We start from the raw sequence: 144,179 nt of genomic DNA, 5'->3' as shown, positions 1-144,179 counted from the left end.
TTATCTTGGGTTGCTATGACATTGACACACATAACACAACATAATGGCAACAGAAAGCTAAAAAGCATTCTGGCCTGTGAGAGCGCTGATGTAAATAGATAATGAAGCTTCCTATTGTACACCATGATAATAGCATAGGAACAGAAACAGATCTTTATACGATAGCAAGTTTGATTTATATATTTACTGGGATTTATATAAGGCATTCATCCTGATTCTGTCCTCCTGCACAAATAATTGCATATAAATTTCTCATGCCAAGATATCAGAGACACTATCTACAGCAAGATCTTTTTCAATTGTCCAAACCATTTAGCCACTGAATAGGATAAAGCCTTTTTAACCGCAAAGCTCCTCATGATCCTAGACCTTTTGGGATGCTGACTTCTGGACCTTTTTTGCTTGGGAGAGGGGACAATTTCATTCAGCCTCTTTGCACCAGAAGTACTCTGTCTTTTCCTGTGGATACTACTAGTGGGCTTCCTAGAAGCTGTGTGTTTTGTGATGGTCTTGCACCGAGACACCGAGAGATACTTTCCTTTGGGACTCAAGTCTGGGTCAGTTTGAGACTAATTTTAGCCCATAGCATCCAAGCAGCAACACAGTCACCCAGCCAGCATGAGCTCTGGTTGCAGCATCAACCACGTACTGAAGGCTCCATGGGTGATATGAACATGCTGGGAAACAGATGCACTTTTTTTTTCTGCAGGATGTTGAGGACTGATCTGATCCTCTGGGCTCAGACATGCAGGGGGGATACCACAAGTCCTTATTCCTGACTTCTGGCGGCTCTGCATCTGTCACCTCTCTCTGCTCTCCGTAAGTCAGTGACATGCAGATTGATTCCTATAAGATTCTTAGGGGATAAAAGAACCTGAGCTACACCTCAGGGTTACCTTTGAGAGTTCAAAATTGCAATGTGGACAACTTTGCTGAAAGCTCTAGGCCATCGTGTAGATGGAGCTGTGTGTTAAGGGAGCTGTAAGGTTAAACCTATATATTGGAATAGAAACCATCTAAGTCTACCGTCAGCTGAAGTTGGAGGGGCTTGACAATATGTGAAGTCTCCACAGGGAGTAAAAAGTTTGAAATAATTTGAATTGGGAGCCTTCCCCTTCCCTAACCAGGAAGTACAATCTAGAGTTTAAGGCTCAATAGAGCAACAGGAATGCTTTGCATTGGCCTCCAAAACAAACTGTAAGCTGGTGCAACCTGAGAAGCTCTGCTGTGAGTATATTCCCTGTCTGTTGCGGCAAATGCGTGCATGCATACTCTGCTCCCAGAATGGGAGTTTCAAATGAAGTAAGAGTTCTTCCCACCCCCACACCGCCAAAGATTTGTGAATAATATAGTCAATGAGACAGGAAGAAAAATTGTACAACCCTCTCTCACAACCATTCTAAAATTATCTTTCCCCTGAACATCACTTTCTCCTACACTCTCTTTGATCTATAGGGTGAAAATCCATTATTTGATAAATTCAGGATTGCAGCAAAGACAAAGGTGTCATATCAGCTGCCTTGTGCATGGGACTTCAGGGCTGCTATAATACTGGGAAATGGCTTATTTGGGTCTGTTGCAGTGACTATGTCTTTCCAGAAACATTTTATATGTTAGACCAAGAAAAGAAACTGATGCTTTAGGATATCTTCTTGATTCATTTGACATAGGTCATCCAAACATATAAGCTAACTCAGGAGCATGGTACAAAAAGGGATAAAGTGCTGGTGATAGCTGGTGATAAAGATACTCAGGAGCCAAAGCTCGTGGTAGCATCCAGCCAGACCTTGGCAGTGCCCTGACACTCTCTCAGAAACTCTGAGCCTCATAGGCCCCTCTGATCTCCTGTACCATAAAGGAAAAAACTGCATGGGCTCACCAGGATCTGTAAGGACAATTTTACTACATCACTCTTTGACAGTCTGTAATTACACAGCCTAACAGAAAAATGCAGACAGTAAAAGAAATCAGAAAAAATTATCCCTTATAAGCTTAAAAATTTTGTATATGTATTTTCAGCCCTCATAAGTAGTCCATATATTACGCATGTTAATATGTATCTTTGAGTGATATTAAAAATAGCATTCTGATCATATGACAAACCAGTTGCTATAGTAACTACATTTTTGCTGAAGAACAGCAAAGTAATAATGTGTAAAATGTGTAAATTATCAGTGTGTAAGAGCAACTGGTGCATCTTCACTCCGCTATTCTGCTCTAAAATGAATCTTTCTATGAATATACATATCCCATTCATGTATTCTCATGACACTCCTGTTGCTGGCTTCATCTCTTCCGTTGGCCACCCTCGTAGTGCTTAAGTGAGACATGACATTTCAGCCAAAAGAAAAAGGAGAAGGAGAAGCAGAGATAATGGACTCCTTCCAAAATAAAAAGGCTTATACTGATTTCAGTGGACTTTGCCTTGGGCCTTATGCAAACAAAGGTGATTTATGAGCGATAGCTCAAAATGGCAGAGTTCATTCAGTTTTGCGTGCCTGTTACCACATTCTCCTGCTGAACTCTGAAGAGATGTTGCACTTGACGCTGGGGAGTGGTAGGATCAAGCACTAACATGTTGGAGATTCCCAGTGAAGGCTGAGAATATCTCAGTGAATGTGGAACCAATTTTCGAGAGCTCATCTCCCTTTACCCCAGATTCCAAGCTTCTAGATTTACATGCATGTCAAATGGGGTTTTTTTTGCCATTAAAATTTCCTGGGATAGATAAGTGTTACTAAAATTTAAGAGTGGGTGAAATACATAGAATGAAGTCCTGGCTTAGCTGAAATCAATAGAAAAACTCTCATCGATAGTATTTCACCTTTTCTGGTTTTTGTCACTCTGAAGAGGGCAGTGACCTACTGGCCTGCAGGAGGTTGTAACCCCCCAAAAAGCAACAGAGATATTTATTTTCAAGTCCAGAGAGAGGAGCTGGTGTTTGTAGCAGTGCTGGCTACAGATCAGATGTATTCCCATCCAGGGGGAATTATGCAGTTAACCAGTAAATCATTTGGCTCGGTTGCATTAATTATACTAGGTGACTGTGATATTTTATTTTATTGGGCTTTTTAGTTTTACTGTAGTACACATTTTAAAACAAGTTGGTTGAACATGATGTCATTTCTAATTTTGAGGTTTCAAGGAACTGTGTTTTTCTTGTTCCAACCACTGTGTAGAAGTAATTATAATCTGCCTTGTAACAGCACCTGCCTAAGTGGAACAGTTAGTTATTTACTAACACTCCAGGAGGGACTCCAGCTTGAAGGAGATCAGCTGTGTCTCTGAGCTCATGGGTAGCCTGGTGCTAAAACATGAGTCCAAATTTACTGTGTCTGAACTTCATGATGCAGCCCACCCTCTGTTCTGTCTAACAAGGCAAAAGGTTTTTCTTCAAACAAGGCAAAATCCAAACATGTTCCAAAATACAAAGTGGCGGTTTAAAATCAGAATTTATTTATTATCTACAGTCGTTATCAAGAGCTTCTACCTTTCCCTTAGAATATTTGACAAACAGAACTGCTGCTGTCTTAAATTCTACTGTAAAATCATATTATGGGACTCTGATGCTGGTCCAACCAAGAATGCTCCTCATATTGTAGCCTTTTGGAACAAAGCTTTTTATAAAGTTGTGCTCTGAAATCTACATATGGAAACCAACAGACTTTGTATCAGGCTTGGTGTGTGTAAACTATCGTTGTTAATTGTTTCATGCGGCACCAAACTAACATTTTTCCTGTTTCTTGTGCCATTGCTGCAGTATCAGCTCTATCATTCAATGTCAGGCTTTTGTATCTATACCACCAAATTGTGAAACAAGAGTTTTGCTGGAGATTCATTTTCTTTGTACTGGAAGAAATCAACTTTCAACATATATTAGAAATTGTTCAGTTGGAAGTGGTGTTCTGCTGCCTCCATCCCTGTCCTGATCTATGGACTTTGTGCTCACATGGACTCACATGATGCACTGTAGAGGTAGCAAGAAGTATCTACCTGAGGTGGCCCAGGCTCCAGGAAAAGAGTGGAGCTCCATCTGCGTAATTCCCTGTAAAGCCTCATTTACTCCTACATCAATCTTGCTCTGATATTTCTATGCTGTCCTACAATATATACCTGTTTTCTTAACTGCAGCATGGTGGAAGCCAATGTGGAAATAGCAATTCCAGCCAAAACAATGTTAGTGGCAGCATGAGGTGTGTGACTGCAGTTCTGTAGCAGTGTACTGCAGTGGCATTTCCAAAGCAAAAACACCGGCTCGTTTCTTTTTTAAAGCCTTGGGGCAGAGGGTTTGTGTTCACCTGGAAAACTTTTCTTTTGAAACTTGAGATGTCTGGGTGGAGAGGTGGAGCCCCATGGTTTTCTAAGAAAAGGAAAATCCTTCTTCCTTTCTTCTTCTTTTTTTTTTTCCCCCTTTTTTTAAGCAAAAGCCCCAAAAGACAGCAGCCTAAAGGAATTATTTTGTGAGAAGTAATGCAAGCAAAATTTACATCAATATTCAACAAAATAAATTCTATAAATTATTTGTGGCAGGAAGTAGTTAAGAAATGTAAATCCCTCAAAATGGTGACTGAGTGCATTATTATTTAGAATCCCTCATTACTGTCATGTCCTCAAAGACTTCTTTTTCCCTGACAATAAAGGATTAAGTAATGTATTTCTTTGCCTTTTTTTAAGCAGAATGGTAAAGCATATTGATGCTGAAGTTGTAGCCTTTGTTAGTGAGTCACCTTTAACTTGATGATTCATCTTGTAGAATCAGAATTCTGTCATTTGAACCCCTTGTCCTTCCAGCAGTATTATCATTACTGGTGGTTATGAAATAAGACTCATTATTAGGAGCTGGTCAGGAATTCACTGACAAAATAATTTTGCCAGGAAATAATTAACTGACCTTGAAGTTATGAAGGTATGAGCTTGTTTCTTCAGAAAAGATTTATTGGTTTCAGTCTGGGATTCCTGAGCAAAAGAAAGGCATAGTTGGCTGCTCTTAAGTGATCTCCTTCCCTTCTGGAGTTGTGTCCATTTTGTATGAGGGATTGCAACTTTGCTCTGTGGTTAGGGTATTCCTTGTCAAGCCCTAGTCTATTGTAAGTACAACAGCTTTTTTCTTTTCTTCTCCTTTATGATTTCTTCCTCGAAGCTACACACACTGATTCTGAGCTATCATGGATTCATGACAGCATGGAAGCGATCTTTCTTAATAGAGAAAATCTTTCTGAGATTGGAAGAACAGTCCAAACCTTTTGCTTTGATCCCAAGCTTTGACCTTCTGCAACAGCTTTGCAAGTATGGAACACTTTTTTTCCGACTGCAGAGCAGGTAGCTCCTGGATGCATCCATTTCATTACAAAACCCTTCACCTTACCATGTAGTTTACATACAGTAGCTTAAGTTATGCAAAGCTGTAGAGATCTATAGGAAAATTCAGGGAATAGTTCACAACTCAACGGGGGTAAAGACAGCAGAATCTAGCATTCAATTTGCCAAATATTCTGGACAGAAGCCATAAGTCCATTTACATATAAATATATAATTTATAATGTGGAAATGCTTCAAGGCCTTGCATGCAAACGCATTGGATTTTATAAGAAGAAAAAAAAAGGTTCTTTTCATCTTCTTGTCTTTTGTTTCAATTAAATCATATTTCACTGTTGCATGCATTACAATAAATTGAAGGGTCAACCTTTTCTCTCTTTGCATACAACTGGCATATAAATGACACTTCCTGCATGGCATAAAACCTCAGATAATTATTTTATAATTAATTTACCTAAATTAATTTAATAGAGAAAAAATGCATTATTTTATTATAAATGTGTCCAATTCATTTAGAGAAAATAAATTAACAGAATATAGTTTCTAACTCCAGTCCCTTTCTTCAAAACACCATTCCTCCTGAACAGAATTGATGGTGGGGTTTTTAGCTATTGAATACTTTTTCCTTTGTAATCAGTGTTTCTGAGTGTCAGTACGTTCTGGATACTGGCTAGTTCAAAGAGATAAATACAAAGATATTGGATCCGAGAAAATGCTTCTGAAAACTGTATTCAATATTTTAAATTTTTAAACTAAATCTTTGTTTCTTGTTTATGTTCAGCTGCTGGCCTAGTGTATTTAGTTTGCTGGCAATACCAATGACAAATAACTAACACATCTGAGGAAAACAAATTCTGGCTTTGGAGCAAGAGCTTCTGATCACTGGAATTTGTTTTTCGGACTATGGAACTGAATATCAAATGTGGAGATATTTTACAATAAATTGTGTTGAAGTCATTTATTCAAAACCAAAAGTAACTTGGGAAATACTTTGATGAATGGATGCATGAGAAAACTGTTTTGCTGATGGTTCAATCCAAACTAGTTTAAAAAATCCAATAGTTTCCTGCCATTTCTACAAATCAAAAAATAAAAGCACTTCTCATGTGCATATAGGTCTCATGAATAAAGGTAAAGAAATGACAGATTTTAGAAGAATGGGCACTAAGGAGAAAATGAGCATCTAGGCAGATGCAGTAGCTCATTGTCTATTTGGGTAGGAAAATGTGTTCCTTTTATGAGAAATAGGTATTTGATCATAAATGCAGGTACCTGGGCAGGAACCTGGAGAAAAATTTTCCTGGCACAGATTGTGAAAGCAGACGAAACAGAGATAAAGGAAACCTGGTCAAAAAGAACCTGGACTTGGAATGTCGTCATCCGCGGGAGTGGTTGGAAAATTGCTCAAGGAAAATTGAAAAATAAAATAAAAGTAAAGGTACACAAAGCTTTGAATACTAACAATGTGTTAAACTGTTAGTAAAAAATAGCATGAAATAACACATTTGGAATCAATATGTTTTTGAGAAGGCTAATAAACACCTTATTTTCCATGTGGCAGTAATAGTAAAGATGGTAATCAGCACACTTAGACTCAGAATGGACAAACAGCTTATTGAATAGAGAAAGTGTTGCCAGGAACCATAGCACTGTGCCATTAAAGGAGACTTCAGCCACAGCTGAAGGAGCAGTTTGCCTGGTTCTGTTCTTTCTGGATGTGGTAGCTGCCTGATTGCCACATAATCACTGGACCAACGGATGTTGTGATTCGGTGTGAGAAATGAGAATGTGACAGAAAAGATGGTCTCAGAGAATAATATTCTGTCCTGACTGGTAGTGTTTTCTTTTTAAATTAAATGGAAGCTAAATAAAAACAGTTCCTTAAGTAAGGTTTTTTTACTGTGTAAGACATTAGGGAACCTGACTAGTGAAATCAGTTGGATTGAAAGGTTCAATGTCTTGAATATGGATGAGCTCTGTAATATTTTAAAGTCAAACCTGCAAAATTTCTCTAAAAAAATTGAAGAAGTGTAGCAAGGGTATCAGGTCCAAATACACTGGAAGTAAAAAAGACTCCAAAAGGACATAGTGAATGAACATCTAACCTTCAGGGAATTAGAAAGGGTATTGATCAAGAAAGCAGGCAGCTTGAAAGGTGAACAACTGTAGGGAAAGCAGGAGAACTACCTTAAATCAAACTGAATTAGGCAGTGTAGAGAAAATGAAAACAGATAAATGAAGTATATCCTGATAAAATTTTCTCATGATGCCAAACTGAGTTGTGAAGGGGAAACTTTGGATGGGAGAGCCATCCTGCAGGAATATTTGAATAAACTGGAAGAGTGGCTAATAAAACCTTATGAAGTTCAACAAATCTTGCACCTGGGAAAACATAATCCAGGAGTGCAGCACATTCTAGGATCCATCCAGCTGTGGAGCAGCTCTGTGGAAAGAGACGTGGGAGTCCTGGTGGAGAACAAGCTCAACATGTGTGAGCAGTGTGCTGCTGTAGCAAACAAAGCCAACAGGATGCTGGGTTACATCAACAAGGGCATCACCAGCAGAGATAAAGAAGTCATCATCCAGCTCTACTCAGCACTTGCCAGACCACACCTGGAGCACTGTGTTCAGTTTTGGTCCCCACTATGCAAAAAAAATGGGGACAAGCTGGAGAGGGTCCAGAGGAGGGCCACTAAAGGGATCAAAGGACTGGGAAGCCTGCATATGAGGAAAGGCAGAGAGAAAGAACTGGGTTTGTTCAGCCTAGAGAAAAGAAGGCTCAGGGGAGTCCTTATCACTGTGGTCCGGTATTAAAAGGTAGCTACAAAGAAGAGAGACTCTTTTTACAAGGAGTCACATGGAAAAGATGAGGGAGATTCCAATTGGACACAAAAGAAAATTTTTCACAGTGTGAACAATCAGCCATTGGAATAATCTCCCCAAGGGAAGATTATTACATATTAACATTAATTATGTTGGATTCCTCAATATTGGACATTTTTTAAGATTCAGATGGACAGGGTGCTGGGCCATCTTGTCTAGACTGTGCTTTTGCCAAGAAGTTTGGACCAGATGATCCTTGAAGTCCCTTCCAACCTGGTGTTCTATGAGGAGAAGGTTTATTAAAAAGCAGTAAAGCTAACACAGGAACAATGAAGAAAGCCATACTTCTTTGGAGGGAGGTTGGGTTAAGATTTTGCTATGGCTCAAAAGCAACTAATTATTTTTTTCCCACTTTTTGCCAGCATCAAAGATGTTGAAAACTTATTTGTCTTGCTTAACTAATCAAAATATCCAAGGGAAAAGGAGAGAATCTGAAATCCCACATTAGAGAGAGAATCAAAACCCAAAAAGTTTAATATCATCAAGCATATGCAAAAATGTTCACATAATCATCAATACCGTATGAAATAATTGGCGTTTGTTAGCTATTATTTTTAGATATTATTTTTAAAAGTGGAGAGTATGAGTGGAGAACACGAAATATAAACCTCTAATTAGAAAGAAGAAGAAGTGATCCAGGTGATTACAGGTTCATGAGCTTTACCTCAACAGTACATATAATTTGGAATAAATTTGGAAGGAAAGTATAAACAAAGATACAGAGGAAGCTAAAATGCAACTTGTATTTACCAGAACAAACTTGGTATCATTATTCAGTAAAATAACTGAGATACTTAATTACGAAGCAAGGTAGGTCAAATCTGCTTGGACTTCAGTAAGGCATCTAATGTAGTACTCCACTGGAATTTACTAATTACACTAGAGAGGATAAGGATTAGCAGGGAACTTACAAAATAGGTAAAGAGCTGACTGAGGGCAAGATAATCATGCAATGGCTTGTGCTTAAAGGGGATCATCAGGCTGGAAGGAGGTACCCTGAAGTCTTGGGGGATCATTAAGGACATAATAAGGACACCTAATCAATTGTCATGACTGTCATGGGCTAGAGTGTGAGTTTACATCTTAAACGCAGAAACTATTCCCCTGAACACACTTGCCCTTCAGTAGCCTGTGATAAATAGGAGACAGCTCCTCTTTCACTAAAGGTAGGAGGGTGCATGTGGGCAGTTGTTGCACAGTAAATGATGTGTTCCTTTCCCTCTGGTAACCAGTTCCTCTGCCTATACCTTTCCTTAATAGCTCCAGTAACGACAAAGACATAAAAAGTGGCAGTGTGGTAATGAGACAAAATCGGAAGTTTCGTCAATATGGAGAGGATCGAAACTTAATGCAGGAAGACCTGTGTTACTTAGAGGGCTGAAAGAGTAGAAAAGAATTGTAATTCAATAGCAAAATGTGCAAGGTCAGTCACTTAGAAGGCCAACCAGAAAGAACTCTAAAATGTTCAATGGCAGGAAATGGCAGAAGAGGAGAGGAAAAAAGTTACCCTCATCAGTTTCAGGATGCATCTGGGCTATCCAAGACGCATCTGCTTCTGGGAGAGTGGCAAGCCAAGTCCTCTGATATATCATCTGACCCCTCATGTCTCAGCCTAAAGATATTAATATGAGCATATAGGGAGGTTTTTACAGTTCTCATCACCTATTTAGGGAAAAGCGAATTCAAGCAGAAATAATGGTTGTTGAAGGAAAGGATGGATCATTTTTATAAAAGACTAGATCTTGGTGTGTTTACCTCATGGGTAGAAAGGACTGGGAGGAAACATGTTACTGTCCATCAGGAGAATGAAAAATCAGGAAGTGAAAGGTCTTTTTGTGAATACAACAGAACTGTTTAAAGGCTAATAGGAGCAGACCAGGCTATACGTGAAGGCAAAACCGGGAATGAAATGTTGTCAGATAATTACAGAATAAGGTCTTGACATTTCCTGGAACTGGAGAGTTCTCATGGAAGTATAAGAGTAAAAAAAAAAAAAAAACCAACCACAAAACAACAACAACAACAACAAAAAAAAAAACACACAAAAAAAAACCCACCACATTTATTTTAAACAAGTTTTAAAGATTTTTATAATGTTTTGAAGGTTTATGAATCATTTTATATGGCGTTATTCTCAGCCATACCAGTTGGTAAGACCCAATGAGTTGGTAAGAACTTGTACAGACTTACAGAGGGCTTTTTAGCACAAACTACAAGAAGAGGAGAGAATTGTTTGGCTTGATAGTCTCAAGGTCTTATGCAGAGTGAGTATCTGCTGGTTTTGTTGTTCTGTTATTTTGGATCTCAACCCCAATATCCATTCCTTTTCACTGAAATACTTGGCAATGGCCTACAGTTAAATGTTTGTTAAAGTGCTGTGCTTAGTGTGTAAGGGCTAAAGGACATGCTGAAATTATTTGCAGAATTAAGACCACAGAGAAGTCTGGGCTGCTATTTTAGTTTTGCTTAACTATCTAATTTTTGCAGTAATTTTGTTCTGGCCTGTCATTTTAAGATGCATAGCAGAGTATTCTAATGCTGTATTTCTGTGTGTTGCATTTGGATTTTTTTGTTGTTGTTTTTTGCAGATTCTGCATAAAAGTCAGGAAGATATAAGTCTTCTGTGCGGTGTGGCTGTAGTTCTTTGCAGTTTCTGGCAGCACTAGCAGATCTGCTCCTTTAATTATGAACAGATTAAATGTGTTAGACCTCTATCTTGAGGTGATAATATATGGGTATTCTTGCTCTGTAATTAGTGTAGGTATATCTTTGTCCACTTTAGGTGTATTACTCAATAGAAATTATTATTCTGAAATTTTAATGCTTCTAGCCTTACAGTGAGTGAAGGACACACAGGCTCCCAAGTGTAGCCAGAAGTAAGAATCATGTTAACTCAAGGGACAGAGGAGTAGATCCATAGTTCACTGGAACGTATCAATAAGTTGTAATCTTCAATGGTTTAAAATACACTTCTTTCCCTTCTCTCAAGGTTAGTGTCAAAAAAATCCTTGATGACTTCAGCTGAAAGTTGCATGACTGCAAAGAGAAATTAACTGTGAGAGTTGAAGAAAACAAAAATGAAATGCATTTTCATGGTTGCTAGCCATGAAATACCGATGAGATCTCATAGATAATATGGGATTTCAGTTGAGTCATGTGTGCTGAAAGGCAATGGCAATGGAGGAAGGGTGCATATAGTTAAATAGTTGGTGTGTCATTACACCGTAGAAAACAATGATAACTTTCAGAAAATGAAACAATGACAGGAGAAGATTTAAAAATGCCCTACATCTGAAACACTGGAAATTACATGAAACAATAGGTCACTTTGCATAGAGGCTGAGAATGTGGCTTTCAGCAGACAAAAGCAACAAGATTAAAACCATGCAGTGATCCCCCAGTAAAACTAGATAGTGGCCTTCCACATGAATTGGTCTGAAGGCGCAGAGCTGTCCCCACACCTTAGGCATAGACCAAGAGGTTACAGGACAGCAGGAGCTGCAGGAGAGGCACGATTTCCATAGTAAGTAATTTGACAGAATGGAATGTTGGTAAGTGGTGGGGGAATTGGGTTTGATGTAGGAAACGAGTTATTTGGGAAGATCCTTTAAATGGAAAAGGTTGCTTTTCAGTGAAAACCAGAGAGGTTAAAAATGTGCGGTTGCAAAATTTCAGGGGTTTTGTGTAACTTAATCTCCTCTTCAGGTGTCTAAGTCGGCATCCAACTCTGCTGAATTTAGTTATCAAAATTATGCCTAGATTTTAGATATCATATAGAGCACCACTTCTGAAATAAACACCTAAATCACTGCTAAATTACAGCTATGACATTTAGGGCAGTAAGGGTGCAGTGGACATCAGAAAAGACTCCAAGAGGAAAAAAGTATGTGTCTTTCAAAGTCACTGGAGAAATCTTACTGGCCTGTCTCATTAAGAGGGTTAGGAAAGTTGGGCTCTTGGGGGATAGCTGAGCTGAAGAGCTGTGGGAACAAGTAGAGGTGAGAGGTGACAAACAGCAGATCTCAACCTGGCATGAAGCCATGTAGAACAGTACAGAAATGGTTGTGGGTTGGTATGAAGAGCTCTGGTACAGCACGAGTGCATTGCAAAGATACCACTGTGGAGGGCTGTTTTCACCTACACTTCTTACCCCAACTTCATCTCCCAGGGACCCTAAATCCCTGCTCACACCGTGCCTTCCCTCCTATTAGAAATGCGGTAGCTATGCTCTTGTCCATCTGCAAGAGCCTGAGGGGGTAACTGCCAGCTAAAAGTGAGTGAAATTCACTGACCTCAAGATTTTCTGACAGTGTGTTTACATTCATTGGCCTTAACACACAAAACTATTTTAAGCTTCAATGTGAATAAAGCTATTTTTGCTAGATGCATGGAATGTTTGCCATTATTCTATGTACCTCATCACATTTAGTGCATAAAAATACTCTCAATGGAACTACCTGGATCAAAACCAATGAGGAAGCTGTACACATGCTCCAAACACCTGCATATTACAAAAATTTAACAGTGCCAGCACCAGATAGTTCTGGTTTATCTCAGAAGAATGTTTGCAGCTAATCCTCTCTTGTGAACATAGATAAACATACTGCAGTTAATACATACTTATCATAATTCAGCAGAGACATTTCAGAGTGCACCACTTAACTGCTTTTCTATTTCTTTTCCTGTTTTGTCATCATCATTGTGCTTGAGTTTTTTCTAAATCATTTGCAGGTGATTGTTTGGCCCTATCTTAGAACTATATCCACAGTGTACTTCAACTTTCTTTTCCTCTCACTTTTGCTTCTCTTTGGATAGAAATCTACAGAGCTGTAGGAGAGGTTCATGTAGAACACCTAGCTGCATTGCAGATTTCTCAGGCCTTGTGCTGGCAGTGCTGGAGCCATTTCAGGGTTTGAAATTTAAATTGCAGTTATGTGATCTATATTTAATCTCATGTGGGACAATATTTTTTTTCAGTCAGATTTCAATTTTTATTTCCTGAGTATTGTATTTTCATTCAAACCAATGAAATGCTATTTATTCTTTGCCTTTCTTTTAGATGTGATATCAAATTCAAATCCAGAGTTGGTATAGATCACGGCAGATTTACCAATGTACTGGTTTGCACTAGCTGGGCCAGGACTTTTCTGTCCTTGTGTTCCTGATGTAACTTCAACAATGCTTGTCATCAGTTCTCCCTTTTAAGATGGTATTCTTCTCCTGCAGGGCTCTCCTGAATTTCTGTTCCACAGACTTCCTAAGTGGCATTGACTTTCTGCTGCCATATCTCATGTCCCAAACTTTTCATCTGCTCATTCGTGTGGTTGTACTGTCACTGACATGAAACTTCTGCTGTGAGGAACAGATATTTTGTCTCCTGCATCTTTCTCAAAAGCATATTGTAAAAGCATAATGCAGACCTTCAGGTAGGTAGGACAGAATGGTAAGTTTTGATGCAATTCCCCTATTAGGCCTTAATTATTCTGCTACGCTTCCACAGTGTCTCCTCCTTGCATTAAGTTCTTACATGGAATGCAGAGACTTTCCCATGTCTGCACATTATTTAGGGCTACCCTGGAGTTCCAGAGTTGGGAAAGACAAAATCATTAAAAAAGAGCATTCATTGTTCAGTGTAGGAAACTTTTGATCTGAGGGAAAAATAAGACTTATTGATTCCACTTTCATAATATGGAGCTCCCTGGTCTTGTCTGTCTCCACTGCTACGGTTTCTCTCACATAGCTCAGGATATGTGCCGACTGGGTGTTATTAATCCTTGATTCCATCTTTTGAGCTAAGAGCATATTTGCATCTTATGGGTGTTCAGGGTAATAAATCAGCTAGTCCTTGCCACCATGTAAGTATTACTACCATGCAGCAGGGGTTTTGAAATTGCAGCAGGATATATTTTCCTTCCACTAGCTTCACCAAAGGCCGTGAAGACCTGAGTTTGCAGGAAAAGGGGAGAGTGATTATTTCCTAGAATACTTCAACCATCTTCAAAAAACCTGTATTTCACTTTTTCCTCAGCCCAAATCTTTCCTTATTCATGCATACCAGAAATTGGTTGTTTGCCTCTATGGAAACTCCTACTAATTGGCCTGACCTTTGTGTATTTACTCCTGTGCCTCCATCTTCAAAGTCTGCTATACAGCCTAGCTCAACATGTGCTGCATGTGAGGCCAGGAACTAAATACCATGTTTTGCGAATTCTTCTTAGAAAGATGTGCATTTGGGAGAATGGGAATCTACCCTGTGTATTCATCTGTGCTTTTCAATGTTTGTCTATAATAGTTTGGCAGTGCAATTACACTTCAAAAAATCCACTTTGTGAGATGCATTCTTTACACCGAATATTTTTCTGTTAATATTTTGGTTCCCAGGGTGGATTGGTAGCCATTATTCTTTTGAGGAGGGGACAGAAAGCATCCCAGTGTGAGGCATGGTTATGAACTTAATAAACAGTGACTGGTTTTGCCAACTAGTGATGATATAAAAGTGCAGTGACACTCTCTTAAGGTCTATATATACCTGGTTTCCTAAAAACTGGCAGTGGTTAAACATCTCATGCTAGGACACTACAGCCTCTCCTGGTTTTCTAGTACTCTTGTTTATTGGGTCTATCTTCCTTTTGCCTTTTTTGATTTACAATCCTAGTATAAATACTTTGAGAGTAGAGTTTATATGTTTCTACAGTGGTTGGCAACTTGATCCCATTCAGAGCTGGAATGCTACTCAATAAAAATAAAGACTATACTTTAGATGCTGGTGGTTATTCCTTCTCACAGATAGGCATAGCATGTAATAACTGAGAGAGGGCATATATATATGATTTTGCATATTAAGTGGTTTTGAATCATTCATGGGCTTTAGGGAAGTGCCTATAAGCCTATTTCACCACCACAGTGGCCCTGGAGCAAATACGATGCTAATACTCCTGCTTAGTGATTTTAAATAGTTTGTAAGCTGCTGTAAAAAATGTGTTGTCAAACTCTGCAACTAATTTACCTCTTCCAGTCTATAAAACAAGGAAAGGAAACATCTGTTTAAATGGGAATGTAACAGCAATGGGGATTATACTTTTCTTGTCTCTACTGTTGCTCATTGTGTTTAACCTGTTTAAACATACAAAAATGAATGTCACTGATTATTAAGTAGTAATATTTATTAGAACTTGAGACCCTGTACAAGGCTGTAAAGATGAACAATTTTGTGACACTGCTGGCATTTCTGAAATAAATTAAACAGATGTGGGAACATTCCAGACATTGCTGAAGACATAGTTCACTCCACATGGATGAAGTTATGGCGGAGTTAGCACAGATGACTGGAGCTATCAACACTTCTTTGTCCATAAATTCTCTGCAAAAAGGGTTAACGTGTTGCAAAAGGCACATCCTGCATGGGAATTTTCATATTCCTCTGGGTGGAGGAATGTGTATTCTTTTATTTATATGTGCTGTATGCCTGTCTCTCAGATTATTCGGTCCCTGGTACGCCAGAGTAAATGTTTTAGTAAGGTCAGCCCTGCTTACAGGGAGCCAGCCTTGCTGTCCTCTGAACTTGGAAAACCCACACGCTGCTTCTTGCATGTGTTTTATAATGCCCCTGAAGAAAACACTCTCCAACAGCATTCAGCAGAGTGTGAAAAACACTAAAGGGTTTTACCGCAGCCATTGTTTACTGTGAAATGCCAGTCTGGTGCTCTAGCACAGCTTGGGCCAAGGGGTCTTTCCTTGTCTGCTCTATTCTGCTTGGTTTATATGTGGGTTTTGGTTTTTTTTTTTTACGTTTGTAAACTAAGACAATCCAAGGTTAAGCTGTTGCTGACAGAAAAGAAATAAATAATTTTATATGAATGTCTTGACATAATCAAGTGAGACGAACATAAGTACTGAGGGCATGTTCTGTTGATCATTTCTTACTCTGAAGTATGTGACACTCTTACTGAGACTTGAGGACCCTGGAAGCAAACTGGCCAAGCTATGAGTGTTTCTTTATAGGTTCAGCTATAGATTGGCATTCAAGTGGTGTAGATATGTATGAATAAAACTGTACAAAAGCTTTTATTGATTCGAGTGCTTCAGCAGTATGTGTAAGAGCATCCAGAAGAAAGTTCAGGAGCAGTCACAGAAGAGCAAAAAACTTTCTTCAAAAAAAACAATTGTTTGTTGATGCCTGAAGTAAAATAGACCTGAGTGCAAGGAGAAGAGTGTGAAAGACGTGCCGAAACTAAAGCAATAAATAAAAATGTCTCAGGGAAAAAAAACAAGCATTTGAGGAGATGTCCAGTAGATAACAATGAGCAATCAGTACAAAGGGTCAGCAGTAGTATGTGCTAGAGCTCACTGAACAGAAACTTTTGCAGAATCTTAGAGTGACATATAGGGCTGGGATCTTCCAGAGACATAGTGTGTCATAGCTCAGGTTAGGGGGTCTCTGCTGACTGTGCAATAGTGAATGCACATTTTATGTGGTAATTGTTAGAAACAGAAGCAAATCCAGGTGCATTCATGTTTTTTGGTACCCACACGGAAATGCATAAGCAGTCATGGTTCCTTTCAATTTACCTCAGCTAGCTGGAGAGGGCAATCAAAGCTCTGTAAAATTGCATGTGAGTCAAAGTTCTTAATTTCTGATTTCTATTTTCTCTAATCAACATTTTCATCAAACTGTGTGCTCCACCTTTCCTAATACTTCATCTGTGAAGCTGGGGCTGTTCAGCCTGGAGAAGAGAAGGCTGCGTGGAGACCTCATAGCAGCCTTCCAGTACCTGAAGGGGGCCCATAGGGATGCTGGGGAGGGACTCTTCGTCAGGGACTGTAGTGACAGGACAAGGGGTAACGGGTTAAAAGTTAAACAGGTGAAGTTTAGATTGGATATAAGGAGGAAATTCTTTCCTGTTAGGGTGGTGAGGCACTGGAATGGGTTGCCCAGGGAGGTTGTGAGTGCTCCATCCCTGGCAGTGTTCAAGGCCAGGTTGGATGAAGCCTTGGGTGACATGGTTTAGTGTGAGGTGTCCCTGCCCATGTCAGGGGTGTTGGAACTAGAGGATCTTGAGGTCCTTTCCAACCCTAACTATTCTATGATTCTAACTATTCTATGATTCTAAGTGTTATTCACCTTGCACAATGACTGATAGGACAAAATCAACGGTGGAACACTTCTAGTGAGCATTGTGGTAAACAATGAGTAACATTCTAATAGTAAATTCTCAGTGAAACATCAGGACGTTAAATGTAAGGCGTAACTCTGCACAAAGCAGACTAACAAGCCTAATTAATGTTTTTGTGAAAAATAAATATCAGCTAAGAGATAGGGCTGGATTTTCACAAACTTGGATTTTCTGAGTGAGCACTCAGATCTCATTTCTTGGGGCTAAAATGCATTTTCTAAGGCCAACATCTCCTTTGGACTAGGCAGAAAAAGGCAGCTAAACGGCCCTTTATAACATGGATTAAGTACTTTGTTTTCATTTTTTAGATATTATGTGCATTTTAATCAGTCTTCTGAAAAATCTAAGGCAGCTACTATATTGTTAACTTCATAATGTCCAGCAGCTACCCTTGGCCAATGGGTGAAATTCAAGGTTGAAAGAATTTATGTCCAAAAAAAATAGATTTTTTTTAACTCAGTGAAGACACTGAGATGAAAAAAAAAGGAACTTTGTTGTTGTTTGAAATACTCTTTATTTCATTTCCTTGAAGACTAGTCAATCTCTGCAATTTTTAAATATTGACTAAACTGGGAACGGAGAAAAGAATATGTCATTTTGAATACGTCCTTTTAAATATGTCCTCTTCAGAAGAGTAATGAAATGAAATATGAAGTTCAGCATACGCAGTGTCTCATCAGCAGATGAATGAGACTTTTTTTCAATGTCTCTGAAAGACAACCATCATCTTTACAAGACCGAATAATGGAAGGGCTTAAAAATCCTGTATGCAGGCTATTTGTAACCCTTGAACAATGTCAGTCAGAAACATTTGAACCAGTGGGAAATTATTCCATTGGTTTTCTAGCTTTGATCACAAGAGGGAGTATTTGCAAGTAATGTTTCTTTTGAAAAACAAAAGTGCTGCTTAACAGTGCAACAGTGGATTTGGGCAGTTAACCATTTCTGCAATGCACCAGCAGCATCCGTATCAAACTTGCAACAAGCGTGAATTTTTTTCCTGGTTTGTCTATTTGTGGAAGTGCAGAGGAGGAGGAAACCTTCAGAAATTCCATGCAGATTGTACACCAGTCATTATGAACTCTCTTAGGAGAAGAAATTGTAGTCTAACACTCAGAGCTAGATTACTGTGGCATGAATTCTCTGTTAATGTATCAAAGGAATAAATAAATCTTTTTTCTACTTGTATCTTTCTCCCAGAAGAGACTGGCCTTTCCGTAAAGGAAGTTTTCATTTCTATTAGTTCTAATCTTTAATTATAATTTTTTGAAGATAGAATGTCAAGGAAAGGAACATATGGAGTGCAAAAATAATAATAACAAAAAAAGGCAGTTTTGGACTAGTGTGATTTAAAGGTCACAGTCTAAAGTGAAGTCTGGAAGTTGTCTGGAGTATCTAGAACTATCTGCAAGTTCATAACAGCAACAAGAAAGTTCTCATTCATTACCGGTGGCATGACTTGCAGCTCTGTTTGGTGCTGATCAGTTGTCTTACACTAAATAAAGGCAAGACAACCTAGCTAGTATAATTATTTAGTCTTTTTTTAGTGATATTGACATAGTTTGCTACATGTTCTATCCAAACATCTTAAAATTAAGCCATGAGTCAGTGAAGGTTTATACCTTTCCTGTGAATAAAGAATCATTTCTGCCCCATCTCTGACCTACAAGCAGAATTTGACCCAGAGAGATCTGTACTGCTCATGCACTGGGAGGGCAATGACCCTGAGGGGGAAGGAAGGGGAAGCCCATGTTATTACAGGAATAGAGAATTGCTTGAGGTTTCGGAGGAAAATGGCAGCAGGCTTCATAATTCCCAAACTGCTGGGCTAACCTTTTGCTTGTTTAAAAATGTTGCAGAAATAACTGGGGATCAGAGAAACATGAAGCAAGGGAAGAAGGACTTGCTTTAAAGCCACACTGTCAGGCAGAGCTATGCTTTATATAAATGCGATTTTTTTGAAGACTGTTCGATCAACAGAACATTTCCGTGAAATCAAATGTGGAAAATTATTTCACTGAAAAAAACCCTTTTGTTTGTATTTAACCACTCCACAGCAGAGTCTGTAATCCAAATAAAGCGGCTTTGTTCAGACTCTTCAGTGCAAATTTTTCTGGCCTTCTGTGAGAGCGATTAATCATTTTGTAGTAAGGGAAAACACTCTTTGTGGTCAACATGTACTTTTCCTGACCACACAGAGGTGTTTTGATGATGGTTGGCAGAGCAACGTGTCAGGATCTTGCTTACTGACGCTGGTGATAGGTGGTAACGTTAGATCTAGCGGCAGTGTCTGAATGGCCAAATTACGAAGGAGTGGAAAATGCCAAGCCGATGCTCAGAGGTATGAGCAAGGATGGTGTTTCTCTGCCCTTCCTCTCCAAACTGCCACACACACCTGCCAGCTCAACAAAGCACTTGCAAAGCCTGTACTCTTGGGGTTGTTTGCCTACAGGCAGGAGAGCAGAAAAGAGGAGCTGACCATGGCCCCATGTGCTCCCCCATCCATGCAGTCGGAAAGTATTGCTGCTCTCTAAGAGAAACTTAAATTGAAGAGCTTGAAGTGAATTTTAATAGCTCTGGGTTTGTTCATCATTGCACATAAATTTAACGTTTCACCCCCTATTCTGCATCAGTAGCCATTCTCCTTAATGCCCAGAATAAGCACCAAAATAACTGTGCTGGAACCAGGCTCTACCTACCCTGTCTCTCTGATCTGGCGTCTTCTTGGTGAGGTACCACCTCATGGAGAAGAGGCAATAGGGTGGAATCCATTCCTGACAAATGGAAGTGTCTATGTCTTGGGGTTACTGGTGGGAACTGAACCCATTTCATAGCCAAGATACAGTCTTGTCCAACCTAGTTGATCCTCTGATACAATGTTTTTTTGGCTTTAACTTCACTGTGGAAGCTTTCAGGCAATGAGTTAAGAGGGTTTTCACAAAATCATTATTTTTTTCCCAAATGTTACTTATTTCCCTTAGTTCCCATTCCTGATTTCTAAACTGCTTCCTCTCTAAAAGCTACATGTCCCAGAGTTGCCCTTAAGAACAGGAGCACAGAGGAAAAGAATATCCCTTCGTCTTGATGTGAATTGCAAAGCAGGGCTCTCTCCTTCCATTCTTAAACACGAAGGGTGGTACGAGTAGCAATGCTGACAGTGTACATTTGCAGATGCCACCATATGGGTCTTGAAAAACTAGTTGCACCGATGATTCCCTGCACATGTAGGAGACAGTTTGCATTGTTGGCATCGTCCCTGCACAGAAACAAGCACAGCTTAGCAAAGCTAAGCAGATGGCACTAGATCTGGTGCCAGGGAAGCACTGAATTAAAGGTTATACCCACCAGGTTTGATGCAGTGCCAGTTTGAATTGGTACAGAAGCTTCGGCCCACCTGCTTATTGGCCCTGTGACATCTGGCATCTTTCTTTATTCTCCCCCCCCCCCCCCCCCCCGCCCCGGACTAAGCTAAATGCAGCAAGGAAAAATGTCATTTTAAAAGCTAGTTACCAATAAATGGGATTAAAATTCTCTAAGAAAAAAGAAAGCTTTACATTGTTATATTAGAGATTTTATGGAACACTGCTATAGTAGAGATTTGGGGACAGCTTTGGGAAGGTTATATGGTGCAAAATAAGGGTCTAGGTAAAACCACGTTTTACAGAATCACTTAATGGTCAGGGCAGCAAACTAATGAACAGGCATAGCTGTTAGGAGTTTATGGCTATCAGCAGCCTGCACATAACATCTCACTGTCTCAGACTGTCACTGTACATATGTTGTCACTCAGAGAAGGAGAGATGTTTTATGCTATGCCACCTGAGTGTGGCTGGTGTAGGTGCTTAACCAACAGGAATGCACCCTGCTAAGCTTATTTCCCCACTCCACTTAAGTTTCTCCCTTACTCATTTCTGTTGTCCTACCTGCGGCATCGTTCACCTTGTGAAGATTATTATTATATTTTTAACCCAGTACCTCCTTCCTCTCCATACATTCACACGCTGTATACACAAATATGCTGCCATGGGGACCATGCTTGTTGCAGGGACTAAAACTGTTTATATGTCTTCTCCATTAGGGATTTAATCCTTGCTCCCTTGGTGTGAAATGAAAGCACGCAGCTGTACGGCACTCTGGAGATGATTACCATTAGAGCTAAGCCTGAGTTTATACACACCATGAGCCAGATTAATCAACAATTTATTGACTCAAAATTGAATCCATACAGCATTGGTTTTTGACTTTTTTTTTCTTTTTTTCTTTTTTAAGAGGGACTCAGTCTGCCTGAATAATTTTGGTGGAGAATTGTCAGAAAATCACTGAACCAGATTTATTAGGTATCTGAAAAATAGTGACAGGCATTGTGTGATTTTTAAGGCTCCATCACAGAATGTCAGGGAAGTCGATTGGCTTATAAACTGCGGACATACATTTTTTAATCATCAGTGCTGGTTTTGGAGTCTTCATTACAAAAAGAAAGAAAAAAACGATCAGCTTTGGAAACTGCCTTGAATTTTCTTGGCTTCTGTATAATCAGCACCAATGTTTAAAAAAAACAAATGAAAAGCTGATAAGAATGGGTAAATAAGGCAATATATAGCTGAAGAAATAAATGTTCTGGGGATCCAGGTATAACACAAGTGCATTTCACAGCAAAAGTCCACTGGTCTTCTCCACACAGCAACAAGAAAAGCACTGTATACCTGGAAACCTTTAGCTTGAGAATATTTAAAACAACAATGACAACAAAAAAAGAGGCTATATTAAAGAACCAAGTTTTCCACTGCTGACCTTTGAGATTGAATGTATTTGCAAGAGATGTGACCCAAAACACACTGAAGTCAGTGAAAAGACTCTTTTGTCTCATACCTGTCTTTTCTTGACCTTGTTGCTGGTATCTCTGCCTCTTGTTTTCTTCAGCACAGACAGCTGCACGGTGCTCTCCACTGCAGGCAGCTTCCTCACAAGACTTTCCCCAGCAGAGATACTTGTTGAGTTCCAAGTTGGCCACTGTTTTTTCAACTTTTTGATAGCACAGTTTTGGGATGTGCCTTTCTATTGATTTCCGGGGGCAGAAGTTCACTTGTTTCAGCTCTAACCTTCTAAATTTGCTGCTTGCAGACCTCAGGCTCATTACAGTAAGGGAAGACACAAGAGCTGGAACTCTTTTGGCAAGGTACCAATGAGCATCAAAGCCTTGGAAGTAATGTCCTTCTCCAGCTGCTCTGAAGCAGCCTGATTTGTGAACATCTCTATGATTCTCCAGATCTTCAGATTTTCAGAGCTGGTGATGTACAAGGGCAGCTCTGTTGATTTTGGGGTTGAGTGGGGAGAACCAGGCTGGCCCGCTTTTTTGTGTCTCACTTGGAGCGCTGCCAAAGCAATATTTGGGTTATTTTCTTGGGTTTTGCTGAATGTCAACACTGAAATAAAAACAATGGGCCAGACTTTGAACCCTTATTCAGAACAGACCCTCCTCCTTGTCTCTTCTGAGCCTGGGGAATTTATCATTCAGTCTCATAGCAGTACCACTTGAAAAGTGGTTTGTTTGTTGTTTGTTGGGTTTTTTTTTTTTTTTTAAATAATTTGACAAATGTTCTATTTACATAACAGATTGGTAAATAGTTTGGAGAGAAATTGCTTTTGCTAGCTCCTCAGATTTCCTCATCTAACACTGCTTTCTCAGAATATTGTCTGTTAAAAGCATTCCCCAGCATTTTCAGGTTATAGACAATATCTCATATTACCCAGGGACAATGATGTTGAATTTAAAATAATATCCCTAAAGAAAAAGATTATAAAAAATTCATTACATATCTGTAACCAGCATACAGTAAGGATAGAAACTTTTCACTAGTGATTTACCTAATTTTCATCTATTTTCTTCTCTTATGGTTTATTACTACTGCAGGCTAGATTTTTCATCTGGCACCATCATATCCATCACTGTCACTCTCTTCACCATCTTCAACTTCTTCCTCACTTCTAGTGCCTTCACCATTCAGCTTCTTTGAACTCAAATCATCACTGGCTCCTATTGTGGAATTTGAAACACAGTACTTCCTAAACCATTCAGTGACAACTTCTGGATTTATCTGATCCCATGCTGTCTTAATCCAATGACAAAGCAGTGCTGCTCTAGGACTTCTTTATCTTCCCTGTAGGAGTTACAGCAGGATCCCCTGCCAAGAGCCATAAGGGCTACAAACACTCTTTAAAGGGCTTGTTCTCTACTACATCAGGCACCTGCAGTTCTGACATTCCTCCTGGTACCACTGCAAAGCAGCATTCATTTCTCCAATCATATTCTTCATTGATGATATTCGATACCCTTTGAATGTACCTAAGGCAAGCATTCTCCTTTTGCGGACCAGCACACCTGGTCTCCTGTTCCAAACGATGTACAGACAATCCTTCATTAAGTCTGAAAACATCCATCCTTGGTTTTGACACCTAACAATTATTCCAGTAGGCATCTGGTCCTTCAGTATTGTTTTCCGCTTCAAGATCACATACGGTGGCAATTTTATACCATCTGCTAACACGGCCAGCATTACAGTAATGCACATTTTTTCATTCCCCAAAGTTTTGATGATGACGGATTTTGTGCCTATTTCTTCAATGATGTTATTGGATGTCTCATCAAAGGAAACTGGTGTCTCATCTGCATTTCCCATTTGGCTCAGCAGATAATCATGACCTTTATGTGATCCAATCACGTATTTCTGGAATGTAATGAATTCTTGGTGGAGTCAGAAGGTAGATGTTGGCAAAGCAAAATCCTTCTCTGTAGGCAGACACTATTATGCCACATCATCTGTATGCACCAGCCATTGCTGGTCTTGATTTTTGTGCCATGTAATTTGTCATGCTTGTGCTATTCCTTGAGATTTCCATTTAATGATTTCTTATGTAACTAGTGTTCTATCTTTTTTTTTTAGTGCACACATTCTGCAACTTACCATTCTACTTAAGCAGCAGGGCTGGACTAGATGACCTCCAGAGGTCCCTTCCAACCTCAACTATGCTGTGATTCTGTGATAATTCATGGAAGTGCCCTTTTTCAGGCACTGAATAATTTCTGCATTGAGTTAGTGCATAACAGCTTCTGTTTTGATTATTTCCATCTTGGCACTTTTGCCTCAGTAACATTGTATTTCCTCTTCGACTCACAATTGTATTGGGCTTTTTTTCTGCATAAGATACCACCATGAGTTTAAAACCTGCATTGTAACTCCTACTTGCACATTTTGGTATGTTCCTTCTTGCACTTGTCCCTCTTCTCTCCAGATGTTTTACACTTCCCAGATCACTTAACAATAAAAAAATCACAGTGGAATTCTCTGATCCACCCCGCGCTCCTTCTCTAGTGAGTGAGAAAACGAATAGCAAATCAGTGTGTTGGTTTTTACAAACTTTGGTCTGCTTTGGGCATGTTTGTGCGTGTAACTAAGGAAATGTCCACAGTGCACTGTTAGGGTATCATAATAATGCAAAAAGAAGAAACCCTCCAATTTGTAGATTAAATTTCTGGACGAACCCCCCTTATCTTGCTTTTGGGTAAATGGAGTGTTGTGTTATGCTTCTGGAACTGCGGTCAGATTTAGTCAGTGGTTTTTAATAGTCGGGAGACCATCGACACAGTCTGTGTATCCACTGAAGAATAGCTATTTTTATTTATTAAACTACTTAAACCAAGTCTGCATTGCACATGACCTGTGAAATTGTCTTTTTTTGGCCAGCTAGTGTGTGCGCTCTGGCATGGGCAGAGGTTGGCTGAGCAATGACTCTTAGTGATGAACAGGCCTGATGTCCAATCACTGCATGCATGCCTTTGGTGTGGTGTCCAGCCACCCAATTAACGTTTGTGCACCTAGAAACAGACATCAGTTCTCTTGCCTGGTATTTCCTTGCTATAGACTATAGGACAGTTATTCTGGCCCTCTACATAGACATTTCACCTGAGTAATATACAGTAAATATTTCATACATGAAATATGTAATGCCAGATGATGAATAAAATGCTGTTCAAAATAACCCAAATACAAGGCGTTTTCAATGCATAGAGGAAACGATTCAGAAATAACATTTTAACAATGAAAACATACTGACTCAATATATTTTACTGTATTTTTATATTTTGAAATTCATAGAAGAAATACAACTGAATGATCTGCATTAGCAAAAAAATCCAAGCAAGCAGCTCCTTGTCTTTGCATATAATTGCTTGAAATTGATCATTAGGACAGTTTAAAAATAACAACAAAATAAATTGATAGCATCCTACACTTCTGCTACCTTAATCCATAATACCTTAATCCATAACAGTAATCAATGAACCCAAATTTTTTTTCACCTGGTGACTAATTCTGGATAATAAATTGTGTGTCGCTGTGAAGTGCCTCATAGCAATGGAATGTATTTAACTTCTTTAATTAAGCTACAACCAGATCTATTTTTAAAAGAGCGTCGTTCCTTCATTATTTTGGTGTGTCGGATTTAACTTCACAAGTTACAGAGTAGAACTATTTTATAGACTTTCTTTATTATCTGAGTGGTAGACAAATAAAAGTGGACATAAAAAAGGTCGTTTGTTTTTGAAAGTTTTATTGCTCCAGTTACAGATAGTACATAGAAGTGTAAAAAGACTGTGGCCTGTATTAGTTCCGCTATATATTTCTGGTTTGCTCTTTAAATTAAAAAAATGTGGAGGCATGAAAAACAGATGCTTTCAACCCATTTTCCTCCAAAGTGAGAAAAAATATGTTTGTTTTGAGGTGCTCGGAAAATTGTATATAGGGATCGATAATTCTGAAAAGATTCTCTACTTCCTAAACAATTTCTTTAGAGTTGGCATAGACCACATTGCAGTTCAGAGGCTCAGGTCTGAATTTTGAATGAGAGTGTTTGATGCCTAAGAAAACATAGTTTGTGTTTGGTGCAAAATCTGCCCTGCAATGTAAACCCTCAAAACAAGACTGTATGTACATCTGTTGCATGTTGCTTTCTGGGAAAAATCTTAAAGCTGGAGGCCACTGAACGACTGCAGATCTGCTCCATGCTGAGTACTTCTGCTGTATAAGAATGCAATGTGCTGTGAAGAGGGAAATGACTGGAAGCCTTCACTTGGCAGGTCTGCATAATCTGGCTGCTTGTGATTTTAGTCATATAGCAGTACAAGTAGAGTTTAGAATTTTGTGTTCATTTTTCATGAGATATTATCTGTATATTCATAATAATGAAAAAAAAATGAGGACAGCTTGCAAACTCTTCTGTGGGTGTTCAGATTCCTCTTCTTGATTAGCTTCTTATTCATTTGTATTAATATCATCTCCTTTCTGTGGGATAATTTGCTAGTTTTCCCCTGGTTACTTCTTAAAATTTTAATATTTATTGATTCTTTTCTAATTTGACTTTGCACTAAGATTATTTCATTTTCGAATTTATTTCATTTTTAATTTTATTTCAAGAGACTTAATAATGCAGTGTTGAAAATGAGTATAAGTATTAAGGGTATCAACTACAGTAAATGTTAGATTATAAGCAGAGCACCAGAATTCTTGCTTAATGTAGTTTTGCACTGGCACATCATGCACATATGTCATTTTTGAGCATTGGCACAAGTAGACAGTCTATAAGGTATCCAGATACAAAACCTGTTACGTTTGTGCTGGATTTGCATGTAAAAAAATGGGATTTTGCCTGTAAAAGTAACCTAGTTTCCATGCAGCTGACATTGTCATACTCTAGTTTAATCCCTGTCAGAATCAAAGGCATCCAAATTTTTAAATTTGGCCTTCAAGGTGAATTATCTCCACTGATACCAGTGGTGGTGTGTCCAATGGCATTCTTCATCTTTGCATTCTTGAAATCTTTAATACAATTTGCAGCGTGATCTTCATTTTGGAAACAAGAACATTTTAGTGGGAAAGACATACGGGGAAAAAGCTTATCTATACACCAGGTGCATAATTAGAAGATAGTGTCACAATGAAACATACAGGAAAGAATCAATGTAGGTGCTCGTATTAAAAATCAGTCTCCCTCCTGGCACAGTTATACTACGGTGGTATGACAACCACCGTGGTGAGCTGCTACTTTGACTATGCAGAAACATCCCCTAAGGATGAACAGCACTCATCTTCAAGATAATTTAAATCAAACAGCTGTTTTGGAATCAAGATGAAAAAATTATTAAAATTAAGAAAACATAAATAAAGGGCTAGCTGCATTTATGTTTTGTAAGGTAGTTGTTAAAAGACAGACCTAAAATTAAGCTTTTCCTCACACGTCTTCCCATTCAAAAAAGAAACATAAATTTGTCTTCGTTAAAGATTGTCTACAGATAAGAAAAATTATTCTGCTATATCCAACTCAGTACTTGAAGGGAAGTACCAGCCCCTACAATGTGTAGGATCAGTAATGAAGTCCAACTGTAGATCTGGGAACCTGGGACAAGGGCCAGTCTTCATATACTGAGCCCCAAGATTATTTGGACAGGAATACGGAACACTTACTCATGGAATCAATAATTCATTACGGTATCAAAGACAGACAAAGAAAATCATTTGGGGTGGGTGATTTTTTTTATTATTATTTCTTCTGCACTGGGAGAAGGGACTTGCACTGATTACCTGGTTGCAGGGTGAAACGACTTCGAGGTGATGAGCGTTGATGCAGATTTGAATTAGGATAGAATTTCCTTGCTCGTGTGTAGTTATAAAGATTTAGGGAAAAGAAGCTTTTGTAATATTCAGATAAATATACAGTATAGCAATACTGCAAAATCTCCATTGATACAAATGTTTAAACTCTTTCACTTAGACCACATACAGTTTCTTCTCTATTCTTGTGATATAATAGCTTGAAAAGGATTACTTTATAAAGACATGTGGAGGAATGTCTCTTAAAAGCAATTTCAGTTTCCAGTGTAATATTTTGCTTCAAAAACCTGAAGGAATATTAACAGCAGTGATGGCTTCTGCTTGGACTCATCAGTCAATAAGTCAACAGAAATATGCCATTTGAGCTGTATAGATACACAACTTACACATTGCTTATGAAATATATGCAACAGTGGCTATAAAGTGTTACAAAGTTATAATGACAAATTATACAATAAATGCTTTGGCAAAAAATTATAGTTTGTGAAAACATGCAAACAATTGTATGTTTAATTATTAACATAGCTTTAATGAGGATAACAAATCAAAATCCAGAGGAAATAACCACAGTATTTGAGCTATAAGATTAAAAAGCATCTATAAAATATGCAATTGGCTGTAAATATAATAAGCTCCTATTTTAATTGAATATTAAAGTGACTCCGAGGACCCAGGACTTGTTCTGTGTTGAGCAATGACAACTTGGCAGTGGTTCTTTCATGACAGTCAAAGCACCTAATAGAAGTGACCACCGCAAAATGTTTTAGTCATAACTACAGGTAAGCAATAGCTAAGCAGTGACTGCTGTTATCAGAGTTTTCCATGGAAAAGATTCAGCATGCTCTAAAAAAGTATCTATCTGTCGTGTGACTACAATGTCGCTAAGTTATGACAAGGAAATATCTGTGATATGACAGTGGCATCGTACAACTGTCAATATAAAGTAAGTGCGATGGGATTGCTCTGAAATCTGAAGCAACTGTCATGTAATGGGGGCTGTGACTAGGCTGTAATAGCAATGTGACTGCAATGTGCCAGCAGAGTGACTGATAAGTAACTCCTAGAAGAGCTGACTCCCAAGTAAAATTGGCTTTAATAGTTTTGAAGTGCTGCGGACCCTATTTGCAGTGACAGCACTGGCCATCAACTTCAGCAGGCTCTCAGTCAGTACCTCATGAGAGGCCAAGCCAGTTTATTGCTGCTCATCTGGCAGCCTTTACGGCCATCGTGGGTACAATATTCTGCTACTCAGATTCACACCACAATGAGGGAGCTGATGCTAGGTAGACCCTCGTGATCAAATGCTCCCCAAGCCAAAGGCAGGAAACACTGGTGGGTGGACAAAACACAGGGTTGGACCGGGCTCCCTGGATGTGGTGATGAGAGATCTCGTCCCCAAGACTCACTGGGACGATGTTACCTTATGGTAAGCAGGACAGAGGCCTCACTCTTGGGAAGGTCTCCACTGTCTGTGGATGCTTTGGGCTTTGTGAGTTCATGGCCTCCCTGCTGGTCAGCCCCTCTGGCTCCCTGGAATTAGTCCTCAACAATGGCAAGTTGGCAAGTAAGGAGACAGAATATTACAAATTAATTAAGAAAAAGGGAAAAATTATTATGTTCATATCACAGATGGAGATATTGATGTTCAGATTAATTGATTTGCCCTGAAGCTATGCAGCATGTCATTAGCAGCCTTGTGGTTACAGTAGAGTTGGTTGAAAAATGTTTTTTGAGGATAGTCTTCAATTTTCCAATATATCAAAGAAGAATTTTTTTTTTTTTTCAAGAGGGTGGCTGTTAGGGATTTTCGAGTATTTTTAGCCTTTGAGATTCCATGTCTCCTCTTCTCCCCTCCCTCAGATTTCCTTATCTTTCTGTTTGTCTCAAATAATATTTGGAACATTACAACTAAAATGAGAAAAAACAGAAGAAAGGTTAAGAGTGCTTTTCATTTTCTTTTATCTTTTCAAGTGCAATGACTATCTTTGCTTTGGAAGAAGTTCCAGATGGAAAATTAAAAACCGCTTTAGAAAGCCAAGTTTGCCTTATTTAAGCTGAAGGCATGGACATTTTTACATCAGTGAGACTGAAGAAAAAGTCAGTGATGCCATGAGAGGCCAGATGACTAATTTGAATCCTCTTGCTGGTTATTGTTTAACATATAGGGGTCAAACCTGTTTTATATTGTAGCAATTAAGAAAGGAAAAATAACCTGTATTGAAAGTAATAGTCCTTAGCCCAAAATGCTCTTTCAATGTGAATTATAAATTGTATTCTGTGTCATTTACCAGAGATCTGGCAAATATGCCATGTAAAAACGTTCACCAAATTTGCATACCACTGTATTTATTGTTCTGATGATGTATTTTCAAGCCTATTATTTGCTAGCTTCTTTTCCATGTCCTATCTATATTCTGGTTTGCCTAATACTCACTGGATGGACCTCAGCAGCTCTGTTGGAGTGTGGTTTGTAGCTTAGCAGGTATTTTAGAGAACATGTTAATTTGGAGAACATTCTCTGCTTGGGAGATTGTGCAAAGTGAACTTTGGACCCAGCAGACTGTAAAGGCTCAGGGAGGAACCATTACAGTCTGTTATGCTAATCCTTGCAGCCTTTTGGGTCAATACTCTGAGCACTAATGTTTCCTCAGATCTATTGTGTCAGTCCAGCTGCCTTGCATTCATATTAAGTTTATGTGTTTAATATGTTTATGAGATTTTAATTAAAGAAAGAAAAAGGATGTGCAATTTCTGCCAAAATTCAAAGAAATAATGCAGTCAGATTGCTGTCCCCTTGCACTCCTACCTTCAAGAATCTCAAATATGTTAGTTCCTATAATGGATCATTGGTATGTATGGCATTGTATTCAGGTCACAAATCAAACCAACTGTGTTGGAAAGGAATGCAAACATCACTCAGGTGGAGAATAATATTTCATACTAAACAAAGGAGGATGGGAATTGAAGTTTATCCTATCTGAAAATGATTCTGTTTCTGCATACCAATGCCTTCTATCAGCAGAAACACCTGCAGTTACCAGAAGGTCCACCTTTCAAAGGGAACTTTTTCATCTTTTCCCTTTTTCTTCAATATAAAGGAGCCAAATAAGTATACTGATGTTCAATTAATTGTAAAGGCTTGCTGCTGAAAAGATTTACTTGTGGTTCAGCAGTGTAATCATCTGTTGGGCATTTGCTATAAATTATGGGTGTCTGCTGTTGTCTCCGCTAATTAGTACACTAACTTATTATTAAGTCCCTTAAACACTATATGAGATCTAGGCTGTGCACAGAATTACTGGGGCAATGAGAAAACTTGAAGTTTTATTGCACAGCTACAAAGTGTATAGTAAATGTCTGGGTGGTGGACAGTTGTAATGCAGAAGACAAGATGGAATATATCTCCTTTAGTAACTGCTCTACCCATCCATAATTATAAAAGCCCTTTATTTTGCAGCCTTCAGTGTGCCAGTTCAGTCACTCAGGCACCAAATAAAGGTCTCAAGCACAATAATTCAAAGCAACTGGTACAGTAGTAAGTGAAGTTTTAAACAACAGTAGACAAGTTGATTAGAGCCTTTGGAGATGCATGCCCTGAATAAAGGTTAACCTTTGTGAACTTTGAATACAAAGCTTTCAGATGAATTTTATATGAAATCTAGTGACAAAGAAAGGCACTATTCAGCAAGGGCTGATTAATTGAGTTGCACTTCATTGTAAACCCCTGACAATGATGGAAAATAAATTTAGCAATGTGCTTTGTAGCCATACAAGTTGACAGGATCTCACTAAAAAGCAAGAATCAGACCACATAAAGGCCCTGTTGAAATACCTCTGAAGATAGTCTGGTGAGTGAAATGTAAAGCCAGGATTTACAAATATTACATAAGTGAGCACTGTTACTGCACTCAGGCTGAAAAATCCTGTTCAAATCCAATAAGTGGTTTAAGATGTGTAAATAGAGGTTTCTGCAGGGAGTCAGGCATTAGAAGCCACCTGGAGCATGTGGTAAAGATTGTATCCATCAATACAGCAGCTGGGCTGAAATTATAAAGAGAGCTGCTTTCCATCACGCTTGTTTTAATGCATACATTTCTCCTGTCACTAGCACCCCAGGAAAACTACTAACTACAAAAATGAATGGTACCCATTACCTGGTATTCATACTTGTGACAACAGAGACAACAATCACAACACAACAGTAAGCAAAAAAACTGATATCCAAATTATTTTTAAGTTGTTGCAGTGGAAAGATCTTGAGAACCAGTTGGTAATATTTTAATAACACCGTGGGTTAGAAGAATGAAGCAGGCATCTGGCATTCAATCCAAAGTTTCCTTCTGCTCCACACATTCCATCAAATCATGCACCAAAGCAGTTTAAACAAAGCAAGATCAGTAAAAAAGAGGGGGAACCCTACGCAACGTTCAGCTGCATGCCAGCACCAAGGAAAATGTGACAGTGGTTTTCATTGTGATTGTTTTAAAATAGCATGGATTTACCATAAATGTGCTCACTATGCATAAAGAGTGCTCTTTAACCCTGCATTACTGTGGGACTGACAGTAGAGGCAGGTAAAGTAGTCAGCTGCTTGCCCCTGGTAGTAGCTCAGGCCAGCAAACAATCATCTGCAGTTTCCTTCTCAAAACGGCAAGAGATACTGGGTCAAAGAAATATGGTCCTCAAATTGCAGAAGGCTAACATGAAACCAATGTGCAAATGAGACTCAGAAACAGGAAAGGAAACCGTTAAATTGCTCGTTGTGAAGTTGTGTTAAAAAATAATAATAAAAAACAAGTGAGCCATATTGCATGGGTAGGGACAGACTGTGCCACTAAAGTCACAGGCCCAAGCCGTGGGTGGTGTGGAGTAGCATTGTTCCCCACCAATTAAAATGAACGTACCCGCCACACGAAGCTGCAATGTGTTCCTTCCTTTGCAAGTTGTGGCCTCCTTCTGCCTGTGCTTCTGCTCCCTGACATGGCCAGCCATTGTGGTGAGTAGCAGCACTTGCTGGTGTTCCAGGGGATATGGGGGATTGCAAGTGTCACTGACATCTCTTTGCAAGGAAGGAGGGTGAACTGGGCTCCCTGAGTGCTTTCTGTCCCTTTTCTTGTGCATCAGTTCAAGCTTCAGGAACTCCCAATGCTGTATTTACATTATTATCTTATTCCGTGTGGACTTGGAAGAAATACATTAATAGTGATGCTGAGTGTTCAGCAAGAAGAGGGTTGTACAGCTAGATGGACAAGATGTAGGTTGTGTAGTGATTCCTATACAGACCTGACACATGGGGTTAGGCAGTAACGCATCAGTCCTTTGTCACTGATCTCACACAGATAAGCAGCAGATGTCTAGAGAGAGGGGACCACCTCAATTTCTTATCTTTTCCTTGCCTGACTTCTGAAGCATAAATAATGCTTCTCTCTACTGTCTATGACGGGAACAGCTAGTTTGTATTCAAGCTTTACCGAAGTGTAGCTTTTCCATCAATTAATGCTTCGCTGCATATGAGGAGAGCTGATAACAACCCAAATTCTTTCACTGTTTGTTTGCTATGTAGCTTGTTTCCTCAGCAGCCAGTGTGATTTAAATGTGTTAATGAGGGTGCCACAGCCTTGCCCTGAGTGATTAGTGGACCAGACCAGCAGAGATGTTTTAGCTGTTCTCCAACATATCTGAGCTAACACCAGTGACAGGGATCTTAGGTGGGAATCTGGTGCATGGGTAATCAATCCCCTGCCATGACCTCCATGAGCACACAGATACTGGTTAACATCCCCTAGGCTCCCTCTAAGCCAAATACCTTTGTTCAGTGTCTCTCCCTCACCTCAACTGCAATGATACAGTTTTCAGTCCCCCAGTATTTTCTAAGACTGCTTTCTGTATTGATGGAGGAGGGGAGGGAAGAGTGGGTTTTTTTCCTGTGTCCTTGCCTCCAATCTGTAGATCCTTTCACTCAATGGAAATCTGTATCTCTTTCTGCTGCCATGGTGATTCAATGAGTTTGAGATTATTTTGCTAAACCTGCCTCTCCCAGGAGGCGATGGTTTGATTCTCAGAGTTCTTAGACAGGTCAAGAATCACATTAGCTCAGGTCAAAAATGCTCACAGTACACAAGGAGGTGAGTTTCAAGATCTTAGCAGAGCAGCAAAAAGGACTCACTCTTGATTCTTGTGATAGATGTTACGATGCTGCCAAATAAAAGCAGTTTTTCTGAATGAAAACTCACACTGGTGCCTGCAGTCAGAGACAAACCAGAAGTGGTGCAAACACTCCACCCAAGGAGGAGGATTAGGAAGAATATGGTATGATAGCCTCAGGCATAATAAAGGAAGAGATGGCAGGTGAATGACATGCTTATTTCACATATTTCAAACCCCTAAATTTGAGACAAATTGTTGTGAGATAGCTACTTGGTAGCCCAATAGCATAAGCACATTTATGCTTTGAATATCCATGACTTGTGTTGCACAAACAGCAGTAAAAAAGGTCACTGTTCTTGGTTTGCATGTGCACGCGATTAAGTCCATTCACAAATCCCCTTTTTTTCTGACCTGTTATTTATGTATACACCAGTCAGCTACACACTGCAGCACATAGCTCTTTCTGAGCATGCAGTCTGAAAGTCTTGCCCTTCCTATCTTGAAACAGAACTGGGTAAAAAGCAGAATTTTTAGCCACACAGCAAAAATTATTCTAAAATAAGTGCTCTATTTTGAAGTGTAAATTATTAGAAAGCTACCATAAATTGAATCATCGTCTGAAAAATTTATTAAAAGGGACATTGTAATAGTTATGTTACAGTTATGTCATAGAATCATAGAATAGTTAGGGTTGGAAAGGACCTCAAGATCATCTAGTTCCAACCCCCCTGCCATGGGCAGGGACACCTCACACTAAACCATCCCACCCAAGGCTTCATCCAACCTGGCCTTGAACACTGCCAGGGATGGAGCACTCACAACCTCCCTGGGCAACCCATTCCAGTGCCTCACCACCCTAACAGGAAAGAATTTCCTCCTTATATCCAATCTAAACTTCCCCTGTTTAAGTTTTAACCCGTTACTCCTTGTCCTATCACTACAGTCCCTAATGAAGAGTCCCTCCCCAGCATCCCTATAGGACCCCTTCAGATACTGGAAGGCTGCTATTAGGTCCCCACGCAGCCTTCTCTTCTCCAGGCTGAACAGCCCCAACTTCCTCAACCTATCTTCATACGGGAGGTGCTCCAGTCCCCTGATCATCCTCGTGGCCCTCCTCTGGACTTGTTCCAGCAGTTCCATGTCCTTTTTATGTTGAGGACACCAGAACTGCACACAATACTCCAGGTGAGGTCTCACAAGAGCAGAGTAGAGGGGCAGGACCACCTCCTTCGACCTGCTGGTCACGCTCCTTTTGATGCAGCCCAGGATACGGTTGGCTTTCTGGGCTGCGAGCTCACACTGAAGCCGGTTCATGTTCAATTTCTCACTGACCAGCACCCCCAAGTCCTTCTCTGAAGGGCCGCTCTGAATCTGTCCCATATTAGAAATAGTCTATGTATATTTTCAAGATGACAACTTATTTCTTCTTAGGGAAGATGTACTAAGTGGAAGATTCCACAGAAGTGATACTTGTGAATCTTTGTTTTTCACCATTAGAAGTTCAGTAAAAGTTATTTCACCCATATCTATCTTAGAATGGTCTCAATGTGCAAACTTCATGTTGTGGCTTATTTATGTTTTAATATCTTACACATCAATCTTTATCTAAAAACTTCAAAGCATTTTGCAAGCAATATATTATGCTACAGTCTAATGGTAGATGTTATTATATCAATTTTACGGATAGTTAGAATAACCCAGGTCTTACCAACTGATTTCTAAACCTCTTCTCAGTCTTGCTGTGAACATACAATAAATCTTGGCTCATTTTGAAGCTCATTTGGGTGGTTTTATTCATGACAGTATTTTTCTACAGCTTTAACAATATCTTCACATTCTTTAGTTCAATGCAAATCCAGGATCCCTTTGCAAGAACCAGGATACATAAAAAAATATTCACGTGATCAGCTGTTCAGCCTTACTTGCATTGTCATACTCGCATGCTACTGTGAAAAGAACGTTTGGGGGTAGTCTGCACTTCAGTTTATAGAAAGTTGGTTACTTCACTGGACTGCTTGATGTCTTTTTCCTCTGTGACCATGAACTTTAACTTTGTATGAATACAGAATATTGCAAGGAATTTTATTTAATGCTTGTGTCATGCCCTGACTTGTTCCAAATGACTTCTTTCTTCTTGTGTTATTTTTAGCTGGCAGCCTTGTAAATGCAGACTTGCCAGTAAGTGGAGTTCAAGTTCAGTCTCAAAAAAGCAAGGCTTTTAAAAATAAATGTTGACTAAATATTCATTTCAGAAAAGAAAACATTCTAGGATGAAGCAATGTCAGATTTTTTGATTTCTGTGATTTAGAAGATGCAGGGGAAGGAGTCAGTTGAATTGCTTCCATGTAAGTTTGCAATTTTGTTAAAACAGTTAAAGTCATTAATATGTGAGTCACTCAGAGCTGCAAACCAGATTTGCTTATATATATGACAATACCTGAACTCTCAATAGTAATCATGCTGTGGATTGCTTGTCTTGGAAAGACTTTTTTTTCTTTGACATAATTTTTACTATGTACATTTATTTTTACAGCAAATTTTGTCTGTTTCTGCTATTCTCAAGGAAAGCTAACAGGGAAAAACTGACATCGCTGTCTAGCCCTGGTGAAGTTATTAAGGGATTAGATTCCCTTGTCTAGGAGAACAGACCAGCTGTCACTCACCCAGCTTTCAGCCCAGCTGGGACTGGGTGTTGTGTCCTGCTGCAGAGAGGGAACATCACATGTTTATTCTCCTGTAAATCTGTGGCTGACCAGCACAATGGTCAATATCCATTGTGACACAGCTTGACAAGGGGAAAACCACAAATGCATTTCACAGTGGAAAAGGCAGTTCAGAAGTGTCGATGGCTCCAGCTTACACACTTGGAGGACCCCTAGCAATCAGGTCCAGATGTTTAGATTTACAGTCCGTGAGCCCAGAAAACCTGCCAAACCAGGGATAACATACAAAAAGGTAAAACTGTAGACTAAAGCTGGAGATTTGTGGCTAGAATTTTTACTATAGTTAAAAGTCAGCTTTCATTATCCAAATTACAGTAATTTTTAATTCTAAACTATGTTGGGAAAAGATTGTCAGAGAGAATCTTTGTTTTCCAGTATATGATTAGCCCTTTGGCTGAAAATTGAACTCAACCAGCCATTTAATTTCCTTATCCGTTTTGCACTGTTCCTTTTCCTCCCTGACTTGCATAAGTGCCTAGATAAGGCTACGTGTGAGCAATTGGTGGATGGCTCAAAAGCTAGCCCAGAAGTAAATCTTTTGCATGCATTTCTTGTCATATTTTCACTCTATCTCCACTTTTGGAAGCCATTTGTGGGTCAAGGAACAGAAGAAAAAAGGAAGACTTTAAAATACTGAGGCTTCCCTTTTCTTCTAAAGGCCCTCTACTCCTGTCTTGCTAGAATGGGATTGATCTGATGATTGTTTATTATTCTTCAGTAAAAAGTTGAAGATGGATAAACATAGCCTTTTCTACTGTAGGGGAATTTGTAGGGGAGCCTGAACCAGTTCCAAAATTGTTATCTCTGCACCAATGGTCGCACCTGAGCTGAAAACAGTGCTTATAATGCCAGTAACACAGGATCTGAATCAGTGTAAACTGTAGCCTTGATAGTACAATGTCACCACAAGCAGACACCTTAAAACTTGTACCTTTACCCTTTTATGAAGGAGCTCTTTGAGAATGTGAATCATCAGATGTACATTTTAACTCAGGAGGCGCTTCATAACCAAAGACCTGATTCTGCTCAGAAGGAAAAAATTGTGAGCCTTCTTAAGTAACTTCAGTAACAGTTGGATTTTGATTTTTTTTCCAGTTTTTATTTTTCAGTATAAGCACAGCCAATGTGGATATGTGCTTTCTCAAATCTGTAGTGTATAGAAGGATGGATATTTTTCAAAGCTGCTATTTTTCTTACTCTATGAATATGTTGCCATGCCAGAAAGAGTCACTAAGAGTGGAGTTTCCATGAGAATTGCTGTAGCATTAAAAAGTCACAGTCTGTTGGATCATGCTTTGTCTATTGCAGGTTTTTACATAAGCTTTTATATATTGGATTGAGTAGAAATGTGATTCTGCCTGCTTTGATTTGCATGCTCTATATTAAATGTGATTCTGCCTGCTTTGATATGTATGTTTCAACTGAACAAATATTCTCTCTGCATCTCAAAGCTCAAGATATTTATAAGCAATGTGGTTTGCTTTGTTAGTACAAACTTTTCCTTCTCTCTAGTGTCCCTAGTCACTCATAAATAATACAGACCATAGTACATTCTGATTTTTCCAACATCTCTTTTTTGCACTTATCTAGGTTTATTTTTAGCGCTCACAGTGAATTGGTAAAAGTTAAAACTAAAATAAATAATTCCTTTAATGAGAAAGACAATTTTTTAGGAAAAAATGGAACCAGGACTGATTAATTTCAATTAAGGTTGTGTATTTGTTCCATACATTTTGGTTCTATATTAAAGTGCCAGCTTAATTGGCAGCTGTGGCTAGATCTAATTAAACATAATAAGGATGATGATCCTTTTTAGGTTGGCACATAGATGCCGGCAAGTTACATGTGTATGTTGTTGCATTATGCCTTAGATATCTTGAAGCAGAGGAAATACAAACATGTCTTTACTGTGCATCTGGTACTAATGTAGGAAAACAATATCCTACAACATGATAAACATGGAGAAAAAAATAAAACCCTTCATTATATCTCTAAATTAAATTTTGCTACCATAAATACCAGCTTCTGATTTTCAAATTGGGCTTGGCCAATTTTATAGAATCATAGAATAGTTTGGGTTGGAAAGGACCTTAAGATCATCTAGCTCCACCCCCCCCTGCCATGGGCAGGGACACCTCACACTTAGACATGTCACCCAAAGCTTTGTCCAACCTGGCCTTGAACACTGCCAGGGATGGATCACTCACAACCTCCCTGGGCAACCCATTCCAGTGCCTCACCACCCTTACAGTAAAGAACTTCTTCATTATATCCTGTCTAAACTTCCCCTGTTTAAGTCTTAATCCATTACCCCTTGTCCTATCATTACAGTCCCTAATGAAGAGTCCATCCCCAGCATCCTTATATGCTCCCTTCAGATACTGGAAGGCTGCTATGAGGTCCCCACGCAGCCTTCTCTTCTCCAGGCTGAACAGCCCCAACTTCCTCAACCTATCTTCATACGGGAGGTGCTGCAGTCCCCTGATCATCCTCGTGGCCCTCCTCTGGACTTGTTCCAACAGTTCCATGTCCTTCTTATGTTGAGGACACCAGAACTGCACACAATACTCCAGGTGAGGTCTCATGAGAGCCAAGTAGAGGGGCAGGATCACCTCCTTCGACCTGCTGGTCACGCTCCTTTTGATGCAGCACAGGATACGGTTGGCTTTCTGGGCTGCGAGCTCACACTGAAGCCGGTTCATGTTCATTTTCTCACTGACCAGCACCCCCAAGTCCTTCTCCACAGGGCTGCTCTCAATCTCTTCTCTGCCCAGCCTGTAGTTGTGCCTGGAATTGCTCCGACCCAGGTGTAGGACCTTGCACTTGTCGTGGTTGAACTTCATAAGGTTGGCATCAGCCCACCTCACAAGCATGTCAAGGTCCCTCTGGATGGCATCCCTTCCTTCCAGCATATCAACCAAACCACACAGCTTGGTGTTATCGGCAAACTTGCTGAGAGTGCACTCAATCCCACTGTCCATGTCAGTGACAAAGACGTTTAACAAGACCGGTCTCAACACCGATCCCTGAGGGACAGCACTCGTTACTGGTCTCCAGCCAGACATTGATCCTTTGACCATAACTTTATGTGTGCAGCCATCCAGCCAGTTCTTTATCCAGCAAATGGATTTTATGTATTTTGAATACTGATGGGGAAGATGTGCTTAAAATTCTGTAAGAAGAACAATGTTTTGCCTCCATCAAGGAATATTCTGTCAGGGTTACTCCTGGAAGCCCCTGAAACAGCACATTTTCTTTCTGTAACACTGTATCCATTGAGGTTATCCAGTATTTACAGTTGTTTTCTTTATGATTCTTTTTCTGGCAAACATGCAGACCTTATTCACTGATGATAAGCACTGCAAAGTGCTTGTTGCTATCTATTGCTGAATTTGCTTCTTCCTCCATCTAACCTGATCCTTTTGTTCACTTATGTATTCACAAGGTATAAATGCCTCAAGCAAGACAAAGCCAGCTGAAAAAAATAAGGGATATGTTCTAAGAAAGCAATGTTAGCATTAATTAAAAGAAATAAACTGAGAATCAGGGAAAAAAATTATAATTTAAAATTAGCCCAGAACAAGACTGAGTTATGTCAAAATTTATGTGGTTTAGGTGGCAGACACTTGCCATTCTTGTTTTTTCTTGTTATTGTACAACAAAAAACAAGTACTTATTAACAAGTACTTAATATTTTTAATAACAGTGTAATTTATTTTCTTCCTTGTAAAATTCAATTAATAAATAAAATGAATGTGTACGCATATATTTTTGTATATACATGTACGTCAACGCACTAATATCTACATACCTATGTGAAGAAGCAGATTATGTTCTCATCTCTACAACACATCCCCAGGTGACCCTGAAGAAGATATACTAAGCAGAGCTTCTGCACTAATTTGCCTTTTAAGGGGTTTGATCTGAGACAGATTTTTCATGCGTGATCACAACTCATTGCTCCAAGCGACATCAATGATAGTTATGGTTTGAATGTACCAAGAGCAAGATAATGCTAACTAATCAAAGAAAAGGGTCTCAGAAGTCTCCGACTGGGTACTCAGCATCAGTGCACACTTTAAGGATTAGTATCTATGCCCCATGTCCCCAGCTGAAACATAAAGAGTAGCTGCTCTGTCATTTCACAAGGTTGTTATGAAGATAAGTGTGATTGAACAAGATTTGGATAACGTCGTGATGAGCACGGGAGAAACATTAGTCATTCTGATTTCAGAAGGTTGTTTGAACAGTATGCATCAGGGGGCTGCAAATGGGACAGGAGAAAGAAGGCGGCATAGTTGTTCAGTAACTGAGTAAGCATGGTCTACTTTGTGCCCTAAGTGAAAACAGGATACCATGCAAAACTGGTTTGTGGTGAGGTTATTAGAGACTGCGTTACTAAACTTTTTACAGAAATTTGCATTTTCTAGCTTTTAAGTGTTTCACTTTCTAAGCAAAATTATCGTCTTCAACTGTTCTTAAAAATATTAAAAACCAGTTATTAGAGACACGCAATTAAACTGTAATTTCAGTTTTGCAGCTTTGTGATTTTTATCTGAGTCATCAAACGTTGTTAAAAGTATCTTGTCACCCACACTTGATAGTTTTGCTCAGCTGTGCAAATTGTATTTACTAACATCCCATTCTTTATATATATATATATCTATATATATATATCTATATATATATATCTTAATATACAAGGCATTTCTTGCCTTGTATATTAACACAGGTTATCACTGGGGCAATTTTTCTTAACCTGTTCTTGAAATATATGCCTTGTTTAGAAGACGAAAGGAAGGTTTGCTTCCCAAAGTCTGTCTTTCTCTCCTAAGTATTAATAAGGGTATTATTAGAGACTCGTTTTCCATGAAAATCCTTCCTTACTGTCTCAGACCACCACCACAATGGCGCTGCCTCTCTCATCACTTATCACCTGATGTATTCCTGGTGCTGTGTATGCAGTGTCACCTACCAGAGCAGTTTATGGAGGCTCTGGGAAATTAATAGTATGCCACAGTGAAACTGCTTGGCTTATTTTCTTTCTGACCCAATGTAGGACTGATTAAAAGGCTACCTAGCTATACATCAAAAAAGGACTGAAAACAAGTGGTTTCTCTTTGCAGGACATTGCACATAAATGAGCTGGGGAAAACAGGATCCTTTATGGCTTTATCATTAGGTGGAAGCTCATCCAATGTGATCAATGCTCTATCCCAGCCTGGGGTGTTTTCCTTGACCCTATTTTACCAGCGCTGCATTTGGATGTCTAATGGGCAGCAACTGGCATACACTGCAGATTACGGCTCTTTGAGTTTGTTAAGTAATGCGCACACCACCACGGGAGAAAATTGGGCCAGAAATCATAGTCTGGAGGCAAAGAGATTTCCCTTTCATTAAACCAACAGCAGAAGCTGTACTGAGCTTTTCCCTGCAAGCTGTCACTCTTGGATGTTTCTATAGACTTCCCAAACTGCTAAGTTGCAGTAAATAGCAAATAAAATAATTTGGCCCAGTCACCATTTGGATCTATGAAATTTTGCATCTCAGAATGCTTCTAACAATCAGACAAGCTCAACAGATTTTGAAGAAAGTGTAATCAAAAGCCTGGAGGATGTGTTAGAAGTATGAGTTCTGCCTGACTGTGAGAGAAGATGAAGCCAACTGACAGTGCGTTTTAAAGAATTTTATGTCTCTGTAGTGATGCCTTTCATGGAAGAGCACTTGATACTTTCTGATGATGAGCAAAGGGATGGAACAGTGTGGTTTTAGTATAGCAGTCATGCACTCCCAGTTATGTGAACTGAACTCAGACAGGTAATGGACAACTGAAATTTTTGACTGACGTTTGATAGTTGCTGTTGGCCAAAAATCAGTGATTTTTGGACCTTAGTAGCTAATTTGTTGTTTTCCTGTAACAGGTGGGTCATTAGAACAGGTGAATCATTTGTTAATAAGTTTTGTTCTCCAGAGATAAATATTTGTCATTGCATATTTGTATCGGGTTTTTATTTCATTTTTGTTAGCCATGGTACAATACGGACTTGTACTGTGCAGGATGGGTTTATTCCAGGGATGAATCTGCATGAGTCAATGCTGATCCTGTAAATCATGTTTTAAAACTGTTCAGTTGGACTTACCACCAGAGAAGACAGAGCTGCTGCATGGCAAGGGTGTCTTTGCTGTGTTGCATGTATAGTTCCAAAATCACAGCTTGCTCTTTGGATCATCCAGAAAGACAGAGGGAGAGAAACTGCTGGGTATATAGACTGTGATTGCTTATTTTAACTCAATATAAAACATAAGAATACAAGACTCCTGACAGCTTTAAAGCTCAGCAATCTCCAATATGTTGATTCTGCTATTCTATACATTTAATTTTCTTTTTAAAATGTATCATATTTCTCCAAGCAGTGATTTGCTTTTCAAATTATCATTGCCTAGCTAAGACTTGTGTACCAGGTGCCATGTAAAAGCAAGTTAAAAGTAGATAAAAGCAATTTATCCTGCCCTCTAATTAGAGATGTCTTGTCTTTACCGCTGACAATAGCAATATGCAGCTGTGGCAGAGGCGAGATAATAGCACCAGAGCAAAGAGAAATTAAAGATAGGTTATCATATGTTGGCTGATGTAGAGTGTCATCTCTCCATTGCATAGCTAAGATGGTCCTTAGGAAGAATACTAACTTAGCTCTTGGCCTGACTCAAGCAGATTTATTTTAGTTATTAAATTCAAGGTAGGATTTCATTATAATGAGGCAAAAGGGGCAGAATAATAATGTCTCCGTTAAATACACAGAAAGAGACTGTGACTTGCCATGATTGCTGCATCAATAAATACATGCATACCACATCCCAGGATGTGCTGGATCTTTATGAGAGTGGAACTGAAATTCATTTTGCCCTGCACAGAATTCCTCTTCAGATGAAGTGAATGAGTGTCAGGGGTGTCATATAATGAGACAGATGACTCAGTGACATGTCTCCTGGATGATATAAAGGGTACCTGTAGTTCAGCAAGAGGCTCAAAATGAATGGGAAAAGGGTGACATAAGCCTGTACGGATATTTCTGTAAAATTCCGGTACTCTATATGTTATGTAGAGGGAGTCAGTACTGGAAAGATGAGGTGGTAAAAAGAAATCACCATCAGGGTTAGGACTGAGTGGTCTCGAGAATAATAGAATCATAGAATAGTTAGGGTTGGAAAGGACCTTAAGATCAACTAGTTCCAACCCCCCTGCCATGGGCAGGGACACCTCACACTTAGACATGTCACCCAAAGCTTTGTCCAACCTGGCCTTGAACACTGCCAGGGATGGAGCATCCATAACCTCCGTGGGCAACCCATTCCAGTGCCTCACCACCCTTACAGTAAAGAACTTCTTCCTTATATCCAGTCTAATCTTCCCCTGTTTAAGTCTTAATCCATTACCCCTTGTCCTATCATTACAGTCCCTAATGAAGAGTCCATCCCCAGCATCCTTATAGGCCCCCTTCAGATACTGGAAGGCTGCTATGAGGTCCCCACGCAGCCTTCTCTTCTCCAGGCTGAACAGCCCCAACTTCCTCAGCCTGTCTTCATACGGGAGGTGCTCCAGTCCCCTGATCATCCTCGTGGCCCTCCTCTGGACTTGTTCCAACAGTTCCTTTGTCAGCGACAAAGATGTTGAACAAGACTGGTCCCAACACTGATCTGTGAGGGACATCACTTGTTACTGGTCTCCAGCTGAAAAAAAAAAAAGTAAAATAAATTTCTTTTTGGTTTTTATAACCCATAATTAATTATAAATGTAAGATAGAGCCTGCGTGAGCAAGCTCTGCCTGGACACCCTCAGATTGTTTCAATACAGTGAGTGCTACAGACAAGTTACAGAATTAGCTGAAGGTTCTCTCATGACTGTAGGCATGTCACAGCACGGGCACTTGTGAGCACAAATTCAAAAACATCTTCAAAGGCAGAGGAGACCATGGGTCTGATGATGGATAAACAGAAGGCACAGGACTTGTAAATAGATCCCTTGCCTAGGAAAGACAGAAATGGTCTAGTCAAGACAAACCAAACCACAGCAGCAGAACCTTTAGAAACACCAACTCAGCTACTTTGAGTTAAGAAAAAACATGACTACAGCCACTCAAATTTAAGTCTATTTCTGTTTATTCAGGTTTGGTCTTTTTCTTGGCTGCTTCTTTGTTCTTGGCACACTATTCTTAGTACTGGCAGGAGGCAGTTTGAGTTATTTCATTGTCCTCTGCATTACCGTCCACCTGAGCAGCTCTCTGTCGCTCGAGCACTGTCAACGTACAGACTGGAGTAGGATCCTGGCTGCTCAAAGAAATGTCCACTTCTGACTTCTTGGATATTTAGCTTTCTTTCTCTTTAAGGAATACTCCTGTGCAGAAAATCCTGGGAAATCCTAATTGAGCCCCTTTTCAGCCAGCCTCTTCCATGAGAGTTTCTCCTTCCGCAGCACCCGCTTTGTCACCTTTGCCTTCTGAACGAGTGAACATATCCTACTGTGCCGCCTGACCACGGGCTGGGATGGCTTCCAGAATATCTTGTTGCTGTTTTTGAAGAGGTTTTCATGGACCCTTTTAGGAGCTATGAATGGACACTTTGGCAGTCTTTCAGAAAACAGGTAATTGTTCATTGTGTCTGCAACAATCTCTCGGCCACGTCGTCAGACCCAAACTCTATAAATCCATAGCTGTGAAGAGAACTGTGAAGAGGTTTGATGTGGGGAACCCAGCAGGGAGAAACTGAATGAGAGTAGAGCTAGATAGCTTTTGCTGGCTTTTGTTGGCTTTTGAAAGCCTGTTTCTTCATGCTGTAACAACACTACTGGGGTAAAATTCCTAATTCCTTACCACAAAACCATAGTTACCAAACTTTTCAGGAGTTACAGAACTTGCCGTTTGTCTTCAGGAAGATGTTATCTTTGGTGCACTTTGTCCAGGTCAGAAAAGACCGAAGACCAAGGCCAAACTCATTTCTGGGGGAAAGTGTGCTTGTGGAGAGAGGATGTGTTCAAGATGAGGAGTGAGATCATGACCAGGAAATGGGCCAGAGCATGCCACAATCCTCTGTACTCATGCAAACTTTGACCTATGTCTGCTTCAGAGTTAAGTCCTAGACTGTGTGCCCTGGACTGTATAACATGGAACATTGCACTGAACAAGCCTTTCATGTCCTAGATCCTGAATTCAGAAGATGGCACATTATGCATCTACCCACTGTTCTAGATATATGTGCAGACATTATAAAACTGAAAGAATTCATGCCAAGGCACAAAAAGAAAATAATTTTTAGTGTACAACATTCAGAATCAACAATGACTTCTGCAAATCTGAACAGACTTCCAGAATGAGCAATGCTTGCATTGACATTACTTAAGTTGGGAAAGAAAATATTTGTTTTGAACATAATATGTATAAAACCATGAGTCTCCCTCTATTGCTTTTGCAGAGTAATGCCTGAGAACAGTGCCTGTCACTCACCTCAGGCTATGGTATTGTAGGTACACTACGCAGTTTGAGAAGCAGCATTTTTTTTCAACTCTGACCTCTCTAGCTTCCAATTTAATGGAAAAGATATTGAGATATGCTCATCTACTTCTCTTGTTATATCAGGTACTGACATAGTATAAGTTTTGTAGACTTGTTTAGTTGTCTTAATACATTTTAGGAATGCCACTAGCAGTACTTGACATTTTATACAAAGATTTAATGTTTAATGCTTTAGTAGTATTAGGCTGAGTTGAAGGGGAAGGTGTAGGTGAAAATCAGTTTAACTGATTTGATATATACTGATATGTTTCTCTGGATTTTTCACCTGAGTAGATCCCAGCAGGGACTGACAAAGTTCAGACTCTTTCTATATTAAATAAAATGCTGATGCTACCTCTGAGTGTAAACAATTCCTGTATCTACCACAGGGACATTGTCACCAAAGAGGACTGGAGATAAATCTATTATACGTACTCACAGCTGTTGTACTCACAGCAACAGAGAATGATCTCCTTAGACTTAACCTGAGCTTTGTTTTCTGTTTTCAGAGAATGTGAACTTAAGCACTAAAATCAACTAGTTCATCCATTCCTACATCATCAGTATAATGCAGAGACAAGTTTGAAGGTCTTAAAATTGTATTTATGTAGTATCTGAAGTATTCCAAAATTTCACCCTGTAATTTTAGAATTATATCCTGGGGTTCTAAGCTTTTCAAGCATTTTTCTGATTTTATAAAAATAATTTTACGTGATGCCTAGTGGGATTACAGTGTGTACTGCAGGACCATAACTAGGCTTTCAATTAATGGCCTCATGCTGCTGCTTACTATTGCCAAGAAGTTGTTTAGTTTTTCCAGGACCACAGCATATTTGTGGTTTAAATAGCAGGGTCAGGTCACTGATATTACTGTACCTGTTAGGTTACATTGCTTAATAGGGATAATTTATTTCAGGTTATTTCCCTTTGTTTGATGAGTCAATCTGTGTTTATAAAAGTTTGTGATTCTGGAAGCATTGGCAATAAAAGTCTTCCATGTATCTAAGTCACTAATACTGTGACATATTGTGAATCTCTTAGATATCATGCTTGCCATAGAATCCCTGCCTCCTAAAATTAGTTTAGCATATGAGATAATTGCAGTTCATCCTCTCACCCAACCAATTAAATGACTGCTGGTGTCACCATATTTCCTCTTGCAGCACAGCACATCTTTAAGATACAGGTCAAGCACTGCAGTAGCAGGGGAAGGAGGAGAGAGGCGGAGGATGTATTGTGTGAGCTAAGTGAATGGCAATGCCTGCAGCTGAAGGTGGCTCATGGAAAAGGTCTTTTCAGCACTGAGCTTTTAGGGAGAAGAAGGGAGGGGGATGGGAAAACCTCAGGTAAGGGAAAACATTGCAGCAAGAGAGAAGGTGGACAGACAAGCACAAGACTGAAATCAGGCAGAAAAGCCTGCAAAGCCTGCAGCACGCTCAGTGCTTGAACACCTGGGAGGGTGAAATCCCATGAAGCAGGTTGGGTGAGCTCAACGGACACTGGGGGACAGTCGGCAGAGGGAGGGAGGTGACACAGAGGCCCAGCTGGAGAGAAAATACATGGAGGTGAAGAGAGGAAAACAGACCTGTGACGGGAGTGGTGGCATGATTGTAGAGCACTGGCAGAAAGTGAGAGACAGGGAAGAAAGGGAGAAAAGTATACAACTGATTCAGTGGCTGAGAAAGAGGCAGTAAAATAGATCTATATTCGTGGGCTGGGACAAATAATCCTTGCTGCACAGCAAAGACAGTGATAGTTTTGTGCCACCTTAAAATTCTTTAATCCTGGACTAGCTAGCGTGTTATTTTGAACTTCCAAAGATGTCAGCAGATGTTTGTCTGAGGCCGTATCGACCTTCTGCGCACATCAATCTTGCCACAGATACACAGGAGGTACCTGCCTACTGTAAATGATTGCCAAGGCAGTAAAATAGCTGTGACTTTTTGTGACCCCTTTTCTAGACCTGCAGTGGGTGCTGCCACCAGCAGGTCAGGATGTCTAGGGCTGTGGTGACTACTGGAGGGGCTAAAGGTGGGTGGATCCTCCTGCTAGTACCAGTCTCTACCTCTACTTTTCCTTTGTTCATAGTAATGATAAAAATGGCACATTTTCCTCCATGTTGGACCTACACTGCTGCTTTCAGTCCCTGGAAGCAAAATCCAACTTTTCCTAAACTCTGAGAAGATATAATCGAGTTTCTGAGCTTCTCACTTTGTGAGAAGACGCTCCTCAGACTTGGAAGGAACCTTCCCTGAGCACTGAAGATGCCTTTGCAGTTACTTCAGGTTGCTGATGTGGCACAAACAGAAGGAGCTGAGCTAGTTCAAAGGGGCCATCACCAACAGGGTCCACAGTTCTTTAGTTGCCAGCAATTTCCTTTCTGCTGTCTGGAATTCAAAACGAGATAATTTTGGATGTGAGAGAAGATGATGCTGCCACTATCACATATATATTTACACTTTTAATGTATATATTGAATTTGACAAAGAGGAGTCCAAACTGGAGATTCCAGTTCCATCTTTGGCTTGTGTTGTGAGTTTGCATTAATCTCCGAAGTCTGGCCTTTTAGAATGGAGTGTGTGGAAATTGCAGATGCCCTCGTGGCCATACAAATGGGGTAACAGCTGACCAGAGATATGTTGGAGCTGATTGGTTTCATGTAAAAGTAGCAAACTTGTATTTTCAGTTCCAGCAACTGCACACTTACAGGTCTAAGGCTTAATTTTTCCTAAGTGAGAGGCATGACTTTCAAAACTGGATGCTTAATACCATGGATTAAAAGAACTGAGAAATTAAGGTAGCAACTAATTTGCTGCAGTGGTGGGCTTTGAGGTTGAAACAATTCGTATTCATAAGATATTTTAGACTTTGCATAGAAGTGTAAATTTTACAGAGGAAAGATATATATATATAATTGGTGAAGTGCAGTATTTTTGTGCACAGAATATTTTATTGAGCTCTCTAATGGACTAGGTAAATGGATCGCCCCATAAAAAGTTTACCAAGGCAATAAAAAGATCAAAGACATTTTTCACATTGCATCTCAAAACATCCAAACCACTGAAGTTTAAGAGTTGTAATGTGACCTTCCAGCCTTGGAAAACTTGTTACAATGACTAATTGTCCTGCTTTGCACTTTCAAAAGGTGGTGACTGTATAGAAGTTGAGATCTAAAGAAGGAGTCATGTGTGTGTATGACAGAGAGGCAGAAAACTAGTTCTATAAACAGCCAAAGGCAGAAAGCTATAGACACAGGCTATAATTAAGGCCTAATGAAAAAAGAATGGGCATGACATAAACAAAGGGCAGAAGAGTTGATAATAACAGGAGGGTGGAGAATGTGACAATGAAAGGCAATGTCCTAACACAAATAGAATAAAGAGTGCATATAGAACAGTGGACGAAGTGGAATATCGGGAAGAAAGCAAAATGTGTGAAGCTCATTTACATTGCAGGAAATATAATCAGTACTTGCTTGAGATCATATAGGTCTTTTACTCGTGGCTTCATCATCTTCGAGATAGACATGCCGGTCAGTAGCAAATAAAGTTTTTATCATGTACAATGGAGCATTACTTTGTCTTTCTCCCCAGTACTGTTACATGCCCATACAAAGTGGGTATACAGGCTGGCACTACATGCAGTGAAGGGTAGGACTGTGCAGATGTATAGATGATCAGAGCTTTGGGCTGAGGTTGCTCGGAGATTGGTGCCTTTCCTCTGCCATGTCTTAGGAGGGAAGCCATCAGTCCTCATTCCTGGTATGCAGCAGGCATGTTCGTACCCTGACACAGGCTGTGGGACTCCTCAGATGCAGCTTATGACAGACAAGCTGATGGGCTGGTAGTCACTGGCAGAAGGGAGCAGATCACTGCACAACACTGACCTGATGACACTGCAGCGGGAGCTCTGAGCGCAGAGGCTCTTCTTGTCAGGCTGTTTTTCCTCCACAGCAAACAGCCAAGCAGAGGGTGTTAAAGCTGCTCCTGGACAGCACAGGAAAAATGAAACCATTTTTTCTTAAGGTTCCCAGGAAGAGATTGGTATCACCCAAATTTTGATCCACAGTTCCCAGAGCTGTTAAGTGCTGACCATCTTCAATGCTCTGCACATCTTCTGCAAGTTCTGAGCTTCCACAGCTCCCTAGGGTTTCAGTAAGAGCCAAGAGTTACTTCTTAACATTACTTCTTAACACAAAGCACCCTGAAAAGTCAGGCTCTTGGATGTAGCAAGTGCTTCTCAGGCAGTTGTAGGTGTTCCTTCTGTCTACTTAAACATGCTTGTGTGTCCAACAAATCATACATAGTCATGTCAAATTATTAATATCTTGTGAAATTTCTGTAGTGCTGTGGGAATATTTTCCTAATGTTTTATGCAAACTAGTTTGCTTGTTTTTTTGAGATCCTTTATTTGCTTATTGAATCACTGATCATATTCAGGACAAAATTAAGTATTTAGTGTACAAAATCTGTTAGTCCATGCAGTAGGACTTGTAATATTTAATTTTTTTCCCCAAAAATACAGCATAATTTTTTGTCTTGGAGGAAAGACCACACAGGCTTTAACCAAGTGGAAACAGCTGTGTACAGTCTCTGGTACTTGCTTTGCAAGATCGCATCTGTGTGGTCACCATGTGCTGCAATACTGTGAGTAGACTATTTATAGATCAGTTGTTTAGATGTGGTGATCTATCCGAAAATATCAGTAGCTGCTCTGTCTGTTAACTTGATCATGGCACTATATTTGGTCAAACTGCTAAAAAAACAGCTTGAAGTGCAGTTATGGTTTTTGTTTATTCTCTGTCTCTCAGTGTTCACTGACTGATGGTCAGACGGAATATTTACCAGCTTTCCAATCCTACTCTGGAAATGATGTGAAGCGTGTGCACTCTGCTTTGCTTGTGAAATTCAGTATACCAGAAGGTCTGCATAATGCCTGTTTCCTACTTAATTTCCATTTAGACTGTGTCAGGAGGTTTGTGTTGCACAGGCCCTGTGTTCCTGCAGAGGCTAATGCTTACCATGTGTGTCCAAGGTGCGTTTCCATTGTAGTCTAACAGATTGCATCAGATGTTCAAGCAAATTCAGTTCTGGGACAACTATTTCCAGAGCTTTGGCTGCTTCTTTGTATCTAATGAGAATAACTCATGTACTTTATTAGATAACTGCCTTGAGAAATATATAATTTTGCAGAATCCCATTTTTTAATAGGCATTATACTGCTGAGGTTGTACAATAAAAAGTTTTAAATGGATAATGGATAGCATGCATTTGTGAAATTGCCACTGAAAAAACATTATTTTTTCAGGTCCATTCAATAGAGCAAGATGGGATGTAAAGACATCTGTTTTTCTGTTCTCATTTTAACCAAGATGAGAAAATGCCAAGTGAAAGAGTTGCACCATTACTATAAGTTGCAAACTGATGTGCCCACTGTTTCCCACAACGTGACTCAAAGGTGACTGCACAGAGAGGTGTCACACAAGACAAGGGAAGTCACGCATGAAGAATGTGCGTAGATGCACTGAGAAGTACCTCAAGTGTTTCTTCATCAATTGATAGACCAGTATGACATGAGGATGAAATTATGAAGGTATCCTAGCAACTATATTTTCATAACAACCATGGCCTGTAATATTGTAATGAATGCCAGATGCATTGTATTAATTCAAGAGGGTGAGAGCAGATAATTTTAATTAATAAAACTTAATGACAAACCCCTAATGCAGAAATTTGATAAGCCCCCTATTGTGGACACCATCACTACAGTTTCATAGAGCTTTGAGAGTTTCTTAAATCTGAAATTATGAACTAGTCCAAGACATTTTAAGGCAATTCTTACGCTATTCTTATTTTGCCACAAAAGCATGTTTTTAGAGCAGGACCTCTTGTCCTTGTTATGAATAACAAACAACAGGGGGAAATGTTTTCTGTTCAGGGGAACTCTTCAGTGACAACAGCCCATTCCCTCCTGAGTGACCCATAGCCCTGTTCCCTGGGAGCGATGTGCCGGGGCAGGGCATGGGCTGATTGGGAGCGGGCAGGGCAGTGCTGAGCTGGGGATTCCTGCTGCTGTGCCAGCAGCACACATGTGTGTTGCACAGTGGCAGCCAAACTTGTTTCTGGGCCAAGCAGCTGTCATTTAAAGAGCAACAAATGGTTTGCTGTAGAGCAGATGGAATGGAGAATTGACCCTTTAATTTATTTGCATGTCTGTGTATATAAAGACAAAATGCATGCAAAAATAAAAAGTGAGGGGGAGAGGGCAGAAGAAGGGGGTAACAAACCCAGAAACAAAACCAAGAAAGGCTTAAGATACCCATGTTATTTCATGTAAACAATGGCGGAAAAAATAAACCGAGTCTTTCAGACGGTGCAATTCCGGTTAGCTTTACAAAACTTACATTGTTACTGTGGATTTCTGCCAACCTACACCAGCTGATGATCTGGCTGATTATGTCTGTTAATTTGTTTGTGACGTCCATAATGCCTTCTTAGACATTTTAACTCTGGAGATGATTTGTTGGATTCCACACGCTCTGTGATGATTATGAATTTTTATGTTCTGAGTAAGACAAGTCAAACCACTGCTGCAGGCTTTCCCTGTCAGTGTGTTCCATCAAGACATTTTCATTTGCAGTTCAGCCAGGGTGTACTGGCATGCAAGTGCCAGCCAGATTCTGAGGAAGAACATCCCTGAGGTCTCTGGAAAAAATCTTCCTGGATGAAACCCAGCATTGCTTTCTGCTGTAGGTCCCTTAGATCCATTGATCAGCACAGACAGGGGGATTGTTTTATGTGGAAGTACAGGGGTGGAGGAAATCCAGACCCATGTCAAAGCCACATCTTTTCCACAAACCACCATCTACCCTTACTGTCATCATCCCTTGTTTAAAACTGTGACAAAAGTGGCATCACTCTGTGGACCAGATCACTGGATGTGATGCTTGCAGTGAACTACAGTTTAGGAGCTGCTGTTGTGGACTTATTTAAGAACCAGGAGAAAGCTGGGGAACTGTCTGCAAAGCAAGATTTCTGTATTGAAGTCTCTCAGAAATTTGCAAGTTTTGCAAATACTTAACAAAGGTAATTTAATTTTGGGAGGTACAAATGGGCCGCTGTGTTTGAAACTGACTTGTGGATGAGACAGATATGTGGAGATACCCCATATCCATATGTGTGGGGTTCCACACATCATACACATGCCTGAGAGAGGCATGAGACTGTAGAAAGAGCCATGACACACACGAGGAATCCTACCAGTGGTCAGAACCGCTTCTCATTTAGTCTGTGCACAGCTCCCGTGCTAGCTGGCATGCTATTGCCACTGTCACAGGCTATCTAATGTAAGAATTATGAAGAACAGAAAAGGAGATTTTTCTTTTTTTCCCACAAAGTACCCATGATAGTTTTTCGGTGTGCTGCATGAATGCTGGAGACTGTTTTCCCGCACTGCTGGGAGAACGCTGGTGCAAATGTTCTCACAAGTCTATATTTAAATGAGCATTCACATAACTTTCACTTCTTCAGCTTTCTGCAAGTATTTCCTCAACATAAAACATAGTTCACATAGAAATATATAGAAGGGAAGATTTGAACCCAGCCTAAAGATGAGGCTCTGACATATGCTATAGGTGTGACGGGATTTCATAAAGGCATGAAGCTCCTACAGTGTAAGTCTTAGATTTTGTGAGGGCAGAGCTGGCAGGCAGATCAGGCTATCCTGTGAAAATGGACATGCTAAACTGCTGCTAGGGATTTCTGGGTAATTCAGAGCCAAAGCAACACTTACTTAAGTTGAAATAAATATCTTCTGTGTGGAAATTGCTCATTCTCAGTGCAGAACAGCTAACTATAACAATTTTCACAGACAGGACTTCTTAAATTTGCTTCTGCTGTTTTCATGTCTTCCCACAAACACACAGAAATTTTAAAAGCTTGTAAGCTAAATCATGGAAAACCTACTACACGTAACAATTTGTCTTTTCAACATTGCAGATAGATTGATATAATTTACTTTCCTGATTTTATATTCTTTGCTATAATGAAAAATGTATTCACATGTGCATTTTAGGAGCTGAACCATGTATTTTGAGAACTCATTTATTTCTACACTTATCCACGTTTTGGGACACAGCTTTTGTTTTGGCCAAACCATGTTAAACATTGGAATATTTACCTCATAAACCATTTTGTCCAATTTTCTTTCTTTTTTTTTTTCTTTTTTTTTCTTTTTTTTTTTTTTTTTAGCTTCTATCAATCACTTCTGTAAAACTGCAGGGTGCAGCAGTGCAGTTGTGTTCTTCACACTGTTCTGAGCTTCATGGAATCCAGTCTGCAGTGCTTAGACCATTGCCTGAAGTTATAGATGAGCCGTTAGAGATGATAGTGGAGGACCTATGGAGGATGAGTGACTTCCAGGGGATAGAATAGGGCCAGGGTTGACCTTGGGAAATTAGAGCCATCAGCATAACTTCGTGGCTTAGAAAAAGTGATCAAGACTACACAAAAGAAAATACAATGACTGATCTGCTTCATTATTGGTTTTTAGAGGTGGTGGTCATTTTATTTGAATCAGTTCCCTTGAAGTATAGTGGATCTTAATTTTTATGTTATTTTTAGGGGGTTTTAGCTATGTTTTCATTCCAGCTTTTCTCAGGGGGAAGGAAGGAACACTGGGGAAAATAACTGATTTGTCATTCTCTTCCTAGCATAGACTTTTGGAGCCCTTGACCCTAACTCAAGTGTAATTGTTTAAAATTTGCTGTTCTTTGGTAATTAAAACATGTATTTTATAATACAAAAATTAGCAATGCAGGAGATGCCTTCTCAAGTTGCTCTTCCAATTAAGTAGCTCTGCAGTTAGTTTTAATGTCAGAAAGCTTCCAGTCTTAATAACGGGCATAAAAAATTATCTCCCCTTCACCTCCTTGCATTTGTGATACCATAGTTTGATAAAGACTAGAAGAATAGAATTTATAATTTTTATTATGTACAAGTAAAGAAACATTTCATTTGGAAATTAATTATAGTAAAAATATGTAACACTTATGCTTAATGCTTACAAGGTTGTGTTTTGTGGCTGCTAAATTGCTTCCTAAACAGAATTTTTAATGCTAGATCAACCAACCAAATGTTTTTGTGAGGCTGAGCATCCTTGTCCCTTAATCTGAAAGATTTCCTAAGCCATTTTTATTTTGTTGATTTTCAAAATGGAAAAAGGTTACCATCACTAAAAAATTGTGAATGGAATAATAATGTTTATCTGTTTACTATGCATTTCATCACCAAGCTCTCAACAGCAAGAAAAAAAAAGATGCTAGAGAAAAATATTGTGCAAATTCTAACAAGTATGGATTATTCCTTCTTATTTTATTAATTCTATTTTTAAAGTTTCACATATTTTGGTATTTGTTAGCATAATTTAAATGTTTAACAAACAAACAGGTCCATTCCCAAAGTACTGCATAGATTTTGAGGTGAAATTCAAGCCAATGTCAATTTTTGCTTAAGCTAATCAATGCACTTCCAGAGAGACATTCTTTCTCTGAAAACCAGTCTTATTAGAAAAAGAAAATTGCTAGAAATACAACCAAAAGCACAGAGATGAAATGATTTTCTCACAGCTATGAAAGCATCAGCGGAGTCAAAAAGCAAAAGCTGCTCTGCCCCTCTATGCAATTTTGCTCTTTACAGCTCCTTTAGAGGGACCCTTGGCACCCAATTAGAGATGATTGAGGAACTGACAGGTTAATTCCTGCAACAAAGCTGTGAATGAAGAAACACTGCTTCAGAGGTCTTCTACAGGTTGCTGAAGAACTGATTCATGCAGGCCCTTTTGAGCAAAGGCATACATGAATATGAACTTTTTACTTTATTGATTTGTGGCTAGACTGGGAAAATACTTCTGTAGGTGGCAGTGGTTTCTCACCACAATATGTCCCCACTTTGAAGACAGTTTCAAACACCTGTGTGGACAGAGAAAGACAGGGACCCTGTGAGATGGCTGCACTCAGAAACATCCACTTGCTATAGCAATTATATTTCCAAGTGAAATGGGAAATAATATAACATGAAATTAAATTGTGCTAATAGCAAGGAGTGAAGTATTTTGCCATTGGATGACTGCAATATAAGGAGAGGGTGTTCTCCTGGAAGGGACAGTGAGTGCTGGGACCAGCCCCAGGAAGGGCAGGTAAAGAAACCCAAGAACCCCATGTCTCTTTGAGCCATCAGACTCATGAACAACTGCCCAGAGAGGCTGTATCTGAGCTGTTACCGACATTTATAATATTGATGAGGTCCCTGCTAAGCAAACATTACTGGTGATAAAGTCATCAGGAAATGAGACAAAATGCTGGTATGTTTTATCTGCTCCCCAAATTTCCCGTGTCTGTCTGGTGTAAGTTGTACACTTGTTATTCCTTCTAAAGAGTCACCTGGCTTGTTTGGACGCTTTAAGTGTAATAAGTATGACATAAAGTCTTGACATCTGAGTATAGCTCCGCTGCTGGTGGATATCCTTGTGTAAATTGCTCAAAACATGAGGCCTTGAAATGAATTCATATTTTGAGCTGTAACTGCTGTGCAGCATGATATACTTCAGCTGGCAGATGCAGAAGATGCTGGTGTGCCTCTAAGTAGCATCTGAATTTGCAGAGAAAGCCCAAGTTGTGTTGTCATCATTTCAGTGTTCATGAGTTTTTAAAAGAGCCTCTGCTCTTTAGTGTTTCTTTTAAAGACACAAGCTATATGTCTTCCTCCCTTCTTCCATTGTCTTCCTGTGTGAGCTAGGGCATGCTTCTGGGTGGCTAAGATTATGTTTCCTGCACTTTGTTGTTTGCAATTACTATGTTTTGTAATGTTTTATGCTGAAAGAAAAGGGGAAAATCAAGGCAGCAATCTTTGACTAAGATTTCCAAACAGTTTAGGTAACCAAATCCCATTCAAAGTAACTCACCTCAAAAAACTTCTGTTATTCCTTCCCAGCTTGTGGCTTGTGGCTTGTGGCAGAAGTGTGACAGACTGAATTGAAAAACTGCGGATTTCTGAAACAATCTTGGAAGAATTCTGAGAATTTTGGATGCTGGAAATGCAAGCATATTTAATACACATAATCAGTGTTTAATACTCCTATATATGATGCCATATACATCAGCACAGCAGCTTGCTTTAGCCAAGAATCCCACCAGTGTACTTCTGCTGTCTTTGGGCTTTGATGTAAATTTCATCTTAAACTTCAGTTTTTGAGTGAAAATCAAAAATAGATAATCAAATCTAATCAAATCATAGATAACCTAATAGATAATCAAATAGATATCTAATAGATAATCTATTCAAAAATAGATACAGTAGTGTAGCATAATTAGTGTTCTACTGCTGTTCACTGCATTTGGTTTGTTTTGTAGAAAACGTGATTGGTACAATTTTTAAGGAGCACCTAATCAAGATCATAATCACAAGTTCTTGCTTTACACAAAATATAAACACTGCTAAAGGAAGTATGTTAGAAGTCACAATTAGAAGTCTGGAATAATTGGTTTTGGCTTGATGGAAATGAATGTTGGAAATTGTGTCATCCTGTTAATTAAATTAATTTTTGTATTTTTTTTTACAAGAGACTCCCATAGTCAAAATTATCAGAAAACCTATCAAGTCCTAGCTATTCCTAGTGTGTTGTTCCAGAGTATGGGAACTTTCTCTTGAAGACAACTTCTCTCTCAGAGAGAACTCAGACAACTGCTTTTCTCTTTAAGACAACTATAACTCTCTGCTAAACAAATAGGTTCAGTAACTTCTCAGAAAAAAACCCTAAACTAATTAACACTTGGAATATGAAAAATGCTGTAGAAATGCCAAGTATTATTAACAAAATGCCAAGTAGGATCAAAAAAACCAAGCAGATATGTAACGAAAATGTATAGAGACATTATAAAAATTAGCAGCAGCTTAACCCAGGTGATTGTTTCAATGGTACTTTATTCTTATATGTTAAAATATTACTTATATAAAAACTCATTTTCATCCCTTGCTCAAAGTGCCTGCAGCGGGACTCCATGTAGCTTTGCCATTAAGTTCAGCATTTTGCCTGTGCTCAGAGAAGTACAAATGCAAACTATGTGAAACTGCCATCACAGGATAGAAAAACAATTAAGTGGTTCATATTCAGTTTTCTGGGCTAGGCAAAAAGTGGCAGTGCACCTACCTGGCTAAACAATAGCTTGCAATTCTCTACATCAGGCTGCAGCCGCTGCTAAAAAGAAGTCTGTGCACAAACTTAGTTGTGTTTGTGTGCTCAAACCAAATCCTAGGTAGGAATGCCTCCCACCTTGCACCAAGGAGGACTCCCTTAGATGCTGCATCAAAGTCAGATGTATGGCTTGTAGCTTCAGTGAGAACACTTGTACCTGTCCTTTGGCTAAATCTATGGAGAACTGACATATCAGCAAAAAGACGTCATCTAAATATAAAGGCCAGACAAGTAAATTTGCTTCTGGAGTATGCTGAAGGTAATGGAAAAGGCTCCCATTTGCTCTAATCTGTTATTTTTCCAAGGTTTTTATCTTTTTTTCTTGATTGTATTTTAAACCAGTAAGAAAACTCAGTGACTAGCTCAAAGAGGTGATAATAGATTTTCTCACGTTGTAACAGTGTGTAACATAATACCAATACTGACAACCAACTTTATAGTTGTACAAGCTTTAGTTTTACAGTTTCTTGCAAGGAAATGAATAAATGACAATTTCCATTTTACAAGTATTTAAAAGTATTATTTAAAACTGTTTCTTTCTTTTTTTTCTTCAATTTGCAGTAGTAGTGTTTAAAACTCATCCTGTTCATCTGTTCTGTTCACTGGGTATAAACTGTAATTTATAATAATTCCATGACAGGATATATTTACTGTTATTCAATCAGCTGGATGCTCATAACAGTGCTGGTATAAATCATTCTGTACTTATGACTGTTTCTTATGAAATAATCAAAACCTTACAGTTCAGAGTTATGACACTCGAGGGATTTACGACCATCACAAGATTGCAGAGAACCAAAAGGAGTCAAGAATGACAGTCCTGTTTAGGCGATGAAGCTTAAACAAATTTCTTGATGCTATAGACCTATTAATGACAAACAACACTTCCTAAATCAGATTGTTTTAAAGATCAGAAAAAAAGTGCTCCAAACAGTTTCCTTCTTCTCACATGGTGCCCAGCACAGCAAATAGTAGTATTTAATAAGAATAAAAACACTTTTAATGCTGTTTTATGTACTGTAGTTGAATTCTATGCTCTGTCCAAAGTAATATGAACAAACCATGTGTAAAGATTGTCATCTGGCAAATACTGTCAGTCTCTGTCTTCTGATAGAATAAATATATTTAAAGAACATGGATGTTAAATGTACGCTATGTTCTAAGTCTACCTAAATTATATATGTGGTCTACTTTACTTAAATAATACATGTACACACATATTAAATTCTTCCCAGCAGCAGAAAAAAAAATAAAGAAAATATAAACCTTATTTTTGCTTCTACATAAAATGCTGTAGTACTAAAGTAGTATAATAAGGTCAATACCAGCTAATGAAACTGAACTTCGTATTATAGCAATCATTTTAAAAATCTCCTCTACGTAAATAATTCATCTTATCCTAGTATCTTTCCTTGCCTGGTGCATTTAGTTTCTATTATTTGCTTTTTCGTTACTGTCAAAAAGGTAAATAGCATGACCTGGAAAATTTTGATCTGGACAATCCAGCTTCAAACAAAAAGGAAAGAAATCATCATGGAATGATTAATGTAATTCATCAAGGTTTCAGTGCAAATAAATCCGTCAAAAAATAGATTGATAAATCCACAAACTGGATTGATAAGGAAAGTGTGTTGAAATAACAAATACCTGTAAAAATTCTGGCTTGGTTTCCCATAATATTTTGGTATAATAGAGTATATGCAATACATACAGCAAGTAGTATACAGATTGAGCCTAGCTACCAGCAGAATGTGAAATGCAACTGTAAATTGAAATCATGGTCCAACAGGAGGTTTCTAGTGTGTCCCTCTGGGATCTGTTCTCTGTCTACATACACTATCCTTGATGGTGGTAGGAAAAACAATATAAAATCATTGCTGGTAACATCAGCAAATGATTTAAAAGTAAAAGGTAAATAGAAAATAATGATAGGGGATGATAAGATATGCCAGACTGACTTGTTGGAAAACTTGAGTTCATTGTAACACAGCTGAATTTCAGGTCATGCTTCTAGAAACAAAGAATACAAACTTAAAATAGGATTTCCTCCTGGAAACCTGTGACTCTTTTTGGGTTAGGAAAGACAGAGAGGATACTACATGAACTACCGGCATGATGTAAAGCTGCTTCGGGGTATATGAATTGCAGGAAAGATGCTGCCATACTGTGATTAATGCTGGATGTTATTCCAGTATTGTTGACTGTACTTCAAAAAGCAAACTGGCAAATTTGAAAAGATGCAGAGAATCAGCACAAAATAATCCTGATACCTGGAATATAGAATTGCAGTGATTCTTAAGAATCCAGCACTGCTTAGCATAGCCAGCGCAACTTTAAGGAATGACTTGATATGGTGCAATTATTGAAATTCACTGGACACTGACTAAGTCAGAAGCTTTTAGGTAAGAACACACCTTATAGAATTCAGGGTAGTTTTTGTCATTGCATTTTCCTTTACATGCATGTTTTTAAAAGAGCTTTAAAAAGTGTGTTAAGCAATGTACCTGAAGAAAGGGGAGGGATGACACAAGACTTCACCAATAAGAGTGCTTACCTTGGGCCAGCCTACCTCTGACTGCAGAAGCAATAGCGGTTTGCTCACACAAAGAGCTCAGGAGTCTTGTTGAATTAAGACTTGACTGCCTGGTTTTGCTCTCTTAGATCCTTGGAAACTACCCTGGGTTGCTGGGCTCAGTGTCTATCTTCAGAGGGACAGAAATGCAAAAGCAACCCTGTCTTAACACCCCAGATATTAATTATAAAGTTAATTCATTTTGAATATGATAATAATACCAAAACAAAATCTATATTGAAGTGTTTGTCCTTTGGTCTGGCTTTGCTGTTTGTTTTTTTTAATATTCAGTGAGACTGATAAAAACCTAATTCATTATCACACTGTATGGAACATATACTTTGAAGACCCAGTTATAGTAAAGGCTTAGGACAGGAGTGACAGGAAAGAAAACCTTTTTGACTGTACATGAAGTCATGGAAGTAAAAACAAGAAACATATGTATGCATGTGCTTAAGTCCCTAAGGTGTTTTCTCAACAGGGCCATTCCATAAAAGCCTTTTCAAAATGTTTCTTCATGATTCTGTCTTCAAATGCCATCTGACCTTAATAAAACTACCCTGGCTCCTTTACAGGGCGTAACATACTGTTCCTAGTGGTCTTTTGCAAACAGCAGTATTTTTATAGTTTTTTCTGATAATTTTTCAGAGCTGAGCCCAGTTCCTGATAAATTGCTGTTATTCTCCCAGGCTGATTGTATTTATTAAATATGTAACATAGTATAAAACATAACCAGGAGCTTATGTGTGGAAAAATTTAGACAAAGTGTGAAAGTTTATCTTTGCATAGGAAAAAAAAAAAGAAGATTCTTATTTCGTGATTTTTTTCTTTTTTTTTTTTTTTTTTAATCGGAGCCAATAATCCTGAGGGGGAGAAAATAGGTTTATTCTAAATATTTTGCTTTTAAATGCACTGATTTTATGCAAATATTTTCAATATTCATAATTATAGGTTTAGTGTCACAAATTACAAGATGGTTTTGCACCATTTTTCTCCATTTCACAGGATTTTTTGTTTACTTTCCTCTGTTGTGTGATTTTCTTTCAGGTGTTATGATGTGCATAATAAGATGCTGTATAAAATTAAAAGGTGTTGTATTATTTTATACTTTCCCAAGAAGTTGCATAATATTCAAATTCCACTTCCAAATACTGTGTTTTGATAGTGTTCACCTCTAAGGATATCATTTTAGCCCAATATAGATACTCAAAATTAGTAGCGTAGCAACCCATGCAGGGCTTACATTCATAGAACAAAAAGACTGTATTTGTGACCTCATTATTTGTATGCTATTCAGTACTTGTCCCTCCTATGCTTACTGAGAGTTAAACTCTGCAGTGAAGTAGAGAGGGCATCATGCAAAAATTTAATCCCAGATTCTCAATTGCTTCTACATAGCCTCTGCGTTTCTGCTTGCAGAGGGATCTGAGGCAAGGCTTGCATAGGTAGCTAGAAATATTTCTGCCTCTGACTTGGTTATCGTTATGCAAAACTCTGCTCACACACTTCACACATCATCTCCTTCTTCTAAATACCAATTCATATGGAAAAGGTTTACTAATCCCACAGTTGTGAGCTAAGACCTATGAATTCACACCAACTCATTTTGCTTTTGTTGTGTTGTCTTTTCTTGTTGTAAGTAAGTGTATATTTAATATTCTGCTCAACCTCAGCCCTCCTGCATTATTGCTTTTTTCCTCCTACTACATATCTCATTGGAGGGTTTTCTCACAGGGGTAATATCCTGCATTTTTCCAGCTTTAATCTTATTTTCTTGCTCATCTTCCTAACCACTTGATGCCATTTTAAATATGTTTTCCCTCACTAGCATTAGCAGTTCCTCCCATCTCAGTGTAATCTTTGATTTTCATTCATATGCTACATCATGAATGATAACATCAAATATGCCTAGACTGAGTACTTACCCCTGCAGTACCCCAGATGAAATCTCTCCCTCCCCTGAACTGATACATGGCCATTTATCATTCCCCTTTGCAATTCTCCTGGAAAGGTTAGATCTAATGGGTTTCTAAGCAAACACATAAAATCTTAACTTCCCTATCAGAAGTGAAGTGGTGGAAGACAGAGTTAGGACTGTCTTTCATCAACATAATATTTATAGCCAACCAAATGAACACTTCAGCTCTGCAAATCCTAAATTTGTTGCCAGACAGTATCTGGAGATTGTTTTGCATGTTTTGATTAAATGCAGATTCCTTAAACTTCTTTTTTTTTTTTTTTTTTTAACAAAGCCAGAGTCCTGTTTTAGTTCATGTTCTTTGTTTTCGCTGGTAAGGGTCTGTGATGAATGAGATGTCCAATTAATGACCCACGTCAGTGAGTGTAAAAAGTCTCTTTGTTCATGAATGTAGCAGTTCACTTAAATTAACTTTTTACAACAGTTCTGAGGCAAAATCTAAACCTCTGCTCAACCCAGGCCCCAGGGACACATGAAAAAATAGTAATTCTCAAGCTTTAAAACAATTTGGCTTTTTTATACATGTGAAATTTTTGAATGTTTCAGTTCTGACAGAAGTTGGACCTAAAGAAAAGGGCAATCTACTTGAATAAATAGGATCTATAATGTGTCCAGATTGATTTACTGCTGATGTCTGTTTCCGTGCTACTTGAAAAGAATATGTTTGATTCGCAATTGTGTGGAAAAGAAGGAGCTGGCCCTTTGCAATATTGGTGCAACTGTATTATCAAAATTTCAGTGAAAACCTCATTACCAGTCTGATTACTGGTTTTGAAAATGTTGCAGCCCTAACTCTACTGCTCTCAGAAATGTTTTTCTCATGGTCTGTGTGACAGACATATGGAAGAAAAGAAACCTTTATGAGGAAAAGGAATAGAACTGAAATAAGTACATTTTTCTTTCCAAGATGGAACATCTTTCAGGTGTGCATCTTTACGGTGCTTCTGGGAGGCCCTGAGACACATATGGCCCATGGGAAGGTGACGTGCCTTCTGTTCCCCTGAAGAGGCACTTGGCCTGTGCAATGAAACTTTGCATGAAGCCACAGGTTGTATCAGGTTTAACAAGCAGAAGTAATTACAGAATTCAACAGCACTCATCATTGTATCTTTTGAATTTCCAGTAACCTTATCATATGACTCTTGCAATCAAAAGCTGGGTATTGGTGAAGGTATTTGCGTCATGCTGGAGGTTTACAAGGTCCACTGATGTTTTGTAGTGTAGTGTTTAGTCAAAAGCAAATCACCAGCAACTTTTGATTATGACTTGCTATAAAAAAAGTCTTATGTTAAAGAAAAACAATATATATTTTAATTTTTTGTAGAGCATCCCACTGACCAGGTTAGTGCTGGAGAGTAAACTGGCTGTTGCCTCTAGGAGTAGTTTTGTCCCTTTTGGTACTGTTCAGCTCTGAAGGGCTTTGCTTTTTTGTGCATAAATTGGACCTCCTTGTGTCTAAACATCCCCGCATCCTGCAAGGTTTGTCCTGTGTTGCCTTCTATGCTCCAACCAAAAAAGGCACCCAGCTCCCATCCAGCTCTCCCCAGCTTCTTGGCAGGCAGCACACAGCAGGTGCCCTTGTTAGCCCCTGCATGAGGCCATGTTGAAAGGCTGATAATGCCCATGACAGTTTTCCTCTTGTATGGCAGCAGAATAGAGAACAAAATGCATAATGTACCCCTAAAGACTACGGTCAGGTGTGACACCTGAATTTGAAAGAGGTTAATGGTTAATTTGGATACTTAGAGGACAAAAACTGAATCTTATTCCTGATTGATGATTTTATCTTCCCAAATGCATCCACGTGCTTGATTCTTATTACAAATAATAGGTATTAATTATACTACCTTATGATAATTCCTTAATAATTACTTAAGTTCCATTACACTTTTAATACTAATTAGAGCAGGGACTGTATCACAGTTGTTCCTCTTGCAGCAAGTGCTGTAATCAGTGTGATGAAGACATTTTCATTCTCTCCTTCTTTTTCAGAAAAAGTGTTTTCTGAACTGGTTGCCTCTGAAAAGATCCTGTAGTAGCGCAGGCTTTCTTGGATAAGCACAGTTCTTTAAGGAGAGCATGGGCTGAACCTGGGTTTCTCACATTCTTTTCCATGTTTTATTCTTTCCAGACCAGACTGAATCCTTTCTGTTAGCTAACAAAACAACCAAACGGCATGTGCCACCATGCTGAGTGACTGTGCCTGAGTAATTTGGTCACTATTGCTTATTTCTTGTTATAAATCTTAAGAATATTTTGAAAATCTTTGAAAGTGTTTATAAACTTGCACTTCTCCTGTGTTGCATGCTTTTGTTTCCAGTTGCAATAGCAGATGAGCCACTGTGAAAGAATTGCTACACGTTACCTGTTAAGTCTAAACAAAAGCTGAGAGGCAATTTACAAAACAACAACAAAAAACACAGGAATATATCTATGGTTGCATTGTCTCAATGCAACAGGGAGTACAACAGGGAGTACATCTCAATGCAACAGCCATACAGGGAGAGGAAGATCAGATTTAGCAAATTGTTCAAGCTTAAGGTGGGAGATGGTTGGACTGAAGAATAAATATTTATATTCTGGATGTTGGCCTTGCCATCCAATCTGGTACTATTCCACAGAAAGCACTGAAAAACAGGGCATGAAGAAGCAGACGGAGAATAAGGATACTCCAGAGGTGACTGTTGCAAGTGCTTCTACACAGTGCTGTCACCAGAAGCAACAGTATGAACAGTCTTGTTACCTCACCCAAGCTGTACTCAGTGTCTGGATGGTTGGTTGGCTGTGTCTTCCTTTGTAAGACTTTATTTAATCCATTGTCCCAGGCTGTAACAGAACAGCATTTAAATATGAATCTTGCTAGCAAGCTGCTGACTGTGGTTTTCTAGTTCATGTAGGAAAGCATGGAGAGTGTTACAAAGCATTCTGGACAAATAATATAATACTTCACTAATAGGCTCTATATTAGCCAGAGGAAAGTTTTTAGTAACTTGAGAATCCTGTTAGCTAGTACTGCTTGAAATATGATGACGATTGCTCTAAAAGTTGCTTTATTCTGCTTCCCATAAGACATTTCCTGCCCATAGGAGTCACTGGTAGGGTGAAATATCAAAATATTGGTAAGAACTTTCATCAAATATCAAAAGCTCTATATTTCCCTCGAGAGGCTATTTCCCCTATCAAAGGATATGAGAAATTGTCCAGAATCAGTGTTGCCAGAATAGAGCCTCCTGCTTCCTCCTCTCTCCCTCCCCTCCTCCTCTCAGCTCCCTCTGAGGCTGCAGCTCTCAGCAGCTCTTTCTGCATCCAAGTGCAAGAGTAGAGGTGAATCACAACGCACCATCTTAACTCAGCCAGGTCTCTTCCCCTGTCAGGCTGTTCTCACCACCACCTTTAAAGCCTCACTGCTGGTCTGTTTCCTTTGCCCTTTTTAAAATTCCTTTCTCTGGGGTGAAGCAGGGGCAGTCTGACAGCTCACTGCTGCCAGGAGTGAGGTCCTTCTGTTTGTCTGCTCCTCTCTTGGCCCAGGCAGTCCCTCTTCTTTCTTCAGGTCAGCTTTGGTGCTCATGAGGCCTTTCACTGGCCTGGTTCAACTTGTGAAGCCAGAAGGAAGACTGACACTTTTTTTGGCTACTTTAGCTGTCAGGGAACAGAACTGGCCCAGCACAGGGCTGGCCTTCATAGACGGTACAAGGAAAAGGAGAGGGGGGAAGAAGAGTGAAAACAGAAGATTACCATTCAACAGTGGTCTGCCACTAGTTTATTTCAGGTGGTTTAACCCTAAAATTCATCATTAACTTGAGTGAAATTAAAAAATAGTTAGCATAAAACCAAGCATAAGAAAGAAAAAGCCACATGCTGCTTTATTGTCCATGCACTGAGTTAGTTGTCATAATAAACAAACAGATTTTGTGCATAATATCTCATGCTCTCTAAGAGACTTGTTTTTGAAGTGGACACCAGTGCGTTGTGGCATCCTTTGGCTCCTGAAGAATCCATTTTGCTCCATTCTATTCAGTATGAGTAACAATATTGCCACTTACTTTACCTTAGATGCCTAAGGATTTGGCCACAGGAAAAAAGTTCTGAACTTTTGGTGCCTATAATGTTTTAACACCTGTTAGTGGTATTAAATAATTGAATAATTAGTAATCAAATGTTTAATACCTGTTAATAGTACTACCTTGTTCTTCTATAATTGTTTAATACATGAATCTGAAATAAATCTGAATAAGAATACAGGGCAATAAAACTTTTGTTCATTGGTGAAAAAAATCCTGTTTCCCACCTCTCATCCAGTGCCTTACGGTGCAGTCTAGGTAGGTGTGACTCCATTTACCATCACATAATTTTTATGTGACTGAGAGATGAATTTTTCCCTCTAGAGTTATGTAGCAAGATTAGTTTCTTCTGCCTAGAGAAATCAGAGGGTTAAGCTGTGCTGCAGAGTTGCTGGCTTGTGTGACAAGCTGTATGGTCATTAATTCCTAAAGAAAAAAGGTAGACCCCACCAATCAGTCTCCTGGGAGACATACCACTTACGAAAAATGCCACTGAGAACACATTTTAGTTGCCTCGTATCTCACATCACCATTTTTACATAGGACATTTTTTACTGAAAAAAACCATACACCGTTTTTTTCCTTCATTTAATAATAATGATGCTTTTTGAAGACTGAAAGACTTTTCAAGCCATATCATAGAAGGTTCTTTCTTCTAGTTGCTTTACTCAGAGGTGCAACTCAACACATTCCCTTACAAAACCTTCCAAAGATCTCTGTGCTGATCAGCCTAGGTTTTTATATTTGCTAATTCCTACTTTATATATGTTTGGATCCTCCAGCTCTCACACTGTTCAGATAGCCTCCATATTTCCTACTATCAGCTTGCTCAGTGTTGATGCCTGTTGTCACGAGAGCATGATACTGTGGCAGAGATAGCGCTGCATTTGAAGCCACATAGCTAACAGGGACTACCTCTACCCTTAACCCCCACAGAGCTGACTTCAACTTAATCACACAATTATAATCAGATTTTCATTGTATAGCTAAGAAAGAAAAAAAAAAAGTGCAAGGTAAAATATGGGAGGTGTCATTATTATTTCTAAGTCCTATAACTATATAGACAGCAATGATGAATATCTGGAAATCCTTCTGCCATGAGAGCATGGTCCTCTCATTCTGAATAATGTGCAGCCACCAACCTCCCAAGAGGCCCAAACTCAAATAATATCTTAACTGATGAGCTGCAAAAAAAACCACTTTTTTAATTGTCTCAGAAAACTGCTGGCTGGGACTGTCATACAGAGACGTCTACATTCAGAACAGTGGATAGACTCTGACTTTCCTTACAGATTACCCTGCATTTTCTGAAAGCATGGAAAACAGCTGTGAAATGAGGGTGAAAAATATTGTTTGCTGGTTTTGAGCAAGTGCGAGTCTCTGTTCTGCTTCTCAGCTGGGACTGAACAGTGTGTGGCAGAAAGCAAGATACCAACCTTCTTACTCCTGAAAGGCTGCATCGCAATGGGAGCTCAACACCATAAATTAGAGCAGCCTTAGAGTGGCTTCTGTGTGCACTGTCTTCTCCTGATAGACCTTCAGCCTCTTGGATTTGTATCCTGAAGTCACAACCCCTACTGAGATGGTAGGTAAAGGAGAAAGAAAATCACCTAGTGGCCCACTAAACTTAGTCTAGGCCAGGCTAACTTTAACAAAGAGCAATAAGCAGCTTTGTCCCATAGCAGAACCTAGCACAGACAAATGATATGTACCTAAGTAGAGGAACTATTTACTCATTCATCTGTATAAAAAAACCAAGGCATCCACTGTTCATGACTGTTCTCCATATGAAGCCTCTGTAAATGGTGTTGCTAGTGTCAGATCCAGACTCACAGTGCTGCTGTGGAGACAGCAAGGGGAGCATTCTTAAAGTATTGAATAGTATGGCCTGTTGGCTGTCATTTCTCCTGTGAATAAATGACTTCTGGCTCTCATAGAACAAAGTCCTCAACTAAAAGTCCTCAGGCAAAAGTTCTGGCATGTGGGATGAAACAGGACTGTCACTCAGTGATGATATGTCACTAGCCACAGAAGACAATTTATCTCCTCCCCTATCTCTCCCTTCCCTGAACATTTTTCATTTCATTACAGGAAAAGTTACTCCAGAAAATAAGTTTGGGTGCTAGACAATGTCAGTCATGTCTGAAATGCTGTTAAAAGCAACACTGGAAACCAGAAGAGTTCCTCATAGGGATCTGATTTCCTCATACCCTCTGAGTGCCCTCCCTGGGGCTGCATGCATCTCAGAACTTTGTAGCCTGGTTTGCTAAACTCACCTCTGCAGAGAAGTCATTTAGCCTTTTGCTTGAGGAGGATGGTTTCTGATAGGGGAAATGGGGACAGAGCAGCTGGAGGGGAAGCTTGTGTTTCATACTGCAGGTAGGGCACAGCTTTCCGGAGAAAGGCACCATTTCCACAGTTGCCCCTAAAGAGGTTTTTAGGAAAAGCTAATAATGTTTCAGGTGGCAGTGAAATGAAGGGAAATATTCAGGCTTGGTTGCAGAGCTAGCTTCAATGGAAGCTAACATTAGGTTCCTGCAGACTCCCCAAACCACAGGACAACAATAAATCCATAGTCAGACACCACAGAGTTATGTTCTCTTTAGCTCTAGTTTAGTGTGTCCTTCTCAGACCTGCCTTAGCAGGACTTTGGAATTATGCAGCATTTTTACCACTTCACTATTGTGTTGCTTTGATAGAGGTATTTTCTTAAGCTGTAAAAATTGCCTGTAATTCACAGTAGTGCTAAAGCAGCCTATAAGGCAGGTACTCGTATCTAGATGGGGCTGAGTATTATTTTTCTGTACCTTATTTCATCCCTAGAGACCAAATATGTCTATAAAACATTAGAAAACTGTGAAAGCATTTTGAGCTCCTGGGGGTGATAATGCTATATAAACTAAAGAGGATGAAAGAGATCCTGGTAAGTATACAGACTTGACTGTATCAGTTACAATGGTACAGATATAATTGCTTACACTTCTAGCCTCGAACATGGAAAAGGCCTGCTATCTGTTCATTCCACATTAAATAAACTAGAGATAGTTCTTTGATGTACTGATCTTCTCTTCTTTTGAGGGTACCTATTTAAATCTGGTAACACCTTGCCTGTAATGATGAACAGTGAGGGTCTGAGTCTGCTTTCAGATTGGTGAGCAAGGTCAGATTGTAATCCCAGTACTAATGAAGTTGCACGAAGCTTTAGTCCTCCTCACTACAGAGAGAAAAAACACAGCTCTGCCTAGCACCCTCTCACAGCTCTTGAAGTCTGCTTTGTTTCACCTGAAGTTATCTCAAATAGCTTCCCCTACCCCTCCCCAGATGATTCTCAGCTCTGCACAGGCCAGATCTGCTGTTAACATCTTTTATTAATACAGTTGTGTGAGCTGGTAGCATAATTCATTTTTTCTGACACTTTTACACAGACAGATTCCTTAACATACTCTTAGTTGAAACATCATCTCCTTCTGCCAGCATAGTTTGTTTCATCCAAGGATGGGTGAGGCATACTTGTCAATAAGCATCACATCTGCACTGGAAGGATCTCTAGGGAAGGAGCTTTACCAGCAAATCTTTTTATTTCATAATAGTGGGTCTTAAGCCAGGTTTGCATTTAGATGGCTCTGTTAGAACAGCAATTCTAGCAAGCCCTGTTGACAGCCCAATAGATCCATTGCATATTTGCAAAAGTGAGCTTTCTAGTCAGTAAAAATCTTTAACTGAAAATGAAGGCCCACAGACTGAATCAAAGCATAGGACCTGCTGTTCAGAAGTTTGGGCATTACTCCACCAAGGTATTTTTGTAAAATTTACTTGTAAGGACCTTTTTTAGATAAATTATTGTCAAGGCAGCATTTCTGCAGGATGCCTTAAGAGCAAAGACTTCATATCTGTGAACGATGATTTTCACAGTGTCCAAATGTTCTTGCAAAATTACTTTGGCTTTGTCTAATCTACATAAATTACTAGCTAGAGAGATAAGAAATAATCTGGGGGGGGGGGGGGTTATGCTATTTATTTTGAATTTGATGATAAAGCTGAAAATTTAGGGACAGAACTTTGGTTTAGATCAAGCCAAGGAAAACCTGAGGCATTTCAGCAAATGAAAATAAATATATTATAAAACCTACTACTAATAAAATAATGTTGCCATATACTAAGAAAGGTGAACTGAAAAAACAAGTTACTTCAAAATACTAGCCATATCCACAGAGTTGTTGGGGTTTTTGAAGTTTCAATTGAGGGTTTTTTTTATCACATTCTTTTCCAGAATGACATTCAATTTCAGAAATAATTCCAGTCTCCTTTTATGGTGAATATATTATTTATCAGCAAATTTGTTCAGTACCGTTAGCCTGTTCTTGCTTTTTCATCTGGTGTTCAAGACTGAAATAAAGTAACAAAACCAAAAATTCTGCTAGAGGTTTGTTGGGTGCTGTTTTGATTGTGGGATTTTGGGGTTTTCTTGTTTGGGTTTTTTTTGTTTGTTTTTTCTAATGGAGGTTTTTTATGGTAATTTGTATCTAATTAACAAAAGAGAATAAAAGCAATGACATTTTAATTCTTTCGACCTTATGACACCTTATGCAGGAATCTTTTGTTGCTGACTTTTCTTAAAGGAAACTGCGCGCAAAGCTTGAGTTGCCATTTTACTCCTCCAGATTAAAAACCTGTTGTTTATTCTAAGTGTTAACTTTAATAACAATTAATGTCACTATTTGTCATGGCAGTAGTATGATTTACTCTTCCCAAGTGCCTAGCACTAATCTATCGGATAGTTTCTTTCTTCCCAGTTCACGCAAGCAGAGTATCCCAGATACATCTGAAATGTAGATAGCAGTGAACTTTTTTTAGTAGTCTATATTATTTTATTTAACAGTCATTGGCATAAGAGACTTAGCATAGGGTTCAGGTTCAACTGTTGCATTTAGCCTTTGGAAAAGTTGCCTGTCACTACAAATTAATCTTTGAGTATTGGTTAGATATTGATTTCAGTGGGACTGACTTCAGTCTCATTGATTTCATCAAGGTTTGGGCATTTCTGGAAATCCCACTTGACATCTACCTACAAAGTTAAATGACAAATTTTCTTGTAAAACCATGGCTCTTGGTCAATAATATCACATTCTTAAAATGCAGTGTAAGTCCCTCTATGATTTTAGGCAGTTTTGACAGTTCAGTCCATCTGACCACTCATTTGAGGTGGAATCAAACATATGTTGCCTGTTTTCTTAGACCTTGAACTCATGTAGGATAGGACAATACTTGGTCCATCTTCCGCCACCAGAAATCATTTGATATAAGTCTTGTTCTTTAGTCTATTTTCCAATCTATATACATAGTTCAAAAGTCAGAACTGGAAAAGAGAGTTGTTATCACAGCATAAGTACATACAAATCAGTAGAGATAGATAAACCATGTACATGTGTACAGGTCACAGGGAGTGCAAAGTTATAGGGATTATTTTAAACTTCTTCAAAGTATTTCACATTTGGTAGGGAATGAAAGCACACATATAACTTGGCTTACTCAATGTGTAGTGATTTAGTAATTCACAGTAACCTGAGGATATTTCAGGTCTTAAGCTGCAACAGTCAAACTTATATCTGGTTTCCAAATAATTTCAAAAGGTATGCTTTGGTCTAGAATTTGACCCAGCGATGATTGATGGATATTTGGGAAAGTTCAGAGCAATATGTGAGTTCCAACTTCTAAAATATTCTAAAATATGAGAATATTTGAATCTTGTGTCTGTACCCATCTTTAATTGTTTGCAGGTTTCCTTTTTGAGCTGTATTATTTATTTAGCTATTTATTTATATGTTTGTGTCACATAAAGCTAGCAGTCTGAAGAAGGAGGTAAAAGAGCTGTGATAGCTTTCTGTGTTCTTTTATTGGTATGGTAATTAATGCCAGAACAATAAAATTTGCATGTGGTTGATTTTGAATGTTAGGCATGCCTGTGTACTAGCATGAAATGAAGACATTCTTATTGCTTTTCACAGCTCTCGTTGTGTACAAATTGCAGCACAATATTGGCAGATCAGCTAGCAGTAGGTCTAGATTGCACATCAGTTCAATAGGAAGGATGAGAAAACACCAGTACTCCTGCTGGATTGGATTCCATCCTTTTAAAATATCTGTATTTGATTAAACAGTATGGAAGATTGTGCATTATAGAATCATAAAATAGTTAGGGTCAGAAAGGACCTCACGATCCTTAAGTTCCAACCCCCCTGCCATGGGCAGGGACACCTCCCACTAAACCATGCCACCCAAGGCTCTGTCATATATACATGGCTTATTCCTGAGGTATTTCAGAAAGAAATTTCTGTTAATGTTTTCACTCTTGAAAAGGGAATTCCAAGGGTCCTATATATACATTTTTTTCCCCGCAGGAAAGGAAGAGAGGGAACAAGAGTGAGCCTACAAGCTGGTAAAAATGTTAAAAAAAAAAAAATTAGGGTTAGGGGAATGGGGAAGGAGTTTACATTTCCGTGTTTCGTAAGTAAACGCTTGATCACAGTCATTCCGCCCGTGTCCTCATGGCTTCTTATGGCCACAGCAGTAGACTGCTTGAAAAACCAACCAAATAAAAGACTCATATAAAGAAATTAGCACATCTATTTATTTTTTCCCTCTTCTTTTGCTGCCACTCAAGCCAACTTTCCTTTCCACTTGCCTGGAAGCAGCTGTGCTTCCACTTTTTAATTGGAGAAGCAGTGCTGCTTCATATGAGTAGCATTGGCTTTTGGCAGCTTGAGATGTGTTAAATTCAATCAAAATACCCATGAGCAGCAGAGAAATCAGACATTTTTTGCTTCCCACTCATTACTTGTGAAACCTGAATCTTTTCCCAGGTAGCAAGCCCTTCAGTTTTTAATTTACTTTTTAACATTTTTTGCATTTAACTGAGTTAAGTTGAAGAGAGGTAACATTTTATATATTATATGAATTTGTGTCAATGAATGAGATTATTTTGAGAAAACTGCTTATTTCCCACCTATCATTTCCCAGGCTGGTATGTCATTGTTATGAAATGTCATGTCTCTTTGCAGACTGCCTGAAACTGATTGACATAACTGGAGAGGATGCCTTGGAACTATTTCATGGGAGTTGAGGGCATTTGGAAAAAACCTCACTTGTCTAAAAAATCACAGTTTGAAGGGGGGGAGGGAACTAAATGTCTCGGCATAAAAAAAAATCATGTTTTTGAGGCATGTAAGGTTTTTTTTAAATACATTTCCAATTCAAGATGATATTTCAAATTAGGGGAGGAAGCAGAATGCCCTTATTTCTCATTTTGACACTGTTTTCATGAATAAAATAGTGGATAAGTCTAGCCATTGGCTTAATCAGAAAATATTTAAACTGCCTGGAGAAAACAGGTTTCATGATTTTGTCAAGGCCTTGTGCATACTTTTATGGGCAACATCTCTACACATCAATCCAAATATTCTACTCTGCACCCATTTAAGTTAACAAATTTTATCTCTCTAAATAATGTTGAATAATGGAGAAGGGACTGGCAGAAAGAAGCGAAATCTGTGTCATGGATTTGGATGTTAAAAAAAAGTTGAAAAAGCAAAGTTAAATCATAAAACCTGTCTTGTTCATCTGATGTCAGAGGAACATAAGAGTGGAATGGATTGTGGAAGGGATGTAGTTGAAAGAGACATGGCTTATTAATTATTTTTTAAGTGTTCTCAGCTGCAGCACCCAGCACTCAGATAGCTCTTTTGTAATCTATATCATATCTGAACCATCCTCCCTATGGAATACATTGACATCCAGACTGGCTTAATTCTCAGAAAAATAATCAGTAACAGTAGTGGGGACAGCTGGGGGCACACAAGTGGAAGAGGATGCTTCCGTACCACCCAGTGCAATTAGAATGCATGGTAATGCAGGCAATTGGGCAAGGAAGATACAGCCAGACACCCTCGCACGATGAGAAGAGGAAGAAGAAATACAGGCTGTTATCAGCAGTGGGCCTAGCATCACACAGGGCATCCCCAAGCCTTCAGTAGCTTTGAAGCTACCTGTCCTTGGGAGAGGATGTGGAGTGATGAAGCTTGCAGACCCAGTCTACTAGAATATTACTTAGCAAAATCATCATTGCTTTCTTCTCCAGACTAGGACATCCATCTGTGCATTAGAAAAGTACTCTTAGTGTGGTTCAGAATCTCTACATAAATACACACTTAAATAATTTATTGAAATATATATTATGTAGCTGTTATACAGGAACACTTTGGTTTGTCATTGAATATGTATAAGGCAAACATTTTCCTTTAAATGATTGCCTGTGGATCTGCTTGGGTTTGTTGTACCAATCTGTATTTAGGACATGCTGTCCTGGAGAAAAACAAAACATCCAAGCTACAAAAAACTAGCAGATAAACTAAAAACTTTTATGGAAATGTATAAGAACTGAAAAGTCATTTCCTGGTACAATACAAATGTGTATATTTTTTAGATTTTTAATTTGCAATGCTAATATTAATTAGATGAACAGAACGATCCCCATACAATTTTCATGTGTATATATTTAAAGCATCTCAAAGAAGAATGCAAGGATAAGAGGGAGAAAGCAGAAGGAAAGAGATGCAGATGTGGTCTTTATGACTCAATGTTTTAAATTCTTTTCTATAATAGCTACAAAATCTCATGAGACCCAGTGTGTCTGACGGGGGTGTAAAGGAGGTGAGAACTTGATCCAGACACTTTTCAAACTGATGAAGGGATCTTTTGGGATTGTATACATCAGTGTCTCTGTTCTAGAAGACAATGATTGATTTGGATTTCTTTCTTAGACTAACAGATCCTGGTTCCCTCTAGAATCAATGGAAGTAGTAAGACTGCTATCATAAGTATTTAACTTAAACGTTGCATCTACCTCTCTCTGAGTGTTTAAGGGGTCATAGGCTAACTGGTCTGGCAGACCTTGAATTAATTGCTCTGACTCATTCAATGCTTTCTTGAATTTCAACTTAAGTACCCACTATTCATTCATCTTAGATGTCACAGATGTCACAGGAGATAATCCCTCTACATGTATGTTTAGTCCCTTAAGCATATTCTTTAAAGGGAAGAACATTCACCTACAAGACAAGACAGCTGGAGTGAGGTGCTTGGACATATTTGTTCTTGGTGTAGTTGTGTCTTCAGTGAAATCTGTAAAACTCACTTTTGCTTCAGTGGGAGTAGAGGCTGCCAAGGCAGAATGCTTGTCTAAAAACTATTCTTTCTGTCCATCTTCAAGTGTCTCAGCTGAATTCTGAAACAAAAAACACCTCAGTGCCCAACAGGAACTGGCATAAAATGAGCATAATAACTCTGTGAGCCAGGATGTGGTATTTGTAAAAATAACTTTGATCAGGACAGCGTTTGCTAAAGGTGAGTGGATTGAGGCTGATGGTGAACTGATCAGGCTGATGAGAATTTTTGCACTGATTTTCCTACCCAAGATGGAAATTGCTGGAGAGATGGGTGGGGGAGCAACTTTCTAAGCTAAGGCAAGCACACTCAAGCTCTGCAGATCTGCCAAAATGAAGAAGTGGCCTCACAAGAAATTAACATTACAGGAATTTCTGAGGCACAGCATTTAAAAATTTTGGCAACTGCATCTCTGCTCAGAAATTCACAGGCAGTCAGTGTATGTTACTGAGCTCCCCAGTACCTGAAGTCCTGCTGAAGCACGAAGTGATGGATTACAACATCCGCTGATCATTTTACCCGATCTGTTCAGGTATCTGGATGGTCCATAACTGGCCTCACACAGAGGACTTGGCTACTGCTGGTGCTGCAGAGATGAAATAGGTCCTGATGAAAATGTGGGATCATGAAACAGAGAACAGGATGAAACTTCTAGCAAATAGGAGAGGCCTCAAGAAATATCAGTCCACCACTTGCCTGCAGAACAAGAAAATAAGTAGGTGTGATAGATTTGATGTCTGTTCTGCAACTGGCACCTCCAACATTTTCCACCAGGTGAAAAACCTGACTGTGAGACATTTCTCAGGTGCCCAATAAAACCTTTAAGAATCTTGTTTTGGAAGAATCTAAGCAGAAGTGAACCTGATTTTTTCCAGATGCTTGTTCAGCTCTTTTTCCTGTTCTTTTGATATATCCATATGCAATTTGCTTTCTCACTTTAATCTCAGAGGTTAATTTCTTACTCAGAAACAGTCCAAGAGAGCAAAAGTTCTCTTAGGGTGATGATGACCATGAAACAGACTTAATTCAAGACTGCTGTTTCCTCAGAGTTGTGTTATTAATATATATTCTTATAGTGTGCACGGGGTGTCAGTGAAATGCCTTAAAATGCTGTACTCTACACCAGAGGCATGACTTCACGTGTTATCCCAGATCTGTGCCGAGGGTTGCTCCCAGCTGATGGAGCTGTTAGCAATATTGGAGTGCACTATTCAGGCTCAGGAACCACAGACCATGAGATGTTATCACCCACCCATCATCCTCTTTTATGCTTAGTTAGAGACATTAGCATGCCTTAACTGCACTGGTGGGCAAACAGCACTCATACCAGCCATCCACTGTGTCACACTTTGTCACTTCTGTAGTTATTTGACTTTCAAATAAATAATCTTTGTAGTTCTATCTGGGAAGAAAAAAAAAAGTAAAAGGAGAACTTGGACATGCCAAAGAGAGATCATGAAGTAAAATTGTGGTATTTGAGAAAGAAAGGGTGGAGAGAGCTAAGTCTTTTGAGTACTTTCTATGCTGTATGTTTGTGCCGAGAGTCATTGATATTTGAACAACTGAACTGTGTGTGCTCACAAAGAATCTGGAAGTGAGCTGCATGCTCTGGAGTGTTCACCGTTATGCCCAATTAGTGGAAAGAGTGAATTCAGCATTGGATGGATCATTGTCTTGCACAGCATGAATGAGATTCCTAATTGATTTTGCTTGGTGTGAGAGGTCATACGCCAAAGACACGTAAAGTAGCCAGGTAAGGATCTGAACATACCCTTACTAACTAGGATTGCGCATGCATATGTTATTTCATGTGACTGTGAAGACAGAAATTACACTTCAGCTCTGCACGTAGTCTAGATATTCTAGGAATGATGCTATAGGCAAAAAAAGGGAAGCCCAAAGGGAAGAAAGAAATTATTTCTAAAATTCCATAATTCTTTTCTTCTTCTATCCTAAAGTTAACTGTTAACCCCCTGCAAAAGATATAAAACTCCTTTTTTTCTCTTTATGTGAATTCATCCATCCAGGAGAGAACAGAATTAATTAGCTCAGAGTTTATTCTAAATAGATAGTGACTAGAGAACAAAGCCTTATTTTTTTCTTTGCAATAAGCTCTTCACTACGAATCTATACACTAAGGAGAAATATGCATCTCTTTATTGACACCTGGTAAATATAATAGCCATAACCATAAACAAGGGTGTCAGCAACTGCTGGTGGAATATCTTCAGGAAGAAATAAGGAGCTAAGGTCAGCAAATACGTGTTTGACACAAAACAAGGCATCAAGGTAAGACTTAGGAACTAGAAGGTCTCCAGAAACAATTCTTCAGTTCGTGTCATTATTCTGAAGCAAATAGAGATGTTTGTTCTGTATGGCTGGCTGCCAAAATGTGCCTCAGGAGCACAGCTTTGTCTAACAGGGTAGTTGAAGTTTTGAGGTAGCCTAAAAGAGTAGCAGATAAAATTTCATTTAAATATACCTTCAAAAAAAGAAAAAGAAAAGAAAAAGAAAAGAGAAAAGAAGAGAAAAGAGAAAAGAAAAGAAGAGAAAAGAAAAAAGAAACGAGAAAAGAAAAGAAAAGAAAAGAAAAGAAAAGAAAAGAAAAGAAAAGAAAAGAAAAGAAAAGAAAAGAAAAGAAAAGAAAACACAATATGGTTATACCAGAATGCTGTGGTATAATCATACTGAGTGTTAAAAGTACTGTAGATCTAGTTCCTGGCTGGAAACTGATGGTAGAACTGCCCACCTAGGACCACACAGCTTAGCTTACCTTCTGTGCTGGCAAGAAATGCTGGAAGCATGGGTTAAGACATAGCTATGATGTGGCCTTTGGAGCAGGTGGGGGCACAGGTTAACAGAGCCCATGATAAAGCCAAGGACTTTCCTAGAGAGAAAATTTAAGACAGATTTGTATCCAAGTAGACCTACCTGGATGCTGAAAATCTGTCTTAACATTTTAGCCTCTCTATAGGAGCCAGCAGCAACGCATATTGTTGTTTAACATTTTCCCTGGCTTCCCGAGTGTCCTAAACAAGCTGCAATCTAGACTCAACAGAATTTCTTTGGAAAACCCCCACAAAAGTCTGACGCAGAGCACTTCAAATGAAATACAGACTTATGTTCCGTCCACTCCCAAACTAATGGGAAATAATTACACCATTTCCTCTTGAGGTGTTTTTCCATGTCAGGATTTTCTAAATTGCTCATTACCACCATGCCTGATCTTAATCCACAGCTGCTCACTGAGAAGTGGAGGCATAGGTAAGTGGCTTCCTCAAGGTTGCACAAGAAGTTCAAAGCAACATTTTGAACCAAGCTCAAGTCTTGGTTCTTATGTATATTACCTGTCAGGTTTTCTTCCCTCCCCTTACCTCTGGGAATGGAAACAGACCACAAACACCACACTTCTTAGAGCAAATTACCTGCTTTGTTATTCTGTCTTTCAACCTTTGCCATAAATTCCACTTCATTAATGTTGGCTGAAACACCTCAGTGAGCTGCACTACTTGGGCTATAAAATGTGTCTGGCTAGTAGGCAGGAGAATCTCTTTAGCCATGACCATGCAAAAGAGCAGGATTAGGAGGTTCTGGCTGTTCTGACATGAATTGTCAGTGGACAGTAGTGAACACAGATTTCTATTTTTGTTTTTTTTTAGCTGACCACCACTCTGTTGAAGTGGCAATGTCTCTCACCACACACTGTGGAAAAGGGCTTTACACTGTCTGCTAGTGGATGATGATTTCAAATGGATAGCCTGTGCAACGCTGCAGGTGAAATCCCATCTGGATTAAGTCTTTCCTCTCTGAGGCATGCCTCAGAGTGACAAGCTAGCCAGCAGCTCAGCCCATCTGCAGATCATTACTGGTATGTGTGACAAAGGAAACACCTGAGCAGGGAAGCAGAGCTGTGCATGGAGTTCACAGGTGTTGCTGTCTAGGGAACAGGGTGAGTTCTGGAGGGCAGCTGGAAAGCCTCAGACCACCAACGTTTTAGCAAGGTTTGACTGTGCACCTTCTGTGCAGTGCTCTGATAACCTAAGGGTCAGGTGCAGGAATGGGGGAGAGATGCTGAACTTTCATGAAGAATGCAAGAAAACAGATTAATCCTTCTCCCACTTCGAAAGGGTATGTGATAGTTGGATTCTGAAGTATTTGCATTGGAAGCTGAAAATACTCCTCTGGAGAATGAAGTTTGTCCTGTTTTGGTATCTCAAAAGCAGTAAGGTACTGCAACAGAGTTCAAGAGATGCTTGTTTTATCCTGTTGGTGGGCCAGTTCACAGAACTGGAGACAGAAATGATCTACTTCCATCAACATCAGAGTCTGTAGTGGGCCAAAATAATGAGCAGAGGTGGATAATAAAAGGGTAGGGTTTTTTAAGAATACTTGTAGCTTTTCCATAAGAATATGTTGGAATGCTGGGAAATGAACATTCACCAACTGCAAACAGCTGTTATTTACAAAAACAGATAAACACCTTCCTTCATAGGGAGGTTGTATTTGCAGCTTTATTTATCAAGCCGCTTATGGGAAAAAAGGTGGTTTGTGCCTGACAGCACACAGAGAGCTGAAAGGACAGGTGTGAGAGCAGAGATTTTACTTGCCTGGAATTTTCAGGGTAGAGACAATCTAAAATCCAATGCCACAAAACCACTGCCCTTCCAAAACACTGTGACTTTGTGGAGGTCTCTGTTTTTGTTTCGTTCATCTTCCTACACTGTAATAACAATATATTTGTGGTTTTTGTTCCTCTCCAAGCGAAGCACAGGAAATGAGGTAAGTAAAGGCAATAGTGGAAGATTGTGCAATAATGGAAGATTGACCTAGGTATATGTTTAGCTAAATTAAGGAAAGAGAGCGTGAGGGAGATAAACAAGCAATCAGTAAGACAGCTACTGAATTTTGCCACCAGTAACATCTCTTGAAAGCTAACAGCAGCATTCAGATCTCTTTGATCTGGGAAAAGACAAGGCAGAGTGCACAGCTTCTTTATGCTCCTAAGCAGTTTTCCCATCAGAGACAAATATGTTCATAAGAATATTTGAATGTGAAAAGCACTGGTGAACTGGGTGAATCTTTATGCTGAATACCTGGGGCACAAAAGCTTAAATTGCACTTGAATGTTGCTGAACTACTGCTCTTCCACTCATCAGAGCCAGAAAAGGGACAGTGAGAGAGAACTGAAGAAGAAAATAAGATGGGGTGGAATAAATACCATGAGGAAAATGAAAACAAACTGTGAAAAGAAACTCAAGGAGGGAAGAACCGGGTCCTAACATAGAAATAAATAACAGAAGGAGAATATGGTCTTCAAAACTATATGAAGCAGGCTGTTATTTCAAAATATTCTACTGCTCCTAAAAGCATAGACTTCAGCATTATCTTTAAAAGCAAGGAAAAAGAAAAAAATAAAAGTCTATGATAAATCATTGTCACTTAAAGAAAGGTAAACTCACAGAATTAAAAGTCAGTGAGATTCACTTCTTCTGCAGAGAAAATACAAACATCTGAGAGACTCCTGTAAGCATCTACAAGATACCAGAGCAATAAACAACCAAGTGGAAGCAAACAAAACATGCCAGATAACACATTACACAAGTAAATGAAGGTTAATAGGCCTTCTGGATTAAGCAAAAAAGTAGGTGTCATAAGTCTTGAATTTAGTCAGGTTTTTGACACTGTCTCACATGATATTCAACAAAAATAAGTGAAGGATACACTGACAGAATATAACTGCTTGGGAAACTTTACAGAAAAAGTAGTTAACACAGGTTTGCTGTTTGACCAGAAAGATGGCTTCTTCAAACTCTTATCTTGGGCCCAAAGCTATTATTTAGTTTAATTAAGATCTTAGATGGTAGAATATTAAACCTTCAGATAATAATACTGACCATATAGTATTTCTAACCAGAGTTATCAAAGTAGTTGGCAGTGTTCAAGGCCAGGTAGGACAGAGTCTTGGGTGACATGTCTTAGTGTGGGGTGTCCCTGCCCATGGCATGGGGGGTGGAACTAGGTGATCTTAAGCTCCTTTCTAACCTGACTATTCTATGATTCTATGACACCAAGCGAGGAAGGACTGCAAAGACTTTGGAGGATGACAATTATAGTGGTGAACTGGGAAAAGGACTGAAAACGAAGAGGGTGCAACTCAGTGTAGAGCGCAAGGTGGTATGCTTTTGTCTGGGACATGGTCTGCAAGATGGCAGTGTGAATGGCAAAGCAGCCATTCCTCATGAAGGATCTGGCTGCCAGAGAGAACATGAAATGAACATGAGTCAGGAAGGTCAGACTGTTGCCAAAAAGGCATACATCTTACTGGGTTGTATAAACAATGCTGGCATAGCTATGAAACATGAAATAGTCCTTCTGCTTTCTCACCACAGCTGGAGCACTGCGTCCAGTGTGGGGCACTGCATTTCAAGAAAGATGCGAATCAGCTGGAAAGAGTCCAAGGAGAGGCGCAAGAGCAATCAAGGGTCTGGAAAACATGACCTGTGAGGAAAGACTGAAGGCAGTGAGGTTGTTTAGTCTACAGAGAGACAATCTGGAGGGATGTATGATAAGTCTTCAAATGTTTAAAAGGTAGCTGCAAAGAGGAAAGTAATAAATCGTTGTGACTATCCAAAAGAAGTAGCAGGCTTAACTTTGAGGAAAAGAGATTAAGGGTAGAAACAATGAAATGTTTTCTGTGATAGTAACAGAATTGATTGGCTAAGAAGCCTATACGAACTCCACTGTATGAGGGTTGGTAAACAGGTTGGACAATCTGTCAAGAATAATTTAGGAACAGCTGATCCTGACTTGGTAGAAGGGATGGCCTAAATGATCCCTTGAGATGCCTTCCAGGCTTATTTCTACAACAGTATCATCAATGCGTAGAAGAAAGCTATAGATTTAAATTAATTAGGGCTGGTGATGCAGGAAGGGACCTGGGAACTGAAATATTCATTCATAGATGTTACAAAATCGCAAGTTACATGTTCATGACCTTCCCTTCCTTAAAATCAGATGTTCTCATAAGGGCAGGGGCAGATCTCAGGCCTTATTAACATTTCAAGCACAATCGAATTTGGGGATGTAACACCCATGTTGGACTGTACCAGCTAACTTCAGAGACCTCAGGTCCTCCAAATGGGATACTGATTAACTGCATTTTTTTTTTTGTTGTTTGTTTGTTGGGTGGAGGGGTTTCTTCTTTGGCAGTGAGATATTTGCGCTTAAGCAAATATGCTTCTGGAAAGGTCAGATCTGATAGGAGCGAGGTTACTTACCAGTATATATATAACGTATCTCCATAATATGATTCCAAATCTGGGCTTGTTTAAAATTATGAATCTAAACATATTTGGAACACTTTTCCCTTCATTTTGTCCAATCCTTTATTTTGTAAAAGGACAATAACATATACATGAGTGTTTCATCTTCTCAACTAAGATAATTTGTAGTAGTCACTTTATCAAAATGTCCTCCTGATGTGTGACCATCATTTTGTATTTTCACCTGTCCTCCTGATTCTTTTCTTGTCTTGAAATCTCTAAATAAGCTTCACAGTGCATATGCTAGAGTTCTAATCAATTAGTGAGTTCACACCATTACTGTGTTCTAACCAATGAAAACAGGATTTTGTGGAAATCATGCAAGCTTTTTCAGAATTTGTATAGGTCTACTATTTGACTTACAGTTGTTTGATCTTTAGAAGAAGCCCTGTTTCAATGAAATTTATAGAAATTAAATGTACATAAAACCTACAAATTCAGAGCCCTGCAAATGACTGTGTGCTATAGATCTCAATGTATGGCTCACGTTGGGTGCTTGTGAAATATATTTATCAGCAACAGACAGTTACCTTAAAAAAGATCTGCATCCAGGTAGATGGTTTATAGACTGTCAGGCCACACTGCTGGTTTAGATTTGAGGAATTACTTTGGAAGAGCAAGGCGGGTTCTATTTTTGACATTTCAGCAATGAGACCACTTGTACATTATGACTCAATTTGATTTACTGTAAGAAAATAAGAGTGCTGTAATTTGTAAAAGACATTTATTACATGAGTCAAAAAAAGGAAAAAAGGGGAGGGAAGGGGGAGAGAAAGCAGCTTAACGTCTCTGTCCATCCCCATCTGGTTTTATTTTAATCTCACTCTAGTCACATATGAAATTTTGCTTAGCTGTCTTCATTTTCTTAGTCAATCTTGATTAATGGCCTTCAAAGTAAAAATAATTGGCCTGCATCAGGCTTGTTTTATAACTCTTGTTCACAAAGAATGTGAAAGGCTGGAAAATGAGCCTAAACAGAAGGAATGCATTACGTTAGCCTTTGAGAAAGAGCAGTCCTCCAGTTGTGTTTCACTGTGTATTTTTATAACAGGCGCCTCCTTGACTGTCCATGATATTGCAGATATGCAGTGCCAAAAGCTTTTGTATACTTCATCAGGCTGACCATGTCACCTCGCAATCTCCAGCAGCAGCATGTGCACAGGCAGAAGGAGGGAGGCAGAGCCATCCCCACAAAACAGAGCACCTCAACGTGGGCTGCTCAACGTGGGGCAGGCATTCTAGGAAGATGAATGGATGCTTTCATGCAAGTGCCCTCTAGTTGCTCTGATCCTGATCTTAAACTTCAAGAGAGTTGCCATGCAATTTAAGGACTGTTCATCTCCCTCAAGCACAGAAAAGCAGTCATCTGTTGATTTTAGCTGAGGTAAATATGACCCTGTGGCTTTACAATTACCATTTTTTCCCTTCAGTGAATGCAGTCCTGGTAGAACAATCCACCAAACTGATTACAAAATTTATATTTTTAAAAATCTTTCATGTTATAAAAGATTGCAACAATTCAATGAGCTCAATCTATTTTTAAATAGAGTATGTACTCATTTTTAAGGAAAAAAAGTGCAAATTTTCTTTGGTGTATCAGGTAAGGTCCTGATACGGAAAGTTAGTTTCTGCTGGGACAAGCATTATTTTGAGCTTGCTTTATTGCTGTCAGAAAGTTAGGGAGATTCAGTCTAGTCCCTCCTTTGTGTAATGTATAAAACAGATTATTGTGCCTGCATGATTATGGCAAGATTCATTATTATGTCCCACTTACCAAAAAGGAAGTCAGCTTTCTGTTGAACGTCTTAGGCATGAAAACTATTACTTAGATGTTAACCAAAGAGGGAAAAAAGTTCCTCAATTTAATTGTTTGTGTTAAAGTGGGAATATTTGAGTATCTCATGATAGTCCTGTGAAGTTATTATGCCGTTATACTTACTTACTTGTATAGTTTTGAGATAGGAACCGTTTATGCTTTTCCTGATGCTTTTTGTGTAACAGCCTCAACATATGAACTGAACTTCCATTAAGCTTCCTAAGATTTCTCTGGAGTATGCATGTGATATACTTAACGATACTTTTGCCAGACATGACTGGATTCAAACTTGGTCTGGAGAGAAACACTTTTCCCAGAGTAGCTGAGACCAGCTGCCGAGTCCTGTATCTTCTCCCAGCAAAGCAAGCAAGGGTTACACAGATGGTATTTTCATGTCAGTGTAGATCAAGCTGAGCATTAACCTCATGGCATGGACCAAAATCAATCTGCAGGGCTGCCTGTATTTGGTGGGAGAGGAATGCATGTTTTCTTCTTTTCAGAAACTGGCATGCAAAATACAGATACCAAGAGATCCCGTTCCCCACACTCCAGCATTTTCTATGCTATTCTTTTAAACACCTCATGATGTATTGTAACCCAGACAACTGACCTTCAACAAAGCACAGCCCCACCATAACACTCCTTTTAGATGCCTCACCAGCTTTTGGAAAGTTGGTTTTACAGCAGCTCCTGTTAGACCCAGGGCAGGTAGCCAAGGTACATGAAGAGCAGAAAGCAGCCTGCTGTGATCTCCCTCCTACTGCAATGTGTCTGATTCTTCAGCTGCAAAGTCTTCTCAGTCCCTAAAATCTTTTCTTCAGGAGACTTCTGGACCTTCTCAAGAACTGAACAGGGGAGAGACACCTTTGCCAGACATATGCTTGAGAAAACGTCACCAGCTGGAGAAACAATAGTACAAACTCCATAACATTTAAAACTAAAAACTATGGCAGTGCCCTCTTTTTCCATGGACATGTTTTTCAAGGATTAATCGTTCCCACCATTAAAAACTTTGGTTCAGCTTTTCTTGGGCTACACCATGTCATTGCTCCTATTACCTGTTCTTTTCATTATTCACTCCAGCCACCTGTTTTGCCATAAATTCAATAAAAAGTAAGCTTTTGGGGGTAAACTTTCCATAAATTTCCTTTCAAAATTGCTGTTGTTCTGTAAATAAAAGGAGGTTTTTCATCTTATTTGGAAAGATACTATATCTCTTTTTTTTTTTTTTTAGAACTAGTTTGTTTGCTTTGTGGAAATAAGCGATTTTGGAGCTTGTTTGCTTCCGTTTGACTTGAAATGAAATTTTTCTTTTGGATTACTTGTTTTGATTTGATCAACAGCTCTCCCAGTCAATTACTTGCATAGTTCAATCTGTTACTGCCTGTGTGAAGCTGAGTTTTCTGTTACACTGCTCTTATATGACAGTGGAAAATTACTGAGAACATCATCACATTAGTTTATGAATCAGTGGTGTATTTTGTCTTCTACTGTGTGTAGAAAGTGCAGTAGAATTAGGAAAGGTACCCTAGACAAGGGTAGCAGATATCCACAGATAATGTGTGGCTTTTTTATGCAAAGTGACTAAACTGCCTTTGACTTTTCAGTTTAAAAGAAATAGTGTTTTGAGGATATGACAGCGGTACATGAAGTCATGGATGCTTCAGAGAATGTAAATAGGGAGTTCACTATTTCTCACAACAGAAGAATGAGGGGAATCCAGTAGTGCTACCAAGCAGCAGATTTAAAAGAAAGGGAAGTATTTCTTCTGTACCAGCCATTTTGTATCACACTGTGCTGCAGAGGCCGAAGTTTGAAGTGGATTAGTAAGAATTTACACTTTCTTATGGTTTGATCAGATTGAAACAAATGTCAAAGGGAGGTGGGCAGTTCTTCCCTGCTGCTGTTGGCTGTTTCACTGCAACTGATTCTGCCTCGTGGGCAGGACCTGGCTGGGGGCTGTCGGTCCAGTGGACTGGCTGGGACATGTGCTGGTCCTGCCTTGCTGGGAACCCTGCTGCCTTCAGACACTGTGCAGCCCAGCATCAGCATCCTGCTTTTCAGATGTCACAGAGGCAAACCAGTGACTCAGTGACCCATGAGTGGTCCCATGCTGTGCACAAGCAATTTACACATGTGAGGTAGCACAACTGTGTTGTAAGTTTTGAAGAAACAAGGGGATAGAAGTACCAGGGGAAAGTAACACACAGTTTGCTATGTTTGCACAACGTTTACTTGAAGATGAAAAAGTAATACCTAATTATTGGAATGGGAAAGGAGGAAAAGCCATACACAGTCTCTGTGAGAGTGCTCAGAGGCTATCCCACTTCTTTATTTTTATTCTTTGAATAAGAGCTTCTCAGAACAGACTTTCTGAAGGGAGCTGGTGCACAATGAGGAATACTGAAACTCATATACATCTTTTCATATAATCTTTTCATAATTCCAGTGTGGTACACAAACCTGTGGTAGAAGTGGGCAGCAGAACAGTTGAGAATGGGGCCATTGTGTATTTTATGTTTATAAATTAATTTTGTTTCTTTTTTCTTTCTTTTTTCCCCTCTCATTCTAATTGGAATATCTTCTTTTCTGGAAATTGATTTTTCAGTTCAAAGCAGCATTCAAAGGAAAATGAAAAAAGAAACTGAGGACATTTTGAACCCATTTACATACTTCTAAAGAATTAATCCACTTTTTCAGAGAAAATGAGGGAAAAGTATTTACATTTACTTACCTCAAAAGAAGCTATGAAAAAAATTAACACTTTCATCCAATTTTACTTATGATGCATTTCGTTTTTGCTGAAGGAAGTCGGCACTTTTTTTACCTCTGTCTTATAGGATGTACCTCTGTCTTATAGGACAGAGGTAAAAATATCTAGAATTTGCAGGTAATTGCATGAGATATGTAGGTATGTACTTAGAATACTTACAACTGCTGATGTAAGAGTTGACCTTGACTTGCTCTTTTTCCACAAGAACTTGAATTACTAAAATCTAAGGATTTTGGTTTTGCAGTGCTGATATACTTACCTGCATGTGAGCAATGGACTTTATGTAAACACTGTAACATTGCCAAACAACCTGTGACATGCAGTCATTTCTAGTTAATTTAAGGTTCAGAAATGAAGTCTTCTTCACACTGCTAGCAGCAGATCATTCACCTCTTAGAACTTAAAAAGTTAGTATTGCAGCTGCTGGTGTTGTAGGTATAAAATGTCATGATGCTCTCCTTGGATGTGAGAGTGGATATTAATCTGAAACTGCTTCTGTTGGTTGCTTAGGCTGAACCCTACCATGTGAAAATTCATTTATTTGTTTGTCTAAAAAGCTTTAGGATTGCACATTATCTTTATCCATCATAAATATTTTGTTGCATACAGTGTACTAATTATTGTTGAACTGAAGTGTTTTCCTAGCCCCAGTGGCATTATGGAAATTATACTTCGAACTGCATAATGTTCTTGGAAAGGGAATATAGACTTAGTAAAGAACATCATCATTTTGCTATAATGGTAACGTACCTATTTACATAATGATAATGTACATATTTACTGCCAAGAATGTTTGTTCTGCATTAGTGTTAGTAGTGTAGCAGGGAGAATTGTGAAATGGAACTTCGATTTGTGTCTGGTGGCTGTTGTCTTGCAGGGTCACAAAGAAGGGAGATCAGGAGATGGGGTGTTTCTGGGAAAAAATAAAAAAGGAAAAAGGAGTAAGGTTATGTGCTAAGCTTGCATTGTGTACGAGATCAGATCCGCACATGCCCATTTGCTTTCCTTTCTTCTTTTTTTTTCTGAGGGACCTTGTCTGTTAAGTAAGTGAAAATCCTTTGTGAGATTCCTGGCAGCAGGCATCAAAAAGATGCTAAAAGTCTATGTAAGCTGCATGCTCTCTCTTTGAACACATTCTCAAGTAATGCCACCATTGGAATCATTTAATCTGAGAGATGAAAAAGAAAAAAAAAAAATCTACATTTTTGGTCCTGTAAATCTCTGTATACATCTAAAGAAGTGGGAAATCTTACTTTTGGAGGCGACAGGAAAAAAAGTCAGGAGACACTGTCTGGTGAGCTGTCATATGTTTTCTGAACTTTTTGTAATAGGAAGAATTCTCTAAAGAGCCCTTTTCTTCACTCCTCTAACAAAGGCATGTCCCAGTTTATTAAAAAATCATACACAACAATGCTGCCTGCCAGGTTTTATAGCCCTAATGAAAATTTGGTCCAGAGCACAAAAAATAGCTGGAAAAATGCCTGAAATTTCCCTGTCGCAGATGTTTCAACAGAAGGTGCTTGCATGCCATTCGTTAATGTAACGCCATACGGGACTCGGTATGACCACTGCAATAACCAGTAAGTAACACACGCAGTGTGCGCATCACTGCGCCAAATTTTCCGTCTGTTGTGTGGGGCTTGTATCCTGTGGATTGAGACGTACCTTGATAAAACTGTATTGTCATTGAATGATAATATTTGTGGATCACTCTGCTAGAAAACATCCTATCAAGAATGTGGGAGGTCTGTGTAAGGAGTCGGTGCAGCTCATTGGCATTGCAGTCAGTTAGGAAGGATGGGAATGTTAGTATTTATGCCCGTTTTTTAGCCTATCTTTCAGATGCCAATTTACAGGAGCAGCACTCCAGATATTAAAGCACTTTCTCTTTGAGAGAGGCTGTTGAATTTTAATCTCAGGCATTATGTAATTAAAAGGGGCATGTGAAATACAGTAATTATCAATACAGTGGAAAAAATTACACAGTCATAACATTCTCCTGGGATAATTATTTTTTATATTGTAAGTTTAAGAGACGAATGGACTGAAAGGAAAAAGGAGAAAAAAAAAAACAAACTTGAAGTACACTGTACTCCATCAGCTCCAGTTTTGTATCCTGAAAGGCAGAGAAGCACCTAAGTAACCGACTACAAATATTTCCCTGTGCACACAGACAAATACTGTCTTCTGCTCTTGGGATGGAAGTGATGGAGTATTCTGCTTTGATTTGTGTACATCTGAAAGAGGTGGTGTGGCCTAGCAGAGCTGGGACTTGTGTGTACAAATCACCCATGCTGTGGTGAGGAAGTACATAAGAGCTTCTCAAGGACCAAACAGTCACCCTTACAAACATTTCCACAGGGGTTAAACCTGCTAATGACAAGGGGGGTAGGGAGGCTTTTGTGATTTTTTTACATTCTTCCTCTCTGTTCAACAATAGGATTTCCTGGATAGTTGCTGTTTCTTCTGCGCAACAATGACCAAAGGAGGGAAAAGTGCTGAGCCTGATTTGCCTAAAATTTGAGTTTGGGTTCAAGGTTGAGTAAGGGCTGAGATTCAACAGAAATAAGGCTTTTCCCATCAGCTAAGAGAATAATAAAGGTACCGTCAGGTTTTGTTAAGCATGTTACCAGATTTTATTCTTATCTGAAATGAATCTGGAAAATCTCTATGGGTTTGACACAGAAGCAAAATGACTGAAACAAATTCAGTACCTGGCTCGTGAAGCTACATTCAGAGAACTTGAGTTTATACCTCATATGAAAGACAAGGCTTTGTCTGTAGTGGTCCTAGTAAACTTATATCCTCCCCCACTAAATCCAGATAGGTTATTTATGTTCTTTCACTTCTTTTAAGTGTCACTTCTTTTCTAAGATAGAACTAAATACAGATGTTTCTAAGAATATGTAAACCATCATGAGTGGAAGTAACAGTGGTATCTCCAGACAAATGTAGATCACTATATCACAATAAAGATTGTACATTTTGTTTGCTAAGCACTATTGACGCGACAGTGCTACTGGGTTTGGGTTTTTTTTGGTTTTTTTTTTTTTTTTGTTATTTTACTTTGTAAGTGCTTTCATGTACAACTTTTCATTCATAATTCAAATCTTAGATTAGGTCTCTGCAGTGGGTTTTCATGACACTGTGGATCTGGGAGAATGCCCAGGACATTCCTATTCAGGAAAGCAATCTATCTTTAATGATCCCATAGCCAAGTTCGCAGTTGGGCTTGCTGCTGCTGCCAGGGAAGGAAGAGTTGGGGTGCATCCGGTTTTGGCTCCTTGCAGAGTCATCAGCTGCCCCTGCTGTGATGTCAGCAGCAGAAAGGACCAGGCAGCCCAACTCTTTGATGCTGGTCTCCATTCCAGTTCAACTCATGTGAACCATTCTTCCTGTGGCAGGAATACCCTGACCCTCATCAGGTTTGTGCCATGCCAATGTTGAAAGATCTTGAGTGTGCTCTGCCATCAAAGACAAGGTTTTCAGAGCTCAGGCATATCAATTGCACAGATTGTTCTGGGGACTTCTGCTTGAAAATTACATAAAAGCCAACATAATCTCATCATGTGCATGGTTAGCGTAATGCCATCTCAGTCTGCAAGAAAGGCGGAGAGAACTGCCTCTAAAGCCTTTGCAAAGTGAATCTCAAGAAACTTGCAAACAAAATGTAATTGTATGAATGGAAAAAAACATAATTATCTAACCTTTCCTTTGCTCTGGGAAGAGATCAGCATTATTAGGATAGATTAATTGCAGTAAATCAATGATATCTGTTGGCTGTACAATCATTATTATCTATTTTTCCTGGATATATAACTGATTGAATTTGCAAATCAAATTTCCCTGCACTGTATAAACTTTTTTTCTGGAAGTTAAAGTAAATGGTTATTACAGAATTGCTCTAAAGGAAAAGTATGGGGAGGTGGAGGAGGAGGAAGAAAAGCGAAGAAAAGAATAGGAAGTACCTTGATTAATGCCCACCAGGATGAATCATTCTGCAAGTATTTTGTTCTAGCCTGGTGTCTCAGAAAAGAGATGTGCTGGTTTACTCCCTTGAGCATGCATTTATTTGTAATTTGTTTTGCCTTTTGTAAGATTTCTTTTTGCTTTTGTAAGCACACACCTGCTCTATTTTCTCACTGGCTTCAGCAGGTAGACTCCTTTTTATATGGCCTCTGGAAGTACATCATTTTCTTCAGGTGTCTTAATGAACTTGGACAGCATTAAGGGGTCAGAAAAATCAGAGGTGGAAATGCCACACAAACCATACCACCTAGGAAGTTCCTTACCAAGCAGAATGATACCCCTATCCAAAACTGCAGAGCCACTAAAGGTGCCCTCAGCTTCCAATGCTGCTTGCAACTAAACTAACCAAGGACCTGGGAATGATCCTCTACGAGACTGAGTCCCCTTTGTGGCAGGTGTTCCCTTATGGTGGTAAATCTGGCAGCTACAATACTGGGAAAGTGCTGTTTCAAGAGCCCTGCCCCAGCTGGTTGTTTGCATAGGAGGATAAGTGCAAGGGCAGAGCTATCATACATCCGCTGTACATACGCTCTGGAGTATAACTCAGAATCTGTTGGATGAGTGAGGGCAAGCCTCTGGGGCAGGGTTCCTATTGCTCCTTCATCCTTCCTTCTGCAGTGGCTGGTCTCTTTGGTGTGACCCATCAGGAAAAGGCAAACAAGCAAAATCATCACATAAAGTACTGTATTTCCAACCCTGGCTGAAAAAAAGACCCAGACACCTCCCAGAGAAGCTTGACCTTGAACGTATCGTTCAGCAAAATCATTCTATAAGCAGAGAGGTTAAAGTCACACAACAAACCAAGGTCCTTGTTCTGTTCTCACTTGCAGGTTACAGAGCCTGAGAACATTTCTGATGTGTTGATTGCTTTTCTCTTTGGAATTATTTTTTCCCCGGTGTCTCTTCCACTCATTTGCATTTTTGATTATTATACACAACTTTTAGTTGTGATAACGCAATGCAGTTCCCAAGCTGTTCCTTATTGTGACTGGTTAGGGTACACTTTTTCTGTGGGAGTGAGTCTTCTAAATCCTCCGTGCGTTTATTTGGTACCTGTGTACTGCTGGTATGTAGATCTGCTTGGATGTTTCTCATTAGCATCACCCTAAGTGAGGTCTTTTGCACAAACTTGATGTCCATTCATGCGTGTGTGAAAGAGCAAGACAAGGAGAGAGTAAAGCGCGGGATTGGTTTCATTCATTAACCCTGAGACTGCCTTTAGATTTGCGAAGTCAGAGGGCAGCTGTGTTACTGTTCATCAACAACAACAACAAAATATTTACTCTGTGGCAGCAATTTTCTTCAATACACTGCACTGTGGCAAAGTCCCTATGACTCATTTTGACAAATCATAATTCATTTGCTGAAAGACCATTTGTATATAAGAACTACCATATACACACTGCAAATTGCCAGCTTTATAGGGCATTCATCTTCAAGAGCATATAAAGAATCTCATCCATCTCTTTGCTAGTGCAAGACTGTTCCTTTTAGGATAATCAATAGTTTCCTGTACATTTCTAGAGCATTCAAGATATGATGCTTTCACTAGTTATTAAGAAACTGGAAATGAGAACATTTATAGATTTTTATTCCATTTCATCTACCCTGCACTCAAAATACCCACAAATATTTTTTTTTACATCTGTACTTTGCCTACTTAATTCTCTGCACCCAAAAAGATTTTTTAATTTTAGAATTCCACATCGTAGCTCAGAACTTCCATCTGAAATAGTGTTTTATTTTTCTACATACAGGTGGCAAGCATTTTTATTTTTGTTCCAGCCAAACGCAACATCTGAAGCTGTTATACTTGGAAAATAATCTGGACTGCAAAGAGTTTATTTATTGGACAAGAAATGGATATCAAAACCAGAATCAGTTTTACCGAACCACCAAAAACATTCTAGATTGGTAAAGTTCATCCTTGTTTTGATTCTGCGTAAGACACTGGTATTGGTATTGGTTATTATAAAATGGCCTTATGGAACAAGTGAATCTTTCACACTAATTGAAAATTATCTCATAACAAATCATATCAACAACTGCCATTAGACTGTATGTGTATTTTCTTTCCACTCGCTTATTTTATATAATTTCTATTCCATCACTTCAGAACATCTTACTCTAGAAACTATCTTGAAAACTATAATATTACATCTATGCTATAGATCTAAGACCTCGGAGACCATCATTTTTAAGCCATGTTCCTGAAATCTTCACAAAAAAGCCTCCTTTATTGCTTAGATCCTAGTATTAAAAGGTTGGTAACTGAAAGGTAGATATGAGAAAGCGTGAGGGAAGAAACAATGGAAAAATAAACCCTGTGAATACAGTGTGTATCTACGTATAAGGCAGAAGTATGAACAAGTTCTGGCCTACAGGATAGTACACAAGGACAGTAAAAATACCATTAAAGAACAAGAAAAGTATTGGAGGTCGTATGCACTGTCCTAACAATCAAGAGGTTTTATTTGCAGTTTTTCAAATGATATTGCCTGTCTGATTTAGCAGTATTTATGTTATTCCCTGACTGTTTCAGGGCTGGAAGGGAGCAGATCTAAACTTCTCTGTTCATTTGGCTTTTCAAACATATGGTAATACCGCATGTACAACTGCACAATGTATTTACCCCATCTGCATATTGTATTCCAACTTGCTGGCTAACAAATGGTATATACTACATATTATTCCAGAGTTAAAAAATAATAGAAAAATTATACTTGTTAAAGAAATTTGTGCACAATGTTAAGGATAACCTGTTAGTATTTCTGGACTTAGTGCAAAGTTGGTACAGCTATGTAAGCAACTCAAACATTTAAAAAGGTTTAATACTGTTTGGTTGGTTGATGGAGCTGTAACTTATCTAGCCTTCATTTCTTTGGGAAAATTACTCTTCACTAACTATAGCAGTTGATTCTTCATGTATTTCCTGGAGGTGTTGCTTTCCACTGGAAAGAAACCTTAAGGCTGTCAAAACCAAGGCCTTTGTGTTGCAAAGCCACCAATGGACCATATGAGCGAGTCTTTTCTGTACTCTACCTTCCTGAGGCAACCACGTACCAATTTACCAGAGAAGTCTTTCCAGTATGGATGCTTCCCCTGCTGAAAACATTATAATAGCCTCATACCATATTCTCTTTTTTTTTTTTTATTCTGCATCATCTTTTAACTCATAGTCATTGTGTGACTGACTGACACTGCCAAGTCCACCTCTTCTGTCACCTCCTGCTTGTGACTTTACACATCCTAGCAAGCTGTTGGCAGAAGCAGATGAGCTGCTGTGCACTTCAGGTCAAACTTATAGGATTCAAACCTATGCAAACATGTTGGCTGGTGCTATGTGCATGCCTCCTTCCACTCAGCATCAGAGCTCACTGACCTTACACCCCAGTTAGCTCAGTGTCTGTGTCCTAAAGGAGCACTACATGAGACACCATGAAATACCATCTCCGTCCTCATATAAAAATGGATGGTGAGGCTTTCTTGAAGAGGTGTGCAAGGTGTGCTTCACTTACTCCTGAGGAGTGCTGTACCATAAATGTTTTCCAGTGGAAACCAGCCACCCAGCACTGGCACTGTCCCAGACTGTTCCTACTCCAACCAGCCACACTCCTTACTTGTCACTGACGGATTCGCGGTGTGTGTGCAGTGGATGACTAGTGGTGGCTTTGTGTTGCCAGGGCACGATGCCACAGAGCTGTATTTCCCCTCCACATGGCCTCCATTTGCCTTTTTCCGCATGATTATCACCCATCTGTTGCCCTCTGCCACGTGTGGGAGGGCAGCAGATGGGCCAGGAAACTGGAACACGAGAAAGCGAGCTCCTCAGAGAGAGGAGAGAAAGCGTAAGGTCAGAAGAGGGATTATCAGCCTAGCTCCAGGCAAAGGAGTGCTCCATGAGTGGGTAACTCACCATCCACAGAAACCCTAGAAAAAGCAATTAGGCAAAAAGAACACCAGTCAGAAAGCAACATTTTTACTGGCTGGAAAAGTTAGGAAGTTCTGTTTGAAGCTGTCACTCTGATTGTTTATTCTTTCTGAAAGACAAAGAAAAGGCTTTCTCTTACTAAGCCATCTTATGATACAAACCAATCAATCAAGGAATAAATGTCTTTTGCTTCTCACCTGCAGAACGATCAGTTTCATTCAGTTTGTTGACTTACCTGTAAGGACTGTAGTATTTATTTACCTACATAATACATTATTTCAAACTCATAGCATAAGACATACATAACAAATACAGCCATTTCTCTGTGTCTCTTCCAGTCTCCAGCTGTTGCTCTTTACCTTTGAGGTTACAGTACATGAGGCAGAGACCAAGGTGGTCTCTACAAAGCCATCACAGTGCCTTCAGCATTTGGAGTCTCTCTAATTGGCAAGGAAAATAACAGAGTCAAAGTAAGTGTTTCCTAACTAATGCTGTCTTTAGCTGCAGGAAAAGATCAATAACGGTTCAGGCATGTTGCCAGTGTAACGGATGTCCTATATGTAGTAACCAAGCCATGTTTCTTCAGCAGTAATTCTACTGGATCTTCATCCTCAGATGCTTGTTGACATTCCCATTGCTAATAAACATCCTCTTTTAAAAGTGTGTAGGCTTTATCTATTTATTAATTTATTTTTAACTGACAATATAAAGAATAACTTAGAAATAATTGATGTTTTAGCAGGGGCAGCTTGTGAATCTGTATCCTTTTTATTTGTAGCTATCAGTGTCATGCGTACGATTCCAGGGAGAAATTAAAGTTTATGCTCTGAAATGTGCTGATGCTAGATGCTGATTAAATGAATATTTCAGTGTCCCTTCAGCATCAGGTAGAAATAATGTATGCAACTCCCATAACCCCTCAGAAAGGACTCTCACAAAGTTTTTCTCTGAGAATATGCAAACCCTGTGCTCATTTTTGTCTTCACCTCTCTCACTTGCCCAGGCAAAACGCAGATAGGGGAGCAAAAACTTGTCTTTGGACAATATTTCTGAGTTTTCTTCTTAATTATCAGGATTTCCTAAATACCAGAATTTCTGATACTCTGTGGAGCTGTCATCGCATTGTGAAGCTGAGTATTCAGCAAATACTCAGTGCATATGCAGTATATCAGAGAATCAAGTCCTCACTCAAACAAAAGTAAATTCAAGGGAAATTTGAATCGTATAGAAGGGGAACTTGAGATACAGGTGGCAGGAATCTAATGAGGGGTAATAGTGTTCAATGGAAAAAAAAGAAGGCACAATTTTAATATGTTTGGAAGCATCCAATTAAAATTAGTGATATTTTCTTGAATGGCTGCATGTGTGTGTGTATGATAATTAACATTGATTAATGCTTGTGATTAAGGGCTGAGGATGCAAGGCCTTCAGCATTGAACAAGATCATGCATCTTCAGGTGTAGATGAATTGCATGCTACCTTCAAATCATATTGAGTGCTGAACTTAAAATTTACCCTGATTTACTCCTACAGGAGGCTTGAAGGAGCAGGCTTTGTTCCTTCACGATTAGCCGTAGCCACAGTGGAGCAAAACTGAGCTACAGGAGAGCTCTGGGTGTACCACTGCTCTGGGTGATTTGGGGAGAGGGGAGCAAAGGGGAAGTCCTGCATGTAAGAGTCTCAGCTTTTATAACCTGAATGTAGCAGAAAAGGGACTTGAATTTGTGTCTTCCTTGTTCATGACTGACAGAAAACCAGCCCTACATCTCCTCCCAGAAAACCTAGTTAGGACCCAAACAGAATATTTTCAGTGAAGTGTCTTTAGCAAATGTATTGGCATTGGACCTGGAGGCTGCAGGCATTAGAGGTGGAGAAAGACACAAAGCAAATACTAGCAGTCAGCTGGCCAGGGGGGCCCATTTCTGGCCTGGGGTCACTACAACTTGTTGACACAAGCCATTTTATAATGTTTTTGAAAAGGTGGAGTTTTTAACTCACCATGTTCCACTGGGAGAAAAAAAAAAACAAACCTTGAAACTCTGAAGGCTGTGAGAAAGCGGAACTTCTGTCCTCTGCTCAGCTCCCTGAGTGATTTCTGGATGGCATAGAAAGTCAGCCATGCTTCAGGCCATGTCACCACACAAGCCTCTGCAGCAACAAGAAAGTGCCTTGTCTCTAATCAGTGCCATGATACAAAAGCGAAATCTCTGGCATCTTCCCATGCTCTATAGTTAACAGAAATCTGTTCAGATGTTTGAATTTCCGTGCAAATACCCCCCTCAGCTGCAACAGTCAGAAGAGTGGAAAATACAGGAGACTCTTTGGAGAGTTAACACCCAGGCCCTGTGAACATGAAGATGATTATTTTCCTCTACAAGGCTTTTTCACATGTGATAAGCTTGGCATGTTGCCTTGGTTAAGTGTCAAGCCCTGAATGTTTTTGGTTTTGCCCTGGTGGTCCTGAGGAGTTACTGGAATACTTGTTGGACCTGCTTTATATCACTGTGTGCACTGATAGTGACATTGAGAAGAAACAGGTAGAAGAGTGGAAAGGGGATCTGGATTTTGTCTTGTTCAATTCTGATAGCAGTCTCCCTGTCTGCCCAGGCAGCCCTACAGCTTCCTTCAGTCTTTCTTTGGCTCCTTGACTGTGCTTTTTGCATTATTACATTGTAATCTCTTCTTGCTTTCCCCCCCCTTTTGCTCCCAAGGGAGAGTTGTCAAAACTCCTTATCTGTTGATGAATGAAAGGAATTTTTGTCTCCACTGCCTGGAACTGGTTAATGCAATTCTGGACAATACTGCTGGGTCACTGAGTCAAGCGAACAGCAAAAGTTTAAATACATAGAAAGAGTTTGTTTGGTGCCAGTCTGTATCGTCATCTGCAGATATTTTCTGCCATTCAAGGAAGTGAAAAAGACAAGACTGAAGGCAGTTGTAAAGAGTTTCTAGAATTGAAGAATAAACATTACCAAATTCTGCAACTGAAGCGTTGGCAGTGGGAATCCAAAAAGAGATGCTTTAACATTTGCACTATAAGGCATTTTCATTCTGCTGTTGGAACACTTTTTCTCATTACTGTTCATTAGAGTGTGATGCTAATCATATTGTTGTGTGTTTGGTGTGAGAAATGGTACTTCTGGCCAAATCCTGCTTATCTGAGTAAAAACAATAGACATTGTCCATGAATACAAGACTGATTAACAGCTATGCCGTCTGGCAGTGGCCCAATTCTATAAGGTCCTGTGAGTTCAGCTTCCATTGAAATGACACCTTGCAGAACTGGATATTAAAGAAATCAGGAAATACTTTAAAACTGAAACCTAAAGCCCAAGTTCATTTCTATTTTCAACATTTTTTGTAAGTTACAGTGCTGAGAAAAATCTTGATCCTGTCTTTGTTGAAACCAGTGGGAGATGGGGAAATGTGCTGTTGACTTCAGGGAGCAAGAGGCCAAGCTCTACCTGTTTGCTATAAACGCAGTTCTGCTGCTTCCTAATCTTGGGCTGACAGCTCTGTTTGGGACAGAAAAATCTTTGAAGAACTAGATAAAATGTATGTGTCTATGACTCCTGAACTCTCCATAGTTCATTGCTGTATCCATTACTAGTAATGATTACTCATAGTTGTGTTGTGTTAATAACACTTCCATATGACCATATGTAGTCATAGAAGAAAATCATGTATTTGTGCAGGAATGTACATTACCCCAAAGTAGAAGCTTCTCCCCAGTATTTGCACAAAGCTCTGCCTGGACAAACATGAACAGATAACCAGTGAGCAAGAATTCCTTTAAATGGCAAGTCTTGGCTTGGAGCTTGACTGAGGCTCCTAGAAGCCAACAGGAGTCATCCTCTGGATTGCAATGAGCTTTGTATCATGCCCTTTCTTCATAGCAGTGTTTGCAAATCATCTTTTGCAGTATTCACCCAGCTGAAATCATACTGCAAGCATATTCATATGGTATATTCACATAAATATGTGCTGTGATTCATAAACAAATTTCATTTGCATCTGTCAGCTATGGCTGGGGAAACGACAATAAAGAAAATAACAAAACAGAGAGAAAAGGGAGAAAAAAGTGACTATTGTGTGACAGTGAAAGGAAAAACTCAACTGCATTTCTTTATCATCCCAGGTATAAGGTAGCAAAGGTTTCAGAGGCTCCCTTAGGTCATTCAAGAGAGTTCCATGCAAAATAAGCTCTTAATTGTAGACCAAAAATGCCATTGTTTATTTCAGACCATGTCAGGAAAATGTTTCTACAGCAGCTCTTGTGTTTCCAATCTCATCTTGACTTTTGTAGACTGTCCTTTTTAAGCATCTGAACCTCAGCTTGATAAGCCAGTATGAATGACAATAAGATTCAACCCCAAAAGGTTCTCTGGTGATAGTGGTTGCATTGCAGTAAAAAATTGCTCATGAAGAAAAGTTTTCTTTGATGCATGTACGCACATGTGTGCACACACTCTGGAAAGGCTAATTTTAGCTTGAAGACAATAATTTTTACTTCTGCTGCCTTAGGAGAGTGTCAGTATTTGGTTTTATTAATTCTCTTTGTAACACTTTCTTCTAAGCTGACAAAATTACCTCTCAGATGATTCAGCCACCACTGGTTTATGAAAAAATGGCAGTAGATGTGGTTAAAGAAACACCTACTAAATCAATCATCCTTCTAAGTATGCCAGGGCTTGTAGGAAACCAAACAAAATCCTTGTCATCCACCCACCCAGGAGGAGTATGTCAGTGCAATCCACTGGGCTGGCTTATGTGCATTGTTGAAATGTTGTTTCTTTCCAAGCTGTGAGCCAGGCTTTGAAATGTACTATACATTTTAGCTTGTTCTTGTCAGAATCCTGTCCCCTCTGTACAGACTATGTATAAAAGCTGAAATCAGCATTCTCAACGGAGGCTAATTATTTTGGATTCCCAATTAAAGACAAATTAAATAGAAGACCTGATTCTTAGAAGGTGTTGAAACATGGAAAGTCAGGACATATTAAGACATCTCGGTTTAGATATCCAAAACCAAACTTCATTTCTGAAAATTATATCCCAGATTTCTATAAGCCCTTGGCCGTAAGGACAGAAGAAACCTTCACCGTAGTACAGATTCTCACAACACAGAATCTGTGTGAAACCTCATAGTGCCTGTCTTTGGTTTAAGAAACAAATGAGTTAATCATAAAAGCACATATCTGGGGAGTTTCAAACTATAGAATCATGCAGTCTTTGTACAGCTGGGCACTCATAATCAGTTATGGCACAAAAAGCAGAGAGGTCCTTATTGCTTTCCATATACATTTTTATTTCTCTCCAAATATCAATGCTATATTGACTGTTAATCTGAAAAACCTCATTTAATGTCAGCTTGCTCACAGTTATGAAAATTCAGGTAATGTATTCCTGCTACTAATTGTATTTGAGAAAGTGTTATTAATTTCATATATCAAGTTCGTAGTGGCCATCTGTTCCCTCCGAACTGCTGCGTCTCCCTCCATCTGCCCTGTTTTTCTTCTGCTAATCGGGTGGCAAGGGCTCAGATGATTGGGAAGTTTCACTCTGACTTTTGATTTGTCACTCATCATCAAGCCAGCTGTGCATTTTTAAACAGACTCTTGCAACGGGTGGTGCTGAATTTAAATCTTACTGCCTGGTTTTTTTTTTTTTTTTTTAAATAAAACCTTTTTTTTTTTTTAATAAAAAAATCAAAAAGAAGACAGATTGTATTTTCTACAGTGTAAAATGTGTGCTGCCACTAATTTGGCTGCATCTGCACTCTCATGAATATAGATGAAGGTACATGTCCAGGATATTATTAGGGACTGTGGAGAATGGGGAAGAATTTCAAGTGTGGCAAGACACCACAAGTTTCTATCTCTCAGAGTAATAAGCAAGAACATGCTATGCTTCTGGCTTTAGCTGATGCTAGATTGAAGCTATGATGTTAGTGCAGACCTTTAAAAACAGGTATGAATAGTAGTAAATGTTCACATGTCCAAGTGGGGAAAATTATTAAAGTAGAATGGCCTTTAAAAACTTTTGCTTCCTGTCTTCCCCCTGACATTAGCCACAACAGGGGTTACTGGTGATTACTGAAAAACTTTGGGATCTATGTTTCTTATTGCTGTGAAATTCACATTTCTCCATTATAAGAATGTGGGAATTCTCAGATAGGAGCGGGCTTTGAAGTCCTTGTGTACCCCCCATTCACAGAATTCTCCAAGCACTCCATCTCAGGGGGTAGCTAGCCTGTAGCGAGTGCTGGGAACAGGGAGGGCTGAAGAACATCAGAGCAGTCAGACAAGACTCAGGAATGTCCCTTTATAATTTCTGGTAGTAAAAGGATGATCAGAATTCTCGAACACAGGGTTTATCTCCTTTCCAAAATCCACATTGTCCTTAGCTATAATTACTCTAGATATTTCTGTTATCCATGCAAATGCTCAATTCCTTTTGACTGTTGTTGAAACAATTCAAACCTCAAGTGAAAAATTAAATATTTATGCCTGATACAGAGGGAATATTGAAAGAAACAATCGGATGAAATTAAAGCAGATGAACTTCAAGCTGTACAAGAAGAGGAAATTCCCAGACAATGAGATGTATTAAACAATGGAATAAAATTGTAAGCGATATTATGGAAGCCTCACCACTTGGCCCATTTGACATAAGGTCTGACAAAACAGCTGAAAACATGTGTCAATGGAAATGAGGTGAACTGGATAGTTTATCAGGCTCCTTCTATGTCGATTTTCTATTGTTCTGCAATCTGATTTATGAAATCCAGACTGCACAAGGACATTTGCAAGTAGGAATACATCATAGTACCTGAAGCATATGATACTGTTTTACAGCTTGGAGGTGAAGTTTGATGGCTTCTCTTTGCAGGGGTTCATGAGAACATTTCCTCTGCTTTGTATTTATGAGAGGTCTGAAATAAAGCTCACATGTGGGATCCTGTTTGCGTTAGGCAGAGACAAAAAAATAGACTTGCCAAATCTACCACCTACTCTTTGCAGTGTATTCTCCACACAGACACATACTTATCTTGGAGTTTTAGGTCAGTTCGCTACAGGAAGAGGAATTATTTCTGTACTGAAAGGTATTTTTGTCAAAGCCACTTCTGCATAAAAGTACATACAAGTTTTATATATATCTATTGCAATATTAAAAACATTTCACTTTTGTTTGATATTCCCATTTGAACAGTCGCAGATCTCTGACAATATTTAATCCAAATTTCCATGTTTCACCTGAGTCTTAGCTGCTGCCAAGAAATAGCACATACATTACCTTATACTGTTGTGAAAATGCAAATATAGGCCAACCTGCTCCAAAGTTTTGAGAATCTAACCAAACATCTCACTTAACTTGGTAGCACAGTCCAATAGCTAACAAGTTCTACCTAGTTTGTACGGGTGGGAGCAGAAGGGGGCAGGAGCAGGAGGAGGACTGTCACAATGTCCTCTGTCTGACAATATTACTAGGGTATTTGCCACCCTGCAAACATCCGTTCATCTAATCTTACTTACAGCAAATATAGGATTTGTACATCATTATAATGAATTGTATTCATAGGTCACAGCATTTATATGTGCAGGTGACCAGCTAAACTTGCAGTTGGCTATTTCCAGGTAGACTTGATGCACTTGTGGGTCTATCTATGATAACTGTGTGCCGCTTTTTGCAAAGTTTTGCAAAGATACATACCCAAATACTAGATTGGCTATGTGAGGTGAATCACTAATTAATTGGAAAATGAACCTAGTTACAGTCCAAGCCTTGCAAGTTAGCAAAATCTCCTTCTGGATTTCAACTCCTGCAAAAAGTGTTCAGTAAGCTAAAACTGAATCTTTATTCTCTTTTATCAGTAGGCATTGTTATGTTAACAGGTGCTATAAAAAGACATTATTTGGGAAAAAAATCAGTACCTGAAGGGGGCCTATAGGGATGCTGGGGAGGGTCTCTTTGTCAGGGACTGTAGTGACAGGACAAGGGGTAATGGGTTAAAACTTAAACAGGGGAAGTTTAGACTGGATATAAGGAGGAAATTCTTTCCTGTTAGGGTGGTGAGGCACTGGAATGGGTTGCCCAGGGGGTCTGTGAGTGCTCCATCCCTGGCAGTGTTCAAGGCCAGGTTGGATGAAGCCTTGTGTGGGATGGTTTAGTGTGAGGTGTCCCTGCCTATGGCAGGGGTGTTGGAACTAGATGATCTTGAGGTCCTTTCCAACCCTAACTATTCTATGATTCTATGATTTTATGATTCTAGGACAAAGCAAAGTAAGAAGCTATCCAGTTTTAGTTGAGAATCATAATGCTGCTCCTATAATTACCTTCTATTTGTCTGTTAATCAAACTATACAACTTTTTAATGCATTCCATGAACTCAAGCATTTTAATGTTGATACAAAATTATGAAGAAAAGCCATATCAAGTTGTTACTTCCTTATTCATCTACAATATGAGGTCTAAGTTGCGCTTGGTCTTAAATTTTTCAGTTGTGTCTTTTGTAAGGACTTAAGTGTATTTATTTCTGCTGAAATGAAGGGGCTCCATAACTGCCATTATTAACAATGGTGACAAAATATTTACCTGGGTTCATTACTTTGACTGCAGTCCACATGTGTAATCTCATTCTTCTGTTTATCAGGCAAACAGCCTGAGACAATCAGTGCCATAGCAAGTAAAATAAAAGCTGAGGTAAGCTTAATATCTCTTGTAAAAGCTCCCAGCTCATCATACTTCATCACAGCTATACTTAGTTGTGCAAAAGGAGAACTCCACCTGTCTTTCCAAAAATCCAGTTAGAAGTCACAGATATAGTAATTACGCAATATATTTACACAAGTGAGATGCAAAAGTAGGTAAAAGCAGCAGATGAGAAACCTTGGGTAAGAATGCTTGTAACAAGATTAACCATTATAGAGCACACTTTATCAAATAAATCTTGCCGAAATTTACAAAATAGGGAAGATGCGAAGTGGAGAGACCCACATGTAAACCTATTGCAGAAAAGAGTTTTTCCTTTTATACTTGACAAAATCTACAAAGGGTGGATTGCAGTACTGATAGAGGCGTGTCTGAAAGTGATTTGGATTTAGATGGTGACCAAGAAAAGAACATTACTAGCTCATCTGTGACTTTTCATTGTTCTTATCTGAGATTTTTCATTGCTGAATCTCTGACAAAGATTATCAGCTGGGGATGGGACCAGACAAAAGCATGCCATGCCCTAACCCTTTCATAGTCACATGGCTGAGAATAAGAATTTTAAAGGGATGTGTCTATATTCATTGAAGTCAATGAGTGTTAGATGTCCAAACACCTTTAAATATCCAGTTTCAAAGGCCTAGCCTAGAGGTCGTCTGTCCTTAAAGAATATGTTTGCTACAGGAGTAAGCTGATGCATCCACTAAGCTGTCTTTATTAATTCAATTCCATGCTTCCCAAAGGAGCAAAGCAATACTTTCCTTTCTAGGCTGAGGACAACTGATGAGTTTGGCACCATCAATAGTGCAGCATACAATTTGTAAAATCCCTATGCAGAAATCCAGATTCCCAATGACCCTTTCATCGCTTTCTTACCAACTACCATCCAGCTGCCTCCACTAACATGGAGTGCTATACAAAACTATGGTAGGACTTCGAGTCTAAGAGACAACCTGCTTGAGGCAAGAGACCTTTATAACTAATGACTTATTAGACCTGTCAGTGGGCAGAACATTCAGACTCCTCTTATTGAAGTCCACCTGTGGGAAAGATAATGCACAACAGCTACACAGCAAATGCAGATGCATACAAAGCCTTCATATAACCTTCTTTATCCCTATTTTACAAGAAAATTATTCATGAGGAAGAGTTCTCCATTTTCCAGACAAGAACAGTCAAGTACAACATATGAAAAGTTAAACTGCAGACCAAAGTAGTTGTATAGGTTTTGCAACATCAAAAATAGGAATGGAAGTTGGGATCTGCCTGTGTACATACCAGTACAGCAATAATTTCTTTTTTCCAAGTCCAGTCCTATGCTTTTCCAAATCAACTGTTGAGCTACCAGGGCAGATCGTTGATGACTAATAATAAAACATATTTTTCTTCTGTAATCTCCTTCTTATCCTTGTGACCAATGGATAAAAAGTTATGTTATGCTTTGGGAATTTCTGTGTGCCTGTGACAATAAAAGCAGACTTAAGAAAAAAGTAATGTCCTGGAGCTAAAATACCACTATCCCCTCTCTGCGTGGGTAATGGAACAGATTCACCTTCACCGTAACATTGGACTGAATTACATGTTATAGTCCTTGACATGCTTTGACATGACTAATGTGACCCAGCTGGTCTCAGTGGTAGAAAAATGTGAACATAGAATGTATGGTTTATGAGATACACATATGCGTTGACAACAAAAAATACCCATGGTTGTGTTTGCGTGATTTAACCAAAAATAAAAATAACAAGAGAGAAATCCATGAGCTTACAAGGCTCTGCAAATATGCAAGCTGTCATATTTCAGTATTTACATGTATTGAAAGGTAGCGGGTGAGTGCGTGTTTATAGTCATTGGGTTTCCAAGTGTACACGTGTAAACTATTCCCTCTGTCGTTTAAAAGATGACCATCTAGACAGGTTTTTTCACTTCAGTGTTTAACCAGGAGCCATATGATACTATGTTTTATTTAAAACTGGGCTTGTACCACTGAAGCTGGAAACTTGTATCTTTAGAACAATTTCGTATTGCACAGTGCCACCATATGTTGCCTACTTTAGTGTTTTTTAAGAGATTGCCTACTGCCTAAAGGTAGCATGTCTCAAATTTACAAATCACACATTGCTTGAGGGCAGAAGTGAAACCATTGATTTAAGAGAATGCAATATGCTTAGTTTAAGGGTGTTAATTCAACTCTATCATCCTTTAGTGTTCCTTACATTGAAATGCATTTTAGCGCGGGGCAGGGGAAATAAAAAGATTCAAACTACAGGTTCTATAATTGTGTTTCATCTTAAAAGGAGAGAAGAAACTGTCTGATTAGCTAGACAGACATATCTAACATAAGTGCTCTTGGAACCTCTCAAAATGAACACTCTGAATTATGAAGCTGGCCTTTTACATTTCTCATCATTAGTGTAAAAAAAAAAAAAAGTAGCCACTAGTACCTTGTAACTAATTTGGCAGACGGGCTTATTCTAACATTTGCTCTGAATTACCTCGTGCATATTTTAAAGGGAAAACTTGTAATTTATTTATATATTTTAATATTTAACTTTCTTTAAAAAATTGGATTGCTCACAGTAATTTAATACATTTCTATTCAATGTTTGCCTTCAGATAGCTTCTGCAAATTTAGAGATAGAAAAGTCCTAATCCCTCTGGATGAAAGATCATTACCCACTGCCTTATCAATTCTAGATTAAAATATTTAAAGTGATGAAACTTCCAGTATTTTCCTCGAAAAAATATTTCATACTGAAATAATTCTCCCTGGCTTCAAAGCCTAAGGGTGATGAGCAGCTCTTACAATATTGACTTTATTATCTTATTTGCTTTTTTTCTATTAATGTACCTGATGAGGAAGACAAAAACAAACAGAAATGGAGTCCCATTGTAGTTCAGTGACCCTCAACAAAGACAAGTTTCTGTCTCAGAGAGCTCCCCATGTAGCCGTTGGGCATAAATGCACAGGTGGACAAAAAAATAACAAGCAAATAGTACAGGGTGCTGATGTTAGTACAGGGTGCTGATGTAACTACGTAGTTGTGCTCAAGGTCTCAGAGACAACGGGGGGGGGTTGGCTTCCATACTGCCTGTAAGCACAGAAATTGGGTGAAAACCAGCCTTCCCCACACTTTGCAGCATCACCTGTCCAGATCCAGGTCAGCAATCCTGTCCAGTGCAGCATGAGCCAATGTGTTAGCGGCAGAGAAGATCGGCAAGTTTGTGCTTTTACAGAATTCAGCCACAGACAACTGTGGAACTAGGGTATAGCCTAAGAGAGAGTAAGGTGATGACTTTCTACGTTCTATGGGAGATAGAGCTCAGATGGGTCTGATAAAGAAGACTAGAGCTGAGGTGTCAATGCTTCTGCTACTGCAGTCTGATGAAACTGAGGGTGCTGCGCAAGGACTCAAAAAAATAGATTCGGTGTTAGCAGGTTGTCTTTGCATCCATCCTATTGCCTTATGGTTATGCTGAATGCTGGAAAAAAGGTAAAAAATGAACACTAAACCAGAGCCTGAATAGGTCATGCAATTAGACTTCCTGGTTTCTGCAGTATTTCATTGTGCATAACTTAGAGATTGGAATGGAAAGTTTCTGAAATAGCCTTTATTCTTTGCATAAATCCTGTCTGTGTTTTATGCATGTCTTGTTTTCTTATAAACTTGATAAAAAAAAAAGGCATTTTTAAGTACTTTGGTGACAGGTTCCACATACCATTTACTTTTTGGAGCACGTATTTTACACTGGCTGCTGAGGCTCACACCAGAAGGTTGGGCAATTCTTCATAGGAAATGGCTGTGGCATGTGCTGAAAAGAGTCTCCAGTTTCAAAAGCAAGCGCTCAATCTGTACAGTTTACAAGTCATCCCCATTAGTGAAGACCAGCATTGGTGTCTTTACAATGCTTCCACCTCGCTAAATAGTCTTCAAAAATAACCACCATGGCTTAATTTACTTAATATTAGTATCCATGTTAACCTAATACCTTTCTTTCTTAAAAAGAAATGGGCAGTTTATGCGACTCTTTCTTGTCAGGTAATAGCTCTCTAGATTTATTTAAAGAGCCTTTTCTTGTCAGCACAAACAGCAGCCCCCTGCCACGGCTGGAGATTAGGTGCCTCCCGAGGCCGAGCTGAGCCGGGCTGCCCCTTTGTGTGGGGTGCCGCTTTGTGTGTGGGGTGCCGCTTTGTGCGCCGTTCTGTGGGGAGGAGATTAAGCTGTCCCCCGCCGGCCGGCGCTGGGTGTGGGTCTGACCATTTTGGCTGGCAGATGGCGTCAAACCAACAGGTGCACCCCGACGGCAGCGCTGAGCCCGGCGCATCTGCCGGTCGGGCAGGCTGGAGGCTGCGCCTCGCCCCCCCAGCTGCAGCGTGTGCTCCCACCAGGCATGGCGGCGGGCGAAGTGGGGAGAGACGGGGCCTGGAGACCTTCAACTATTAACCTTTGTACATTATGTTCTGAAAGGGGACGGTATGGCAAGAATGCTTTGATCTGAGTATTACAGGATGAAAAATGAACGGAGACCAAGAGGTAATTGATTAGCGGGTATAGGAAGTGGTGGGCAGTTTCAGTTTAGGTTTTGCATTGAGTGATGGGGTATCTTGGCCACTAAAAGCCACCCTGGTTTTAGCCAGCTCCTCTTTTGCATCTCTTGTTTTGCTGGATATCAGTGGATGGAGGCTGACTTTGGAGTATCTTTTCTTTCTGCTCAGAAATAAAAGTAGAGCACTCTTTCTGAGGACTTTCATACACAATTCTCCTCTCTCTCCCCACCAAAATCTCAGCCTATTTTATGCTGAGAATACAGGCTTTGCACTCAGGACAGCATCATAGATTAACCTGTTTGCACAGTTATAAGCACAACAGGAAAGAGAGGACTCAAAATGTCAACTAATACTCCAGTTCTAAATATGTTTGTCTTAGCTAACTTTGTTCTGTATTACCTTCTCACTTTATACATCTCATTTAATCCCTTTCCTTCCCATCCTGACCAGATCTCCCCATACTCTCCTGCCTCACGTTTGTTTCAGTCCAGCCTTAATCCAGCTGAGCTATCACCTTGCACAAACAAGCAGCTCTCCAGCTGATTTTCTTGGCTCATTGTTAGACTTTTTAGCTATTCTCTCACTTTAATTCTTCTTCCTCCCTGCTCCACCAACCACCCCCACCCCCCACCCCCCCCCTTGCTCTCCTTTTGGTCTGACTTTAGGTCTACTCTTCCCTCAGGCCCTTCTGCTGATGTTCAGAGTCCATTGCGAGGTCTTCACAAACCTGGCAGTTTCTGCTAGACTAGCAGCTGTCTCCGTCTCTTGTAGCTCTGGGGCTTCCCAAGGTCAGAAGCACATCATGAAGCAATGAATTTCATGACTCTCATGTGGAAAAAAAAATGGCTCAGATGAAGTTAGAAGAAGCCTTCTGGTCCAGAGGATACAAGACAACCCACTGGGGTCCCACAAAAGGAGCTGCGAAAATGTGGCTAAAGACAGGAAAGCGCACTGGATGTGCGTGAGATGGGGTACAGTGGTGAGTTATAGCTCTGCACCTTTTGAGTTTTCAGACAGTCTTAATGGCTGGGCTAAGTCGCAAGCACTTACTTCTTTATTTTGGACAGCCTCAGTTTGCCCCAGGGCTGGAGAAAGAAGACACAGACACAGTGAGAAGTGTTCCCATCACAGGGAAAGATGAACTACATAATGTCTGGAAAGATGAGTGACTGCGTTCAGGCTTGTCTGGGTGCCTATTTGCGGAGCTGGAGAACAGCTCTAGTTGCAGTTACATGGATCCTGAGTGTCCTTTAGATGGCTCACTTGGAAGACAACATAACTGATACTAAGCAGACTGCTGTCTCACACCAGAATTACTAGGAAAGGGTAGAAGAGCCTTCCAAAGAGGAAATTCTTTGGTGGGAGCAGAAGCTGAAAGCTAAAGACATGGAGAAATAACTTCATTAACTGAAACCAGCCTGAAGGATTTGAAAACAACTGGTTACTAAATCTATAATCTAGTAATTCATAAGTTCATGGGCCTTTATTCTTTCAACTCCATTATCCTATTTTCATCTTCCTAAGCTATTGATGATTGCTCTGCACTTAGAGATATCAAAACCCCCACTTTATTTCTAAAGAGGAAACCTTCTCTGCAAATACATTTTATTCAAACATCTTTACTCCTAATTTTAAATGGTCAGAAGTTTATATTAGAGGAAAAAAATAGCCAGTGTAAAATTTTGAAAGACATTCTTACTGCAAACATAGCTAAGTTCATACACAGGTATTTTCAACAAAGCTACTAATGTTTAATTTTTGTGATTTTGTCCAGCAGGCACCAAATGCTGCAGCCACCACAAATACTTGTGTAATATTGACCTCATGTTTCTGAGGATTTCACAAGCCCTGAGAACAAGCCCCACGTATACGGGCTCTGGTCCCCTTTGGAAAGCTGGGAAGAATTTAATACAGGTGCACAATCTGTCTACATTCTTTTAAACCACTACACAGCATGCTTAAAGAGTGACAGCATCACAGTAGGGTGTTTTAAAAAGTAGTTAAGGTAGTTACAGAAGAGAGATCATTCTACATCAAACTGATCAAGTTACAAAACCATGTCTGTAAATCCTCAACATGTTTGTCTATGACATTTTTGTTTCCAAGTGTTCTAAATTCTGTCACATCCTTGTATCTAAGCTCTAAGAAGAGTTAGGCTTACTACACGAAATAAAAATATTTTCAGACCATTGCAAGCTTATCTCTGCAGTTTAAAACCTATACGGTCTTTGCTGGTAGGGATGCTCCTATTCCAAGCCCTATGAGGCTTCTGGAAAGCTGACAATACTGGATTTTTTTGCTGGGTGAGGAGACAGCTCAGAAGGGGTTAAGTGCCTGGAGACCAGCTGGGCCCTGTTAATCTTCAGGGACCAGCTGCTTTGTATAAAAAGGAAGACAAGAAACAGAGTGGCTAGTGCTGAGGGAAAGCTGAGGGTATTGAATTGCTTATGTTCTGGAAAGGGGGAGTGAACACTTGCATGTTCAGCCTTTTGGTGTGCTGGAAAAGGAAGAAGAGCTCTGTAGGTATTTTGGTTTGGTTGGGAAGCTGCTATTCCTTGTGGTGATTGACAGCCCACCCAGGATACTAGCATTTAGTTCTCAAGCACTCCTAAAAAAGATGTCCCTGTGGGGTAAAAGCTGGTAACTGAGCAAACCAGGTGTAATAAGCTACATACTAGCTTTTATTTAATTTGAAAGCTTTTGAAACATAGAAAAAGAGCAGTTGAGGGTTTTGGTGCCTTTTGGATTCCTAATGTAAGAGCCAGTGACCTCTCTTTTGGCTGTCCCAGGAAGCTGTCACACAAATGCAACTTGTATTTCTCAAAAGTGACAAAGACTTTTCTCTACCTCAGTTTGCATTGGTGCAATGATTGTACTTGCATGACTGTCAGTCCCTGTGACAAATATGCTGTAGAAGGAAAATCCCTCAATTATTTTTTATTCTTTTTTTTAAATATTAACTTTGAGAGACTGTTTATCTGGCTGTAGCTGCTTTGAATGAAAAAGTCTATAAGCAGAAGTTGAATTGCATAATACTCTGTACAGAGCTATTAAAATTTATTTAGTGATTCCATTAGAAATCTGCTGTTGAGCAAAGCAGAGCATATGGAGAGAAATTGGTGAAAACCTGATTAAACATTTATATGGAGCATATTTTGATTTAACTTGCATAAATAATTCATTATTTTTGTTTTCTTGTTTTCTTTCTTCCAAAACCACCCCTTCTACACCTGCTGCACTAAAAATAACACTACCGTATCTGCACTGAAGAAGTAGTGGGAGTGAGTGGGTATACTGCACCTACCAATCTGCAGTGGAGGATACCCTCTCCCAGGTTTGATAGAGCTATATCCTTTTGAGAAACAAAACACTTTTTTCCTATAAGATCTGCAGCAGTTTTCTTTTGTCCTTACAAATAGTAAAGTAGTGATGTTCCAAGGACAGTAATTGTTATGCAGAAGTTAAGTTGTGCTAGGAGTCTAGATCAATAGGAGAATTTTCCCAAAGCTAATGGGAATTGCAGCTCACATATCAGATGACTGATCTATTTTCTAAACTGAGTAACAGTTTTAAAGGGAGATTTGTTTCTGAACTTTGCCAAAGTCTGGGTTTGATATTCTAGTTCAGCCTCAGTTTTTGTACTCTGCTGGGATTCAAAGTCTGATTTGCAATAACACTAAAGGTCTTTTATGGCTTCTTGGTATTAATAATGTGGTATAAAGAGGGTCTAAATCCTGCTTTAAGGCCCCCTCTTGCCACTAAATATATGAGGGAATTCAAGCTTCTTCTTTAAGAGTTGATCTGAGTGAGCATTCAGGTGCCCCAAAGCATGGATTTTTCTCTGAAACTCCTGAGAGCAGGGTATTTCACAAAAACTGCTTCTCTTTTCCCTCCCACTGAGTTTCAGAGTTCAAACACTGGCAATTTCCAGTACCATCTCTTCTTCTCTCCTTGTTACAAGTAGGGTTTCATTACCTGCCGAACAAGCAGTATCCACTTTCCAGGATCAGCATTGTCCAGAGATCCTTTCTCTGACTGCCGTCACTCATTGCAGCAGCACGCAGCTCTTTCATGGCAGCCCAACAGATCGCAGAAACATGGGGCTCTGGATCATTACCAGGGAACAGAGTCACTTTGGGGTCATTATCAGAGAAAAGTGTCACTTTTCTTCTTTTTTCTTCTTTTTTTTTTTTTTCTTTTTCTTTACAAATAACATTTTCTCTCCAGCTCTGCATGGCTGCAGTTGTCTTCTGAATACCATCTAACTTCTGCAATATAGCGGCTTCGACTGATATGGTTCAGCAGGGAATTAAATTATGAGATTTTGCTGGAAAGAAGCTGCTGAAGTCTTTTGAAACAAAAATATCTCCTGGATGGAACCTGCTAAGTCAAGTCCTGAAGGACCTTATGAAACTGTTCAGATAAAAGCTTCTGATAGTGTGTGTTTGCCAATATATTAATCATAATGCTGTGAAGCAAAAATCCACCCCAAACTATGAGAGGCTCTGCAGAGTAATTCCTCTAGCATTTTAGCCAGTCTATGGACTGATGCTTTTGTCTTATACGAAAGCAGACTTTCTGTTAGACTTCAAAAGTGATCTCTAATGAAAAAATAACACCCTTGGCCTGTGGTTTTGGCAGTTATATCTCATTTCTGTACACTTTTCATTCCAGTGAGAAGAGCTTAGTTTTGCAAACCTGTACTTGAGCAGTCCTTGCAGCACACTGTGCGTAGGGAGAGTGCACAGGTAGTGCTCAACCAGGTTTGCACGCACCAAGAGCTGCTGGTGCCATAGAAGCAGCAAGCATGTGGGGGAAGCTATGTTGGTTTGTGAATTTCATTAAAAATCTGAGATGTCTATGCACGCAGCCTTATTCACAGTTTTTTCTGTATTGTGATTTTAGGATATAACAAGGTGTTAACAAGAAAAACATGTTTTCATTAAAGCTGTATACAAAATGTATCTTTGCCCTGAGCCCTTCTGTGTGTTTATTTTTCTGAAACAGTCTGTTACTTAAAGAAACAAACAAAAACTGAAGCAGGGGAAGAAACTTTTTCCTTTCTGTGTGAAAGTCCATTTCCACCCCTCCTTTGATTTCCAGCCACTGAGGGTCCTGAGCTGCCAGGTGGACTGGGCTGGCCCAGGTGAGTACAGCATCTCACCTGTTGAGCTTATTTAGTTAAGCTGTTGTAATCATTTGCTCTGCTTTCTTTCTCAAGGTGAAAACACTGTAAAAATAATGGCTGCCATAAAGACTCCATTAAACACTTTCTAAAAGGTTACAATTTGCAGCTGTGAGGTCGCTGCCCTCTGATTATACTGCAGCAGTGAAGCAAGATGCCTTTCCCCCAGTCACCCTCTGCAGAGGCTGGGAAAGCATTGCCTTTGCCTTCCCCACTGTGTTGGGGGCATTGGGGCTTCAGGGTATCAAGTACTGTCTGGGGGTCAGGGAGGGGATGAGACTTGGGTTGTAGAGGGGGCCTATTGCCAGGATTCATTCCCTTGTTGTGTGCAGTAGGGATTGGTTATCCATACATCTCATCAGTGCCTGTCCATGGGTGGGGGTAGCAGCAGGGAAGGGAACCTCTGTGCTGAGGGTGGGTAGTAAAGCACGAGGGGACAACAGAAGATGAGAAGATGACATACAAAACTACTAAAACTGTAATACCAGTAGGAGACCAAGACAAGGAGTGGTCTGATGAGGGGGGAGGGGGGAATTAAAAATGAAAACTGGAAGCTTCAGTAATTTTAATAATTAATTTATTGAAACAGCAGGGGGGTCCAGGTAGGTACAGACCTAGGTAAGGAAAGAATTAACTGGACCAAGCTGGAGTTCATGAAGAATCATCTAAACACCTGTCAACGGGGAATGGGGGTTTTCTTTCTGCTGAGCACACAACCTGTGATGGGTACTCCCTTGACCTTCCTTCTTGCTAAGTCTTCCGTGACTGCCTCCCTCCTCATCCTTACAGGTGATACTGCAACAGAAACGGGCTCCTGATCCAACTCATTTGGGACTTGAAATGGGAGTTGTTGGCTTGTGAGAAAAGAATAAGTTTATTCCTAAGGGTGTGATGCTTGTTGCTCTTCATATTTGTATGTCTGTACCTACAACTGTGCACTAATTCACTTTTATGACGTGACAGCAGATAAGACAGCCTGTTTCATCCCATAATCCCAAAGCATTAAGAATCCTTCTGGCATATATGCTGTGCTCAGTCTGATACAGGAAGGATTTTCCCTTTTTTCATTATTTTTTAGAAGTAGGTAGAACTTAGGCAGACCTTCCCATTCTGTCCTCAGCCTTAGAGTCCTTTTTGCTGTTGTAAGCAAACATGGGGAGGCAGTGGTTGTTTTGCTCCATGGTAATTCTCAGATTTTAGAAGCAGACAGCTAAAATCATCCTAGGTATTAAAAAAGAAACAAACTTCAAATCATTCTCAATTAAAGCATGAGCACTGACTGGTGAATCCAAACAGGCACTCTGGGACAGATCATCACCTAGATGTGTTTTCATGTCAGACCCAGTGGAGATACAGCCTTACTGGGGAGCCTGTCTATCATTTGGATAGCATGGGTGGAGCTGTGTGCTTTTCAGATTTAATGGGCCTGTGTCCTGGGTTCACATTCCACCAAGTCTAATTTATAGCAAGAAGGGTAAGAGCAGACAGTTATGTGCTGGTTCAGTTGGGTGAGGACTACAAGTCTTAGTCCTCTATGCTAACAGGACCCTGGGTTTGTTTGGTCACTACCCCTCCAACTTCTAGCTGTTGTTTTTTACTTCCAAACCATAGACCTATAGCTTGAGAGAAGCAATGAACAGCCTTTGGGGACAATATGGTCCTTGTGGAACTAGCTGGAGTCGGGAGAGCTGCACTTTCCATCTCAGCCAAGGTATCAATCCTGGCAGGACTTTTACACTTAATTTGGAAATAAATTTAGTGCTCACATTTTTGCCTACATTACCAGTTTGGTGAGAGAAAGAAAAGGAAGAGTTGTTGCCAAGTAACTCTTGTAACTGGGCACATGAAAAGTAAATTTAATCCACGCTTAGTTTAGCTGGCAGCTGTCCTTGTCATCTGCTGGAAGGTGCTTAATGAATACAAGGAAAAGAGCAGTCCTTTGTACCTGCTTCATGCAAAGAGACAAAGAACCGAAGGGTACATTACTGGTCCCATCTGAAATGTGCGGGTTGAAACTGCATAAAATTTAAACCATTCAGTGTGCATGATGTTCCTTGCACTTGAGGAGACACTGTGCTACATTGCTATATTGGGCCTATTTTTTCAGATCCATTAGCACTGCACTTTCTTGGAATGTTTTATTCAAGAATTGAGGGAATACTTTGCTTTGTGTTTATTACTTAACCTTGATATTCAGAATCTTTATTGCTTAGCCTTAGGAAACCAGATTGGTTATACTTTCTACAAGTAGGTAGCCGCAATGTGGGAGGCACACAGCTGTCGTCAGTCTGTCTGTCTGCACAGGGCTCTAACACTGTTAAGGCTCTCAGATCTTTCCCCCCACGCCAGCTTGGCGCAGGAGTAATGGGAGTATATGGTGATGCTACTCCTCCTTCTACCTGCACCAGAAAAAGCAGAACAACTGAGTTTTCCTCAGGACAACTGAACCAGTGGTTTGGCCATTGTTTTTTTGTGCTCCAATTGGGTACGTATAAACAAGTCTTTACAGATAAATTATTGATGCTGTTTGAGCCCAGACATTGCTTTACTATTATTTACAAGACTGCAGATGTCTTTTTGCACCTGACAGTAATCAGTGCTATAACAAAGAGAAGGGTCCATTCTTGCCAACATCTGTAAGAGCTCTACTACGATGTCAGAAGAAGCTGGTTTAGACTGACAGGAGCAGATTTTCTGCCTGACTTTGCTTATTTTGTGCCCAATGGATCTGTTCCCTTTCTCTCTTCATGCTCAATTTCGTACTGCATAAATTATAACAGGCAGAGACTGGGAGAGCCAATGCGAAGTACGATGAACCTGAGCACTGTCAGCTGGTGCTGGCTCTGGGAACCACTGGCAGCCAGTATATGGTGGAGCAGCAGAGAGCTTGTTCCCAGCTGTGCCTACAGGACATCCCACAGATGAGAACCTATTTGAGTGGGATGGAAAAGGCAGTATAGCCTATGGTCCTTAAAACATCAGATCAAAGTACTTATGTAAAGCTTTACTGCAAACAAGAGGCTTCGTTACCTTCTGCAGTACATTTGCTATCTGGGGAGAAACTTCAGCCTGACAGTGCAGTTCCTCTTGCCTAATATCAACCAAGTAAAATGAGAGTATTAGTAATGTAGGTACCTAATGTGGCTCCTATTTATACTGTTCCCTGCATTGAGAGACATAGACACCTTCAGCAGTAATTAATTCCTTAAAATGCATAAGACCTCTGAAGTTGTCTGAAAGAGAGCCCACTCGGTAGACCGGAGTGGATGGACTATGCCTTTAGACAGTTGAGCTGAATCCTGCTTTCAGAGCATATCTCAATACAGAATATGTCCATTGCAGTTAATAATGTCTTCCGCTGGCTTGCTTCTTTATCACTAGCTTTCTCTCAGAATATTTTGAGAACAAAATTGCTTATAAAAAAAGCATGGCAAATGTTGGTAATGAGACTATGGGGGTTGGGCAGGAAGTACCCTAGCAGCACTGCCCATGTGGAGGTACATCCAGTAGCTCCCTGACTGATCCAAATATCACTTCTGAGCTTGGCCCATCGTCCTGGTTTTGGCTGGGAAACCATGACACCCATCAGCATCTATTAGTGATGTGCCAAACAGTGCTGGCTGCTTTGAGCTGTCTGGGAAGGAACAGTTCAGTCATTTTCCATGCGATTTTTTTTTTTTTATTTGAATGCCTGAAAGTGAGCATCTTCATATATCCCATCTTAAAATATACCTTGTTTACATGAAATGCCTGCCGTTTGTATTGAGAAGTCTGACTATTTCAAACCAAGCTGGTTTTTTAACTGATACAATTTTTCAATAGATTTTTATGACACCACTTTCTAGAATTCAAAATAAACCATAAATCCTTCTTGTGGGTTGTTTTTTTCCATTGTCTTTGGCAATCCTTTGCCCCTATATCCTTTCATTAGATAGAGAACTAATGACAACGTTCAGCACATGTCTAAAAATAAAACATTTTATTGTTCTCTTCTGCAAGTATAACCAACATTTCTTCGTAATCAACTAAATAAATGACATTTGTTTCAGGAATTATTACTAGGGCAATTTCCACACACTGCTAGCTACAAATAGTCTAACCCGATGCCTACAATTAAAATAAATCAAGCCAGCTGAGAAGGTTCAAATACATGACACAAACTTGACTAAATAGCAACATGACATAAAAGGATGCTGTATTGCCTCCATGATAATAGTTGCAAAGGCTTCTGTATGCAAAATGCAAAAGACCGCTTTTCTGTATGCTGCCATATGTCCACTGCAATTTGTGGACATATGGACGTAGGACTCTCTCATGTGTAATGTATATCACACAGACAAAAATAAAACAGGAGCAAAGGGCTAATAACATGAACTCTGTTTAGAGGACAAATTAAAATGTTTGTTGTGGCAAAAACATGGGTGTACTAATTAATAGCTCTAGATTGCTTACTGGCACTGGCTGCCACAGCCTCAGATATCTGATAGGTTTCAATAAAAGACAAAGCTGCTTGAAACTAAATATGTGATATATAATATATAACTTTAAATACAGTTGCTTAGATAAGGTCTCCTTTTGGGGGCAATGCTTTGCCTGATCTTTTAAATTGCAGTTTACAGTGAGAATTAATGTATCTGCAAATTTACTTATAATGCTACTGCCCTTATTGCCTTCTACTGTTGCTCACTGGATGTGAAAGTGGGATTTGAAATAAACAGGAGGAAAAAGAAAGCTCACAAGAAGTTTTCATATTGATGAAAACATTTGGAACATAAGTTTTATTTCCTAGCCAACAAGAAAGTGATAATGTACATTGAGTGATACGTGCATGTTGTGCTTTCCTTTCTCTCAAAGACAGAAGCTGCCTGTTAAATATTGCCTTGCCAACAATCAAAATGGTATATGCTTAACCCTTGTCTCTTTGAGAATTCAGGGAGGTGATCTAGATCAAAACTGATACTCTCTTTGCTTAGCAAAGCCAGCTGCTTTTATCCTCTTGCTAAGAGCTGCAGGCTAAAGAAAAGGTAAGTTAAGACTACCTGGCACCTAGAAAGAATGGCAAAGAGGCTTATAGGTTCAAAATTAGTAGCATCTTTGTGGTACTATCTATCTTGAAGATTAATTTTAAATTTGCTTTGCAAAGGGGACTGAAGAATGACATCAAGTTGGGGAAGGACAAAAGGATTTTTATGGTAGATAGAAGCTGGACCCTGAATGTTAAGAACAGGAGTGAGATCAGCAGCTAATGTGCACATAACAACTTGCTTCCATGGAAGAGACACCAATTTCTCCCCCAGAGAGATTAATCTCCCCATACATGAGTCATTCATTGTCTTTGGACATGGTGCACCAAATGGAAGCCCGTACATCAGACAATGATGGTGTATTATATTGAGACGTTTGTAGGATCGGGACATGCCAGCTGGGATGTACAGCTTTAAGGGAATATTTAAAAAAAAAAAAAAAGAAAGAAAATTAAGGTGGATCTGCAGAGAAAATCAATCAGCCAACACTGTAAATGGGAATACATTTACTTCTCCCTTTATATGTATTTCCAAAGAAGGGAGGAGAGAGTCCATTCTTATGGAAAATATTTACTCAAATTTGTATCTGTGCTTTTTTGAGTTACTCGTCCCAATCTTCTTGACAAAATGATAGGATTGCTGCCCCTTGTGAGTGCTTTACAAGTGGGAGCACGCTCTTGTCCTGCCTCACATCAATTACTATAACTCAGATTCTTTCTGATATTGTTATGTTAATAACAGCCATAGTGACAGTTCTGATAATTCCTGCAAAGGCCTTGAAAAAATGGCAATCTGTCAAGGTTTCCTAAGTACATTTTGGAGAGTGGGTTAACAAGTGTTCAGAAACATGAACTATTAGCTTTTAAACTGGAGATGGAAAGAGGAGCAACTGTAGGTTTTCCTCCTCCTATAGGGGTGACTTTTTCTCAGCATGCAGCCAAGCAAATGCTGCTGGGCTCTCTGCAAGGCACAGCCTGCCTGACTTCTGTCAAGTGATGTAAACCTATGTGTTTATTATTAAAACACAACTGACTCATAAATTTTCACCTACAAGTCAACAAAGGCAAATGCTGCCCAGTGACCATGTTTTTTCAATTTGACAAAATTCCCCTGATCAGAGCTTCCGTGGATTGACAGCTCTGGAAGGAAAGAGCACTGGTTAAAGCAGGCTCTCTCCCAAACCAATGGTAGCCCTTCAAGTGCACTTCCTGTTTCTGTTAGTAAGTGTATAGATGCACTAAGTAAATTGCTATTAATTGTTCTGTGCATAATTAACTTCTTCTGCACTTAGGCAGTATTCTTCCTTATGTAGGCAGACAAACGTCTTGATAAGCAGAGTGATACATTTCACAAAATATGACATTCAAAAGCTTTCCCAAACCCATAGAGGGCAAACGTACTCTGGAGTTATGGCTCCATCAGTGAGGAGTTCACTCTAGCAGGGGCAGGCAGGTGGCTGTGTGCTTACGCATATAAAACAACATTGTGGGGACTCAGACTCACAGGTACTCCCAGGAACACACCTGCACTCTGCTCTGGAGAGCACAGCTGTTGGACTGGAAGGGGCAGATATAAAGAACATGTACAATCTGCTTCCTAGTTTCTGCAGTTAACCTGTGGCCACTTCAGTTGTTTGTATTTCTACTTTTCTCTGACTAGTTTCTGGTTCTATTTTTTTCCTGTGCTACAGGGAACACTGGAAGTATCTGTCAGAGCATATTTGTGCCTGCCTTTGGCATAAGGATTTTCCTAAGCCAACATCTCTGTGAGAGGGACTGGCTTAGATTTTGTGTTCCAACCTAAAGAAAGGCAAGGACCTTCCTTTGCAGCACTTGAATCTGCATAAATTGAGTGCCGGCACAGCCCTTGGGATAAAATACAGTGCCTGAGGTGTTACCCTACACTCACTCACAGCTCTGTCAGCTTCCTGCAGTTCATGGTCCAGCCCAGCTTCCTGTATGATTTCTGCCCTGAAGGTGTAGCATGAGGTGGGCATCCACTAAGCTTATACACAGCTGGAATAACTGCTCTCACTCCCAGGCCTTGTGGTTCCTGATAGAGTAGGAACATCAAATCAAAAACAGATCAGCCCTCCAAAAAGTTATATTTTAGTAAAAACAAAAAAGCCCCAAAATGACAAAATATTGATCAAACTTTTCCAAGACTGTGTCCTTTTCACTTCTCATCATCCTCTCTAACAGGCTTGCTCTTCCATGCAAAAAAAATAATATACTGACATATTTTTCCATGCTATCTGCAGTCTTCCAGACTTGAGGTTGTGCATGTTTACCTTGCAAAATACCATCTTTTCATGTCATAAAAATTTCTAGTGGTAAATAGTGTCTATCAGACAAGCTTCCTGCTTAGGGTATTTAACTCTATTTCATTTCCCTGGCAGGAAATCTGGATTCTAAGAATATTTAAAAGTATGCTTTAATGGATGGTCGTGAAACATTTTCAATTTTAAATTCCACTTACCTACATCAGGAAAACTGTGTGTTTTTTCAATAAAATATTTCATTTTAAATTCATTCGTGCCTCAGAAACACATTATATTTTGGTACATGATATACAGTGAGGAGAAATCATACATATTTTATGTGCAACACATTGAATTTGTAATACGTGTCTGATAATGACTTTGTACTAAGCTCCTATTCCTCTACAGTTGCAATGTAATTGCTGTCCTGAGCTAGACAGAGTCTGCTTTAGTGCTGCTTACTTGCTTATACATTTGTGGGAAACCTATAAATCTGATTTGAGTCTCTGATGAGACTTTCATACACTGAGGAGAAAAATGATACATCATGATAAAATAGAATACAAGATTTGCTTTATTCTGGATTCTTGTATTTTATTGGTTGGAGACTTTGTTAGGGCTTAAGTACTTTTTGTGTATGCTTTGTTTTAGATATATTAGGAAAAGTTTTTGACTAAACGTGGCAGACTTTTTTAATGATTTCAGCAGACTGAGTTGGAACAAATACTCATGCTGCCATACGGAGAACTAATTATTAGATTTAGAGGTTTATGTATGTATATTTTCATACGTATCTGTAAAAACATAAGGGAATAAATGTAATGGACGTCTGATATCCTCTGCAAGTCCTGCATGAAATAAAAGCTTAGCAAGAGCATGGAGGTAGGACAAGGCTATGCAGAGTGTCAGGAAAAATGAGACTGAGAGCTAAGAGTTATTCATTTTCCCACAAGATGGTTCTGACTTCCCGCCAGAAGGTCAGCATCTGATAAAGTATTTTACACTGGTGCCTTTCTTTTTTTCCATGATCCTTAGGAAAGCAAAGCATGTGGGCTTAAGCTGGCAGAGGACAGCCATAGATTTCAATTTCAGCATAACACCACTGAGAGAGTGGCAGATAGCTAATATTTTCACTTGTTAAATAATAGACAAAGTCTTTGTTAGTGCTTTGCAATAATAGTGGTGTCATTTTTATGTCACATTTTTAGAATGAAAAAGGAAATCCTCTTATTTCAAAATGCAACATCAAAACATGATCTTATTAACATCTTCAAAGAGAGTGAGTAGCTCATCTCCCCTCTTTTCCTCTCCTCTTCTTCTCAGTTCTCAGCTTTTAGTCAATGAAAAGAAGCTCTCTTTAAGAAACACGTCTCTTCCCTCACAGAGATCCATCACAGCTGGACTACATTACAGCCATTATGGACAGGATGTCACTGTACTTTTTCTGTGTATTCCTGAAAGCTCACATACAAGCATTTCCCTCAATCAGAGCCTATGGTCCAGAAAACAGGGATTTTTTTAGTGGTATCTCCTCCTCCTGAGATTTAGTAAGCCCTTCACAGGGACTGGCATGAACAAGGGACCTCCTCCAAACTACTTGCTTAAAAAATGGGAGAAAATATATCCTGAGTGATCTGAGAATCAGGTCCCATCTGGGGTGTCATCAGTTGATGGTTTCCAGGTCTATCCTTGAAGATGATTCAGACCACCAGGCATTCCTGGGCTACCCAGCTAAGGGGGTCAATAATTTGGTGCAGAACAGGAGGTTGTGATGACTACTATCTAAATATTGTCTTTTGCATTTAAATGAAGATGAATGAAGCTGTGGATTGTTATTCATGTAAGTTTGTAGCAATCCCAAAATACCAGGGCTCTGATTCTTAAGTACTGATGCTGCTGTAATATTCCCATATGCCATCACCCCTTATTTCTCTTTGCTTGCTCAAACTGATCACCTACATCATTCTTGGGCAGTTGCCCTTTCTTCTGGGTGGCTTTTCTGCAGATACCTGCACACAAGCATCCTTCATCCTTCTAGATATATAGGCAATTACTAGGAAAAAAAGGAAATGTGTGGAAAACAAGGACTTGTGTTTTCATTGCTTTTCAGCAATCGAATGAGGCAGGCATGGTTTTTTTCTATAGACACAGGCAGCAGGAGCAAATTCTTGCATGAATTTATCAATCTGGACCTTGCCTGGAGAGTAAATGAATTCTTTCTGCTTGCTTTTCTAACTAGTAACAGAGCAATCAGCAGCTGAATTCGAGGGGGAACAGTCAGATCACCATAATGGTATGTTAACCATGATGAGACCCTGACCTCAAACTAAGCCTCAGCTGCAGCAGAGGTTGTGGTACTTGGCATCATTCAAGGCCTAAGTGGGAACTTCACACATATGCATGGGTTCCCATGTGGGAACTTCACACAGTGTACAAGCACCAGCTGATACACTTTTATCCCAGCCAGAGTTGCTTGGGTGGGAAGTCTAAAGTGGGTGCTGCATGGCTGTTGTCATTTGAGGGGAAGTAACCTTTAAATAAGCCTGAGCTCTGACAGTTCATGAGCGTATAAACTGCAGTGTCATTGCCTATGCAATCCTATGCAATGGCAGGGATTTTTCCTTCCCAAACAAACAGGCTGATGTATATCAGAGCTAGCAGAACTTGGTTTCCTACAGGTGTGGTCTCTGATATCTAATCAGCAGTTGATTGTGGCAATGCCTTGTCTGTGTTTTCTATGTGAATTCAGCGTGAATTCTCTGTGTGAAAAAAAGAGAGCTCATCGTGAAGCGTCTCCTGCAGAGGGGTCTAAACAGAGTCTTTTCTAGACTAAATAGAGTCCTTTCCCCTTTGGCCACCTCAACTGCTGCAAGCTGTTGGAACACAACTTTTTGAAACGCATAAGGGCTCTGTCCAATTTGGTTGAAAGCAAGAAGTTCATCCCAACTGTGCAAACACAAAATTCTTTTCTTCAGGAAATCAATACAATAAAGGGCTTTGGTATCTCCATCCAGACATCAGGTACCAGTCAATCAGGCAAACTAACAATAGAAAAACGACCTCAAGAAAAATGCAAATTATTAATAAAATATTTAAAACTTGATTCTTCCTCAGTTTGAAAAGGTGAATTAATGAACACATCAATCAAACCCCTGAAATTCTGAAAACCTTCAATTTACTCTTATTGTAATTGCATGGCAGAAAAATAGCCTTCACCCAGAGATACCTACTAAAATGTAATTAACCTTTTGTTTGTGGAAGAACTTTCTTGGGGAATTTCAGATGCTTATTTGGAGCTCTCAAGGGGTATTGAATCTTTAACAAAGACATCATTTCTCATCAGTGTTCATTTGTTACCAGAGTTAAATGAGTGTTAAGAAAAGTAAAGAATCTAGAGAATATAGCTAAAAACATCTGTTTTCTGCGTTGCTCAGATTTCTTCATTCTCTTGGGATACAACTATCTGACTAGTTCTGCAGCTAACATGCTGTCCTTTAGAATAGTCAAGTCCTGGATTTTTAAGATTAAACCCCTTTAAAACAGGCAAAACCCCACCACTCCCTTGATTTTTTGAGGATATGTTTTGGTTTAAGAAAACTTCAGATGTATCTGTTATAATCATGCACACAAATACACAGAAACAATTAAGACAAAGGCATTATTTTCTTCTATCCAAGTAACTTTTAAAGTTCTGTAGCTCCAAAGCTACAGAACACAGTCTTGACTGTGACCCATTCTGTGGATCCGAGGACAAAGGGAAGCTCTGAGACAATAACGCAGAAATATGACAGGAATTCATGGAGCAACAAGCATTAGTGAAGTGTCTACACTAGCCTTTCCAGATTTGTTAGCTAACATGAATTATATGAAAATCAATTAACGTGGGTTAAGAACGCTAATACTGATGAATCTGTACGAAATTTGGGGGAGGTAAATCAGCAGAGCTCTCAGTCTCCAACGTATTAGAACTATATTGCATGTACTAGGTGAGAAATATTCTCATGCATACAAATGTTATTTGATTTTAGTTATGGGATGTATAAAAAGGTGATAATGACATACCTTTATAAAGAGATCTACAGGTGAAAACAAGAAATGTGTTAATAGCTTTACTTTACAATAAGTAGAATTGATTCTTAGCTGAATGTCTTCGAGGATTCGGCAGAGATATGCTCTGAATAATATACAGGAGGCCTAGCCCAGGCATCTAAAAGCTATTCTTTTATTTGGTTGTTACTAGAGTAACAACGATACATATCAATATAGATTTTATTATAGTATTTTGGGGATATATTTATAAAGGGATAATATTTAGTTTCTATCTGCATTACAGTGTCATATTGTTAGTTTATACTTTGTTATAACACAATATTAAGTAGTATAACTTTTCCTGTTTTAATGTAGAAACATAAATGTTCATGTTTCTGGAATCAAGCTGTGACACTGGTAGCTTGCAGGAGAAAACAGATACTTTCTTAGCGTCACCCACTTCAGCTGGCCAACCAAGCGTATTATCGGGATACAAAGAATAAAGAACAATGTGCTGTAAACACAGTCAGCGGCTACTCCTTCCTTGGTGCCAAGAGAAGGGCACATAGAGAGCTGTGCTTCAGATCACAGTCTGTGTCTACATGGACAGCCGGGGTGGACCACTGATGATCTCCACCAAACTTTCCACTGAGTGTTAGAAACCAGCCACAGTGTTGGGCTTGCCCAAATGATTCCTGCAAAAGCTTGGCTTTGTCTAAGATGGTTGAATATACACAGGATATGATAAAGATGCAGAAGTGGTGGGATCAACTGTGGGTGACCTTCAGCTCAACACTTCCTTGTTAGCCCAGATGTACCCATTTATACTGCCTTCCCATTTTGGGGCACTGTGATCAACACACCCTCATGCACTCAGAGGTGTGGCTGCTGAGTTAACTACACCTTGGTATTTCATTGCCTGGGTTGGAGTGACATTTGACCTTGGCTGTCAGAAAAACACATTACTAGTAATAATTTAAGACCTAATTTTGCAAAACTCCCACTCAGCTGAATGAAGGCTGATTGCATGAGTGAAGATTTACAGGATTGGTCCTCTGTGATACAGTGATGTAAAAAATCCACTCATCTCCAGAGTCTGTTTCCTAGATGCCTGCTAAACTATACCTTGCAATTCATCTTGGTAATCCATTGTCATGCTGCATTATCTAAGTAATAGTGTCAAATGTGTGTCCAAAAGGTGGTAGCTAAAATATGCTGGTAGAACACTGTATCCTGTGGAGCAGAGCAGCTTTGGGTGGTCAGGGCAAGAGACCTACCATAGGGTAGTTGTATTTTCTTAAATCCCTGCAAAAACATATATACCTGTTTATAATGCAGTCCTTGTATACCCTTTTATGCATTCCTAAATGCATCAAGCCCCTTCTCTGTTTGCTCGGACAGATCTCCTATTTTTGAAACAAGGCCTGCAATGTATGGATAAGATGGAATTGGGTTGTTTTTATTCACAGTTACAGATTTCATACCAGAGTTTCAGAGGATTAGCAAGGTGCCAGCATATATGGATAACAAATTCTTTAACAACATATTACATGACTGGTTTAATTTCCCAGTTTTAAGTCAGGATAATTTTTTGTTGTTGTTTTGTTTTTTAATTTTCTTTTTCTGGGTACTATGAAAGGTCTTAAAATAATGCTTTGTTATGTTTAATTTTAACTAACGTAATCCCCTCTGGTGAAAGGAAAACTCATTCTCTTTATTAGGTGAGCAGTGTGGTTGCATTAGTAGTCAAGTCCCATTCTCCTTTACAGTGATGAAAAATCTGGTTTGCTCTGCTGAAAGCAAGGTTCAACCTAATGTAGACAAGTTAGTGTATGATTCTGAGAAACCATTTTTCCTTAAAGCACAGCAAACTTCATATGCTTCTCCCCTTCATCTCAGAACAGCATTTATGTGTCATTTAAATTCCGGCTTTTCCTTCCCCATTTTGCTGTACTCAACAATAAACAGCTGAGTACATCTGACTTTGGATGGATTTTTATCTGTAGGGGTAGATAGACAGATACCTAGAGATCCTTTTTCTCCCACGTGAAGCTGTGGGTAGTTTGACTTCTCTCCTGTACTTGTGCTATGTATCCATTTGAGAGAGGATACTAAGGAGTAGCTCTGGGCTGGTATATCTCCCACCATTTTGGCCAACATGGGGAGTCCAGGGAAGCATTTTAGACTACCTGGTTTTATATGTCTAAAATTGGGGTTGATGACTGCCTGCACACCCCTACATAACTTAGAAACACTCCTAAATCACTGCTTCATCCTGACATGGCATTTACATTTTACTTTCTCAGTAAACAAGAATTCAGCCTGGCATTACAATTAGGTGCTCTTTTGTTCATTGTCTCCTTTCCCTCAAGCACACAAAGTTGGTTGCATGTGCTGTGGAGAGTGAGGTTTAATAAATCACACAAAAGCACTGTTTTCTGCTGCTTTTTTTTTTTTTTCCAAATCTCTGCAGAGAACTTGGGTAAACGTTTGTTTTGTTTTGATTTTTTTCTTATATTCCTGATTCAGGTTCTTGTTTACAGGAAAATGAAATGTTCCCCCCAAATTACTGATGAATAACAAATCATGTCCCTTGCTCTAGGCGTATCCCTTGCAAAACTGATTTGTTAGTTGCTTATGTCTCATTTTACTTTGTTGTTTTGTTTTTCACTTGGCTGTGGAGAGGTTTTTCTTGCATTTTATATATTTTTGGAAGAAACAGTGTCAATGTGCACACATAATAAAAATTTTCTGCCATTCTAACCAATATACAGTCAGATTTTACTAAGAAAAATAGGTCAGGATCTCTTTCCTTGGTATGGCAATTAATTTTCAGGTTAGCATGCTGTATTTTTAACCTTCATAATTTTCTTCACACAAAAGTAAATCTTAAGTTTTGTCATACCTTATAATTGCTCTGACAAAAACGTTCACAGTGACATGAGTGGTGGCTTTGGCTACCAAGACAGATTTTCATAATAATGAGTTTTTTCCTGTAGGGGGCTGTGAACTGCTAATTAGCATCTATGACCCAGTATTCTTAGCAAATAAGAGTAATAGCAGTAATTTCTAGCTTTATGCAGGGTGCAAGTCTAATATTACCAGCACTTCTGTTTCATTTGTAATTAACTGCAAGCAATTATTATAGAGTCAAGGAAGTATATCCTAATGCTCGTAGGTAATAAAAAAATTGAAATTATGTTTGTAAAACTCATATGTTTCATGCTGGGTGCACTGATTTCTTTCAGGGAACTGCGATTATGTGCCTATCAATTAAAAATTCTTCTTTAGTGTTTCTTTATGTTTATATGCTTTTGAATGTTGCTGTACAAGTATCTCATCCTTGGTTTAATTCTCATCCTTTTTAAAAAACAATATCCTTGAAATTTCAATTAATATTTTGACCACAAGACCTTAGTGAATACTTAATCTAGCTATTTGATCCCAACATAAGATTCAGATGGTACTGAAAGAAGTTGTTTACACTTGATTTTATGAGGTCTGTGGCTGAGTCCTATTAGAACCGTGACCCACAAGGCTGGTGACAGAGCAGCGTGTGCTCATGTAGCGTAGCTGGCTTTCCTAAACAAGAAACAGATCTTGTATTTCTTTTACTCAGCAAAATAATATATATGGCTTCCTGCAAATCAACTTAATTTCCCCCAGTTATATTCATTTTTATGACAGGGGGAACAGCTACGAAATAGTAGCTATCAGTGGCAATTTCATAGTTACTGGAATGGTACTGTGCCTTGTCTTTGCTTTGAACATCTTAGCATAACAGGCCTGGGTTATTTACTCAGAAATATGATTTTACCTGAATACTGAGCTCTCCATAGTGGTGGATATATAATTACATTTCAAGTTTTGACAAAGCTTCAGATGTTAGGGCATCTTCTCCTTTGCAAAATGCCCTTTCCTGTTAGGATCAGTGGTATTCAAACAACTTTAAAAAACTTATGTATATAGCACATTCCTGAACCATAGTAAGTGTGGGCCAGGTTTGGAGGGGCTTGGCATGGCCTCCACTGTGCTTTGGTCCGATAGAGTTTACTCAGCAGCTCTCAGGACTGTCATTTAAGAAATTTGGAAGGCAAGGAGCTGGTATCTTTACAGTAGCTACAGATTGTAAACAAAGTTTCTCAAACAGTCATAGGATTAAAAAACACCTTTGGAAGCTGACATTCATTCATCCTGCAGCCCAGCTCCGAAAAAACAGCTTTGCATCTTCCTGTAATAACTATTTGGACAGTTCCTTGTACTTTGTATCCCACACTTTCCTGTTTCTTATTGCCTTCTAGGTTGTGTGCCTACTGTTTAATTTTAATTGAGCAATTAATTTTCCCATATCCATAAAATTAGCAAAAGTTTTTCTGCCATGCATGTTTAGACCTGGTGCTACATTCTGAATTTTCAAGGTGTGTATCTTCAGCATGCGGTAACAGACATATCTGATTGAAATCTTTTACATTTCCTAGTGTAGCTGTGATTTTATTTTCTTGTGCAGACCTGTATTAGTCAATTTCTCAAGAAGTCACTTTCGTGCAAGGCTGTTGCAAGACTGATAAGGAATTTGTAGATCTGTAAGAAAACTGTTATACTAGTTCAAGCAATATCTTTTCATTTGAATCAGAGCTAATTTAAGGAAATCCTGTGGCCTTTATATATCTACATATTTTCTGCACTCCAAAATGGTTTGTAATATGTAATCTGAGTGTCTGGGAAGTTTTTGTCATGCTTGTTAAAGAATCACAACACAAAATTACATAAAGCACACAAGAATAGACAGAACTAATAAAATGCGGTGTAAATACTAATGAATCAGAGAAAAGACAACTTCATGAAAAAGAATGGAAAAAAAAAATAAGCCTCCACACATTTTAGGAGCATGGCAAAAACTAATAGAAGAAAACCTAAATTCTAGAGCACCAAAAATTGAAAGAAAATTTTAATGTGGTGTTTCTGCTTGCAGTGAGGAAGATAAAGTTTAAAATTATGTAATTATTACTGTATTTTGATTCTTTGAAATATTCTCTCACAAATATTTCTGATGAGTTTTCTGCAGAAGAATTATGGGCTATTCAAATGTCTAATTCTATGCTCATTTGTACATTATGGGCCATATTTATTTTTGCTCCTTAATTCAATGCTAAGTAAACTGACCTCTGTTATCTTGACTACACATAGAGATGATCATGTTTATTTCTAAGTTCCTTCTGTGCTGCAAGAACTGCAGATAATTTCAGGCATTGGAAGGTTAGGGGAGTGATGTATGGTTGGTGGAAAGAATAAGCATCTCCAGAGGGTGATTCATTCCATTCGTCTGAGATGGATTTTGGTCATAAAGTGATCCAGTTTCTGACAGTATCTTTCTGTCCATGAAATTAATCTAGATTATTAACCTAAATTTGTGTCTTAATATTTAGGTTAGTAAGATGAAGTAAGGTAAGTCCCATTCTAAGTGTCTGCTTACATCTATGTCAATTTTTGTTTGTAAGAGAAAAATATTCATTCCTTCTGTTTTCAGCAATTTAGATTTCCTGCAATTTGTAATGTAGATAAAATATATGATCAACATCATTAGTGTGTAACACATCTTCATTTCTAATCCAAAGTAGTTTTGTCAATATCCTGATACTCTTTTCATTCTTACATAGTAAGTGGGGGCTTATTTTCTAAGCTACATGAGGAAATATTACTTAGCTTCAGTGAACAATTCAATGCTGCTATTTTCCATCTTCCCAAAATTTCTATTGTTAGAAGGGAAACCCATGTTTCCATGCTTTAAAGCTTCTCAGAAAATTGCTATCTAAATCTGTAGTAAGAGCTGTGCAAATGAAGAGGCAGAATATAAATACAATTATTTATAAATAGTACTTGGGAAAGTCCATAAAAGTGATGTAGCAGTGGTGGATTCAGTAGAAAGCATTTGCCATTAGCTATACTTTGACTGAGAAAATCTAAATTGTTGTGCTGGTATTCTTACCAGTAACCGGTTTATCCATTTGCATGTACAGATCAATGTGAATTCATTGAGGGGTAGAAATCTTGTTTTGCTCACCACTTTCACACAGATGACCAAAAAAGCAGCAGCAATTATGACATTGAAAGATAAAAAATGTTGGCTTTTCCAGCCATATAAAATCAGCGGAAGGGGGCTGGGGGGTGGGAGGAAAGGTGAGAGCTGGGAGGGGCAGGGAGGAGTTCAGTCTTCCTGTATAAGTGTAAGAAATATAATTAAACCCCAAATTATTAAAACCAGAACACCAGAACATATTCTGGGGTATGAGTTCTTCGGATTTCCAAGGAAGTCTTTCGGATAAAGTAAGCACCACAATGTCTTTCTCTGCTGTAAGGCAGGATGAGCAGTGTTGCATTTTGCTTGAGCTGTCACATATCTCCAGGAAGAAAGCCTCCCTTGCCTGTCATATTCACCCCTGTAAATCATAAACGTGTCTAGTGCAATGAGGTGAAAGCGGAATTTATCCTACAACCTAGATGGAACCAATGTCTCCCTGTTTTGGATTCCTGATGGTGCCTTGGAAGAAACAGTCGTAAGTCGTCTTTAAGTCATCAACATACTGGTTTGCAGGATTTTGCAAAGTACGTTTTCAAACAGTAATTCCAAAATAGAAGTTGTTATCCTTTTTACCCCAGCATTCTTGCTTGTATTTTTCAAAGGATGGTGATAATGTTTCTTAAGATCTTTTATTTTTCCTGGCCATATCTTCTATTACTTCAGCAATGTGTGTGTTTCCTTGTCATCTTCCTCCTCCGACTTTCCATCACCTTTATAACTTCCTTTATTGTACCTGTGCTTTCCTTCACCCTTCCTTCCACTTAGCTTTCTTTCATACTTTCTTCCTTGGGAAACCATTTCAAATTTCAAAAGCCAGCTGTATCCCGGGCTGCATCTAAAGGAGCGTGACCGGAAGGGTGAAGGAGTTGATCCTGCCCCTCTACTCTGCTCTCGTGAGACCTCACTTGGAGCATTGTGTGCAGTTCTGGTGTCCTCAACATAAAAAGGACATGGAACTGTTGGAACAAGTCCAGAGGAGGGCCACGAGGATGATCAGGGGACTGGAGCACCTCCCGTATGAAGACAGGCTGAGAAAGTTGGGGCTGTTCAGCCTGGAGAAGAGAAGGCTGCGTGGAGATCCCACAGCAGCCTTCCAGTACCTGAAGGGGGGCTATAGGGATGCTGGGGAGGGATTCTTCATTAGGGACTGTAGTGATAGGACAAGGGGATGTAAGGAAGAAGTTCTCTACTGTTAGGGTGCTGAGGCACTGGAATGGGTTGCCCAAGGAACCTGTGAATCCTTCATCCCTGGCAGTGTTCAATGCCAGGTTGGACAGAGCCTTGGGTGACATAGTTTAGTGTGAAGTATCCCTGCCCATGGTGCGGGGGGGTTGGAACTTGATGATCTTAAGGTCCGTTCCAACCCTAACTTTTCTATGATTCTATGATCCTATATCTCCTGATGTTTGGAGGTTTGACTCTGGCATCTATCTTTTTGTATGAAACTTCTCAGGGGTCTTTTTAATGAAGGACAGATATAGGGAGGGAAACTTTAAAAGAGGACTCCTCTCTCTCCTGGACATCACATGAGGTGTTAGTAATGGATGTAATTTTTATAATAAATTAAAACAAATGACAAACAAATTATATTTACCAGACTTCTATGGACTTCACAAAAGTGGCATTCAATGAAGTGGCAGTGAGAGCATTTTCCTCTCTATGAGAAATATTCAGATATTTCAACCTAAGGAGAAACAGACCACCCAGAAGAACTTATGCTGAAACACTGGCAACTAAGAAAGCTGCATATTCTACGCTTGTCCTTCGCAAGAGTAATTTCTGGAAATGCTTTTATTTGCATATTTTTTTCTCTGCAGTGTCTCAGAGTGCCTTTATGCTATTTCTGGGACAGTGCTTTGTTTGATCCATTTTGCACATGCCCGCATCTTTCTACAGCACAGTACATGCTACATACATAAATTCTGAGGTCCAATACCTGCATTTAATATTACCTTACAGATAGCTCCTATTGATTTCAGTGGGGCTTTTCACACAGGCTTTCATCCTATGCTGCAGCATGTTGTGTCTCCACTTCTCACTCCTTTACAAGTCTGAAGTCAAATGAAGATAGCAGTCAAAAATACAGAAGGAGCTGTCAATATAGTTACTGAAGAGCATATTTCTGCTACTAGACTCAGCTTGAACTCGGTGTAAGAACACCTCATACTGTCTTCAAGCAACATGGATATGGATGCTTGTGAATGGGAAAAGTACACTCATTAGTGTGATCCAGCTCCCATAAGAGACGATGAATAACTCTCCATTTACTTTAAAGGGAAAGAAAGGGTTTTGCCAAAAAAGTATTCATTTTGAAGACTGACACAATAGGGAAGAAACATTCCTTACAGCCTGCAAATGCCTTCTGCAAACAGAGTCTTGCTGTTTAGCTTCATAATAATTGAGCTAATCAGGGTTTCTGTTTACTTTGAAATACATATTCACTTTCCAGAGGATGCAGGAAAGAAGAGTGCATTTATCTTGCTTTTGGCAGGCTTGTAGGGATTCCTTTGAGTGGGTAAGAACCTGTTTTTCTTCCAGGTAATTTGGACCATCTCCACTCATTTGATTTTCACTATCACCAAAAAGCGATCCACGTAGGAGTTCCATAAAGCTTCAAATTACAGTTAAGTCCAAATCCTTAAAGGCATTTCAAGTGCACATTGTAACAGAGACTCATAGTAATCAAGTTGCAGAAAGACTCTTATAACAGCCATCTCTCTCTTTCTGAATTGCAGGGGAACAGGCAGATGTGGAAATTATGAGTAATGTAATTGATGATCTTGAGGCTTTTAAATATCCAAGCTCTCAACAATCAAGATCTATTTGAGTTCAGAATCTAATAAGTAGTAAATACAATAGGTTTCAGTAGGACGTTTTATCAGGTTCTCTGCAGTGCTTCCCCCCCGCCCTCGCTTTTATGGGCAGCATTACCATCTAATCAGCAGACAAGTTGGAAAATTTTATTGTGACATATAATCACTTTTAGTTCATCATATTTCTCTTTCTGTGATGTGCAGTTACGGTGAGCTTGTTTATAATGCGTGTTTTCAGAGGGTTTTTTTCTCCATTTTTTTTGAACGGGTAAATAAAGAATACTGTTATCCTAGACTGTTTACTGAAAACTTGCTTATTGTGTATCAAGAAAGAAAAATGCTTGTACAAAACACCTCCAAATGCTGATGAATCAATGTCTTACAGATTTCCCAGGTGCCTTAATTTATAAAAATCTTTTTAGCAATGATGACCACTCCAGTATTTATTCTCAGTACGTATGAATATATTCTAGAAGTACTTTTTCAACCCAATGGAAAAGCTATGTATAGTGATGAGTTAATTCCAATTCTTCATCTGTTTTCCTTTAATCTGCAGACCAGACTGAATGAATCCAAAATTCTACATTATGTTTCAGCTAAAAAATAAGAAAACATTTGTCAGTGAAGAACCCAACTCGTGCTATTACCATAGGTACAGAGCCTAACACCCTTGCTTACGTGTTAATTTATCCACACAAAAACCCCCATGTTAGAGTGAGGTGAGTAAAAAATATTTGCACCACTGGAAAAACTGCTAAATCACATTTCTCCAGATTCTCTGAAAAGCAAAATATGTTGCAGCTTTGCCTTTGATATTTCCTAGTTTGGTAGAATGAAAACAGAAGGCTTTTTTTTTTTTTTTTTTTTTCCCAAGAAAGAATATATTTTCTTTGGAAAAAAAAAGGACTTTTCTTTCAAAAGAAGAGAATGAAAACAGAGAAAATTTGCATAGGCATCAAAAATACAATTTCTTCAAAGGGGGCATTTATTGATTTTATTACAGGAAAAGGATTAATTTTTGCTTGAATATTTAATTTGAATATTTGCCATTAACTGAGATTTTTACACGTGTCCTTGACATATGAAGCAATCTAATACTGTTGAACTATTCTTTTCAGGTATATCTTTGCTGCAGCATGTTTCCTGTCAGGTGTTGAAACAAATTCAGGTAATATACACAAACCTGTGGCCGTGCGAAATGGTACTCAGGCCAGTTCGAACAGGAATTAAAATCTGACATTCTGCTTTTGCTGATGTTGGCATTCCAGTCTGTCATGAGGCACGGAGTAACGAGCCCTCTTAGACACCAATAGTCTTTCAGTGCTGGTAGCTGGCTTGCCTTCCTGCAAGCAAAGGACTGTGGCATATGTGTCCTGGAAGTCCTAACAACGTGAACAGCACCTGTTAAGACACAATAACTTGGATAAATATGTTCCTAGCTGTCCTAATGCTAAAATGAAATTATCAGCCTTGAAAGTAACACTCATGGTCCTGCAGTACAAAATTGTGTCTGGATGAGGTATATTGACACAGTGCAATGCAATCAGTAAAGAGCTTCTGCCCAGCTCTAGCAGGTGGACTGCAGTTCTACCTGCACAGATTGCTCCACAGCACCACTGCAGTCTGCTCTTCTACAGCCATTTAGGCAGTACCCTAATAGTCCTCCAAACTCTGAAAAATTTTGGAAAAACAAAATGAAATAGAAACCGTTACGATTCTTTAAGTTCAAAATTATTAATATTTCCTAGGGAAGCATCTTAGGTCCAGGAGAGAGAAAATACAGGGTGGCAGTCCTTGCTCAGGACTTGGTTCAGATTTCTATTCTGGAGAAGTGCTGAAAGACAAGCACGAGCTCCATCAGCTGCCTTGATGGGCAGCTCTGAGGGGAGCACATTATCTCCACCTGCAAGTGTTTGCAGAAGGGAGAGGGGAAAAGTTCTTTGTCAACTGCCCTCCTGTGTTGGACTAGAAAACTGTTTAATCAACACCATTCTGTTTCCCTAACCTTTGTTTTTGATGAATCAGCATCTTCTGTTGAAAAAGAAAAAAAAAAAAAAAAAAGCTCTGTTGTACCATTTCCAACCCATTCTACTATCAATTGCAAAATTATGGCTATTGCTATAAATGGTTTATGTTGGAAATAATCAGGAGAGTCAGGCCAAATTGAATATGCCTTGTATTAGCAAAAGCACTCTGTATCATTTTAAGTCTCCCAGAGTACATACAATTTCTCTGGGTTTCCTTGTTCTGAGTATTAGCCCTGTAATTTAGGCCCATGTTTGAAGCCTGGCAGACTGGGAGGTATGATACTAATGCATGCATTGATTATGAATGCCCGGGTTAAATGAACAATTATTAACTAGTGAATGAGAGAGTTAAAAAAGTCTTAGTTTACTGTTACTGTATTTCCCAATGACAAGAATGAAAGCAAGCTAAAGAATCTTTGGATGCAGGGTTGTTTTTCCATGGGTGAGGGATTACAGATTGGCTTTTTAACTTCAGCTTTTCCAAATAGTTTTTCAGTTATTTAATTTACTCTACATGGAGTCTATTGATTATTCAAGTTGGCAGTCAATTTTATAGGGCACCCCGCTGTTTCTTTGCTTAATGTAGTCAATGATTGTAATTGCTTGATCAGTGCAGCCCATGAAATAGGTTTTGTGTCTTTTTTACAATGCATTGATGGCTTTATCTGATGCAGTCTTGGCAGGGTCTAGGTTTTACAGCACGATCCTGAACTCCCAGAGGTCTCTAGATTAATGGCTATGGCTTTCTGTTGGAGCTGCTGATACTGCTCTCCAGAATGTATTCACACATCTGGCATGCCACACTTGGCAGTTGTGCCAGCTTTTTGTTGCGCAGTTAGAGAATATCTCACCAGTGCCTAGTTAACTGTTTTCACTAAGGGAATGAGATAAAAAGCCATCCACAGAGTTGTTGGCACGCTCTCTGTGTCATTGTAATCACAAATTTTTAATTTTTCTATTACACTTTTTATACGGCCAATTGATGTTTAGAAACAACAAAATATGCGTGATATTTGTTGTATGAACTCTGATTTGATTCTGCAAAAGATTCCAAGCTCATTGTGATTTCTTGTAAACGTCCCATTAACGCTTTCCTTCCTAAAAAAGGAACAAGCTTTCCTTTGTATTGTCAGCAAATAAATGGATTAAAATTGCATCTCTCCCGCTCAAATTTTTTTATGAGCAGCCAGAAAGGAAATGTGGGTGGAAGAGCAGCAAGAGGAACCTCGTGACCTTGCTATGAGTGAAGTAATTCTTTTGTCTTCCATTGGTTCATGTTGAATTACTTAAGCTTCATTTAGCTCTGCTTGAAAGTCAGTGTTTCATATTTGGTAGAATTTGAATCATATTATTAGACATGTAAAATGTATTCCTAATAAGCAGGCCAAGAAAATGTAATGAAATATGCAACACAGGTGCATAAATCCATGGACAATATAATTATATAGCACACATACACCATTTACAGTGCCTAAGGTGACATCCTGCCAAAAATGTAAAAGTGTGATAGATTTTGGACCAGCTGTGGTATGAACTGATTTCCTCAGCTGAGTTTGACATAGAAGCTGGATATGTGCAACCCCTATATTAATTCTTTTCTCTCCAGGTAGTAAACTGTAAATGCATAATGCATCTTTGTGTAGTAAAGGTCTACTGAGAAGACATCTGGAATTCAATATTTAAAAGTCCAAGTCTGTCTTTCTACTGAAATCTCAGTTATGTTGGGCAATAACGCAGGAATCATATATATCTATATGCAATATTAATAACCTATGAACCCATGTGTTAACAATAAATAGCCTTAATAAAATATGTCACAAGGAAAAATAATGAGAATAACATGGCAAACACACTCAGTGTTATGGGCATTGTCTTCACATCACTGCTGGAGTATTTTATGATTTCTGCTGATTTTAGTGCAGCGAAATTGGAAATCCAGTCACTTTCTACAGGCCCATCCCATAAATGTTAAGCACATAAGCAACTACTCATGTGAATTTGTTTGTCCCTGTGTTATCAATGTCAAGGCTTAAAACAGATGACTCCTCTACTTCAAATATTACAACTGCTTCTTTGCATGTTCTCTTCCATTATGAAATACTGTGTGACTTTTAATTCAGTATTATCTTGAATCCTTGCTAGAAGGATTAAGGATCTTTGATACAGACAAAGAAAACAACTCACAGGAGTGAAGAGTCAAATGTCAATATCAAAAATGTTACCAATGAACTGTCAAAAGTAGCTGTAGAATTTTCTTTTAGCTGTGGAAAAAAGATACCATCACCCTGTCCATGTTTCCAGATTTTCTGATCATTTGAAAAGCCTTAAAAGGTAACCCCCCCCCAAAAAAAAATAGAAGTTGAACTTCAGCTTTTTTCTGAGCATTATTAATGATTTATATATTAATTATTAATTACTTAATTATTAATTTATGGGTTCTGTGGTTGAAATTATGGGGTTTTACCCTTGATGAAATAATAAATAATAGTAGCATAATTTCTTTAAGAAAAGGCAAGCCAATCAAGAAGTCTAGATGATGGAAAAAAGAAGAAAAATAAAGCAATCTAAACTCATATTTATACTGTACTTTTCAGAGTAGTATGTTCTGTCTTTCTTTTCCACACTCTACTTTGATACTGAAGATGAAAGGTGAAGAAGAAGTAACATGACAAGCACTCAGATTAAAATGTTGAAACAGATATGTGAAAATTTTCTGCATTATTTTTTCCCTCGCAATTCAGTTGCAAAAATACTCTGTATTTCAACTACTTACTTTTCCTAGGGTCAGTAAATAGATACTGCTGTTGCACTATCTGTTGCTAGACCCTGCTCTGACTAGCTCAAGATAACCTGATACACCTCAGTAGAAAGCACTGCACCTACTGTGGGTTTAACTTTATATGTTCACCCAGACACCAACCCGTCTTTTCCGAAAGTAGGCAGTATCTACAGTATGATGAATGCCAAAATTGTACTTATATGAAGGGTCTTACATGAGGTATCTCTGGATATGAATGTGGACCTGAACATGCATAAGAAACTGAACATGCACAAGCCCATGGGACTTGATAAAATCTATCCACTAGTCCTGAAGGAGATGGAGAATAAAGTTGCTAAGCCATTGACCATCATATTTGAAAAATCATGGCAGTCAGGTGAAGTTCCCAACGACTGGAAAAAGGGAAATATAACCCCCATTTTCAAGAAGGGGAAAATGGAAGACCTGGGGAATTACAAACCAGTCTCACCTCTGTGCCTGGCAAAATCTTGGAGCACATTCTCCTGGATGGCATGCTAAGGCACATGAAAAACAACAAGGTGCTTGGTGACAGCCAGCATGGCTTCACTAAGGGGAAATCCTGCCTGACCAATTTGGTGGCCTTCTATGATGGGGCTATAACTGACTGACAGGGACAGAACAGTTGACGTCATCTACCTGGTGCAAAGCATTCAAAACTGTACTTCATGCATCCTTGTCTTTAAATTAGAGAGACATCAATTTGATGGATGGACCACTCGGTGGATAAAGAACTGGCTGGATGGCCGCACACAAAGAGTTGTGGTCAATGGCTCAGTGTCCGGCTGGAGACCAGTAACGAGTGCTGTCCCTCAGGGATCGATGTTGGGACCGGTCTTGTTCAACATCTTTGTCGGTGACATGGACAGTGGGATTGAGTGCGCCCTCAGCAAGTTTGCCGATAACACCAAGCTGGGTGGCTCGGTTGATATGCTGGAGGGAAGGGATGCCATCCAGAGGGACCTTGACACGCTTGTGAGGTGGGCTGATGCCAACCTTATGAAGTTCAACCACGACAAGTGCAAGGTCCTACACCTGGGTCGGAGCAATCCCAGGCACAGATACAAGTTGGGCAGAGAAGAGATTGAGAGCAGCCCTGAGGAGAAGGACTTGGGAGTGTTGGTTGGTGAGAAAATGAACATGAGCCCACTTCAGTGTGCGCTCGCAGCCCAGAAAGCCAACCGTATCCTGGGCTGCATCTAAAGGAGCGTGACCAGAAGGGCGAAGGAGGTGACCCTGCCACTCTGCTCTCGCGAGACCTCACTTGGAGTATTGTGTGCAGTTCTGGTGTCCTCAACATAAAAAGGCCATGGAACTGCTGGAACAAGTCCAGAGGAGGGCCACGAGGATGATCAGGGGACAGGAGCACCTCCCGTATGAAGATAGGCTGAGAAAGTTGGGGCTGTTCAGCCTGGAGAAGAGAAGGCTGCGTGGAGACCTCATAGCAGCCTTCCAGTACCTGAAGGGGGCCTATAGGGACGCTGGGGAGGGACTCTTCATTAGGGAATGTAGTGATAGGACAAGGGGTAACGGGTTAAAACTTAAACAGGGGAAGTTTAGATTGGATATGAGGAAGAAGTTCTTTCCTGTGAGGGTGGTGAGGCACTGGAATTGGTTGCCCAAGGATGTTGTGAATGCTCCATCCCTGGCGGTGTTCACAGCCAGGTTGGACGAAACCTTGGGTGAGATGGTTTAGTGTGAGCTGTCCCTGCCTGTAGCATGGGGGCTGGAACTTGATTATCTTAAAGTCCTTTCCAACCCTAACTTTTCTATGATTTTGTGATTCTATATGGATACCAGGTTCAGTCCTGTCCTATAAACATAATAAGCATTTTGGTATAACTTTTAGAGGAGGCAGAATTTCATCCATACTTCTTTACTGTATGCTGTACTGATGAATTATCCAGGAGCGTTAAACCCACCTTGGGTTTTATAAATCCTATATAAAATATTATGCCCCACTCACCATCTCTTTCATGTTCACAGTTAGTTCTGCATGTGAGATCTGTCTCTCTTCATGTGAAAGTCACTCCTAGAAAGCAGAAGGTAAATGTCCCACTTTCTCTTCATTAAATGATTTGTGAAATTCCAGACTTCTGGTCAAGTCGCCACATGTAGGAATTGCATGGACCAGCGAGGTTAGGGATGGAGTCTTGACTTTTCTTGTCAGTCTTGGGTGGCAGCTGCTTGATGTCAGTTGAGACCTGTAAATGTAAATGGCTCAGGAGAGAATTGTCATGGTTGTTGTCGTGGTTTAAACCCAATCACAAACCTCGTTCGCTCACTTCCCCCCCTTTTGCCCTCCCCCTGCTCCTGGAGGGACGGAGAGGAGAATCGAAAAGAATGCAACTCCCACAGGTTGAGATAAGAACAGTTTAGTAACTGAGGTATAACACAAATCACTGCTGCCACCACCAATAATAATAATGGCAAAGGAAATAACAAGAGAAGAGAATACAACACCTCAGCACCAGCTGACCGATAACTCGCTCCGCTCCCCCCAGCCGAGCACTGACCGATACCTCCTCCAACCCTGCAGTCCCAACCCTTCCAGGTAGCTCTCCGTTACATCCTGGGCATGACATGCTGTGGTATGGAATACCTCTTTGGTCAGTTTGGGTCAGGTGTCCTGTCTCTGCTTCCTCCCGGCCTCCCCTCCTCCCTGGCAGAGCATGAGGCTCAGAAAGTCCTTGGCCAGACCAAACATTCGAGCAGCAACTGAAAACATCGGCATTATCAGCGCTGTTCCCAGGCCAAAAAAGCAAAACATATCACTGCACTAGCTACTAAGAAGGAGAAAAATAACTGCTACTGCTGAACCCAGGACAGTTGTCTAAATTTGCTTAAGCAAGCTTAGAACTGTTTTGCTAATTCTTAGTTTTGACATAACTAAAAAAAAACAGCTAAGAAATATCTGAATGCTTCTCTCAGCAAAATAAACTTCTGAAGCAAAATATTCACATCAGCTTATTCCATGTGCCGTAAATAATAACAATAATAATCACTGGTTCTTAACTCGTTTGCTCAATCTCTGTACTAAATCTGTTTTTTTAGATATGGGTCCAAGACACAAAATGAGCATCTTGAATGTGGTCAGTTTTTGCTTTCTATCACAGTTTGTTTAGAAGACGTGTAAGCAGCCCACAAAGTACAAGAGTACTGATGTCTTCCTTGGGGCAGATCCCATTCCCAGGGAAAACAGTGGGGCGAGACTTTTGTCACTGACTTAAATAAAACCATCATGTTTGAAAAGACCAGAGGTAATCAAATTAGATTTTAGTAAAAAGTTCAGCTCTGCATGTAAAAGGAGGCACGTAATAGGAAGAGACCTGTTTTTGCCTTGAAGCTCAGACTAACTTAAGCCAAATTTTTCAGTCTCTGAAACAAGGATCATCTCTGCCAAAAGACCATAAAAAGGGTATTTGCTCTGGCCTAAAAGATCTCAATGTTATTGGGAGCACCTAGATGAGCCTTGTTGGATTTCCAAACCCACTGTATTTCCAAACCCACTGTATTTCAAAAATTTCAGACTTGAGGTATTAATTTGACCTACCCTTAGGTCTGACCAAGAAGTACTTTGCTAAGTCAAGGGACAGATGCAACACTGAAAGGAAAATCCCCGATCTGCCAAAAGTTCAGTGTGTCTTGCATAAGCCCTTGTACTTTGTTCCCCTGCTTTTATATACTTAACTGGAAACTAATCTGAGCTGAGCTGATTGTTGGTAGTGGCTGCTCAGCTTGGAATGGGACTCCAAAGATTTGTCAGTCTTTTATATTCCTGTACCCTTACCCCCATATCCTGAGCTCTCCTCATGAGGGCAAAGAAACTACAGCCTCCATTTGTTAGGAAGCTGAGAGGATGATTCACTGAATTCTTGTTCCAAGTATTACTTTTCTAAGTGTAAATATTATATTTCAGCACTCAAGAGCTCAAAAATAATCTTTATTCTTGAAATATTTATACATAAAGAGCATTACTGAAATAGGAGTGCTTGATTACTTGGATTGGGTTGCATGATTGTGATATACTTATTTTTAGTCTTTGCACTGAATGGTAACAGGAGACAGAGATTTTAAAAAAATTAGAAGGATAGATTCTTTGCTGGTGAATGTTAACTGTTAAACAGCTTGTGTATTTCTGCATACGGGGGATGGCATGACTTTGGTTTCAAATTTCTGGTTCATCTTGAATTTGCTTGTATTTGGAACAGTTTACACTGTGATACACAAAGCATTAAGTCACAGTATTCCTTTGCCATGTAAAGGTAATGCAGATGTACTAAATGGAACAGAGACAATGACC

The 144,179-nt window shown here is 39.3% G+C and overlaps 1 long non-coding RNA gene and 1 pseudogene across 1 annotated transcript; one reads left to right on the top strand and one right to left on the bottom strand.

The window, feature by feature from the left end:
* Positions 1-45,052: 45,052 nt before the first annotated feature.
* LOC136009061 (MKI67 FHA domain-interacting nucleolar phosphoprotein-like) lies at positions 45,053-96,214 on the bottom strand (annotated as a pseudogene).
* Positions 96,215-110,941: 14,727 nt separating this feature from the next.
* LOC136009414 (uncharacterized) lies at positions 110,942-114,626 on the top strand. Its single transcript, XR_010610548.1, has 2 exons — positions 110,942-112,181; positions 112,936-114,626. It is a non-coding gene; the product is annotated as an uncharacterized LOC136009414 (long non-coding RNA).
* The last annotated feature ends 29,553 nt before the right edge of the window (positions 114,627-144,179 follow it).

This window comes from Lathamus discolor, chromosome 2 (genome assembly GCF_037157495.1).
Source record: "Lathamus discolor isolate bLatDis1 chromosome 2, bLatDis1.hap1, whole genome shotgun sequence".
In the NCBI taxonomy this organism is placed as follows: Eukaryota; Metazoa; Chordata; class Aves; order Psittaciformes; family Psittacidae; genus Lathamus; species Lathamus discolor.
Note: the sequence above shows the minus strand (reverse complement) of the source record. Positions and strands in the feature narration are given on the sequence as shown.